The following is a 144179-nucleotide window of genomic DNA, read 5'->3' on the forward strand; positions in this document are numbered from 1 at the left end:
GTTATGCAGGTAGGGAGTGACGATGTTGACACCAGAGGTACAATGCCAATCAAAAAGGACTTCAAGGCTCTGGGAAAACTGGTTGAGGGCTCAGGGGCACAAGGTAATTTTTTTCAACACCCTTAGTAGCAGGAAGGAATACTGAAAGGAAGAGGAAAGCAGCTGTAATTAACACCTGCTTAAGTGGCTCAGAGGCTGGTGCCACCAACAGAATTTTGTGATTTTGATCTTGGGTAACTTTCTATGGCACCAGGTCCACTAGCAACAGATGGAGTAAATCCATCCCAGAGAGGGAGAAAAAATCCTACCACAGGAGAATGGCCTATCCCATGGAGGGAAAAATGTTCTAGGAAGGGAGTTGGCTGGTTTCATTGACAGGGCTTTAAACTAGATTTGAAGGGGGAATGGGCTGAAACCAGTCCCCCCAGACAGGAGTCTGAGGGAGGTAAGCTGGAGTCGGGGTGAAACCAGCAGCCCAGCTAAAGTGCATGTACAGTAATGCATGCAGTATGGGTAACAAACAAGAGGAGCTGGAAGCCTTGTTACAGTAAAAAAGTTATGATGTAGTTGCCATCACAGAAACGTGGTGGGATGACTCACATGCCTGGAGCACTGCAATTGATGACTACAGGCTCTCCAGGAGAGACAGGCGAGGGAGAAGGGGTGGAGGGGTGGCCCTGTACATCAGGAAGGCTCTAGACACCATGGAACTAGAGATTAAGGATGATCAGGTTGAGTGCCTGTGGGTGAGAATTACAGGGAAGGCCAACAAGGTTGACATCTTGGTTGGAGTCTGTTATAGACCACCCAACCAGGATGAAGAGGTTGATGAATTATTCTATAGGCAGCTAGAGGCTGTCTCAAGATCACCAGACCTTGTTCTTACGGGCTTGATTGTCCTGCATGAGGCATTACCAAGACAGCTAAGTCTGTCTTGAGCCACTGCCCCTTTCTCCTCCCTCTCTGTTACAGGGTCCGGATTGAGGTCGAGGAGCCAAATAGGCAGGTGCCATTAAGGCTGCCTGGAGGGGAGTGGAAGCTGAACCCGATCCCCAAGTTTGACATTTCAGAGAGGAAACTGCCTGTGTCAGATGCGATGAGAGAAGGCATCTGCAGTTTACTCACCCCATAAACATTTTTAATTGATTGGTGGGATTTGAGTGGCTAATGTGCCATTGGGCAGTTCCGTTTTCAAAAAGGGAATTTGTACTTTTTGCTCACTCGTTGCTCGTTATGCTCAAAGCTTGCATGTTCGTACCTGTCTCACCTCTCTCCCCCATTTGTTAATGGGATTCAAGGCGGCAACAAGCACCCTACTTTATCCTATCTTCAGAGCAATTAGCTTCTTTGTTTTAGTGGGGAACTTTGTTTAACTGGGGAACTAACAGGGAACTAACTCAGAAGGTACCTGGGAAAACAGCCCTTAAAAACAAAGAAAGGCGACGTAACCAATAGAATGTTTAAGGATGTTGCTAGGTCATGCAGGAAAAAAATTAGAGAGGCAAAAGCCCATTTAGAGCTTAGACTGGCCACTGATGTGAAGGACAACAAAAAATCCTTCTATAAATATACTAATAGCAAGAGGAGGGACAAGGACAACCTCCACTCCTTAGTGGACATGGAGTGGAATATTGTAACAAAAGATGAGGAAAAGGCAGAGGTACTTTATGCCTTCTTTGCCTCAACTGACCTCCTGAGCAGGGAGATAGAGTCAGGGAGCAGTATGGTTCCCTGGTAGTCCAGGAGGAATTAGTTAGAGCCCTGGCTCACTAGAGAGGACCCAGATGACTGGAAGCTGGCCAACATGATGCCCATCCACAAGAAGGGCCAGAAGGAGGAATCAGGGAATTCCAGGCCTGTCAGCCTGATCTCAGTGCCAGGCAAGATTATGGAACAGGTCATCTTGAGTGCAATCACACAGCACTTACAGGATGGCCAAGGCATCAGGCCCAGCCAGCATGGATTCAGGAAGGGCAGATCCTGCCTCACCAACCTGATCTCTTTCTATGATAGGTAACCTGCCTGATGGATGTGTGCCTGGAAGGCTGTGGATGTAGTCTACCCGGACTTCAGCAAGGCCTTTGATACTGTCCACATCCAGCTGGCAACCAGTCACCAGTGGTGTCCCCCAGGGATCAGTGCTGGGCCCCATCCTCTTCAATATCTTTACGGATGATCTGGATGAGGGCATTGAGTCCATCATCAGTAAATTTGCAGATGACATCAAGATGGGGGCAGGAGTTGATCTGTTAGAGGGTAGAAGAGCTCTGCAGAGGGACCTTGACAGGCTGGACAGATGGGCAGAGTCCAACAGCATGAGACTGAACACATCCAAGTGCCAGGTTCTGCACATTGGCCGCAACAACCCCATGCAGAGCTACAGGCTGGGGTCAGAGTGGCTGGAGAGCAGCCAGGCAGAAAGGGACCTGGGGGTACTGGTTGATAGTAGGCTGAACATGAGCCAGCAGTGTGCCCAGGCAGCCAAGAAGGCCAATGGCATCCTGGCCTGCATCAGGAACAGTGTAGCCAGCAGGAGCAAGGAAGTCATTGTGCCCCTGTACTCAGCACTGGTTAGGCCACACCTTGAGTCCTGTGTCCAGTTCTGGGCCCCTCAGTTTAGGAAAGATGATCAGTTGCTGGAACATGTCCAGAGAAGGGCAACAAAGCTGGTGAGGAGTTTGGAGCCCAAGCCCTATGAGGAGAGGCTGAGGGAGCTGGGGTTGCTTAGCCTGGAGAAAAGGAGGCTCAGAGGAGACCTTATTGCTGTCTACAACTACCTGAAGGGAGGCTGTAGCCAGGTGGGGGTTGGTCTCTTCTCCCAGGCAACCACCAACAGAACAAGAGGACACAGTCTCAAGCTGTGCCAGGGGAGGTTTAGGCTGGATGTTTGGAAGAAGTTCTTCCCAGAAAGAGTGATTGCCCATTGGAATGTGCTGCCGAGGGAGGTGGTGGAGTCACCATCACTGCACGTGTTTAAGAAGAGACTGGAGGAGGCACTTGGTGCCATGGTTTAGTTGATTAGATAGTGCTGGGTGATAGATTGAACTTGATGATCTCAAAGGTCTTTTCCAACCTGGTCTATTCTATTCTATTCTATTCTATTCTATTCTATTCTATTCTATTCTATTCTATTCTATTCTATTCTATTCTATTCTATTCTATTCTATTCTATTCTATTCCATTCCATTCCATTCCATTCCATTCCATTCCATTCCATTCCATTCCATTTTCATAATTTAAAGACACCTCAGTGCCTAAAATAAAATCAATCTATCTGTCAACAGAAAGCTATTGTAGAAATAAGCTTGCTTGTGTAGCAAAACATCAAGGAAAGCTGTCAGATATACATTGCCTAATGGATTGTATGTTTTTTGTACTTCTAGTCACATTTGACAATGCAACATGCAGATACAGAATCACAGAATGATAGGGGTTGGAAGGAACCTCTGGAGATCACTTAGTCCAACCCAGTTCACCTGGAGCAGGTTGCACAGCATGGCATCCAAATAGGCTTTGAGTGACTCCAGAGAGGAAGACTCCACCACCTCTTTGGGCAGCCCATTTCAGGGCCCCATAACCCTCAAAGTAAAGAAGCTTCTTCTCATGATTATATGGAACTTCTAATTTTCAAGTTAGTGCCCATTACTTCTTGTCCTGTCACTGCTCACCACTGAAGAAATTCTGGCACCCTCCTCCTGACACCCATTCTTTAAGTATTTATAAGCATTGATAAGATCCCTCAGTCTTCTCCAGACTAAAAAGTCCCAAGCCCCTCAGCCTTTCTTCATGAGACAGATAATCTAGTCACCTAATCATCTTCCTAGCCCTTTGCCGTACCCTCTCAAGCAGTTCCCTGTCATTGAACTGGAGAGTCCAGTAATGAACACTGTACTCCAGATGAGGCCTTGCAGCATAGATGGGGAGGAGAACCTCCCTCAAGCTTCTGGCCACACTCTTCTTGATTCACCCCAGGATATTGTTGGCCTTCTTGGCTTATGGTGATCCTGTTGTCCACCAGGACTACAAGGGCTTTTCCCACAGAGATGCTTTCCAGCTGGTCAGCCCCTAACCCATACTGATACATGGGGCTGTTCTTCCCTAGATGCAGTCCCCTACTCTTGCCCTTGTCGAACTTCATAGTTATTCTGTGTCCAGCTCGCCAACCTGTCCCAGTCATGCTGGAAGGTAGCACAGCCTTCTGGCATATCAGCCACTCCTCCCAGTTTTGTGTCATCAGCAAACTTGCTGAGGGTACAATATAAGACATCATCCATCTCATTGACTGAGCAGGGCTGGACCTGGTACTAACTCCTGGGGAACACCACTCATTACATAGATTTGTTTTCATTCCATTGCTTATGCAAAAGTTTGAGACACATTTATCCATCTAACCATTCTTTCTATCTGTTGATTTTTATGTACATCTGATTCTTGTTACCCAAATGGTGTGTTGTCTTACAAAACAATCCTTACTATCAACAGAGGCTAGGGCATGAAGTGATAGAAAGCAACCCTGAGGAAAAGGACTTGAGGGTGCTGACGGATGAGAAGCTGGACATGAGCAGACAGTGTGTGCTTGCAGCCCAGAAGGCCAATCACATCTTGGGCTGCGTCAAGATACATGGCCAGCAGACTGAAAGAGGTGATTCTGCCCTTTTATTTTGCTCTGGTAAGACTTCATCGGGAGTACTGTGTGTACCTCTGCAGCCCTCAATACAGGAAGGACATGGACCTGATGGAGAAGGTCCAGAGGAGAGCCATGAAAATGAGCAGGGGGTTGGAGCACCTCTGCTATGAAGACAGGGTAAGGGATCTATTACAGGAAAGATATGGATGTGCTGGAATGTGCCCAGAGAGGGGCCACAAGGATGATCAAAGGGCTGGAGCAACTCTCCTATGGAGATGGACTGAGAGAGTTTGGGTTATTCATACTGAAGAGAAGGCTCCAAGAAGATCTTATTGTGGCCTTCCAGTATCTTAAGAGAGTCTACAAGATGGACTTTTCAGGGTGCCAGGTAGTGATAGGACTAGGAGGAACAGAGCAAAACCTGAAGTGGGTAGATTCAGATTGGATGTTAGGAAAAAGTTCTTCATCATGAGGGTGGAACAAGTTGCCCAGGGAGGTGGTGGAACCCCCATCCTTTGAAGTTTTTAAGGCCAGGCTGCATGTGGCTCTGAGCAGCCTGATCTAGTGTGAGGTGTCCCTGCCCATGGCAGTAGTGTTGAAATGAGATGATCTTTCAGGTCTCTTCCAACCCTGACAATTCTGTGATTCTGTGAACTGGAGTTGTTGAGGTTGGAGAAGAGAAGGATCTGGGGAGACCTAATAGCAACCTTCCAGTACTGGAAGGGGACTCATAAAAAGGATGGAGAGACACTGTTTACAAAGGCCCATAGTGATAGGATGAGGGGCAATGGTTTCATACTAAAGAGTAGATTTAGATTGGGTGTTTGGAACAATTTCTTTACCATGATGGTGGTAGAACACGGGAGTGGGTTGCCCAGGGAGGTGATTGAGACTGCCATCCCTGAAGATACTCAAGGTGAGGCTCAAAAGGGCTCTGGGCAACCTGATCTAGTTGAGGATGTCTCTTCTCACTGCAGAGCAGGTTGGACTAGCTGACCTTTAAGAGGTCTCTTCCCACCCAAAACATTATATGATTCTTTAATTGTAAAGTACTCTCATCATCTTCCTTGAAGCCTGGTAAACATTTGTATCAAAACTTCCTAGAAGGCAAAGTTTACATCTTTTATATCACAAGTAATTTCTGCAGAAAATATGATTACTTTATTCTTATCTCATCAGAGACTACTTCGATGGTGAATCACAATTCTCTAATAGCAACATCCTGTCTAGTCATAAGGAAGGGCTTACAAAATGTCTTACTCTTTATATGTCTGATTATCAGAGTTTGCTGGACATTTTCCATGGGAGTATTTCAATAATAATCAGGGGGGAAAAGGTGACACTTATATTTATTATCTCTTTTAAATTGCTTTTCAATTACATTAAAAAATAACTAGAATCACTTTTTCACACCAAGAAGTGTAACATTAGGTTCCATTTACTCAAAGCTGCATCATAAATCATTACATTTAGCAGAAACAGCCCTAACACTTCACAGTTCAAGGGCAATAGCAGTTCATGCAGTGGATGTGGCTTGAGCCCTGTGAGAAGGATTAAGGCAATGATAAAGTTTTAGGAATGACTGGCTGATACCACAGTTCAAACAGCACAATTTGATTCAGTTTAAAGAAATGGAAGATAAGTGAGCTATCTTCAAAGCAATCATGTAATTGCACAGACTGAAGGCTGATATTGGACTTTCTCATTCAGTGTAAAAAAAAAAAAGAAAGGTAAAAGACACTCAGGAAGACTTTTCTTCTGTCTCCTTCTGACTCCACTACAGTGGCACTTTTTACTCTTTTTTTTTTTTTTTTTTAAATCCTTTTCCCCTCTAGTGCAGTTACTCTTTCTGCCTTTCTCCTTCTCAGAAAGAAAAGACATTCCCCAAGGGCTCACAGAATGTTGCGCCTCCTAGGGATTTTCAAACAAATGGGAGAGTGAACAGAAGCATTCAGAGAGGAGTGCACATACAGATCTAGCAGGCCAATTGTCTTGGCATGGTTTGTCCATTCTCTTCACTGTTCACTTTCCTCCATGGCCAAGGTGAAATTCTGCTTTTCAGTCATGGTTCAAACTATTTTGCTAGTGGAAGCCAATACGTATTGCAAAGCTTCACATATCTGGTTCAGGACATACGGTCCTAAGGTTTATTCTTGTTATGGCTGAAGTTGTTCTTCCTCCTGGGATGAAAGAGTAGGAGCTCTCTCCAGTGAAAGTTTCCTCATATTATCTTCCATTATAGAGCCTTTTCATCTTAGCAGAGGGGATAAGATAAAAACAGAGGATCTCCTCATTTTCCCCTTAAACCCATTTAAGCTTTACAATTTTTTTAACAGTAAAAATAGTCTGAGAAAACCAATTAATTTTTCTTTTGTTTTGGGGATGTGTGTACACAAATCTTGATGAGTATGCTCATCTCATGGCCCTAATTAATAGCCATTACTACACTTTCTTGTTTCATAGCCCATAAAATCTCACTGACAAGACCTTATCACTTTGGCTTCAGTCATTTTACAATATGCCACAACAGATGTTATTACATGTCAAAACTTCTAGGATTCAGCTGAAACTTCCCACTACCCTGTCAGCCAGAAAAAATACCAGATCCTGACTGGGAACCCAGGTTAAGTTTAAACATCTATCATTCTACAGTACTGTGATTTGTACCTTCATGCTCCATGGGCATGGAGCATCTTCCTCTAATTTGTGCTGATCACATTATAGAATAGAATAGAATAAACCAGGTTGGAAGAGACCTTCAAGATCATCGTGTCCAACCTATCATCCAACACCACCTAATCAACTAAACCATGCAACCAAGCACACTATCAAGTCTCCTCCTGAACACCTCCAATGACAACGACCCCAACACCTCCTCGCGCAGCCCATTCCAATGGGCAATCACTCTCTCTGTGTAAAACTTCCTCCTAACCTCCAGCCTAAACCTCCCCTGACACAGCCTGAGACTGTGTCCTCTTGTTCTGGTACTGGTTGCCTGGGAGAAGAGACCAACCTCTGCCTCACTACAACCCCCCTTCAGGTAGTTGTGTAAAAGACAAAATGCACCTGCCCCCACAAGCCTGATACGTGCCCTTTCTAGTACATATTTACTATGTCCTTTTAAAGACACATCTTTTTCAGAACACTGTCACAGTTTACTTAATTAGTTTTGATACTGAGACCATTCTGCACCTTCCTTACTCTGTCTCAATTTTTTTAGTTCTACTGTAGCATTTTGAGATGATTGAACCAAAATAGCATAGTATTAAAAATCTGGAGTTTGAACAGTAGCAAAGTGAAGTACTGCTTTATGCTATCCTCATTGCCTAAATAATTACTAAAATCTCATTTGTATATTGTTTTACCTTTTCCAATTTTATTCTAAAAGTGAATTATTACTCATGTCTAAACTACATCCTCATAGCTAATTGTAACACTTCCTTTTTAGATCTGATTTGGTGATTTTTTTTTAAATTTTGTTTTGTTTTTAGTAGCTTATTCTTTTTTCCTTCAGTTCAGCCCTTAACATTTTTGTTAGAGACATCATGTATTTCCTAAAAATAATAACTGATATGCAGTAGTCCCTCCTTCAAACATCTTCAGATAAATCACATCACAGGAGTGACCTGGAGCCACACTGGCCTCCTGTGTGTAAATTACACCACCTTCACCCTCCCAGAAATAAGTTAATAGAAACTTTAGTTTTATATAGCACAGAAACTTTGATTCTGTGGCTACCCCTCACAGATGACACAAATGGAAATACCTGAACATTTCAGTTAACTGTACATTTTGTAATCACATTAAAAAGCTAGGATAAGATACACTAGTAGCAGGATTCTGCAAGAAAACTTGTTATTAAGTTTATGCTCTCCAGAATATATTTTTAAAATCAAATATTTCCTCAGTATCTTCTCTCTGCAAATACAGATCTTTTCGTGGTGAACTGATCGAGCCACTTGCTTCCCACAGTCCTTACCATAAAGAAGAAAGTTTTTTTGGCCCTTGCAAACAAAACAGTTTCTTCTAATGTGCAAGTAATCCATATTTGCATAGAATCAAGCCCTAAACTTTGCAAACCAGCTCAGTCAAATATGGCAGTTTTGTCAAGTGTCTCTGTGATCACAGACAAGCAGACACAACACGGTGCTATAAAACATATCATTAAACAACAAAGTCATGTAGAACAAAGGGTGTGTGTCAGGACCCATTTTATACTGAGACTTTAAAGAGCTCTAACCAAACAGTTCTCTAAATGATTACTATTAGGAGAACAGATTAAGTATAATAACAATATTTTTAATAAGTGTAATATATACAAAATACATGAAGGGAGTCCAAAACCATTAAATACTGCACAATATATAACTCTTGTTTTCTGTAATATAGTGCATACATAGTTCAGCATTATATGAGAGGGTTGTTATCAAATGCCTTATAATCTGTATAAACCAGAAATATTTATCTAAGGGAATATTGTTAAAGAATACAATAATTCTCACAGTATTTCTTCTCCTATGCCCTAGTGATGATATGAGACAAGTGTTGACATGAGAAGCAACACCCTGGGATACAGCTTCTGTGTGTGCGAAACTATTATTTAAGATCATGTTTGGGTGAAGAAGAAAGTTTCATATCCTTAGGGTGTATTTATAATTAGAATGATGTAACTAAATAAAAAGTATTGTTTCTTAGGAAACTGAGACATCTTAGTCTGCAGAGGTTATTTTGGGGTGAGGCAGAAGGGGATCCTAGGTATATTTTGTCTATTAAGAAACTCTTTTTCTCTATGCTGGGGATTTTTCTGTTTAATATAGTCTCTTCATTAGTATCCATTGATTAGTGCTCCTCCTTGTCCCAGAGCTGCACATATATTCATACACGCAGCTAAGATGGGCAGGGAAGCTGCTAGAGCTGCTCTCCTCCTAACAACTTTTCTACTGGTCACTAGATTAAACTTGATACTGAATTTTCTGTCTTAGTTAGCTGCACCTTGAAGAGTGTTGGCAGAGCTTCTGTGGCACCACAAAGAGGAAACAGGTACTGCTTTGACTAGCACATGAGTCATTTCTATTAATGACTGATCGAGGGCTTTAGTGTTCGGAAGTGACAGTGTCTTGGGAAGTGCTCACAAACAGTGAGTACATGCGCAAGGTCTGAGTTAGTATGAGTAACATGTCTGTGTCCTAAAGGAGTAAATACATGAATGAAATAAATGTGACTTACAGAGGCACAAGTTCCTGCTGTACTTCCATCAATTATTTCAGTGTCCTGGCAGAGTTTGCCTGAACTACATGTTGTTCAGAAAGGACCAATACCCAAACAAATACCTGTCGAACAATCCCACCTGTTGATATCTCCATTTTAACTTATAATTCAGATTCAGAATGGTATTAAAAACCAACAACAAACCAACAAAAAAAAAAAAAAACAAAGAAAAAAAAAAAACACAACCAAACTGAGAGAACATGTACTTTTATAGCACTTCTGAAATAAAAGCCACAGTTTCTGTCACTGCAAAAGCACAGTAATATACATGCTGACACAGGGGAAGGAAGCATTTCTAATGTAATTTTCCAGGCAAACTGTCTGTTTCACCACACATTGTTAGTGCCAAGACGTTCAAAATTATTCATCAGAAATCACTGTTACAAAACAGAATATACCCCATATGAAAAGGCAGTACAACAGATTTTTATATCTGCCAGAACCATGAGACGGAGAATATTAACATTTCTCAAATACTCTGAACATACAATATTCAGTGTCAACAAGACTAATTGGGCTGAAAGCTGTGCAGCAGACAGGTACATTGCACTTCTTTCTGATTGCTTCGCAAGTTGAAATCCTCACCTCCCTATTTTTACTGGCTTCGATTCATATTGTCTCCTTGGATACTGGCCTAGTACCTAAGCCAGTGCTGGCAGTATTTCCCACTACATCCATCCTCGCCACCACTGCCAACTTGGAATCGGTTGTGTGACAAGGCTCTCGATCCTGTTGCACTCTTGCATAGCTGAGGGCATATTCGGCCGGAATTCCATTTAAAAGGTACAGACTCATTGTCATTAAATGTGCAATTTAATACTCGGGGAAGGCAGTCACTTTACCACTACCAAACAAATCCACATTTTACCAGGATTCTACAGTTTTCTGACTTCAAAATTCGGAGGCAGGCATTCCCGCCACTCCAAAGCCTTGTCTCAGTGTACTCTGGGCTGAGTTCCTGCGGAGACCTTCTTCCAGGGCAGCCGCGGGCAGCCAGGGCGAACGTGAATGCCTCCTCTGCGGACTGAGACCGGGGGAGAACCGAGGAGGACAACCCCTTACAGAGTCTGCAGGGGACCGCTGGGACTCCGCCGGCAACCACCGCGAGTGCGAAGCGTGGAAGGGGCGGGAGTTCGCTCAGGCCCCTTCGCGCGCGCGGCGCGCAGGGGGCGTGGAGGAGGACGAGGAGGCGGAGGAGGGGTATTTCGGGGCGGCGAGGTGCAGGTGGCGCTCAGTGCCGCGCTGGGAAGCGGCCAGCTCGGGAGCGGTGATGGCACGGCCTACGCACTGCGCCATGGTTTGTGCGGGCGCGGCGCTGCTGCCGCTGCTCTTCGTTCTGGGTAGGTTTAAGGTCTCCCCACTCCCTCCGGGAGGGAAGGTCTTTCAGCTGTGGGAGGGCAGGTCTACATCCTCGCTCTGGGAAAGAAGGCGGCTGCGCCCGGTGCGGAGCAAGGACGGCCTCCGGCTGCGGCCGGCGCCGGGCACGGGAATGGGGCAGAGCCTGGGCGGGCGCCCCGTGCCCAGCTGTGAGCGCTGTGTGTTTTCTGCGCCAGAAGTCTGCGTGGCTGTAGCTGCGGTGGCGGTGGCGTGCGGAGTGCGGTGCATCAGCGCGTGTTAAAGCGGGTTAACCCCCTGAACGCCTGGGTCGATGTAGGGTTAGTAGTTCACCCTCACATAAAATGGAGTGCATGTGCATGGGCCGGAGGGGGCGAAGGATGCAGTTATGATTTGTGAGTTTACGGTTGATTGTGCCTTTTTAAGAGGAAGACGATACTTCGTTGAGAATGCTGTTCCTAATTTGCAGGAGTACTTCAGGTCTGTTCTCGCCCTCTTGGGCAGATGTTGCTTGGAAAAGGACAGGGAAACGTGAACCATCTCCTTCTCTTGGCTGACTCAATGACTATTACATATATTTTCCTGGGAACTATAAGCCATCATATTCACTTGCCATGAGCAAATTCCCAAGCACTTTTGGAGTTTCAGTGTTACTGTATACTCTCATAACCCCCTAATTACCTAGTCACTGAAGAGGCAGCATTAAAATGAGTTTTCACTGATGAGCTGTTCTGACTTGTTCTTTCAGTAACTATAGCAAATGCTGCAGTGGAATGTGCGTTTGCAGGGTGTGAAATCAAATACAAAAATATTAAACTGTGATGAGATACACAGTATACATACAACTAGGTTTTGTAGGGGATTTTTTGTTTGTTTGTTTTTAAGGAAAATTCTCCGAAATATCAATGGATAGAACATTCACTCTGCACTTTTGTCTAATCCATCTTTTAGTTTTGTAGTTACACTGCGCAGCAGAACCATTAACATGCCTTGTAATTCTTCTGGTCTTAGGACTTGCAAAGCTTTGTAGAGACGTGCTGAAAGCAGAAGATAAGGATTGATTGTGAGAGTAGGATTTGCCCGGCAATGAGGCTCACAGAAGTGGGATAGGTCTGGTTTGTAGCGGCTCTATTCATTATTTGTCTTCATTTTTGCAGTTGAAAGCTGTCATAGTTTTAATTTTGTATGTGTTGTGATATTTGAAATTAATATTCACTTTGGCCTCTTTAATCTTGTAGAAGTACCAGGGAGAAGAAAGTTTGAGGACAGGAACATTTTTCCTGAGTGATTTGGAGTTCCACTGTGCTTGTAGCTTTCCCATAATCATTTTCAAATTGACTGAATTCTAATGAAGGTGAGATTCTTAAATTCAGTTGGGCTAGCTTCGCTGAATTAGTAGTTCAAGGAAATAATCCAAATTTATTTTAAACTTGATTTTATATTAGTATATTAGCTTCTGAAATATCAGCTGTATTAAGTGGACCATATAGAGGTATTGCTGTGTTGTCTCCAAATTCAATGAAATTAATCCAATGTTTAGTAAAAATATGGGTTGTTGGTATATACTGTTGTGTTTTGAAAGTCAGTGAGACTTTGTAAATGCTACAAAGAAGTAATGTAGTAGAACTACCGTTTTGATAATACGACTTTGCTACCAACCTTGTTAGTTGCTGACCAAAAAATATACAGCATACAGAAGCAGATTATATTGAAAGTAATAACAATAGGTGAAGGACTCAACAGGGTAATCTACACAACAAAGCTTGGTGCTTTCTTTTGTTTATTGCTTTTAGCTGCTTATAGGTTTGTTATATCTTTACATGTACACTGTAAGTATCTAAGGTTTTGTTCTTTAACCTTTTTTTAAACATCAGAGCCAAAATAACCCAGCTGTTTCTGAGAGTAAGACCAGTGGAAAATACAGTAGCTTTCCTCAGCTCAATTCTGGTAACATTTTCTGAGGAACAGTGTAGCGCTCTTGTCGCTCTGAGGAAATATTTCAAATTTGGCAGGAAGGTGCTGTTTGCATTGTCTTGAAAATCTACCTAAGTTTGTCCAAATAACAAGTATTTGAAAAACTACATTCTGATGGAAATATATTTATTTTCATCAGCTTCATTCTAGCATAAATTCTATCCATTCTTAGTATGGAGCTTAGTTAGACCTCCTCTGTTATGTTGAAATTGTAGTGGAGCATAGCTGTTTCTCTGTGAGGCTAGGTCTACACCTGCAAAGACAGAAACACTCTCTCTTGTGTTCTTGTGGTATTTAGTATTTTTTACATCAATCCCTGTTGTTTGAAGCTCTCTGCTTTCCAGTTTGTTTTTGGATTATGGTCCACAGGTTGTCTATATTGCATACTGTTAGCTGGTTCCTGGGCTCTGAGTGGATCAGCTTGTTCTACCTTTTATGAGACAGATTTACGTTAGAGTGAATTCTTAAGCAATAGTGGTGGAGGAAATAAAATTTACTGTGACCTCACCTATACTATCTCAGCAGGCCTTCACCTTTAAGCCTACCATACCCCTTCCTCTGGCAACCAGGATGTGAATGATATAACTCTGATGTGTTCATAAAATCCCCAGTCTGTGAAGCATGCATCCCACACACTCTTTAAGTCTGAAGTGAAAAAGCACAGCTAAATAAGGATTGTGCCTCTTCAGACCATGGGCTCTCAAACTGAGGACCATGAGTCCTCAAGCTTCTCTGTGGGACCCAGGCAGCCTGGAGGAGAAAGCAGCCCTATCTGAAATTTGGAGGGGGCATTTCTCTGAAGCTTTGTGTACAATCCAGAATTTTCAAGTGTAACCAGTTTTCTGTTTGGTAAGTATGTGACCCTTGCTGGTGGAAAAACATCCTGTTGTCCTGGGGACCTTGTTGACAATGGGCTGTAGAGCTTAGAAGAATCCATTAACATAGTCTCTTTTTTCGGATCACTGATGTTTAAACTGGGCTGAAAGTTGGGATAAAAGAACAGAGTTTAGCATGCGAAAGTTAGGAAGTGCCCAAAATAAATTAGTGACCTGGATTTGTCTCTTCTGTGTGTCGATGCATCATGCTGTTGATGGCTGTGGATGGGAAGAAACTGTGGTCAGATAAGAGGCTGGGACTCTTGCCTTGTTTAGTTTTGAAATAAGAAGGTGCTCTGTGAATGAGGAAGAGGGTAGGATGAAGATAAAAAAGAAATTAATTTTTCCTTTGCACAATTGGGTTCTTTCCTTTTTTTGTCACAAAAAGAGAGTGTAGTTTCGGATGAGTTATTTAAATCAAATCTTTGACACGTGATTGGAGCTTTTGTGTTCTTCTCTTTCTCTTTGCTCAGCCAGGGGTTCTCAAAACTGAAGCTGTGTTTTCATGATCTGGTTATGCTGACCTTAATGTGGGGCTAACATTGCAAGGACATTTCATCGACTCCTGATTGCATGTGCCCGTCAGTTTTCCTATGCTACCGCTGAGGCCTGGTCTGGGGAAGAGGTCAGGGACCCATTTGCCTGAATTATTTTTTTCCCTCCTTTTTTTCTTGGGTCAGGTTGCTTTTGGAGATGAGCTAAACTTGAGGAATTTATTTAAGTGTTAGTGCTGGCACAGGGGACAGTCAGAACTTGTGGCCAAAGGAGAGAGGGAAGCTAGAAAAGCCTCTTTTACTGGTAGGCCAGCACTTCAGCTGGCTTGAGCTGGTTGTGGAAGTGCATCTTGACAGGTTAGCTGCTGTGAATGAAGTAAATGGAAATTGTATTTCAATGTGCTAAGTATTCTGAAAAAAAATAAGGTTTTTAGCTGCATCATTACGTAACCGAAAGTAGTGAGTACTTCTAACCATAATTCAGTAGGTTGAAATAGCATACATAAAAAATACAAGACACTGAACTGAGCAGCAAGAACCAAACTGATAACTGAATAGAAAATGAAAATCACACATTTGGTGCAATAAATAAAACCAGAATTCCAGGTGAAAATGCAGTGTTTGATCAAAACGTGTGCACACACGACAACTTAAAGCTGTATAGCCCATCTTAATTTCTGCCTTTCTCCCTCTTTGTGATCATATTTTTGTTACCTTGTTGGCTTATTCTGAGTAATGTTAATGTTAAAAATAATTCTAAAATCTGGCCATTGTTTGAAAGTGGGACCTAGATGTGAATTCTTTAAACTATCTGTAGTTTTTCCTCTTTTAAGATACTTTTTCAGGTAGTAGGAGTGTTATTAGATATTTTTTAAGTTTTATGTTTCATAATATTGCACATCAAAGTAAGGCTTCACTTACACTGAATTACAGAACCTGTATTTTGTACCAGTGATGTTTATTTTAGAAAGCATACAAGATACTACCATCACACTCCTAAACGCATTGACAATAAACATTAACTTGTGCATAATCTGGGCAAAGTGAACAAGAGACCTTACTAATAAGTTTTAACTGTATGTCATCTGACTCTGGAACAAGTTTTGAATTCTTCTTGGCCTTTTTTTTTATTCAGTGACATGGGACCTTCATTTAAGAGTAAAGTGAAAGGACTGGTGCTCCTGGGTTTTATTGTTTCATAGCCACTCTATATATGTTATTCGTTGTGGTCTTTCTTCACTATTGTTCATTTTGAATAAATGAAAGTAGGTTTTGCATGTACTTAGTGTATTGTATTTTCAGGAGGGCTAATAACTGGAACTGCCAATGTAATGGTTTAATGTCAAAATACTTAATGTGAATAAAAGAGTTTCCTTTAGGATTAATGCAGATATAAGGGAGTTTCTATGTCTTCAGATGAGTAAAGCAAGTGATTTTCCCCAGCAGAAATCTTTGGCAGTCTGTATCCAATGTTGTTATTTTCATTTAAAGGTTTCCTTTGTTAGGCTCTGTGCAGACTGATTCCCATTTCCATGGTGACCATGCCAAAATGCAGACGGGACACAAGCTGGATTCTCGTCGGCATAGCCATGCACTTGCATACCAACACATGTTATCTGCTGGCTTAGGACATTTCCATTAGCAGTTTTAATGTTCAGAGCTTTTTCACATTGTGATCTCTGCCTCTGTGATACTGTGCTCTGTTAGGATTTCAGACCTTGTGCATCAAGAAAAAGCAAGTTGATAAGCTTATATTGTGTATAAATTCTGTACTGTTCCCATTCAAATTAGTCAAGGACATCAGAGAACTGTCTCAGTCTTGGTTTTCATTTCTGTTTAAAAAGGAGGTAACAAAGAAGGATTTTTGTTTATAAACCTTGAGACGCAGGACTGACATGTTTCTGTACTAAATAGTTATATGAACATACCCCCTTCTCAAAGCACTGTTAAAGGGAATTTATACCATGAATTACATGGTATAAATGATATCTTCACTCTCTATATTAGCTCAGTGTGAGTGTGTATCCCTGCAAAGCAATATGTGATACCATTCTTCCTGCTCATGCATGCTCATTTTCTAGAGATGGAGAATATTAAAGGCTCCTAGTGAAGTCTATATAAGCCGAGTGAGCATTTCTACAACTTCTAAATCAAGAATCAGCCTGGGGAATCTGAATGACCAAAGAAACTTACTATTCTGAGTCCTTGTAGTCGTTATTTGAATTAGTCTCTGAATAGCATTTCATGATCTTCAGAAGAAAAAAGTTTTACTTTCTGCTGAAGATGCGTAGTCTTTAAAAATAAGACAACTTGCATATTATTCAGGACTTCAGAGAGGAATTGTACAGGCAAAGTAAGATCAACACAGATGCTTTGAACACAGGGTAAGCAAGGATATTTTGTGTATAACGGAATGGCATTTGCATGGTTCGGTGTCACACATGATGAATATCAAGGATCCTTTTGTTCTGTCCAAGTTACTGGTGGAAAGAGTGAAGGGATTGGAAACTGTACACAAGCCTGATGGAGCTCTGTTTACTGATATGTTTGGCCCTTTGAATCCTACATCCAAGTTCATCATTATTTCATACAGGATATTCTTTTGACCACACAAATTATTGTACTTAGCATGGTTGTGGTTTTGTTTGTTTGTTTGTTTGTTTGTTTTTTCTAAAATACAAGAAATCAGGAGGAAAAGTAGGGTGAACAACACACTTCTGTAAGGGAGTGTATTATGCAATGGGAATAATGGAGTTTGAGGATGGCGGGGTGGTGGGGAAAGGTTGGATTAGGCTTCTACCTTTTATTTATCTACCAATCTATCTAGCTGCCTGTCTAGCTATCTATGTCAAATATGTCAGCCTTAGGTAAGAAATTTGATACTGTGGCAGCATTTGATACTTTAAGTCTGCAACACAAAGCTATATGTAATAAGACTGAGATGCCCAGGCTGCCTGACCCACTAGATTACCCAGTAACTATTTCAGTAACCATAAGATCAGACTTCTTATTTGAATGAGGGCTAGTTGACCCTTACTTGATTCACATGAGCTTAGTGCAGTGATGTATGCCATTGCAAGAAGTTGTGAATCTGGCACATTTTGTGGCGTGTGTTCATATCATGCTCTATACAGCCTGGAATCAGGCAGTTGCCAGCAGGTAAACCAGCTGGATTAGATAACAAGGTGCATATCTTTTCCACTTACACAGTAGTTGCTTGTCATAACTTCTCAGGGCTTGTGACTATTGTGTTTTTCTCTCCCTTTAACTGTTTAAACATACCAGGCAAGGAATTCTACTTCAGTACATAATCTGCTAAAACAACAGATCACTACATTACTGGACTTCAAGCATAAATTTACTCTTCACTGGTATGATTCTTCTAGGTAAATGTCTACATGTGTGTCAAAATCAGGGCAACCTGTGGGAAGAGCTAGTGGCTTCTTAATAGCAGCATGCCAAAATAAGGAAAGTGAAACACAGAAGAATCCCCTTGATAGACACCTGTCTGAAGCAGAAGCAAGTGGGATATCTTCCCTGGGCAACTAGATGTGTCCTAGGCGGGTACCAAATATCATTGCAGTGGAGGATATGTGAAACAGATGTTTGTGTGGCTTTACCCATATTTCCTTTTTCTATTTGAGGATAATGGTAATTGCAAAGAGAAGAAAGGCACAGCATTTTATTAAATAGTTTTTCACTGATTCTGCTATCTTAACTGTAATTTTTAATAAGGTAATAAGAATAGTGCTCTAATAATGAACATGGGAGCAATTTAATCTAGTATTCCTACTGTGTAGTACTAAATCAAATGATATTTATCTTTGATAATTCAGATGCACATAGTTCTGATTGGATCTATAGATATTAAATTTAAGCTGAAATTACTCAAATAATTATTTAGCTTTTCCTAAGTGGGAAAAATTGAGTGGCCTGACACTTCATGTAGCTATGCCCACCAAATAGAATTCCCATTTGTAGATGTCTGAAATACATACCAGTCAAATTTGGAAGAGGAGAAATTACGCAGAATGAAGTAACTCTCCAATTAAGATGGGCAAAACAAACAGAAAAAGTCCAGTAGCACTACTAGCAGAGTGGTCCTTTAGTAGTTCTGCTAATAATAATAATAATCACAACTAATCACAGAATCCCTGAATTGTAGGGGCTGGAAGGGACCTCCAGAGATCTAGTCCACCCCCCTTGCTAAATACAGTTTCATTCACTGTCTCTCACTCTTTTTTTCTGAACTGCCCAAAGCCAGTTCATCACATTGAACATTAAAAGAAAATACTTTTAAGAGTCTTTGGAATTGCCTTTTGGAGAAGCTGACAGCTACAATAGCCTTTGTGCCTCTGAAGACAAAAAGCAACTGTTCTGCTCCTGTGGAAACAAAAGCATTATCTCCAGAAAACTCTTCTTAAATGGATCCTTCTCTCTGACCCCAGAATGTACAACGGCTCATTTTATAACAAAGATAGCTTCTTTCTGAACTTTAAATAAAGGTAGCCTGTCACCCACCTGACCACAGGCTTCTGCATATGCTGAGTCTGGTGTGCAAGTTGAGGACGAGGAGAATGCACACTGCATCCTCAGTTCACCTGAAAACATGATCCCCCTGCCCTGGAGTACTGCATTAAGTGCATTAAATTCAAGAGATGTGTAGGCACTTCACCAGAACAAGAGGACACAGTCTCAGGCTGTGCCAGGGGAGGTTCAGGCTGGATATTAGGAAAAAGTTCTATACAGAAAGAGTGATTGCCCATTGGAATGGGCTGCCTGGGGAGGTGGTGGAGTCGTCGTCATTGGAGGTGTTCAGAGGAAGACTTGATGGGGTGCTTGGTGCCATGGGTTAGTTGTTTGGGTGGTGTTGGATTGGTTGATGGGTTGGACGCGATGATCTTGAAGGTCTCTTCCAACCTGGTTTATTCTATGTATTCTAAAGTATGCAAAAAATACTTGCAAAGAAGAAAGCCTCCTGCAGTCAGTGGGTCAAGGGGAGTGTTTGAACTCCATCCTTCTCCAGCACCTGTATGAGGTCCCTCCTTCCCCTGAGGTCTCGGGTGGGGGAAAATTTTGGGAGGTAGATGTTTAGTTCAGCTTTTTCTCAAGAAGTAGCTGCCTGAGAAATGTTGGTAATAGTCACCTGGGAAATCTGGGCATAGTTCTCCCTTGAGGCTCATGGTGATGTAGACTTACCTCAAACTTTTCCAGAAGCATCTTTGCTACCATGCAGTGAAGTAGCTGGAGAAACATACTATGACTATAGTATTTAAACCAGGTCTTTGCTCGTTGTTGGGACCTTTCCTGATACAATGTTTTACAGAGGCCTCTCAGTTCTGAACATTTGAATCTTCTATTGAATAAGTGATAACTATTGGATTTTCTTCTTAATTGGGGCAAATTTGTTGGAAGGTTGATTCAGTCTCAGGCTGCGCCAGGGGAGGTTCAGGTTGGATGTTAGGAAAAAGTTCTATACAGAGAGAGTGATTGTCCATTGGAATGGGCTGCCTGGGGAGGTGGTGGAGTCGCTGTCATTGGAGGTTTTCAGGAGAAGACTTGATGGGGTGCTTGGTGCCGTGGGTTAGTTTTTTAGGTGGTGTTGGATTGGTTGATGGGTTGGATGTGATGATCTTGAAGGTCTCTTCCAACCTGGTTTATTCTATGTATAGCCCCCCAGCTTGGTGTCACCTGCAAATTTACTGAGGTAACATACAATCCTCTCATCCAGATCATTCATAAATCTATTAAAGAGGACAGGGCCCAATACTGAAACCTGGGGGGCACCACTAGTGACTGGGCACCATCCAGATTCAACTTATTTCACATTTGGTAAATAGCCAATGCATTATAAAAGTTATTTAGTTATTATTTAGAGCAGAATTATTTAATAAGGAAGCATTCTTCTCCTCTGGCTGTGTTATCAGAGTGAGTCTACAGTAGGATAGGATACCTTGCTCTTAAGGGTGCTTCTGCACCTACATCATTCTGTAATTTTATGTGACTTTCTGCTCTGAAACTGAGGTGACAGGTAAGTTCATTCTAGGTTAGGCAGATAATGAAGTCTGGGCTTTCTGGATTATTTTACTGAGGCCAGATTCTGCCTAGGCCCTACCTGGTGCCAGAACTGATCATTTCAGTGTTCATTAAGAAGGAATGTAAGGTGAACGAGTGAAACCATCTATCTACCATTCAGGCTGTGCAGCCATAAGCTCCCATTACAATCAAGGGAGAGAAATAGTTGTTAAGTCTGCTATAGGAAAACAAAAGTTCTGATAATTATAGCTCTTCCAACTATTGTATTATATATCCTGTGGTGCCTTGGAGGTTCTCTTATTGCAGGAAGCTGATATAGCAAACTTCTTGCAGCTGAGGTGGTTCTTGTTTCTGGGGCTGTGTGCAGGGCAGAAAGCGGAGTTCCTAGCTAGTTCTTGAGAGGCCGTGAGGGAGGAACCTAAATGTTTCCTACATGGCATGATGGCATAGTTGCTCTCATGCTATTGCAGATCTCATGCTGCAGGCTGGAATACTGAAGTGGCAGAGCGATTGGTGGTGATTGTTTCTGATTTAGCTTCTTCAGGCACACATAAGAGTGACATAATAAGATATAATATGCTAATGTTATAAAACACTGAATTTGTATATAGCATAGAGGGTAAGGTGGGTAGGAAAATACAGATACCTTTGGTTGCTTTCTCATCTTCTTGACACCTCTTTGCAAGCATGCATTTTTGTCTGTGTACAAACATGTTTCACAGCAGCTGAGACAAGTAAATTTGGCAAAAATAGGGAATAGAGATAGCAGCCGCATCTCTTTCTGTGTGATGACATGCGTTTCCTCTTACATTTGTAACATGAATCATGCTTCTCTGAGTATATTTAGAAATATTGCTGGTTTAAAAAAGGGTCAACAACTGATAATGTGAAAACATAGGAAGAGAATTTGCTGGAGTGAAATGTTACTTGAAAAGTCAGTTTTTATCATAAGGAAGCATGCAAAATGGTTGTGGTTTTTTTTGGGGGTGGGTGGGTTTTGGTGGTTTGTTTTTTGGTGTGTTTTTGGTAGTGGTGTTGTTGGGTTGGTTGGTTTTATTTGGTTTTGCTTTTTAGCATTGTGAGATCAGTGACCTAAAGCCATATATAACATGAAAATTTGTACAGCTTGTTAACCTCATATACTTTTAGTTTCATTGTAATATTGTTGACAAGTTGTGGGACTCTTAACAAAAGTTAAAACCATGCTATTTGTTGCACTAAGATGAAAGGAAAGAAAAATTGCAGGTCATATTAAAAAGATGCAATTTATGTTAATTTTCTGTAAAACAGTGTTTCCCACTGAGCTTAATAATTGAAACATGCCAGGCTAATACATTTGAACAGGCTTGAATACTTGCTCTCTGTGTTAAAAAGAACATAGATCTTTCCATGTCAGTCCTGCAGGAGCTGCTCATAAGCATTACTTTGGAATCAGTAAGTTTTATTAGATCTCTTGCTCTGCAGCAATGTGAGAACAGTAAAATAGACAGCACCTAGTCATGTTACCCTACTCTTTCTAACTTTTCACTCATAATTTTTTTGTCATATCATGTTTGGGTTATGTTTATAGAAGGTTACTGGTAACATGTGGTGCAGCTTCTTGGATTGTAAACAGTTGTAACTGAAAAGCAGTGATTCAGGTTTTCACACATTCTGAAGCTTTCAGGCTGGAAGTTGACCTACTTCCTGGAAGAAGCAGTTAGCCAACTAAGCCAAGAAAACTTGTTGAAGGGGGGGAGAGGAAGGGAGGAAGAGAGGCAGGAGGATTTGTTACTAAATGAGGCATTGTTTTTCCTTTCTTCTGGGTGGAGTTTTCTTTTGAGGCCTATAATGTGTTTCTACACTAAATGCTTCAATCTCAATTATTAAATTCTTTGAAATATGGTAGCTGATATAAAAAAAAAAAATTGGTCTCAAAATAAAAGAAAGTAAAACAAATATGTTAAGCAATAAAATGAAGACTTTAAGGCAATGTAATAGAAGTGAGGATTATAAAATATACCACCTTTTAGTATAAAAAAATCCAGTGTCATGTCAATCACAATCTTTACTAATTTTAGTGTCTGTCAGAGCTGTATATTGTCTTTATTTAGAAGGCTATCAATTAAAAAATGTGTTTAAGTTACAGTAAAAACAGATGAGGTTATAAAATTGTTGTTTGAGTACATAACGTGAAGATATTCACTTGCCATTGTGAGCATATACTAATGATGTGCATAATGAAGAAAAATTACAACAGATAGAGACGTAGATGTATAGGATACAGGAATTTTTTACATTATTATTTATATTGAACATATTGGGTAAAGGTTAATGGATGTTTCCAGATTGAATTATAAGTATTTTGCTGTTTTTCCTGCATTCCAAGTAGTGCCCCGACTGAGTGTACTAAAGGCATATCACAATGGTGTTTTATATTTAAGTTTATTTACAGAAAAACCATGAACAGTGCAACCAGCATAGAATTACTTGTTGAGAACAACCTGATTTGTGCATTACCTGTGAATGCACACAGTGCATGTACTAATACAGTAAAGAGGATTAGGCTGAAAACTATAGTGGGGGGGAAAAAAAGTTCCTTTTTTTCGGGTGAATTTACTTCTTAGAGTCTTATTGCAGTGAGAATTGCTTGATTGCTTCTGAAAGCCATAATGAAGAGTATCTGTACTGCAGTTCAACAGAATACAGTAAATACATGCCACTTATTTTGTTCTTTATGTGTTTCATAGTCTTATGAATAAAATCTTCACAGCTCAATGTATTCTGAAAGCTGTTCAAATTATGGGTTGTTCATTCTGTAAAAATAGGTGACTGATTCCAGTTGGGTTGATGCTCTGGTAAAATAAATTCTGAACAGAGTAACTCCACTCTTACACCAAAATGATGCCTTTTAATAAAGCAGTAAACTAACACAAAATATATTTAATGTGAAGCAAATACTATGTGACTGCCCTCTTTCATAACTTTATTACCTTGCCTTCATTCCATCTGATAATCTTAATAGTAGCAGGGATGGTAGCTGATTATAGTGCAAATGGTATCTGTAGGTGGCTGTACTCCCTTACTAACTGTGGAAACTGTGAGATAATTTCCCAATGGGATGAAAAAAATAAAAGAAAATGAAAAAAATAAAAGAAAATGTTGAAAAAAAAAAAAAAAAAGGTGGGGTATTAGGGTGGGACAAAAGTGTTCTTACAAGTTCCCTGATAACTAAGAAGATCTGGTATGAATTGTGCAATTCGGGACACTAGAAAATCCACTGCAAAGAGCGGCCTTAGAAGTCAGATATGGAGAAAGCTTGAACTGGAGTCTGCAATCTGCTGTGAGATGAAGTGAGTAGAAAGCAAAACTTTGGAGTTCTCTGATCAATCCCACCCTTTCTTTTCTCTGCTCCCAGTGGGGTCTGACAGGCTTTTCAGGGCCCTGCTGACATTTCTTTTGAGAAAGAAATCTTTGAGACCACAGGAAAAAATTTCATTGTGGAATTGGTAGTGGTTGATTTGGTACAGATTAACATAAAGGGCAAAGTAAAGCTCTCTTCTGGAAAGAACAGATGCTTTAAAGAATGCCATACTGAGCAATTAAGGTAATTTAGGCTATGCACACTTTACTGGCTGCCAATCTGTGAAACTGCTTCAGGAAGCAGTCATTCAATGGGATTTTTTTGATATTTTTTCCAAAACAATTCATGGACTTAAAAAACCATGCAAGAATGTATGTAATATTATCTTGATTTTACCATAATGCTAAGTCATGACCTTGCTGTTCTTGAGTGACTACATGTTTACCCCTTCCATCCCTAAATTCCCAGTGTGCTAGTGACTTGAGGCTTTGGGTTTGTAAGGATTCTCTGACCTGTTGGATTTGGCACTGGGGGCAGTGGTTGTAGCTGTGGCTGTGCTACTGAGCAGAGGGGAGCTACCAACAAGGGCTCTTTCTGTTCTATCTCCTGACAGTGTTACTAGCATAATTGCTCATTCACAAAGGCAAATGGTTGCTTAGCTAGATTATGTAACAAACTTTTTCTGGTGTACAGTTTTTCAGAGATGCAAACACCACGCTGTTAAGGTGAAAAGGTGATAAAGTTTCCTTCACTGAAAAGTTTCCTACTTGCAAGGTTGATATTAAACAAATTTAAAACTAATACTTTGTGTGAGGTAGATCCTTACAGACTTGGCACTCAAATTCCATCATGTCTTCTGTTTCCTTTATAATGTGATTGCTGCATCTATTTGATGCAAGCTATAAATAACATCAGCAATTAATGTCTTTGGATGTTTTAATGAGAAATGTGACTTGGCATTACTGAGCCTGTATGATTATGGGATTCTCTAATATATTGCCATCTTGAATTGGAGCATCAGCTTTGCAATGTAGCAAAACGTCTACCAGAGAGCTGGCCTGCAGAGCTGGCAGAAGGAGCCAGGGAGCTGCATAATTTCCCTGTGTTCCATGAGCAAGTCATAGGAGCTCTCCTTAGCAGCTTAGACCCCCACAAGTCCATGGGACCAGATGGGATCCATCCTAGGGTGCTGAGAGAGCTGGCAGATGAGCTGGCCAAGCCACTCTCCATGATTTTTCATCAGTCCTGGCTCACTGGAGAGATCCCAGATGACTGGAAGCTGGCCAACGTGGTACCCATCCACAAGAAGGGCCAGTTGGATGAGCCAGGGAATTACAGGCCTGTCAGCCTGACCTCAGTGCCAGGAAAGATTATGGAGCAGGTCATCCTGAGTGCAATCACACAACACTTAGAGGATGGCCAAGGGATCAGGCCCAGCCAGCATGGGTTTAGGAAGGGCAGGTCCTGCCTGACCAACCTGATCTCCTTCTATGATCAGGTGACTGCCTGGTGGATGTGGGGCAGGCTGTGGATGTAGTCTACCTGGACCTCAGCAAGGCCTTTGACACCGTTCCCCATAGCAAACTCCTGGCCAAGCTGTCAGCCCATGGCTTGGATGGGAGCACACTGAGATGGGTTAGGAACTGGCTGGAGGGCCGAGCCCAGAGAGTGGTGGTGAATGGTGCCACATCCAGCTGGCAGCCAGTCACCAGTGGTGTGCCCCAGGGATCAGTACTGGGCCCCATGCTCTTTAACATCTTTATTGATGATCTGGATGAGGACATTGAGTCCATCATCAGTAAATTTGCTGACGACACCAAGCTGGGGGCAGGAGTTGATCTGCTGGAGGGTAGAGAGGCTCTGCAGAGGGACCTCGACAGGCTGGGCAGATGGGCAGAGTCCAAGGGCATGAGATTGAACACATCCAAGTGCCGGGTTCTGCACATTGGCCACAACAACCCCATGCAGGGCTACAGGCTGGGGTCAGAGTGGCTGAAGAGCAGTCAGGCTGAGAGGGACCTGGGGGTGCTGGTTGATGGTAGGCTGAACATGAGCCTGCAGGGTGCCCAGGCAGCTAAGAGGGCCAGTGGCATCCTGGCCTGCATCAGGAACAGTGTGGCCAGCAGGAGCAGGGAGGTCATTCTGACCCTGTACACTGCACTGGTTAGGCTGCACCTTGAGTACTGTGTCCAGTTCTGGGCCCCTCAGTTTAGGAAGGATGTTGACTTGCTGGAACGAGTCCAGAGAAGAGCAACAAAGTTGGTGAGGGGTTTGGAACATAAGCCCTACGAGGAGAGGCTGAGGGAGCTGGGGTTGCTTAGCCTGGAGAAGAGGAGACTCAGGGGTGACCTTATTGCTCTCTACAACTACCTGAAGGGAGGTTGTGGACAGACGGATGTTGGTCTCTTCTCCCAGGCAAGCAGTACCAGAACAAGAGGACACAGTCTCAGGCTGCACCAGGGGAGGTTCAGGCTGGATGTTAGAAAAAAGTTCTATCCAGAGAGAGTGATTGCCCATTGGAACGGGCTGCCTGGGGAGGTGGTGGAGTCACCATCTCTGGAGGTTTTCAGGAGAAGACTTGATGGGGTGCTTGGTGCCGTGGGTTAGTTGTTTGGGCGGTGTTGGATTGGTTGATGGGTTGGATGCGATGGAGGTCTCTTCCAACCTGGTTTATTCTATGTATTCTAAAACATACTGGAAAATTCAGTTTTGTTATTTAGACTGAAAACAAAATTACTCTGTGAGCCGACAGAGTGCAGAAGCATCTGTGGCAGCTTGGACAAGATACAGTAGTCAGGTGAAATATATATATTTAAAAACAAACAATAAACCCCCCTAAACATAATTTCACCTGCCTGAAGAGATCCAGACATAGTAATGACTTCGCCAAAGGCTACTAGAAAAACAGTAGGTACCCACACAGAGTCAGCACACAAGCACGCAGGTGTCCGGGCTGCTAGCTGCAGAGAGTGCTGGAGCCTGGCACTTGGAATGAAGGGTGAAGGAGACAACACCTGTGTGAGGTGTGACCAAGTGAATGATCTTCTCAATCTGGTGGCTGAGATAAAGGATGAAGTATCAAGACTCAGGACTATGAGGGAATGTGAAAGGGAGCTGCCAGACAGAGAGGGAGCTGGGGGTGCTGATTGACACCCGCCTAAACATGAGCCAGCAGTGTGCCCAGGTGGCCAAGAAGGCCAATGGCATCCTGGCCTGTGTTAGGAATAGTGTGGCCAGCAGGAGCAGGGAGGTCATTGTGCCCCTGTACTCTGCATTGGTTAGGCCACACCTTGAGTCCTGTGTCCAGTTCTGGGCCCCTCAGTTTAAGAAGGACATTGAGACACTTGAAGGTGTCCAGAGAAGGGCAACAAGGCTGGGGAGAGGCCTTGAGCACAAGCCCTATGAGGAGAGGCTGAGGGAGCTGGGATTGTTTAGCCTGGAGAAGAGGAAGCTCAGGGGTGACCTTATTGCTGTCTACAACTACCTGAAAGGTGGTTGTAGCCAGGAAGGGGTTGGTCTCTTCTCCCAGGCAACCAGCACCAGAACAAGGGGACACAGTCTCAAGCTATGCCAGGGGAGATTTAGACTCAAAGTGAGGAGAAAGTTCTTCACTGAGCGAGTCGTTCGTCATTGGAATGGGCGGCCCAGGGAGGTGGTGGAGTCACTGTCCCTGGAGGTGTTCAAGAGGAGATTGGACGTGGCACTTGGTGCCATGGTCTAGTCGTGAGGTCTGTGGAGACAGGTTGGACTTGATGATCCTTGGGGTCTCTTCTAACCTTAGTTAGACTGTGGTACTGTGAAGTTCGACAAGGGCATGAGTAGGGGACTGCATCTAGGGAAGAACAACCCCATGTACCAGTATGGGTTAGGGGCTGACCAGCTGGAAAGCATCTTTGTTATACTGTGATACTGTGAGTTAGATATGTGGGAGCAGGCTTTGCAGACTACCCCAGTTGAGGGAGGTGACCTAAGAAACAGGGGGGAATGGGTATAGGTCCCTGATAGGAAAAGCATGGGGAATCCATCCCAGCCCTCTTCGCTTCCTCCGTTGCCCTTGCACAATATGTACGAGGCCCTGCAGGTTGAGGGCAATGTGGATGAGAAGACAGAAGAGGAACCATCTGAGGGGATGCCTAATGCAAATCAGTCCCCACAAACCATCAGGGCTATTACCATGAGGAAAAAGAGGAGGATAATTGTTGTTGGTGACTCTCTCCTGAGGGGAACAGAGGGTCCTATATGTTGTCCTGATACATCCCACAGGGAAGTCTGCTGCCTGCCTGGGGCCCAGGTAAGGGACATCACCAGGAGACTACCAGAGCTAATCCAGCCCTCTGACTATTACCCATTGTGGTGGGTTGAGAGAGGGCTTAGCTCTTCCTCCTCCACAGAGTAAGAAACCACAACTAGCCCAGTCGAAAGAGCAAAGCTACATATTTACAAGCATATATAGAAAGCAGGTTATATATGACACAATATATACAGGTATTTACAATATATACACAGAAATACACAGCAAAGAGAAATAACAAAAATCCCTCCCTGAAGGAGGGATCCCCTCCTTGGAACTCCCTCTCTCCCCCCCCTACCTCCCTTTTTCCCCAAAAAGGGGTTAGAGAGAAAGAAAGGCAAGTTACTAAGGAAAAGAGTTGTTAGTAAGCTTCAAAAGCCCATGCAGGATTAGTGTTTGCTTATCTGAAGGCCAACTCCAGCAGTTCGCAGAGAAGCAGGCAGGGAGAACAGGCTGATCACCCAAACTCCCCCAACTCCCCAATCAAACTGAACTGAGGAAAAAACAATTCCAACTTCTCCACAATCTAAAGCTGCATTTTTGTCTATCAACCAATGAAATTCGTTTAGAATATCAGAATGTTTTGGTTCTAGAACCGAAAACATTTAGCCAGTGTTCCAGCAGTGTTTGTCCTTAAAGGCACAGTGTCAAACGGTCACACCCATTGCTGGTAATCCAAGCTAGAAGTGATGAGATTGATAAGAAGGGCATCAGGGCAATCAAAAAGGAATTCAGGGCCCTTGGACAATGGGTTGATGGAGCAGGAGCTCAAGTGGTGTTCTGCTCAGTTGCCTCAGTGGCAGCAGTGTACACTAAAAAGAACAGGAGCACCCATGCCATCAACAATTGGCTCAAGGGATGGTGCCAGCAGAGGAATTTTGAGTTCTTGGATCAGTGGGACATGCTGGACCTAGATGGGGTGAGTCTATCTAGAAAGGGCAGGAGGGCTCTAGCACTAGAGTTGGTAGGGCTCATTGGGAGGGATTTAAACTAGGTTTGAAGGGGGTGGGTGATGAAACCAGTCTCTTTGGAGAAGACAGAGAGAGGGACATAAACTAGAGTTAGATGAGAAATCAGCAGCCCAACTGAAGTGTGTGTACAGTATGGGTAACAAACAAGAGGAACTGGAAGTCTTGGTTCACCAGGAAAACTATGATGTAGTTGCCATTACAGAAACATGGTGGGACAATTCACACAATTGGAGTACTGCACTGGATGGTTACAAGCTCTTTTGGTGAGACAGGTGAGGGAGATGAGGAGGAGGGGTGGCCCTGTATATTAGGGAATCTCTTGATGCCACAGAACTTGAGGTAGAGGATGAAAGGATTGAGTGCCTGTGGGTTCAAATCTGAAGGAGGGTTAACAAAGCTAACATCGTGGTTGGAGTCTGTCATAGATCACCCAACCAGGATGAAGAGGTTGATGAAATATTTGATAAGCAACTGGAGGCTGTCTCAAGATCATCAGACCTTGTCCTTGTGGGCGACTTTAACCTGTCAGACATCTGCTGGGAACTTAACTCAGCAGAGAGAAGGCAGGCCAGAAGGTTCTTAGAGTGTATGGAGGACAACTTGTTGATGCAGCTGTTAAGTGATCCTACCAGGTTTCAGGCCCTGCTTGCCCTGCTGTTCTCAAATAGAGAGGGACTGGTGGGAGATGTGATGATGGGAGGCTCTCTAGGGTGCAGCAACCATGAGGTAGTGGAGTTTTCAATGTGCAGGGAAATAAGGGGGAGCAATAATAGAACTCTCACTTTGGAGTTCTGGAGGGCAGACTTCAGCTTATTTAAGCTACTAGTTTGGAGAGTACCCTGGGCAGCAGCCCTTAAGAACCAAGGAGTCCAGGATGGTTGGACCTACTTCAAATAGAAGCTCTTGAAGGCACAGGAACAGGCTGTGCCCACATGCCGAAAGATGAGCTGGTGGGGAAGGCGACCAGCCTGGATGGACAAGCAGCTCCTGAAGGAATTAAGGGAAAGAAAGGGTGAGTATTGCCTTTGGAAAGGGGGGAAGGCAACTCGTGATACATTTAAGGATGTTGTTAGATCATGCTGGACAAAAATTAGAGAGGCAAAAGCCCAGTTAGAACTTAAGCTGGCTACTGCTACAATAAAAGCATTCTTACAAATATATTAATGCTAAAAAGAGGGGCAGAAGAGCCTCCACTCTTTATTGGACCTGGAAGGGAACATTGTAACTAAAGATGAGGAAAAGGCTGAGGTACTAAATACCTTCTTTGCTTCCTTTTTCAACAGTAAGGCAGGAGGACTTCAGGATAACTGGCCTCCTGATCTGGTAAATGGGCTCAGGGAGGAGTATAATCTCCTGGAAGTCCATAAGGAAGGAGTTCAGGACTTGCTGACTTGCCTGGATACTCACAAGTCCCTGGGACCAAATGGGGCCCATCCTGGGGTGCTGCGAGAGCTGGCAGATGAGCTGGCTGAGCCACTCTCCATCAATTACCACTAGTCCTGGCTCACTAGAGAGGTCCCAGATGACTGGAAGCTGGCCAACACAATGCCCATCCACAAGAAGGGCTGGTTGGATGAACCAGGGATTTCCAGACCTGTCAGCCTGACCTCAGTGCCAGGCAAGATTATGGAACAGGGCATCTTGGGGGTAATCACAGCGCACCTGCAGCATGGCCAAGGGATCAGGCCAGTATGGATTCAGGAAGGGCAGGTCCTGCCTCCCCAGCCTGATCTCCTTCTATGACCTGGGGACCTGCCTGGGGGATATGTGGAAGGCTGTGGATGTGTTCTACCTGGACTTCAGCAAGGCCTTTGACACCGTCCCCCACTGGAAACCCCTGGCCAAGCTGTCAGCCCGTGGCTTGGAGAGTAACACTCTGTTGCTAGGTTAGGAAGTGGCTGGAGGGCTGAGACCTGAAAGTGATGGTGAATGGTGCCACATCCAGCTGGCTGTCAGTCACTAGTGGTGTTCCCCAGGTATCAGTGCTGGGCCCAGTCCCCTTCAATATCTTTATTGATGATCTGGATGAGGGGATTGAGTCCACCATCAGTAAATCTGCAGACAACACCAAGTTGGCAGCAGGTATTGATCTGTTAGAGGGTAGAAGGGCTCTCCAGAGGGATCTTGACAGGCTGGACAGATGGCCAGAGTCCAACATGATGGCATTTAACAAGTCCAAGCACCGGGTGCTGCACTTTGGTCACAGCAACCCCATGCAGAGCTACAGGCTGGGGGACAGAGTGTCTGGAGAGTCCCCAGGCAGAAAGGGACCTGGGGGTAGTGGTTGATAGTAGGCTGAACATGAACCAGCAGTGTGCCCAGGTGGCCAAGAAGGCCAATGACATCCTGGCCTGTATCAAGAATAGTGTGGCCAGCAGGAGCAAGGAAGTCATTGTGCCCCTTTACTCAACATTGGTTAGGCCACACCTTGAGTACTGTTTCCAGTTCTGGGCCCCTCAGTTTAGGAAGGACATTGAGACACTTGAATATGTCCAGAGAATGGCGACAAAGCTGGTGAGAGGCCTTGAGCCCAAGCCCTCTGAGGAGAGGCTGAGGGAGCTGGGATTGTTTAGCCTGGAGAAGAGGAGGCTCAGAGGAGACCTTATTGCTGTCTGCAACTACCTGAAGGGAGGTTGTATCCAGGTGAGGGTTGGTCTCTTCTCCCAGGCAACCAGCACCAGAACAAGGGGACACAGTCTCAAGCTGTGGCAGGGGAAGTTTAGGCTCAAGGTGAGGAGAAAGTTCTTCACAGAGAGAGTTGTTGGCCATTGGAATGTGCTGCCCAGGGAGGTGGTGGAGTCACCATCCCTGGAGGGGTTCAGAATAGGATTGGATGTGGCCGTGGTTTAGTTAGTCATGAGGTGTTGGGTGATAGGTTGGACTTGATCTTGAAGTTCTTTCCCAACCTTATTGATTCTGCGTTTCTATGATATGTTTATTATGACACTTATGTTGCAAATGCAGACTAATAGTATTTTAAATATATTTTATTTAACTTTTATAAACTTATTTCAGAAAGTAGCAAAAACATATTTTTATTTTTTTCTCATTCAATTAAACTTTCTGTAGTGATTAATCTGACTAAGGGGCTACAATAAGACAGCTATTATAATCATGACATTAAATGGCTGAATACTCAGAGGTTTTTGCCTTGTTCACTTTAAGATGTGAGCTTTGCTTGCAAAATCAAAACAATTATAAACTGGGTGTACCTTATATGAGGTCTTCAATAAACTTGCTTCGGCTTGTACTTCAACGGCTGCAAACAGAAAGCATTCTAACCATCATTAGACGTGTCATTTACAGGTATGAAAGCATTCCCACATGTTTGGGCTTAAAGGTGCACACTCAGAACACTGTTGTTCTGCTGGGAGTAAGGAAATGGCAGTTCAGTCACTGAAGTGCTGGCATTTTCAGGGGAAACAAAAATGCAAAGAGATACTGGAGTTTATTGGAAAGCTTTTGGTTTTTAGCTTTAATTATCCAAAGCTTTAATGCTGGGAGCTACTTTGCTCTGTGAATCTGTCCTCTTTAAACCAAAGTATCCAAGCCCCCTACTAAGTTGGCAAAGAGGAATTGTTTCTTTTGAAGTCTTCAGAGTGCCTTCAGAAGCTTTAGGCTTGTGTCTGGCTTCCTTTGTTCTACATAGTCTGTTTATTTGACTGTAAATAAAGTGCCATTTACAGACAGAAGTTAGGAAGTGGGTTTTTACTTGCCCAGCTAATCTCTCATCGTGATTGTTTGGTCACAAAGTAGAACTCTTGTCACCAAAAGCTATTAAAATCCAGAGAGTGAATTAGTTTATTTTATTTCAAGATTCTTAAATTATCAAAGTACATTGCCTGAAGGCAGCAACAGATACTGAATCTTTCCAGCCTGGAATATACAGTACTTTGATGTTGCAGTGATTGGCACCCTTTTAATGCATAAGAGACCCTCTTATTCAGGCACAGGCTTAAAATAGGTTTGAAGTAAATTTAGTATTTTCTCTTTGGCTACAAATGCTTCTATTTCTTGTTCTGAATACTGTATTTAGATAGAAGTGCAAAATTGGATAAAAGATCTTTATATTATAATCACTGTGTAAAATGGAGGAAAACAGGAGGAAAATGTCTAATATGTTATTGCAACTTACACGGCCTACTCCACACAAATCTTACTTGGTTTGGATCTAAAAAATCAAAAGCCTAATAATGATTATAAAAATGTGTAACTTAAAATGACTGTGATTGAAGTATGCTAAAACTAGTTGCCAGCGCTTCTACTTAATTTTTTTTCAAAGCAGTCATGAAGGAGAGGCAAAGCTGATCCACGAGAATGTAGCAGGTGACAGTGTGTCTTCAGAAGCAGTATTTTCTGGTTGCTTTTTTGCACTTTCTTTTTGCTGTCCTTAACTGGTTGCCTGGCCAGAAACTGAAGACCATAGATCAGTTTGAGAAGAGATCTGTGGTCAGTCAGACACTTTTCCCATTGTTCCAGGTAGAAATTCTTGCCCTCAAGGAGCAGTGCTCTGATGCTGCAGTTGTGCAAATGTTTAAAAATAAAACTCCAGTGGTAAGTGAGCAGAATGGGTGGAATGTCTCAGTGAGGAGACAGGATGTGATGCTGGAGATAGAAAAAGCATTGCTTCCGTTGGAAGCGCTAAAGTTGGCTAATGTACTTGGAAGACATTTAGCAAAGTTACTGTGTAGCTAGTGGTGGGTTTTGCTAGGAACTGTGTAACAGACCCAGACACACAAGTGTTTCTCTGAACATGTCATGGTATTTGGGGTCAGACTAAAAATGTTTCTTATTTTGGGATACTTTTGGCTCTTCTTTTGAAACCCAGGGTTTGTTTCCATGCATGCTCTATAGCTTGTAGAGCTACTCTTCTGTATTTACATGTGGGATGGCATTGCGCTGTTAAGTCTCCTGTGGCCTCTGAAAATGGGGCACTGCTAAACTATGCTTGATTTCTGACTGAGGATAATTTAACTTGAAATCAATGGACCAAAAAATAAAACTAGGATGCCATGGGAGAAAAATATTTTTATAAAATGTAGGTATATTTTTATAAAATGTAGGTGTATATTATAAAATGTAGGTATATTATAACATGTAGGTATATACATTTTATAAAATGTAGGTACATTTATATAAAATGTAGGTATAAAATCAGTATGTGTCTCAGCTCCTCTCTTCCCTCTCCCCAAAACTGAGATTTTAAATATGAATGTATGTGGTTGTGCTTAGTGTTGAAAGTATTGCAAAACACAGAGTGTTATGTCTGTACACATTCTCTTTTCCAGTTTTAAGTAACATGACTCCAAACATATTATCCCTAAAAGATATTTCTCAAGGAGCTATACTTTTAGGAAAGGGTGATTGCTTGCTTTCCAGAGGCCAGCTGTAGAGAGTTGTTGTTTGAAATAACTAGTATATGATTTCCTGTTTTGAGTTCGTGGTTAAAAAGAAAAAAAAAAAGTAGTAACTGTGTCAGTTGTATTTAGTCTTCTGCTAATAGTGTTTTTCTTTTCTATTCTATGGGAAAAAGGTACAAAATTCACAACTTACATGTCGTGAACTTTGTTGGCAAAGCTGCAGTTGTGATTTTAATTTTCTCACTACGATGTTATTATTACTATTATAGCTAAACTGCTGTGATGGGCTGGTTTATGCTGAAAAATCCCTGTTAACCTCTCTTCCAAAGCTGGTTTTGGGACCTGAAAGACAATGATACCAACAACGAGAGAAAGACTTAGAATTTAAGCTTGTATTTTTAAAGTGCCAAAGATCATCACATCTCTCCTTAAAGCATTCCTGTTACGTAACGCTTCCACTTAATAACAAAATGACTCATATTAAGGAACTACAGTGATGCGTATTTTATGTATAGAACAGAGAAAAGTCATTCTGTCTGGGCACATAGGAAAGGAGGTGAAACATGAAGGATGTTGTTTAACCTGTGGACCTGCCTCACCTGGGAACCTCAGGCAGTGCAGCCATAGGTCCTGATTTGCTCCATTGCTGCTATTTTTGGATGATTGTCAGTGCCCTAACCTGTCCCTCAGCTGGGCTATTGCTTGTTCCTGGGATACCACTGTTGTCTCAGTCCTTCCACCTCCAAGCTGAGGGGTGAGTTATCTACTCCTTCCTGTGAGGGGGACTTTGGCCCTTTTTCTGCAGTGTCTGTAGTGAGCATTCTCCTAGATGTCAACTTACAGCTCTTGATCAGAAAGAAATCAAGCCCCTTATGAATGTAGAGTGAGCCCCCATTGCTGCAAACTCATAACACTTAGGATTTTGTCCCCAGCCCAAACTACCAACTCTCTCCAAAATGGCATGAGGTGGCATATCCTTATCCCTTGGCATGCAAATGCCCAAAGAAAAGCAGTTAATACCATGACCACAGCCAAGTGGAGTTTCAGTGTTAAGTGTCATGATTTATGAATGCAGTTCTCTCTTGCATGTTTGTATGTCTAAGTTTTCCTGTTTGGACAACTGTTCAGACTGTTTGGACTGAAAACAAAGGCTTCTGGCATGATAATGAAATGACTAAAAAGTGTAGGTTTTCTGATGCAGTAGATAATCTGAGTTTTGTCTCAGTGCACCAAACATTAAATTGCAGAAAGAAACAAGAAAACAAACAGTATTAAAAGTTAAATTTGGTGGATTTTCACTTTAATGAAAACTCTGGCTGGCTAGACCCAAAGAATTCTGGTGAATGGAGTTAAATCCAGTTGGCAACCGGTCACAAGTGGTATTCTACAGAACTCAATACTGGGACCAGTTCTAATTAGTATCTTTTGAATCATCTGGATCAGGGGATTGAGTGCACTCTCTTAAGTCTGTAGATAACACCAAGCAGGTTTGGAGCATTGATCTGCTTGATGGTAGGAAGGCTTTACTGAGGGATCAAGACAGGCTGGTTCCATGGAGTAAGGCCAGTTGTATGATATTAAATAAAATCCTGTAATTGGGCATCAACAACCCTGTACAATGTTGCAGGCCAAGGTGGCCAGTAACATCCTGGTTTATATCAGAAATTCTGTCACCTAGTGGGGCCTCACCTCAAATACTGTGTTCAGTTTTCTCACTACAAGGACATTTTGGTGCTAGAACATGTCCAAAAAAATGGCAGCAAAGCAGGTAAAGGATTTAGAGCACAAGTCTTAAGAGGAGCAACTGTGAGAACTGGGTTTAGCCCATTTCTCCAGGTTTAGCTTAGAGAAAAGGATGCTGAGGAGAGACCTTCTTGCTTTCCATAGCTATCCAAAATGAGATTGTAGTGAGGAGGCTGTCAGTCTCTTCTCCAAAGTAACAAGTAATAGGACAAGGGGTAATGGCCTGATGTTGAGACAGGAGAGGTTTAGATGGGGGATGAAATATCAAGTGCTGGAATAGATGGCTCAGGAGCATGGTGGAGTTACTTACTGCATCTGGAGGTACTGAAAAGATGTGCAGATGTGACAGTGGCATGGTTTAGTGGTGGACTTGGTAGTATGAGGTTAATGCTCAATGGTCTTAAAGGTCTTTTCCAACCTAAATGATTCTATGATTCTAGTGTAGAAGCAAGCTATTGATGTATTTGAGGTACCATAATCCTGACTTATGCCTTAAGGTAAAGGAGAATAACAGAACTTTACATTGAATATCTTGCCTCCCTTGTGCTAAAAAATTTCCATTAGTAATGCTGCAGCTTTTGTTAAAGGAAACAGCAAATGAGTCATTGATCTCTGCCCACATATATAACATATGCCCACATTATAACATATGTAAAGAGTGCCTGACAGCTATTATACATAGACAGATGGCTACTGTAAGGAAAAAGCTGATTTAGGTTTTTTTTTCCTTCTCCTTGCACATGTTGTGAGCTACATTTTATTTTCACTCAGAATCACAGAATGGTAGGGGTTGAAAGGGACTTCTGGGCATCATCTGGTCCAAAGCCCCTGCTAAACCAGATTCACCTAGTTCAGGTTGTACAGTAACTTTTAGAGGGGAGTTTTGAAAGTCTCCATAGGAGACCCCACAACCTCTCTTGGCAGACTGTTCCAGTGTTCTATTACCCCAAAACAAAAGAAAATGTCTTTTATGTTTAGGTGGAACAGTTTATCTCTTCTGTCAGGGAAGCTGATACAGATGAAAGGCCTTTTTCAGTGGGATCAAAATTCTCCTTTAAGCACTTCTATGATAATCATAATCTTTCTATTCACAGGCTTTCTTCATAACTGCTGTGAAGCTTACAATGTTGGGCTCCTAGAAGCAAAAATATTTTCTGGTCCATCAAGAGAGCAGTTCGGATATGCAGTTCAACAGTTTGTTAATGAACAAGGCAAATGGTAAGCAGTTTGAATAGCTTGCTAAATGTCCATTTAAAAGGCTAAGGGGAAAATGTTGAAACTTGCTTTTCTTTAATACTTCTTCATTTCATTTAAATGTCTTCCAGTCAATCCCTTTTTATATTGGAGTTATCTTTTTACAAATAAATAATTATGTTATTAAAACAAAAGTTGAAATACTCTAAAGATGTACACACATGAATGTTCAGGCTTTTTACCTTCACTAATGTGATCTGGTATCTTAATTTTCCTCTTTCCAATATATCCGTTTCCTCAGAGTCACAATTTCTGTAGAATTTTAACTTATTTCATTCCTTCCTGTACCAGCAGCATTTTTGTTACACATTACATGTGCATGGAATATGTTGCCATTTTAACATTATTGTGATTAAAACAAATGATTAGGCTGGAAAGTTCTAGTTATTAAAATTCACTGAACTTAAATCTGTAGCATTTTGGCTCTGATACATTTTGCTTCTCAGGGGCAGCGTATTTGGATGGATATAATAACGGAGTCCTAGCAGAGGCCTTTTGTCCACTGCATCTCTTCAGCCATAAAACTCGATGTGGAATTCAGTGTTGCCAGTACATTAGGCTTGATGAGTAATTAGTAAAATATTTTTATTTTCAGTAATGTTGTTTTCAAAAAGAATTTTAAAAGGGGCCAGGAGTAGGCCCGTTTAGTGGCAAACACATTGTTTCCTCTTCTGCAGCCTCAGCAACCACAAAGTTTGAGGTGTCTTTCATGGCAATGACTATCCATCTATAAATAGTTTAATGATATTCAGCTACTTTAAGCGGTTATTTACATTACATGGTTGTAAGCCTGTAATGGAAAGCTAGAGAAGTTGCATACATTAACATCAGCTGAGACAACATTTTCCATAAACTGAAGCAGTGTCAGAACCTAAATATCCATGGACTATTATGTTTACTTAATTGATGATGGACAGATAGTAAGTAACTGAACTTTACAGTGAAAGAAATATGCCAAAATCTGAAATACACAGAAATGCATGTGAAATGTTTATTTTACACTTAATGTTTGGAGAAGAAAATTTTAAAACAACAAAAAAATGCTGAGCTATCTGAGACATTTATGCATAGCCCCACAAAGAGACCATGCAGTTGTAGTTAGTTGCATATGCAAATATGCAAGACCTCCTAGATCTCACTGCAACTTCAGCCTTACTGTTTACCATTAGTGACCAGGAGGAAAAGTAAGAGCAGAGCAGAGCTGTGTCCTCCAAACTGAGAGCTCAGTGTTTTCTTTCACTCCATTTGGTAAGCTCCCAACCTACCCCCATTACTTGTCTGATGTAGTGGCTTCTCACTGTTTCTGCCTGCTTTAATTATGTGTTTAGTCACCCACAGGTCAGAGCTCTCTTTTTTAAAAAACTTCTGTGTGAAGCCATTGAAGGAGAACAAGAATGTCTGCTGAAGGGAACTGAATGCTTTGGCTTATACATGGAGATATTGTCTTGTGTTTTATCCTTCTTGTAAGCTTTTCTAAAGCTTGCATTAGGAATGCTAGGTTGCAGATTCACCCAAGCTATGTATGTTTAATATTTCCCTAGTTTATTTTTAGTTCTGATAGAAAAGTTCCTCCAGTACCACTTTATTGAATAATGTGTGGTGGAATTCAGGAAGGAAAGCAACTCTGGATTAACTTTTTTTATCTCCTCTCAAGTGTATGAAGATTATGAATCTGAGAAACTCTTCTGTAGATAGGCACTTTATTATTTGTTTTATTATAGAGAAATTTTATTATAGAGAAATTTTATTAGGCCCTGTTTGAGTAACCAGGACTTTTTAGAGACTCTTCAGTGAGGAAAAGCTCTTCTCAATCTCCCTGTCAAGAAATCATTAGGCAAGCTTAAATAAAAAAGCCAGCCATGATTTACTCTCTTGTTCTCTTAATTTCTAGGTTTTATTGCTTTTTTATATATTTTTCTTTCCTTAAGACAATACAGCTTTTTTCTTGTGTGCATTATCTTAAAAATAAACAAAAACCAAAACAGCAACACTGAAACTGTTTAGCAGAGTTGGTTCTCGTATAAGGAATGCAGAGGTTGCAGTCTGTGTTCAAAATGCTTGTTGACATGGCTGAACTAGGATTTAGATAAACAGTCTGAGCTTTGTGTAAGATCAGGGTGATACTTTCTGTCAGAGGGGGAGCATTTATCATCCTGTTTATCATCCAGCGCTACTGGGATGGCACCACTCTCAAAAGGAGAGGTTATCCAAAAATCTAAGATCCACCAGAAATTTCATCACAGCCTAGACCTTGCTTTTGTTAAAAAAACCACTTGGTGCTGTATTAAATACAACTTTAAAACCCCTCCTGTACTGTCTCAAATTGCAGAAAGGAGAGATCAAGTAAAAAACCGCTGACACTGGTTATATTATTCAGCTGTATTTCTGGGACATACATCTCTTGAGGCAATAAAGGCTATTAAAATTATGAAGAGAGGAGAATTTTTGTAGAATTGGGACTGTGTGCTTCAGTATGGTACCAGTTCTGTGTGGTGATGAGTTCAGAGGGAAAAAGGAACTCAGTCCATCCAGGAGCTCAGGGCAGCTGTAGAGAGGGCTGGTACATACTGAGAAGCTGTGACACAAATCAGCAGGGAGTTTGTGTCACAGCTCCCAGAAGGGAATCCTCTTTTTGTGGAGTCAGATGATCCAGGATAATTGGACAATGGTTTGCTGTGCATTGGTGGACATTGTGAGCATGTGATGCTCATAAATAAGGACAAACATGCAAGTCAAGCACAGCTCAAGTTTTTCATGGTGTCTGGTGAGAATTTAAAAAAAGGCACTCTTCAATGATCTCAACAAAAATTGTGAACACTAAAGAAACTTGTCAATTAGAAAAATTTAGGCAGTCCTTTATAGAAGTAATTAGCCACAACAGAAACACTATTCAGTTTACGCTGTGGTTCTCCCTGTCATGAGATCATCTTTATTTGAGCCTTAAATTGAGACCAAATTCTCACTTATTTTGTAAATACAGTCTTTTAGAAAGGTGAATTGTACCATGGCAAATTTGCCTTGAATGTGCATGCCCTGAAAAGAAGCTGAAAGCACATTCTATAAAGGTAAAAGCAGAGTGGATTTGGTTTTCTTTCTTTCTTCCTATCTATCCACCTACCTATCTATCATTAGTCTCAGATGGGGAAGATTGAATAGCTATATATATCTGTTAAAATGCTTTTTCCTACCCATATGTGTTTTCAGTATGTGGACATACCCAACAACAGAACTAAAATCTCAATCTGCTGTCAAGGTGCCGTTTGGCATCAAGTTGCAGCCACTCGCTCAGTTGCGTCCTTAGGATTTGGAAACTTTGAGTCTTGTTTTGCAATTTATGCAATGGGGTTTTTCTTTTCTAAAATGTTTTGCTTCATTCCCTGTCATGTCAGTAATGACACCTTAATAGGCACTTCCATTACTAATGTATCTCATAATCATTGCATTACTAAATAGTTTTAAAAATTACATACTCTCACTAGTCATCAAAGCCCAGCAGACTTTCTCATGGGGTGGTGTATTGCCTCCTCAGACTAATAAGATATTTCACTGAAAAGCCACACTTCTGTAGCAACTTTTGTTGAAATCAATAAATTTTCAAAGCCTTTCGATTTTAATGAGAAGGGTAATTTCTGCCAACTTTTTTTCCCTAACAAAATACTGCCATTGTTACAGCTCCATTTTTCAGTGCCAGCAGCACTGCTAACTTTGATTTTTTTGCCCAGCTTTTGCTTCCCACAACTGCATGCCCTACAGTTTGCCCTTTTCCTGCTCAGAGAAGCAGCCCTACACAGCTTCTGTGTTCTAGGCCTTTAAACTTTGTCAGTCAAACCGTCTTGCAATAACTCACTGTAGTTTTTGAAGTTTAGAGTCTTTTGATTGAAGGATTCAAAGTTTTAGATGGTAATAAGTGTTTCATGTGCTCAGAGAAGCATCTATTAAAATGAAGAGTTTTCTGGTCTTCATATCTATTCATGACTTCCTGTAATTCTAGGGGAAAGGGCCAGATGTTTTAAAAGGTTGTCTTTATTTGAGTTAGAACAGAACTAATTCTGTTCAGTGATCTCACTTTCCAGTTCAGTGTCTTCCAAGCAGCTTCACTATCTGAAGTTTACAGCATGTTTTTGCAGTGTCTGCTTCTCGTAGCAATAATGCTCAATGTCTCTAGTTAGTAGCAAGGATTGGTATTCAGACCAAGGTCACTGCTAAATCTTGCATACTGTGTGGGGGTGCAGAGTAAAAGGCTTCACCTGAAGATAGGAGCAGAGAGTTCAGGTGGCCCCAAAGTGACCAATAAGTTATTCCATTATATATACATCACATTCAGTTTAAAGCTGAGGGATCACAAGGGTCAAGCTGCCTTCTCTTCTTCAGTGGCCATTGTCTGTCTGAGGATGACTCTCTCCTTTCTGCCTTAGATCACAATCCATGTTTTACTGAGCCCAGTTTGAGAATCCATCTCCTGACTCGGGTTCCTGTCTTCCACTGTGTCTGGTGTGGGACTTCTGCTACAGCATTAATGGTGATAGTGAATAATTGCAATTGGTAGGGGTTGGGCTCTATATCACTTTTGTACACATTTGCATGTATTTAATTTTATTATTATTATTTTCATTAAAAAAATTTCATTTTCCAGTTTCTATGTCTCCTTTCTTCCTTTTGTATTCCACTTTGGGAGAGGAGAAGGGTTAATAGTATTCAGTATCACTAAGGTTGGAAGAGACCTCAAAGATCATCAAGTCCAACCTGTCACCACAGACCTCATGACTAGAGTAGGGAGGACACTACTGCCCACTGCAGGCTTGAACTCATACCCTTCCCATGAAGGGTCTTACGCGCTACCAAATAGAGAGCCTGTCACATCTGTTGTAGCCCTAACTCTTGACAGATATCCTTTCTACTTCCATTTTCCTATTTCCTATTAGCCATCTTTGTGTTTAAAACAAAACAAGTAAACAAACAAAAAAACATACCCATGAACCCAAACCAAAAAAAATCTCCATCCAAAATTGAAAAGATGCCAACTAACTGAAAAAAACCCACAACACACTAAAGAGTGAATCCTTGTAAAGAAACATAAAACATCCTCTGGCAACAGCTGGGAATTCATCCATTCACCATGAATTCTGTGTCTGTTTTATGCTACATCAGACTTTGCCAGTTACTAGCTTCGTCATGGTGTAATTTCCCAGAAATAATTCCTATTGCACTTGGATCTGTCACTCCTGCAGCCTGTGTGGTATGGCATTGCTGCTGAACTTTGTTCAACTTAATGTAGTTCCATTGCTTTGCATACAGTGTTGGTAGCTGGGTAATAAAATCGGTGGCAGTGTTACATGGTAATTAGTACAGTATTGTGTAAAGACAGAATACATAATGAAGTTTTGTAAAAATAAATATTTAACTCATTGCTGAAAAAGATCCTTAATTAATATACTATGCACTTGGAAAAAAGCATTTTCAAGTATTTTAGTACTCATTTCTTTCATTCTTTCCTGATGCATTCAGTTTCACTCTACTTCATGTGTATCCTATTTAATCACAGCAATTTGTTTTATGGGTGGGTTTTTTGGTAGTTATGAACTTGCTAGCCAGATAATCTCTTGCTTTCTTCACCTCTGATGTTTTGGAAAGATACAACTGTATTTTCTCAGAGCAGTATTGGGCAATTCTGTACTGTAATGGATGTTGGTCTCTTCTCCCAGGCAAGCAGTACCAGAACAAGAGGACACAGTCTCAGGCTGCGCCAGGGGAGGTTCAGGCTGGATGTTAGGAAAAAGTTCTATACAGAAAGAGTGATTGCCCATTGGAATGGGCTGCCTGGGGAGGTGGTGGAGTCGCCATCACTGGAGGTTTTTAGGAGAAGACTTGATGGGGTGCTTGGTGCCGTGGGTTAGTTGTTTGGGTGGTGTTGGATTGGTTGATGGGTTGGACGCGATGATCTTGAAGGTCTCTTCCAACCTGGTTTATTCTATGTGTGTATTCTATGTATGTAATGGTTTATGTTCATTTTCAAAGCCAACTAGGATTTGCTGATTTCTGATACAGATTAACTTTAGAAAATTTAAGTAAGGCTCAGCATTGGGATTGGGATTAAATTAACAAAGTGGGAATTATAAAAATATAGTTGTCTTCGTTTTCCCAAAAACCCTGACCAAAATTATGTACAAAACTGGTCAAATTTTATTTACAGGTTCTATTTGGCCATGAATTCTAGATGGATGCCTATGGGCAACTTTAGTACAATTTAGGGAATTCAGAAAAAGGAACAGGCTAAGCCACAAAGTAGCTTTACCCCACTTATAAAATCAGAGGCAAGCCAGGACCCTAGGGAAAGCCAATGAGTCAGATTTTACTCACAAGGACAGAGTAGGAATTTGGAGATGGTCCCTAGATTTCTCCTTGGCGGCAGCCTCTAGAACTGCAAGCTTTATAATCCAATTTGTGAATCATGCAGTGTAAATCCGAAGGAAAAGGGACCCACCAAAGTTAAAGTGTCCTTAAACACAGCTCCCGCGAGGCAAATCTCATGGAGCAGCGCTGAGCAGTGCAAGAGGAGCCGCACTACCAGTGTGCTTCCAGCCAACAGCTGCAGTTTAAGGCAGGGAGCAGGACCCTGGGGTAGGCAGTTCCAGGGGGAAGCTAGGTCCAGGTGCTGCAGGCTAATGTCACCCCAAATCTAGTGAGTCCCAACACAAATCCCAGGAAACCAAGTTCAGAGTGAGTCCAAGACCACTTTCTGGTCACTCTGTTTTCCTAGACAATGTGTCCAGTGCTAATATAAAGTATCCAGCATGGATTTAGGAAGGGCAGGTCATGCCTGACCAACCTGATCTCCTTCTATGATCAGGTGACTGCCTCGTGGATGTGGGGCAGGCTGTGGATGTAGTCTACCTGGACCTCAGCAAGGCTTTTGACACCGTCCCCCACAGCAAACTCCTGGCCAAGCTGTCAGCCCATGGCTTGGATGGGAGCACACTGCGATGGGTTAGGAAGTGGCTGGAGGGCCGAGCCCAGAGAGTGGTGGTGAATGGTGCCACATCCAGCTGGCAGCCAGTCATTAGTGGTGTGCCCCAAGGATCAGTGCTGGGCCCCATGCTCTTTAACATCTTTCTTGATGATCTGGATGAGGGCATCGAGTCCATCATCAGTAAATTTGCTGACTACACCAAGCTGGGGGCAGGAGTTGATCTGCTGGAGGGTAGAGAGGCTCTGCAGAGGGACCTCGACAGGCTGGACAGATGGGCAGAGTCCAAGGGCATGAGATTTAACACATCCAAGTGCCGGGTTCTGCACATTGGCCACAACAACCCCATGCAGAGCTACAGGCTGGGGTCAGAGTGGCTGGAGAGCAGCCTGGTGGAAAGGGACCTGGGGGTGCTGGTTGATGGTAGGCTGAACATGAGCCTGCAGTGTGCCCAGGCAGCCAAGAGGGCCAATGGCATCCTGGCCTGCATCAGGAACAGTGTGGCCAGCAGGAGCAGGGAGGTCATTCTGCCCCTGTACATTGCACTGGTTAGGCCACACCTCGAGTACTGTGTCTAGATCTGGGCCCCTCAGTTTAGGAAGGAGGTTGGCTTGCTGGAGCATGTCCAGAGAAGGGCAACAAGGTTGGTGAGGGGCTTGGAGCACAAGCCCTATGAGAGACTGAGGGAGCTGGGGTTACTTAGCCTGGAGAGCCATGGACTTGTGGGGATCCAAGTAGCTAAGGAGAACTCTAACTACTTCCTCATGGATTTCAGGGGGATTATACTCTTCCCTGATGCAATCTACCAGTTCAGGAGGCCAGTTATCATGGAGTCCTCCTGCCTTACTTTTGAGGTATTTAGTACCTCAGCCTTTTCCTCATCTTTAGTTACAATGTTCCCCTCCAGGTCCAATGAAGAGTGGAGGTGGTTCTTGCCCTCTTTTAATCATCAATGTATTTGTAAGAATGCTTTTTATTATCTTTCACAGCAGTAGCCAGCTTGAGTTCTAACTGGGCTTTTGCCTCTCTAATTTTTGTCCAGCATGATCTAACAACATCCTTAAATGTATCATGAGTTGCCTTCCCCCCTTTCCTAAGGCAATACTCGCCCTTTCTTTCCCTTAATTCCTTCAGGAGCTCTTGTCCATCCAGGCTGGTCGCCTTCCCCACCAGCTCATCTTTTGGCACATGAGCACAGCCTGTTCCTGTGCCTTCAAGAGCTCCTGTTTGAAGTAGGTCCAACCATCCTGGACTCCTTGGTTCTTAAGGGCTGCTGCCCAGGGTACTCTCCAAACTAGTAGCTTAAATAAGCTGAAGTCTGCCCTCCAGAACTCCAAAGTGAGAGTTCTATTATTGCTCCCCCTTATTTCCCTGCACATTGAAAACTCCACTACCTCATGGTTGCTGCACCCTAGACAGCCTCCTATCATCACATCTCCCACCAGTCCCTCTCTATTTGAGAACAACAGGGCATGCAGAGCCTGACCTCTGGTAGGCTTGCTTAACAGCTGCATCAGGAAGCCTTCCTCCATACACTCTAAGAACCTTCTGGCCTGCCTTCTCTCTGCTGAGTTAAGTTCCCAGCAGATGTCTGGCAGGTTAAAGTCGCCCACAAGGACAAGGTCTGATGATCTTGAGACAGCCTCCAGTTGCTTATCAAATATTTCATCAACCTCTTCATCCTGGTTGGGTGATCTATGACAGACTCCAACCAAGATGTTAGCTTTGTTAACCCTCCTTCAGATTTGAACCCACGGGCACTCAATCCTTTCATCCTCTACCTCAAGTTCTGTGGCATCAAGAGATTCCCTAATATACAGGGCCACCCCTCCTCCTCGTCTCCCTCACCTGTCTCACCAAAAGAGCTTGTAACCATCCAGTGCAGTACTCCAATTGTGTGAATTGTCCCACCATGTTTCTGTAATGGCAGCTACATCACAGTTTTCCTGGTGAACCAAGACTTCCAGTTCCTCTTGTTTGTTACCCATACTGTACACGCACTTCAGCTGAGCTGCTGATTTCTCATCTAACCCTAGTTTATGTCCCTCTGTCTTCTGAAGAGACTGGTTTCATCACCCACCCCCTTCAAACCTAGTTTAAATCCCTCCCAATGAGCCCTACCAACTCTAGTGCTAGAGCCCTCTTGCCCTTTCTAGGCAGATTCACCCCATCTAGGTCCAGCAGGTCAGGTGCAGTAAAAGTGTCCCATTAATCCAAGAACTCAAAATTTCTCTGCTGGCACCATCCCTTGAGCCAATTGTTGATGGCATGATTTCTCCTGTTCCTTTCAGTGTACACCCCTGCCATTGAGGCAATTGAGCAGAACACCACTTGAGCTCCTGCTCCATCAACCCATTGTCCAAAGGCCCTGAATTCCTTTTTGATTGCCCTGATGCCCTTCTTATCAATCTCATCACTTCTAGCTTGCATTACCAGCAATGGGTAATAGTCAGAGGGCTGGATTAGCTCTGGTAGTCTCCTGGTGATGTCCCTTACCTGGGCCCCGGGCAGGCAGCAGCAGAACATATAGGACCCTCTGTTCCCCTCAGGAAATGTACACAGTGCAGTGTTTAGCTTGACAATTACTGCTAATATCTGTTCCTCTGTCAGATATACACAGGATGTGCTGCCATCTTTTAAAAATTGTTTCCTGTTTCCATGTAAACTGTTTGCTTTCTCTCACCCCATGGCCAGTTAGCATTTTATAGCTGTAAAATAACTCTGCAGTACCTAAGAAGGGGTATGACTAACACCGTGTCTTCCCTTGTCAGTCACTCTTAACTGGCTCAAATCAGCTGGCTCCAATCCCCTGTGTCACTGCAAGGCTTTGCAGATTGTATCTTTTGTTGGCAGAAGACTGATGGAGTAGTTTCTCATGAGCTCTGGTTATGCGGTCCTGAGCTATGGTTGTTTTGGTTTGCACTGTGCAGAAAAGTCTGTATTCCTCAGAAAACAGTAAGATTGGAGGCCTCCTCACAGCCAGCATAACATACACTTTTTATAGAGAGGGATATTAATATGAACCTGAATTGCAAGTTTAGAGGTGCTGAAACTACACAAAATCCTGTTCATGATGTCTGCATAATCACTGTTTCCCAACAAGGTAATTGAGAAAGAGGGAAGTGTTTTAAAAATATTCCTATACACAGAAAATAGATTACCTCCAACCAAGCTGGTAAAAGAGTAATGTTATTTGTGCTCTTAAGTTTGTGTTTAATTGAAATGAAATAAGCTTTTTTTTTTTTAAATGTGATTAGCATTATTTTCTTTGAGAAAGCTAAAAACCAACTCAGGCTCTTGATTGTGATCTAAAACTGTATATTCTCCTAAAGCTATTTTATTTAAACTAGTTATAGGATTGCAGCAATAAAATACAATGATCCCCATAAAGTCAATATGATATACAGCAATTGCTTTGAAACATAATAATCTGATAATGTGTTCTTTTTATAGTACAAGGTATTTGCATCAGCTACCTTTAAGATTTTAGAGGGTAACAACTTTGCTTTTAGCACCTGATTAGGACTTTCTTACAAAACTTTGTATTCTGTACTGGGTTCCTATTGCTTGTTGGTTTACTGTTCCATAAATGCATTAATTACTAGCACAATTTGTTTTGTATGAAAGTCATATAGCTGCTGGAGCAAATACCCACAGTCCCTGCTGTTCTGTCTTGTTGGGGGTTTGTGTTTTGTTTTGTTTTGTTTTAACTCATCTTCCTATGGTCATGTTTTGTCTCACTCTTATTTCACTGCGTGTTGAACTGTATAAAGAATTGCTCTTCTCTCCCAAAGAGTTGTTCTCTTCCAACCCTGTGTGGCTTTATACTGTCTGGTGGTCCCACTCTCTGAGAGCTGTGTTGAAAAATGGGTGTTCTTAAGCAGTGTTCCCAGGAGTTGAATTAACCACATTTGTGAACACTTTCACATAAAAATTAAAGGGGTCTGGAGGAGCAGACACTGGAAGGGAAACCTTATGGCAGATGAAAGAATGACTCAGAGACAGTAAATCTCTTTGTATTGTAGGCATAAATTATTATGAGTCTTAACTTCCTTGTTCAAGATTAAATACTTCATGCAGCAGACTGTTAACACCTGCAGTGTTTTCTTTCTGACTCAGTGTTTTTAAGGTGTGGTAGTGTTTAGGCTCAGACATAAGGATTTAACTGTTGCTGAACAGATCCTGTAGGAAATGCTTCTTATCAGCTAAAAGAATAACTTAGGAGGAATCAGATAACTGCCAACTTAGAGGACAATAAATTTTTTGTCTCTCAATCCTCAATGCATATTTTTTAACCTGTATGTCTCAGTATATATTAACATCTTTGCCATGTTTCTTCTGACATACTACATAATGCCACTGAAACAAAGTACACATTTGAGCAACCTAATCCCCAGATGTTTCTGCATTGCTAGAATCCAGTCTATTAACGTCCCAATAAAGCCTCTGTACAGCTCTGGAGAAGACTCCTGTGTGCCTTAGATGCTATATCTGGTAAAAGCCTCTGTTACCTAGAGTGTACTGTGCAGTAACACTGTGGAACTTTTACGGTATCATTTAAGACCTAACAAAGTGTTTCTCTTACTTTAGGTTGTTGGTTGGTTCACCCTGGAGTGGTTATCCCACTAACAGAACTGGAGATATCTATGCATGTCCCATTGGTACATCCAAAACCACATGTGAAAAATTGAATTTACAAGGTAAGATGTGATGAATAAGGTCTTGTAACAATTGTTCACTTTTTCCTTGTTTTGGTAACAGGACCCTTCTATTCTATTTTATTATACCCTGTCTCTGCGTATCTCAGTCTCTGTTGTATGTACATATGTGAGCATGCTGCAAGGACTCAGTGCCAGATACTGGTGAGACTTGTGCATGTGTAAACAAAAATTGGTGCCTGCCACTGGAGTCAGGCTGGAAGTGTGGGTGCCCCAGTCTGTAAGACCCCACTGCTGAAGCCACTGGGGTCTCAGCATTTGCTCTAGGGCCAGCTAGAGTCTTTAACATCTAGCCCTAGGCCATAAATGCTCTGTCTCCCAAAACCAAGCTGCTAGTGAGGACAGGGGCTTAGTATTGGTGAGGAGCTCCAGCTGGAGTGAGACTACAGACTACAGCCCATGAAGCCTGGTGCTGGGTTGCTGTGTGTATTTCTGCTCACTAGAGAGCTCTCAGCTGAACCAGCTACCTTAGTGGGGGCTAAGATCCAGGTGTCAGGTGGGTGGGGGTTTCATGCCGGTGTGTCCAGGGAACTTGCAAATGCGGAGTGCATGAGAGACAAGCATGTAAGTGGATATGAAGCATTTATGTGTTTGCAAACTAAGTATAAAATACTACTCACATTTGAATACAGTGAAAATATGGGGCATCAGAGTGTTCTGAGATGGAGTGGAACATTTCTGTCCTGCACTGCTCCTTTCAGCCTTTTATCTAAAGCCTGATCAGAGGAGTCTGGTGTCCTGAGGAATGTAACAGTAGCTGCTAGGCTACTGCTATTCAGTCAGCCAAAAGTACTCACTAGATAGACAGTTTCTCTTATACTTGCTCTCAAGAGTGCTGAAGGCGCTTTAAATAGCCATGCTTACATTATGGCTATAGTGACTGGCTAGCAAATTTTTGACAAAGATTATCTTTTGTCTCAGAATCTTATGCGGTCATTTGGAAAAGGCATCTTTACATTCTGAGCAAACAAGCACTCAAAAAGGAATTCTAACTTACTAAATTGCTTCTTCATCTTATTTTCTATCCTGCCATTACTTAATCTCTTTTTATTTCAGCTTTAATAAATATTCCAAATGTGACTGAGATAAAGGAAGGCATGAACCTTGGCTTGACTCTGATACAGAACTCAAAAACGGGAGGATTTTTGGTATGTATTAAGGAGTTATTCAGTACACACAGAAGTTAATGAACAGAACAAAGAAACATTTTTTGATAAGTCCAAGCTGAACATAATTTATTATGCTGCATAAATTAATAAATGTTTTGCATATTTAAAAATATTCCCTCTTACTGTCACTACCTGTGGTCCAGAATCAGGAAACTGAAGAATTTTCTCCTGAGTCATTTATGCAAATATCCTGTGGAAGGCCACATAATTAAAGATTCTGTAATATAAGTCAGGTAGGACAGGCATGATTGTTTCCATCATGGATATTGTAAGGGTAGCCTTGTATAATTCTGATTATGCTTTCAAAAGGCAGTGTGGGATCTCTTCACCGCATACACTTGGACAGTAACTATTCCCCAGAGATGTTAGGTTTCTAGTCCTGTGGATCTGTGATATGTTTTTTGTGGTTAATAAGCTAGAGGAGCATGCATTTGCTGTGTCTTTTGCAGATCACTCTCCTTGGAGCCTGTGAAACAGATTTAATAATCAAAGGGAAGTTAATGGCTGTTTAATATACTTTTTTGCAATCTTAACCATAAGGATGAAAAAATGTTGCAGTGAAGGTGTATACCAGTTTGATGCATACATTTTAGGCATGTGTAGTAATTACAAGAAACAATAAACTACAGTCAAAAGAACACTCACTTTAAGCTGCTTTTTATTTTTCTGTTACATTTTCCTAGTAATAGTAAAAGTATTCAAGTGATTATTATAGCCATTAGCACATAGCCCAGATCGTTGAAGTGCTTTAAAAAAACAGTTTTAATCCCAACCTTTCCAGCAGCTCTCTTGGAGTTGCAGAAGTTAAAGATAGCTTCAAAATACAGCAACAGTGCTCTTCTTGACTGTTGATTTGAGAAGATGCTGATAATAAAATCTTGTTCTGTCTCTTGGATAATACTTTTAATTACTGTTAATAACACCTCATGCATTCCCCACTTCTAATCAGTGCCAGTAATTGCAGTGATTTAAAACATGTCATGCAGGAAAAATCTTACTGTCTAATAATTACTTAAACATTTCTCAGGTAAAACTAATTCCCTGATCTATGCAGTATTGATTGTCTTTTCTTAAATTGCATAACATAGCAAAATAAAAAGCTGAATGTTAACAGCCACATCTTTGGCATCAGGAGTTCTTTTCGATATAAGGAGAATGGGGTACTGGGGGACAGTGCTTATCTGTGAGTTAGCCTGAACAAGTATCAAAAGCCCCATGACTTTGTTATGGCAGGAATTAGACGGCAAGCACAGACTGTCTGCTTATAAATGTTGTTTCTGGCATCTGGCCTCTGTGATGGGCTCTTTGGGTTATGCATAGGCTTCTTCCTTCCAACTCAGTGGGCTTCTTCCTCCTTCAGCTGCTTCTCCCTCACCCTCCATCCACTTGCTGCATCCCTAGGCTGCATGGCTGGAGCACGTCTGAGCTTGGCATGTCTGTGCCACAGCTTGAGAGTCCTGCCGGTTCAGTTGTTGGATGCCATGTTCTTCCTACAGGTATCCTAAGTACAGGGCAGTACTTTTCACACACTAATCATATTTTTTTGAGGCATGCTTAAGCATGTTGCAAAGATGTTTAAGAATTTCAGTGATGGTTAATAACTCTTTTCTGGATGTCTGATCTAAGTTTCTATTAGTTTGTTCTGTGAGCAGCGCTCTGCCTGTACTTTGAAAGAACAGCGCCTATCTCCTTCATATAAAACATCTCTTCCATATTTTTTGATGCCTTATGATCATTTTGCTCTGTCCTACATTTCAAAGCAAACAGGTTTTTTTTTACTGAAAGTTTTTTTAATAACACACCTTTCTCAAGCATGAATGACCACAGGAGTCTTTCCAGGGCAGTATGTAGTGTTTGATATTTCCCTGTCTGTACTGCACGTGTTTGATGTCAGATACTTTTAGGCCTTATTTGGCTTGCAGTCTGGATGCGTGCTTATGGCCACTTGACCATCAGGCAGTGCCCAATCCTGCTTATTTCTCCTCCACTCGTGAGATCCCAGTTTATGTCTATATTTCCTAACAGTCCCTAACAGCAAGCCTATGCCCCGTTCTAATATTTCACTTTTCAAGTTCATCAGTTCTTACCTGATCTTCCAGTTTTTCCCTGAAGTAATGATGCATCTTAAATTTTTGACTGGAACAATGCTAGAACATTAGAGCCTTTCCCTTTTCTTAAAAGTGAAAATTAGCAAAGTTTATTAGAGTATTTTTATGTTTTGCTGTAGCACCACAATTTAGAGTTACTGCTAAACCAGAAAAAAAAAAAATAAAAAAGTGTAAGAATAACTTTAAATTAAAGGTTAGTAATTCCAGCTTCATAGTTACTGATATAGATGGTTTATTTTGTACCTTTCACTTTTGTAAATATCCAGCTTTTCCAATAAAATTAATCGTGCCCCATATAGCAACTACAAAGTGCACCTATCTTATGATCAGATCTAGAGAGAAGTAGCATGTCTACTTTAAAACTAGAAAATCTGTCATCTTGTCAAATATGTTAAGGTAGTCTGTTGTTGTCTATTGTTTGCAAACCAGTGTGTTTTAGCTCATTTTGCATTTCTTTGGGCTTTTAATGATTTGTTTGTTTGTTTGTTTGTTTTACAGTATACTTGAGAAAGGTCAGTGGTACCATTCACTCTCTTCTCTTCCTAGAGATGGCCCATTTCTGTTTCCCAGGCTTTCTTTATAGGGCAACAAGAAAGTATATAGAAAAAAACCCTTACTGTTTCTTTCAGAACTGTTGGTCAGAGGTTATGCAGAGGTTATGTTTTTCCCTTGAGTTCCTAACATGATTTCCTTTTAAAAAATCCTCCCCCACTTCAAATATTCTCATCATCATAAAATACTCAGTATGTCTTCTTCTTTCTTTTCTTTTTTTCTTTTTTAATCTAAGTACTTTTGTACCTATCCTCCTAGTATCAGAGGTGATGCTGTCATGCAACTAGCTGGTTGATACAGCTAAAAACGTTCCTTTTACAGAGATAATTTTCGGCAAAGAAGCAAAGTTATTTTCCCTGAAAGGCAATGAAACACATACCCAAGGGGTACATGATACCGGGGCCAGATTTCTCCTTTAACATGAAGCTAAGTAGGATAGTGTATACTGTGAGGCCGCACCCTCACTGGGGATGATGAAGTAAATATTTTGGCAAAGTGAATTTTCCTTGGGAACAAGCCTTCCCAAATATGATAAAGATGTGTGTGCACACACTGATCACAAAACTCCTGAGCCTGGTCACACTGTTGATGGCAGTCGGACCTACAGCAAGAAGAGCTCCTCTGCCAGTTTGCAGCGACAAGCATGCTCGTGGTTCTGATGCCACCTCCTGGTTAGTGGAAGTACTTCCGTGCATGCCTATAATCGATGTACAAATACCAACGCTAGAATTAAACCAGTGGTTTGCTGAGCAGGTGGTTTAAAGCATCACGGATTCCTTGTGGGTCAAGTCACACTCTCTAGATGCTATAGCTTGCATAAGGAGGCACAAGGATGGCCACAAATAGAAAAGGCTTTCAATGAGAAAGTCTGTGGAAGTTCACCATCCCTATGATAGCAAAGAATTTGGCCTGATGACTCCAGAGGACTCCTCCAGTCCTGCAGTCCTGCTTACAGTGTTTTGTATCTGGATAAGGTGAGACAAGTATTGTTATTTTTATAGCTTTTTTTTTTTGTTGTTATTTTTAAGACTTGTGGTCCTTTGTGGGCACAGCAGTGTGGAAGCCAATACTATGCAACAGGAATCTGTTCTGAAGTCAGTCCAAGTTTCCAGTACCTAAGAAGCTTTTCTCCTGCTGTTCAAAGTAAGGCAACATGTGGAAAAGAGATTTAATTAGAAGACTTACCAAATGAAATCAAGATATGTTATTCTGGGGACTCTTAATTTAGGATTGGGGGGGAAAAGTGCAAAAAGTAAAGTCCTGTGATTCACATGTAAGGACTGACAAATTGTAATCTAGTGCTGATATGAATGTGGACTTGCTTCTCTGAATTCAGAGAGATTGCAGTAGTGCAGACTTAAAATCTCTGTATGCTTTTATGGAGTCTTCATTCTGGCAAAACCTTCCTGATCTGAAGTGTTGCCTGTGTGAGACCTAAATACACACCTATGGATTTAGCCAAAGAGTTGTAAGTATATAAAGACAAATTTTAATTTTTGTTTCAGAGTGTTCCTCTGTCATAGATGTTGTGGTGGTTTGTGATGAGTCAAACAGCATTTATCCTTGGGATGCAGTCCGAGCATTTTTGAAAAAGTTTGTACAAGGCTTAGATATAGGCTTTAACAAAACCCAGGTAAGTCAAAGATATCTTTAAGAAAAGCCCTGCCCTTCCCCTACCCCAAAAAGAAAAAAAAAGTCATGGGTTTTATTAGCAGTTTTAAAGGAAAACAAGTGTGCTTTGTCATTAACTACAGTGCCTGCCCCAAAGCTGAAGATTACATGGTTGTCCTGTATCTTCCAGTATTGGGGGTTTTGTCTCACAGCCAGTCTGTTTCAGAAGGGATTAGTAATTTGATTCAAAATATAAACCAACTGAAACAGAAGCCTAAGTTGTATCTAGGTCAGTCAGATCTCTTTTATGCACTGTGGGGATGTAAAGGTAGAACAGGTTTTTTTAATAGGCTTCTTATGTCGCTTTTAATTTCCAACTGCTGCATCTTTAAAATAGACATTTTTGCTGCTTGGTCAGTATCTATGATCTTGAGTTCTTTTTTCTTTTAATTTGATAGTGGTCAGGAAACATATATTGCTTTTTTATTAAAAAAAAAAACAAAAAACAAACCAACAACAACAAAACAAAACAAACCCACAACATTTTCTGTCTTTACAGTTGCCCATTTTATATAAACAATTCTGGGAACAAAGACTGGGGGACTGGAAATCTCTCTCCCAAAGACTTCCTTCTTCCTTGGGCTACCTTGGGCTACTTTGGAAGTGAGGTGCTTAAAAGCTAGGCTTCCTGCTCAGTTCTTTCTGAACCTCACCTTTGGCATCTTCTCTCTTTTTTGCTTTCATACAAATGTACATCTTAGCATATCTCTATAGCTTCACCTATATTAAAGAAAAAAAAAAATAGACTGCAGTGCTGTCAAGTAACTAACCTTTAAGATTTCCTTAGAAGAGATCAGTTTGAGGTGCTGTCAGATTGACTGGGGTGCTGTAGAATTTTAGCTGTTTTCTTATTTTTCCCAGAGCTGCTGCCTGTATTTTTGCTACCCCTCAGCTCTTCAAGAAGTAACCAAGTAATAATTTAATGCCTACCTTTTCAGACTGTTTGCATTAACATATTGTAGTCCATAATAAATGACATAAGGTGCCAGAACATTTAGATTTCTTTGCTTTCCAAATGTGTTAATATTAATCGGTTTCATATGTGTTGAATGAAAATTATAACCCCCACATGCATCTGCAGATCCAACCCAATAAACAAGTAAGCAACATGATTCTACATAACTGTAGTGCTTGGTAATTTAATGTAATCTCTTTATTGCATAGGTGGGTTTAATTCAGTATGCTAATGATCCCCGTGTAGTGTTCAACTTGAATACATATCAAACAAAGGATGAGGTCGTTAAAGCAATGGAGGGAACATATCAGAAGGGAGGAGATCTCACTAATACTTTCAAAGCCATTGACAATGCAAGGTAAAACACATCAATAATTGCTGTGCAACTACTGTAACTTACCTTACAAGAAAATGAGGACATGCTGAATTTCATTCCCATTGGGTGTTCACATTGGGTTGGACTCTCTGAGGAGGTTCCCAGTGCCAGGCAGATTCCTCAGGTAGATTTACACTGTCCCATGAAGAAAAATACAGGGATATATAAACCAGGCTTTCTGAAAAGTATGTCTTTAACTATTGAGTTAAACCCTGTACAAAAGTAGTTCTGACATCCAACAGAATTATTCGGACTGTCATAGATGATTCTAAGCATGACAGTGCATCAAACACCATAGAGAAGCTTTCAGTAAAGAGGGGAAAAAAGCACTGAAAGAAGTAAAGTTTATGCAGGGATTCAGTAGAACCAACAACACTGATGTTTGCAGGTCAGGTGTTGGTTAATAGCAGGAAAAATACAATCTCTTATCTATTGTCAGTTTGACAGCTGCAGCAGCAGCCTGATAAATAGCAAACAGTTAAAACAATGTGCTGTGTGTTAGTACGTATGCAACCAGGTCTGTTAAACAATAAGAAGATTGCATTTTGCTATTCAGTCAAGGATAGGACACTAGGCCAAAATATAAGCTGAATTAAATGGCCTTAAGGATTATGTTTAGGAAGAGACTTCTATTTGCAGTTGTGTTGAGGGACATGTTACTAATATTCTTCCTCTCTGGTTGAACTTGGTGCAGACAATTCCTTGCTACTCTGATACTACAAAGCATTAATATTTCTGAAAAAAAAACACAAAACAAACAAAACCTTTTATTTGGAAACACTTGTACAAAAAAATACTGGTTCTATTTGAAACAGCATCCAGTTCTGCTTGGTTTTCTGTCTTCTACTTCCTTGATTAGGTTTCTGATGTTCCTTTGAGCAGTGCTTTGTGAAGAAGCTATCAGAAGTGTAACTGAAAATTCTTGTTCAGATCTAATGTAAATTAATATTTACAAGTTAAAAGTAAAGCACTACAGATGCACCTTACTTTAAGTTAGAACATATTCATTATAATATATGTATTGAGTTCCATCTATTACTAATTGATTTGTGACAAATGAAATATTTTTAACAGACAGTATGCCTTCTCACCCGAGTCAGGAGGACGTCCAACAGCCACAAAAGTAATGGTTGTTGTGACAGATGGTGAATCACATGATGGCTCCAATTTAAAAACAGTGATAGGTAAATGCAATGAAGACAATATAACCAGATTTGGCATTGCTGTAAGTAATAATATATATTATTGCAATTTTTGAAAGATCATTTTTGTTGTGTATGTACCTTTTTTGTGTATATACCTTTTAAAATGCATATTATGTACAGTATCACAGTATCACAGTATAACTAAGGTTGGAAGAGACCCCAAGGATCATCAAGTCCAAAATAATAGAATAAATCATCAAGTACAAAAATAATACACTATGTATATGTATGTGTGTATATATAATGCATGCATTGTCAGGCTAATGAGACTGAAACTAGGTTAAAATCTTTATGAACTAGTGAAATAGCAGTGGTTAACTGGATGAAAAAGCAAAACCATTACTTGATCCACTTCAGTGGCGATCTTTTTTTTGCCTTGGTTTATGTATTTTATCTTCATTTTTCACACTTCGCTCTTTTTTACCCGAGGTTTTGGGATACTTGATCAGGAATGAACTTGATACTAAAAATTTAATCAGAGAAATCAAAGGAATTGCCAGTCATCCAACAGACAAGTATTTCTTCAATGTGTCATCAGAGGCTGCTCTCCTGGAAGAAGCAGGAACACTTGGAGAGCGTATTTTTAGTATAGAAGGTAAATACTCATTGTCTCTGAGATTCTCTCTGCTGATGAGCTAAGGACTTTATTTCACTTGACCTTATTGTAGTACTGTGAAAATGAGGGGCTGCTGGAACTGCAATCTGCACCCTGCTCCCCACCCATCTGGATTGCACAGGTGTTTCCCTAGCTACTCCACCCTTAAAAAGTTCAAGCTTCATGGTAGTTTCTGAAGTTTGTTAGAAATATTCCGCAGATGCTGAAAATTTCAGTCAAGTTACCAGCTTCAGGCATGCACTGGGGGCTTGTCCAAATACTTGCAAATGCATTTGGAACTATTACCACCACATGAGTAAAGGTATCTCTATTCTTGTCAGATTCATCTCTGTGAATGCTCTGCAAGAGTAAGTTAGTGGTTACACAACTGCAAAGCTTCAGTAGTGCAATCTGTGTGGTGCCTACCAGGCTCCATTCCTAGCACCAACCACAGTCCTCCATGTACGCTTCAGAGGAAAGTGTGGTAGAGGTGAATCAGAAACACACTTTCCCTACAAAAGCCAGTTTTAAAACTAAAATTTAGACTTGTTACGTGCACTCAGCCCCACTCTAAGGAACTTTACATGGCTGCAGCTCAGGATGAGGTCTTTCTTTGTATTTCATCTCTATCTGTTCTTCACTAGGCCTGTGCTGCTAATCAAGGTCAGTTGAGCTCCTCCTCTTGGATTTTGCTGAGTACACCCATTGCATTCCCATTGCTCAAGTCCCATCCATCTAGTTTAGGAAATATTCCTGGGTGTCACATTTTTTTCAAGACTATTGAACCAGGTGTTTCTAAGTCCTATATACCAATAAGCATTCACATTCTATTTGAAAGTTGTGAATATACAGTTGTCAAAGCTGCTTATTTCAGTGCATTATTAGTGCTTTCTAGGAAACATAAAAAAGAGATTAGCTACAATGACAAGACTGTGCAGACTGATTGCAGCCAAATTTTATCAGCAGCTTCTGCCTTTTTCTGGATGCAGTTCATACCATCGTGGCTCCATCTTAACAATTTCCCATTAAATTCTCTAAATATTCTACAGTTTATCAGCACTCTAATTTCTGTTGTTTGAAAACGTTGGAAATACTTTAGCAGAATTGCTGGATTTGGAAAAAAAACCAACATACAGTCCATAAATAACTACATGCAGAAGTAGCAAGATTGAATCTCTTGTGTGGTTCTATAGATGGGATTAATCATACGTGACTGTTTTACCAGGTACAGATCAAGGTGATACATTCCAAATGGAAATGTCTCAGGTGGGCTTCAGTGCATATTACTCACAAAAAAGGGTATGTGAATTTAATTACTTAATGATACAAATAGATGTCATTCTGTAGACATGAAGGCCTAGAAGTGCAAAAAAAGAAAATAAAATTTGACATTGTGTTTTATTTGTCTTAACTTTTTACGAAAAGGAGAATGACAGATTGTCCTCAGCTTCCTTTGTTTTGTTTTGGGGTTTTTTTATTTGTTTTCTTTTCACTTGAATACCAGAAAAATTACTTCTAATAGATGGTGTATATCTGTAAAATGAAAAAAAATAGACGCTGATATGTGAAGTTAAGTAAGGGATTTTTTTCATGTAATTATTTTTAGATGTGTTCATCCAATGATTTCTGGGTTCACATAGCATGAAAAATTCATTTTGCTCCATGCTAATGTTTTCCAGTTGAGTAACTCTGAAAAAAACCGAAAATATTGTAAAATTGCTGTATTTCTAGGCAGTCACCATGGTACAAACAAATAAGTCTGGAATATTTTTTTCTAATATTCATAAAATTAATAATGCTTATTTAAAGCCTATTTCACTTATAAATTATAGTAATAAACCGTGTATATTTTTCATGCTAACCAATTTTAAAGTTACCTTGACCAAATAGGTCCTCTTTGTAAAATTCAAGTGTGGTTTGAGCAGCCTTCAACTAAAAATACAAAAAGGTTGTTCCTTTCTTTAGCCGTCAAGGATGAATTGAATCATTTTCAGGTAGTCCTTTTATCTGCACAGACTGTTTGAAGTTTTCATTTACTAAGCATTTGGTGCTTGGAAGTGGCAAAACAATGAAGAAAATTTGGGGAGTTCTTCAGGAAAATTACTCATCCTATTTATATTGCAGTTTTCTATAACAGTATCTCATTTCAGTAAAACATTTTAATAATGTGAATCATCTAAAGTATTTTTCATCCCTGTGTACTAGTCTTAAGGTTAAGTATTTCTGTATTAAGTATTCTGTATAATAAGCCATATTATTTTGGATTTTCAATTTAACTGTTCTCTCAAGAATGTATTCTTTCTGAAAGAATGAAGTTTTGTATCTTTTTACATCAGCTTTTGCGAGCTGTTTTTGGCACTTTCATTGTCAAAAAGAGGACTTTAGCTTTTTAGTTATGTTTGTGTGATCCTTAGTCATCTAAGGATTGTGAGTGCATAAAAGCATAGACTTGGGCGAACAGGCTTAGGAAATTATCACAGTGTTTAAATAAACCATTTTATCTTGAATTGCAGTGTACAGGAAGCTAAAGCACTGACTTATCCTCTTGCAGTAGAGGGGTGACAAACCTTAGGAATAGAGTAGTAAAGTTCTCAATGTCAGGGGTAACTGTAAGCAGCTCCCATGAACTGCTTGGACTCATTGGACTGTACATTATTACCTTAATCGTGGTCAGAAATTACGTATGTTAGCTTGACTCACACTTTTCTAAAATAGATTGTTCTAAAATGTTGATTTGCATTTTTTAAAGGATGTTCTGCTGCTGGGTGCTGTTGGGGCCTATGACTGGAGTGGAACAGTAGTTCAGGAATCTTCAGACAGATTCACCACCTTTCCAAGCCCTGTGTTTGAGAAGATTCTAAAGGACAGAAATCATAGTTCTTATCTAGGTAAGGGGCTGCAATACAAATCAGGAAATGTATTAAACCTTTATTAAGATATTAAAAAAAAAAATATTGGGAAATTTAGCTTTAGCCTGACTCCTTTTAAGAACTGATTTGAGACTATGAAAAGAATTTGCACCCAAAGAGATTTTATTTACTGGTCTACAAACAGGTTATTGAATGAAATCTTTACTGTGTTTTACAATTCTATGCATATCAATGTAATAAGCTAAAAAAATAATAATGAGGCCATGTCCCACAAACATAAGAAGTCATGGGATTTGAAAAGACTTCTTGCTGTACCATACTGATCATTATGGGTACTTTCTGTTTTAGTATTTGCATGTACTTCACCAATTACTTGTGGATGCAAAGCTGACTGACTGGATATCATTTCATCCATGGTTGTTCTTCTTTGGGCCTCTCCCTGTTCAGTTGATAGTTTCAGGAGTATTGCTGCAGTTTAATAGCAGTTTTATTTATGATCCCCATATATTTTCTGATGCATGTTTTTGTGACCTAATAAGGACAGTCACTTTGTCTAACCAGTTTGTTGAAATGTTTTCTGCAACATGCCTGCTTTGACAATTCATCCCTGAGTAGTGCTATGGCATTAAGGATTGATGATTTTCTTATCCTTGAAGTTATTTAATGTGTTGCTATTTTTGAAACTTTCTCCTTTCCCTATAGCTTAGCATTGCTTGCATCCAACACAATGAATAAATCTAAATCTAACTTAATAAGCAGTAGGTCTTTTGCATGTGTGACTTTTTATTTCTCCCTCTCTAGAATGATTCCTCCCTAAAAAGTCAGACTCTACCATGCACTTCTAAAGCATTGACTGTCATAATTTTGGAAGAAACAATATTACTGCCTTTTCCATCCCTTCATTTCCTTTCAAACTCCTTCTACCTCCCTGTAAATGTTCATCTGTACCAGCTTGCTTTCTTGGAGAGCCCAAGCTAAAGGGTTGATAGCACATCACAGCTTGCTGGATAGTCCTTGTTCTGCACTACACCCTCTCTGTTAAAATGGCTGTACACTGTATTAATTAGGAATAAGTGACCTTAACTTGCAGAATAAATTCTTGTTTTCTTGTTCTTGCTGAACTTGTAGTCTCCAATGATGTTCTCTCCCTAGAAAAAGTGTTTGAATACAGGTGAATTAGATGGGCATATGTAATGACTAAGGCTTAACCTTTCAGACAGTGCTTTTCACATTGTCTGCAGCTTACTGAAGACCTCAGTATTCTGCCCAGCCACTAAGATTTTGTAATTCAGTTTAAACATAGTCTTTACAAAGTATGATTTTTATCTCTGTTAAAATAGGTTTGTTATAATTAAACCACAGAAATGTGAAGTATGTAGTTACATATATATACATAATAAGCACTAATACAGAGTTGATACATGTTTAAAATATTTACATATATTAAAAGATGGTCCCTGAATGCAAATAATGTTAGAATAATGGGAATGAGGATTAAAATGTTCAAAGACATTCAATCATCCTAAGCCTTACAGCTGACAAGTTAATAATATAGTCTGTTCTATTTAGCCAAAGCACTGGGATGTGATTTGGTGAACTGTGGGAAAACACACTGCAAGCTTTGCAGAAGCTAGGTGTTCCTCGCAAGTTTGAAGGTTGGCCCACACGTTCATCTGACTGTTGGCTTTGTTTCTTCATTCCAAGGATACTCTTCACACTCTCTTCCTGTCTCTTTCACAAGCATGACATTTTTGTGGTCTACATTTTACTGAATAGGCTACACTACTATCCATGCTATTCTGCAAACCTGCTTCAACTTGATTTGTGTGTTATTGCTCTCTCCTGAAGAAGACTGCAAATTTTATGCTTATGTGACAGCTTAACTTTCTGCCTGGAAGCATCATTCTCAGTGACTAATATAACAGATTGACTCATCCTCTGTGCATTCATGGATAACCAGTTGACAACTTATAGTTAATGGTCTCCTACACATGTTAAATGTTGATTTTCTTCCCCAGGTTATTCTGTTGCTGTTCTCTCAACTGAAAGCTCTGTTTATTTTGTTGCTGGTGCACCAAGATCCAACTACACTGGCAGGGTAGTGGTTTATGACGTTGATGGTGATGGTAATATTGCAATTGTGCAGTCCCAAAGAGGCGAGCAGGCAAGTATATTTTGGTCATGAACACAGATTTTGCAGGCATCTGGTATTACTGGCACAGCATTAAATTATGATGCATTTGTTTTGATAATTCCTCTTTCTTTCAATACATTTAGAATCCACTTGAACTTTTCTCTGCCACTAGACAATTTCAGTGTTAACTGTAATTATTAAATGGTTTAGAAAGAGTGGTAGGTTGAAATTAACCCCCAACTAATTTGAGAGAATTGCCCCCCAAAATAAAATTGCCAGACTAGCACAGTGGGATGGAAGAATATAAAGCTATATTTACAAGCAAAACCACAATCTAGAAATATGAAATGCAATGAATATGTACAAAGTATACAATATTTACATGTATTTACAATTTATAAACAACACAAAAAACCCCCCTGGATAAAACCAGGGGGTTACCAATAGCTTCTCTTCCCCAGTATACAAGGGAAAAGAGAAGAAAGCAGAGTGTAACTTATTAGTACTTAGCCACAACAAGAACACAGCTAAGGTCAGCAACAGCCAAGCAAATACAACCACCTAGTATCTGCTAAAGCTGAGAAAGAGAAGTTGTTAGTTTTTACAGCTAGCTTTATGTTCATTATCAGACCAATAAGGGGTATTTAGACATCATCATTGTTTTTCTTTTGCACCCAATGGTAATTTATTTGCATTCTACCACTTCCTACTCAAGATCTGTAGAAAATTTCTTAGATGTCAGCCTGAAACTGCCACAAGAAGTTATTCAATTAGTGGTAAAAGATAATTTACAAAGCTACTTAATGTTTTGTTCTGCCAACACTTCTAATTGGAAGAAACTCAGTCAGCTTCACTCTGCCTGAGAAATTGTGAAACAGCTGATATCAAAACAGATCCGGAAGCTCATTCTCTTTCCCTGCATTTGGAAAACAGCAGTGAGCTTAGATGGTTTTGGTTTTGGTTTTGTCTGTTTGTAAAGTAACCCTGAGAGTAAATCAGAGTTTTGGCAGTTTAGTATAAAAAGGAATTACACCTCCCATGTCTTACTCTGTGTTTGCATTCTTACTGCTGAGTGGTAGCCATAGTAGCACCTAGTAGGCAGAGACATTGAACACATGGTAAGGATATTGTTCTTCAAACACTGGTGTATGTTATGCAGTAATTTCATTCCAATGGGCAGTTTCAAAGTCAGGTGCTAAAACATTATGCTTTACAAAATCCATGTACAAACATTACTCTTACTACTGATTTCAGATTGGTTCCTACTTTGGGAGTGTCGTGTGTTCAGTGGATGTTAACAAGGATTCTGTGACAGATGTGCTACTTGTGGGTGCACCAATGTTTATGAATGACCTGAAGAAAGAGGAAGGGAGAGTATACAAGTTTTCCATCACAAAGGTAAAAATGGTACTGTAGCAAAGCTGAATCAGCTTCCTGCCTTTCTATCCATAATAAGTGCTGCTATTTTCATTTGTAGCTGAAGGGATTTACTGGTGTTCCCTGGACTACATTTTTACCAAGGAATAAATAGCCCACATTAGTGACTGTCTGTTCTGCTAAATCAACCCTGGCCCTACACCCAAATGATGCAGCAGAATCACTCAAGCTGACAGTGCTCAGGGCTAGCTTCTTTCACATCAGACTGGCCACATGCATGCTAAAAAGCCGCTGGCCCTGGATCTCTTCAGGGTTTCTTAGTCACCACTTTGAGTTTCTTTTTCAATGTATTAAAAATTATCACCAGTAGGTTTTTTGTAATGAGAAATAGAACATGTGCTTTACTGAAGGTGTGGCATAAGGTATGTGCCTTATGACCTGGAGCTTTTTAGTCTGAGGGCTGGGTGGCAAGAAGGAGGGCACAGGCTCTTCTCACTTACTCCCTGTGATAGGACAAGGAGCAATGGATATAAGCTGCAGCACAGGAGGTTCCACCTCAACACAAGGGGGAACTTCTTTACTGTAAGGGTCACAGACCACTGGAACAGGCTCCCCAGAGAGGTTGTGGAGTCGTCTTCTCTGGAGACTTTCAAGGCCTGTCTGGATGCGTTCGTCTATGACCTGAGCTAGGTTGTATGGCCCTGCTCTGGCAGGGGGGTTGGACTTGATGATCTCTTTGGGTCCCTTCCAACCTCTGGCATCCTGTGATCCTGTGACAAGGGCAGGGGTAAATACTGCCAAGCCCACCTGGTTAGAGAACTGTGGATGGACCGTTTCTTAGTGCAAAGAAGGTCATCACAGAATCCAGGGGTTGGAAAGGACCTCTGGAGAACTTATGGACCAACCCTCCTGCCAGAGTATGTTCACTTAGGGCAGGTTGCAAGGGACAGTGCCAAAATAGGTTTTGATTGACTTCAGAAATGGAGACTCCACCTCTTCCCTGGTCAGCCCATTCCAGTGCTTCAGCACTCTCAAAGTTCTTCCTTCTGTTTGGATGGAACTTCCTACGTTCAATTGCATGCTTCTCCTGTCACTGGTCGCCACTGATAAAAAATGGCCCCATCCTTTTAATACCCACCCTGTAAGTATTTCTCTCACACATTCTACTTTCAGAGGAAGCTGCAAGCCTCCTCCAGAACTGCTTGTGCAGGTAATCAAGGAATAAGATAGTGGGAGCAGACCAAAATGGAGTCAATAAGCAAGTTAGCAACTAAGCACTATTAGTGACCAGGGTCCTGCTGCTCTGGGTGGCTCCGTGGTCCTGGTTTTAGGAACTGTACACAGGTGTAACACAAGGTTAACCACTGTTCTGAAAAGCTTAGCTCGAGGCTTTTGCTAATTAATTGTTTGCCATTTGATTTTGGCAAATCTGTTCAGCACCCAATAGATTTCCCAAAACAGTTTTCAAAATGCTCTCCTGCCAAGTTTCTGCAGTATATGATAGAGTTTCACACTGGGTGATTGGTATTACTCGGGTTGTCTCCTTTGTTCAGTGAAGCTTTGTTACTTCTCTGATGTTACTTGGCTGACTGTTTTTTCCTCAGATCTGTAGTAGTTGTTTTCAGAATATCTGTATCAACAGTCCTGAAGCCCCTGGCACTTTTGAACAGTCTCTTGATCAGTCATTTGATATGTAGCTTAAATTAGCACCTACCAGCCATCAGAGAAAGCAGCAGAGCATTTCCACCAAGTAAATTGTAATCACATCAATAGAGGGGAACGACCATCTTTTTCAGGAGCAGCTCACAGTCAGATCATCCTGGAATAGGAACATGTACCGTAAAGCAATTTCAAGGTAGACTGAGGTGCTGGAAGTGGAACTGTTGGGAGCTGACATTGACATTGGTCTTTGTGATTGTGGAACTAAGAAAACAAAAATGAAAGGACCTTTTTATCATGTTTTAAAAACTGAATATATTGTATGACGATCCTTATCATAGAATCATAGAATCAATAAGGTTGGAAGAGACTTCAGAGATCATCAAGTCCAACCTGCCACCCAAGACCTCATGACTACTAAACCATGGCACCAAGTGCCATGTCCAATCCCCTCTTGACCACATCCAGGGATGGTGACTCCACCACCTCCCTGGGCAACCCATTCCAACAGCCAACAACTCTCTCTGTGAAGAACTTTCTCCTCACCTCCAGCCTAAATTTCCCCTGGTGCAGCTTGAGACTGTGTCCTCTTGTTCTGGTGCTGGTTGCATGGGAGAAGAGATCAACCCCCTCCTGGCTACAACCACCCTTCATGTAGTTGTAGACAGCAATAAGGTCTCCTCTCAGCCTCCTCTTCTCCAGGCTAAACAATCCCAGCTCCCTCAGCCTCTCCTCATAGGGCTTGTGCTCGAGGCCTCTCCCCAGCCTTGTTGCCCTTCTCTGGACACATTCAAGCGTCTCAATGTCATTCTTAAACTGAGGGTCCCAGAACTGGAAACAATACTCAAGGTGTGGCCTAACCAGTGCTGAGTAAAGGGGCACAATGACTTCCCTGCTCCTGCTGGCCACACTATTCTTGATACAGGCCAGGATGCCATTGGCCTTCTTGGCCACCTGGGCACTCTGCTCGCTCATGCTCAGCCAGCTGTCAATCAGTACCCCCAGGTCCCTTTCTGTCTGGCTGCTGTCCAGACAGTCTGTCCCCAGCCTGTAGGGCTGCATGGGGTTGTTGTGGCCAATGTGCAGCACCTGGCACTTGGACTTGATGAATGTCATCAAGTTGTACTCTGCCCATCTGTCCAGCCTGTCAAGGTCCCTATGCAGAGCCCTTCTACCCTCTAACAGATCAACATCTGCTCCCGACTTGGTGTCATCTGCAAATTTACTGATGGCTGACTCAATCCCCTCATCCAGATCATCAGTAAAGATATTGAATAGGATTGGGCCCAGCACTGATCCCTGGGGCACACCACTAGTGACTGGCAGCCAGCTGGATGTGGCACCATTCACCACCACTCTCTGGGCTTGACCCTCCAGCCACTTCCTAACTCAGCCCAGAGTGCTGCTGTCCAAGCCACGAGCTGACAGTGTGGCCAGGAGTTTGCTGTGGGGGATGGTGTCAAATGCCTTGCTGATGTCCAGGTAGACTACATCCACAGCCTTTCCCACATCCACCAGGCAGGTCATCTGATCATAGAAGGAGGTCAGGTTGGTGAGGCAGGATCTGCCAGTCCTGAATCCATGCTGGCTGGGCCTGACCCCTTGGCCATACTTCAGGTGCACAGTTATTGCCCCCAAGATGACCTGCTCCATAATTTTCCCTGGCACTGAGGTCAGGCTGACAGCCCTGTAGTTTCCAGGTTCCTCCATCTGGCTCTTCTTGTGAATGGGCATTGTGTTGGCCAGCTTCCAGTCATCTGGGACCTCTCTGGTGAGCCAGGGCTGGTGGGAAATGATGGAGAGATGGAGCTTGGCCACTTCATCTGCCAGCTCTCTCAGCACCCTAGGATGGATCCCATTTGGTCCCATGGACTAGTTGGGATCCAAGTGGCTCAGCAAGTCCCAAACTAACGGATTTCAGAGGTACTACACTGCTCCCTGACTCCATCAACCAACTCAGGAGGCCAGTTATCCTGGAGTCCTCCTGCCTTATTGTTGAAAATTGAGGCAAAGAAGGTATTTAGAACCTCAGCCTTTTCCTCATCTTTAGTTACAATGTTCCCCTCCAGGTCCAATGAAGAGTGGAGGTTCTTCTTGCCCTCTTTTTAGCATGAATGTATTTATAAGAATGCTTTTTATTGTCTTTCACAGCAGTGGCCAGCTTGAGTTCTAACTGGGCTTTTCCCTCTCTTAATTTTTCTCCGACATGATCTAACAACATCCTTAAATGTATCCCCCCCTTTCCAAAGGCAATACATCCTCTTTTTTTCCCTTAATTCCTTCAAGAGCTGCTTGTCCATCCTTGCTGGTCACCTTCCCCACCACCTCATCTTTTGGCACATGGGCACAGCCTGTTCCTGTGCCTTCAAGAGCTCCTGTTTGAAGTAGGTCCAACCATCCTGGACCCCTTGGTTCTTAAGGGCTGCTACCCAGGGTACTCTCCAAACTAGTTGCTTAAATAAGCTGAAGTTTGCTCTCCAGAGTCCAAAGTGAGGATTCTGTTACTGCTCCTCCTTATTTCCCTGCATATTGAAAACTCCACTGTCTCATGGTTGCTGCACCTCAGACAGCCTCCCATCATCACATCTCCAACCAGTCCCTCTCTATTTGAGTACAGCAGGGCAAGCAGGGCCTGAAACCTGGTAGGCTGCCATAACAGCTGCATCAAGAAGCTGTCCTTCATGCACTGCAGGAATCTTCTGGCCTGCCTTCTCTCTGCTGAGTTAAGTTCCCAGCAGATGTCTGGCAGGTTAAAGTCGCCCACAAGGACAAGGTCTGATGATCTTGAGACAGCCTCCAGTTGCTTATCAAATATTTCATCAACCTCTTCATCCTGGTTGGGTGATCTATGACAGACTCCAACCAAGATGTTAGCTTTGTTAACCCTCCTTCAGATTTGAACCCACGGGCACTCAATCCTTTCATCCTCTACCTCAAGTTCTGTGGCATCAAGAGATTCCCTAATATACAGGGCCACCCCTCCTCCTCGTTTCCCTCACCTGCCTCACCAAAAGAGCTTGTAACCATCCAGTGCAGTACTCCAATTGTGTGAATTGTCCCACCATGTTTCTGTAATGGTAACTACATCACAGTTTTCCTGGTGAACCAAGACTTCCAGTTCCTCTTGTTTGTTTCTGTGGTAGTTTAGGCTGGGTGCGTTCTGCTGGTACCACAGAAGATACACCTCTGGGGCCCCAGGTCTCCAGCCCAGTGGGTGGACACAGGAAGCTGCGTATTTCATTCCCATAATGTCCTGCTCCCTATAAATCTATCGGCAAGGTCTTACATTTCCTCTTTCTTCCGTCACTGCTTCTGTGGAGATGCTCCCTGTCTGGTAATGGAGGAGGAGTCATCTTGCAGCCTCATGGGCCTGGCTAGGCCTAATGATGGGAGGAGAAGGGGGAAGGACAGTCTCAGATCTGGCCAGCTGAGATTTGCCTAACAGGGAAGCAGGGCGGGAAGAAACAGCTCTGGGGTTTTGGGTATACCCTCAGGTGGGGAGAGGGGAGTGTTGGGATGCTTCTGGGTATGCTTTGAGAAATCCTTTTGTCACTGTGCTCGTGGTTCTCTCTAAAATATTCACTGCTTTTCCATACTGCATGCTTTGGTGTACATGCACTTCAGCTGGGCTGTTGATTTCTCATCTAACTCTAGTTTACGTCCCACTCTCTCATCTCTGGAGAGACTGGTTTCCTCACCCACCCCCTTCAGATGTAGTTTAAAGGCCTCCTAATGAGCCCTGGCAACTCGAAAGCTAGTATCCTCTTGCCCTAGATTTCTAGATAGATTCACCCCATCAAGGTCCAGCAGGTCAGGTGCAGTAAAAGTTGCCCTTTGATCAAAGAACCCAAAATTCCATTGCTGGCACCATCCTTTCAGCCAGTTGTTGATGGTGTGGGTTCTCCTGTTTGTTCCTTTCAGTGTACACCCCTGCCACTGAGATAACTGAGCAGAACACCACTTGAGCTCCTGCCCTGTCAACCAATTGTCCAAGGGCCCTGAATTCCTTTTTGATTGCCCTGATACCCTCAGGGATGGGTTGGGATGACATATGGGTCCCTCTGTTCCCCTCAGGGGAGAATCCCCAACAACTATAACCCTTCTCATTTTCTTTATGGTGCTGGTCCTTATAGTTGGTGGGGACTGCTTTGCCTTAGGCATCTCTTCAGATGGTTCCTCTTCTGCCCTCTCATCCACATTGCCCTCGGCCTGCAGGGCTTCGTACATGTTGTGCAAGAGCAATAGGGGAGGCGAAGATGGCCAGGGTGGATTCCCCTTGTTTTCCCTAACAGGGACCTGTATCCATCCCTCCCTGTTTCCAGGGATGCCTCCCTCAACATGGGAGGTCTGCAAGGCCTGTTCCCACATATCTAACTCCTTTTCACATTCCCATATAGTCCTGAGCCTAGATACTTCACCCTTTAGCTTGGCCACTTCGTCCTTAAGCTCAGCCACTGGGTTGAGGAGAAAATTCACCTGGTCACACCTGACACAGGTGTTGTCTCCTTCCCCCTTCATTCCAAGTGCCAGGGTCCAGCACACTCTGCAGTGTGGACACCTGCATGCTTGCACACCAGCTCTGTCTGGGTACCTACTGATTTTCTAATAGCCTTTGGCCGAGTTGTTACCATGGTTCACGGGTTTATTGTTATATATTCCACCTAACTTATATTGTTAGTTGTTAAAAATATATATTCCACCTAACTCCTATAATTTATCTGAGCTACCACAGAGGCTTCTGTACTCTGTCAGCTGACCTGGCATGTGCAGTCGGGCAAGAAGGCTGTCCAGCCAAAATGGCGTCACAGCTCAGCCCCACCGGGGTGATGTCTGTGTGGCTGATGTCATGATCCTGAGCAGACATGTGAGAGTCAACCCTGCCGGTCCTCCCTATCTGCATGAGATTTAACACATCCAAGTGCCAGGTTCTGCACGTTGGTCACAGCAACCCCATGCAGAGCTACAGGCTGGGGTCAGAGTGGCTGGAGAGCAGCCAGGCAGAGAGGGACCTGGGGGTGCTGGTCGATGGTAGGCTGAACATGAGCCTGCAGTGTGCCCAGGCAGCCAAGAAGGCTAATGGCATCCTGGCCTGCATCAGGAACAGTGTGGCCAGCAGGAGCAGGGAGGTCATTCTGCCCCTGTACACTGCACTGGTTAGGCCGCACCTCGAGTACTGTGTCCAGTTCTGGGCCCCTCAGTTTAGGAAGGAGGTTGACTTGCTGGAAAGAGTCCAGAGAAGAGCAACAAAGTTGGTGAGGGGTTTGGAACACAAGCCCTACGAGGAGAGGCTGAGGGAGCTGGGGTTGCTTAGCCTGGAGAAGAGGACACTCAGGGGTGACCTTATTACTCTCTACAACTACCTGAAGGGAGGTTGTAGACAGACGGATGTTGGTCTCTTCTCCCAGGCAAGCAGTACCAGAACAAGAGGACACAGTCTCAGGCTGCACCAGGGGAGGTTCAGGCTGGATGTTAGGAAAAAGTTCTACACAGAGAGAGTGATTGCACATTGGAATGGGCTGCCTGGGGAGGTGGTGGAGTCGCCATCATTGGAGGTTTTCAGGAGAAGACTTGATGGGGTGCTTGGTGCCGTGGGTTAGTTGTTTGGGTGGTGTTGGATTGGTCGATGGGTTGGACGCGATGATCTTGAAGGTCTCTTCCAATCTGGTTTATTCTATGTATTCTATGTATCCTTCCAACCTGCAAAGCCCCGAGAAGAAACCAAAAGAGTCCCGGTGCTGGTCCTGATCAGCTCTCCAGCGAAAATGGCCAAAAGTTTAGAAAAATGAAATCATGGCAGTTTAATTTCTTTTTTTTTTTTTTTTTTTTTTTTTTTTTTTTTGCACAAAGAATACTTTTCTGGTAATTTCTTAATAAATAACTTGGCTGGTATTTCTAAAATTTTAAGCACAGAGTGATTAATTAAGTTAAAGGTGAGAGTGGTATTTGCTAGAGACTTGAATTTAAGCTGCTGTAAATGTGATTATTTTACTACAAAGATCCCTAAATTTTCTTTCTTTGTTGGCACTGGAGAGGTCAGGAGTTCAGCATTTGGAGACATGTTTTTTGCATTAGTTTAGTTACGAAATTCCATTTCTGTTTCAAAGAATTATGTCCAGTTACATAATTTCCCTCTGCATAAAAACTGGTAATCCAAAACTGGAAACTGTATTTTTCAATGCATTATGAAACTTCCAGAACAGTCAGATGAGGACAGTGAGAGCATTTAAGTTTCATACATATGGTTATATTTGCTGCTAGTGCTTGCATAGCATGCTTTGATTTTGCTGTGTACTGCTTGCCAAGACTCAGAGACATAATGCAAACTGAATGGGCAATACAATGGGGAAGGAATTCAGGACTGAGCAGTCCAAGAGGAATGTACTGGAAAACAGAAACAAAAAAACAATGAAGATAGATAATCCTCCTGTCTGATCTGGTGCAATGATAGCTGTGTTCTTGCTTTTTTCTTTTTCCTTTTCAAAGGGAATTTTGGATCAACAAGAACTCTTGGAAGGTCCACAGGGGTCAGAAAATGCTCGGTTTGGATCAGCGATTGGAACGCTTGCAGACATTGATTTGGATGGCTTTAATGATGTTGTAATAGGTGCACCACTGGAAAACCAAAACTCTGGAGCAATTTACATTTACAATGGATTTCAAAAGACTATACTTAACAAATATTCTCAGGTAAATAACTTTGTTACATAATGCTGTACTCAGTGCCTTTAGATCTGCTAATGGAAAACAGATGGATTTTTGTATCTTATCATTGGTTACTGTTTTCCTCATCTTAAAGAGAATGCTTTTGTTCTAATGCCTATATTGAGCTTTGTACCTCTCCTTGATTCAGCTGTCAGTATGTCCTTGTTGATGTTGTGCTGCTGGTAATTGAAGCATATAAAGGAAAAGGACTTCCAAGATGCTCCATCTGAGCCTCTTATAATATTTGGTGCTTGAGTATGCAACAATCAAATTTCATATATATTTTTGACACCCATTATGCATTATTTCAGCATTGATGTAAAACAATGAATACTAAATAAATCCCATCTCTGTAAATTACAAATATGTTGTCTTAAAGGAAAAGACATTCAAGGGTCTTCGCATATCTTGTATGTCAGCATAATGATACTTTTAATGTCCCTTTCCATGAAGACTTTCTGTCTGCAGAAAGTATTTGTTAAAGGTACTGTTAAGCATCCTATTCTTTTGAGTTTTTTGAGTTCCTCAGTGTGAGATGGAAAAAGTTTCCACTAAGTTAGTTGGTCGACTCACAAGAGAGAAAATTCTAGCTCATTTTCTGTTTCAAGAGAGGAAAAAGTCCTTTAAAAGCATCTGAGAAAATATTCACAAAAGCATTTTGTCTACACAACCCATTGCATATACAGGGAATATCAGTGAAAATCTGTTGCATAGGCTGCTATCTACAGACTTAAGCAAACTTTTGGCAAATTTAGTAACTGAAGTCTCTTTCCCAGAAAATCTTAGGATCAGATTCTGCTTTAGGACAACGGCTCCAATTCTTTGGAAGATCAGTAGATGGCCATAGAGACTTAAATGACGATGACATTACTGACGTATCGGTTGGTGCTGATGGAAATGTGGTTCTGCTATGGTTGGTAAACTCTTTCAGAAAGGAAGTCTTAATGATTCAGATCCAAGCTGAGCATTCAGTTGATTAAACAGCAAAACAAACACACAAACCAAGTTCTTTCACTACATGTGTTCAAAACTAACACACACATTGCCTCATTGCTGCTATTGTAGCTAGCTGATAAACAGCATTAGACTGAGCCCCTTTTAAGCAGGTATCATCAACCATAAACAGCCAAGGTGGGGGCAAGCAGATCCAGGACATGCAGGAGAAAAGTGGATGGTGGGGGCTGCCAAGAGGAACCTGTGTAGGGGTGAGGAGGGCCAGAGGACACCTCTGCCTGCTGCTGCTGTGTAAATATGTGATCCAGTGAGAAGGTGCAGCAATAGGGAATGAGGCATACATTAGTTTTTGTACAGCATGTTGCACTTCAGAAGCTGCAGTGTAATTTTGATAGCTGTGCTTGAGATAGGTGAGACCACTTCCCACACGACTTTTGTGACCTTTACTGGTCGATCGGCTGATATGGGGGAGAGAGTTGTTTTGCAGGGTAAAGATAGAGAGTAGTGAAAGAGAGGTGGCATGCAATTTGGGCAAGAAACCCATCCTTTCTGGCATGTGGCCTTTGCTAGAGTAATCTGAGTACTTTCATGGAAAAAGACAAGGGAAAAAAAAAAAAACGAAGAAGAAAGGCTTCACAGAACTGATACCTTCTGCATCCCTAAGTAGTATGTATTTTCATATTTGCTTCAGGAGCTCAATTAAACTGCAGCTTGCTTTCCCATCTGTTGCATGTCTTTTTGCCTGAGGTTCCCCACTGAAAGAACAAAAACATCTGTCTGAAATGCCACTTATTTCATAAAGAAGCAAGGTTATTCAAAATGAATGGTCAGTTAGTAACTTTGACCCACAATAGAACTGCTGCTAATGTTGGTGGGAATTTCATTAAGGAAAATTATGCTCTTTGGAGTACCAGCATTTATTTAGATTTGCTTAATGAAGATGCTTAGTTAGTCTGATTAACGAGTTTCACTTTTGATTAAAGTGTTCATTTTTACTTGTAGGAATCCTTCTGAAATGGCTCTTTTAATTACATGAAAGTTGGTTTTCTGAAAGATAAGATTATTCGTTAAAATGAAAAATTATCCTTCTTCACCTTTCAAGATTAGTTCAGAAACCTCCCTAAAGCAGCCAAAGGTTACTTATTGGGAAAACAGGAGAGGGCTTTGTTGTCTGTTACCACAAGGGAAGGATTGGAGCATTAGGATAAAGACATTGATTATCCATGAATTTGACATGATAATTTATTGTCGTTACTGAAAGCTACTGTATCAGTAAAATCACTTGTATGCAAAGAAAAAGAATTGTACTGGTGCTATTAAAAAATGTTTACAGTGGGAACCAAAATATCAATGTTACATTTACAGGTAGTAATACAAGAGCTTCTACATTACCCTGTACTCTTGAAAATCACATGTAACCTTTTACAAAATATTTTTCAGGTCACAAAGCATTGCAAATGTGTCCATAATTGCCTCATACAAACCAGAGAAGATCAGTCTGGTGAACAAGAACACAGATATAACTGTCAAAATATGTTTTCAGGCTACATTTAGACCTGCTAAGAGAAGTAATCAAGTGGGTAAGAGTATTTCAATGACTTATCTTATAGTTAGATAGATTCATAGAATGGTTTGGGTTGGAAGGGACCTTAAAGATCAACTAGTTCCAACCACCCTGCCATGGGCAGGGACACCTTCCATTAGACCAGGTTGCTTAAGGCTTCATCCAGCTTGACCTTGAACACCTCCAGGGTGGGGGCATCCACAACATCCCTGGTTGTAATAAGGCAAAGGAGACCATGTGCAATGGAAATGACTGCAGCAAAATCAATGCATTTTCACATGAATAGGCTCTTAATAGATTGGGCATTATTCATCAAAAAGTTTTAAGGTCATGTGTTCAATATTTTAATCTCTACTGCCATTTCAGACAATTTTAGATTGCTTCCAGACTAATGGCCCTGAAGAAACAGCATGCAGCACGGTCGATACTATTTTACTCAAAACCAGACAGCAAAAGCCGAGGCAGTCTTTACATTATTTTTTTACCAAAGTCCATTATTCAAATGAAATTCTAGATGTGTTTGAATGTCAAGAAAGGCAAAACGAGTATAAAACTTCAATTCCTGAGAAAGTGTTAAGACCTCCCTTCATCACTGGCTCCAAAATATTTGTAAAGTAAGGAACTGATAGTATTCTTGCCCAGAGGATGTCATTGCTGAAAAGACTGGGTTTTCTCTCAACCTGCCAGTTGCAACAGCAAACTGCAGGCATTTACTTCTTCAGAAAAAAATAAAGAAATTGCCTTATATTCAGTGCAGATGTCAGTGGGGAGAAGTTCTTCTATTCAAAGGACAAGAATGCACCAAATATCTCTGAGGCAAGCACTGGTCTCCCATGAAACTAGTTGCATGTCATTCATAACCACCAGTTGGACAGATTTAGTGCTATGTGCAGTGCCTTTTGGAAATGTGGATTTTGAGCTACAAAATAATGGTCAACTTCCACTACATATTAGTCGTAATATGAACAGGAGAAGAAGATAGAAATTACGTGATTGAAGAGAAGGTGCAGGTTCATTATAGTCTCTGTAGAGTTCATGGGTATTATTGCATATAGCATAATCTTGTCCCTGCTGACTGTCTTCTTTGTCTGAGCCGCAGGCTTGGACATCTACAGGAGAGACTGGGTTGACTGCCACTTAATGTGCTCTCTGTGGATGAGAACTCACATCAGAATTTGAACCAGTATGACTGCTTTGGAAAACATAAGATAATATTTTTGTTTTGCTACTGCTCTGTATTTAGCAAGCTACTAAAAGAAAAAAGTGAAGTGTTTGGCACAGTTTGGAAAGCCTGGCCACTCCATATTGCTGAAGATAGTACTATTGCTGAAGATCAGTACTGGGCCCCATGCTCTTTAACATCTTTATTGATGATCTGGACGAGGGCATCGAGTCCATCATCAGTAAATTTGCTGACGACACCAAGCTGGGGGCAGGAGTTGATCTGCTGGAGGGTAGAGAGGCTCTGCAGAGGGACCTCGACAGGCTGGGCAGATGGGCAGAGTCCAACGGCATGAGATTGAACACATCCAAGTGCCGGGTTCTGCACATTGGCCACAACAACCCCATGCAGAGCTACAGGCTGGGGTCAGAGTGGCTGGAGAGCAGTCAGGCTGAGAGGGACCTGGGGGTGCTGGTCGATGGTAGACTGAACATGAGCCTGCAGGGTGCCCAGGCAGCTAAGAGGGCCAATGGCATCCTGGCCTGCATCAGGAACAGTGTGGCCAGCAGGAGCAGGGAGGTCATTCTGCCCCTGTACACTGCACTGGTTAGGCTGCACCTTGAGTACTGTGTCCAGTTCTGGGCCCCTCACTTTAGGAAGGAGGTTGACTTGCTGGAACGAGTCCAGAGAAGAGCAACAAAGTTGGTGAGGGGTTTGGAACATAAGCCCTACGAGGAGAGGCTGAGGGAGCTGGGGTTGCTTAGCCTGGAGAAGAGGAGACTCAGGGGTGACCTTATTACTCTCTACAACTACCTGAAGGGAGGTTGTAGACAGACGGATGTTGGTCTCTTCTCCCAGGCAAGCAGTACCAGAACAAGAGGACACAGTCTCAGGCTGCGCCAGGGGAGGTTCAGGCTGGCTGTTAGAAAAAAGTTCTATACAGAGAGAGTGATTGCCCATTGGAATGGGCTGCCTGGGGAGGTGGTGGAGTCGCCATCACTGGAGGTTTTTAGGAGGAGACTTGACAGGGTGCTTGGTGCCGTGGGTTAGTTGCTTGGGCGGTGTTGGATTGGTTGATGGGTTGGACGCGATGATCTTGAAGGTCTCTTCCAACCTGGTTTATTCTATGTATTCTATGTATGTATAGTAACGATATCACAGCCAGTCATTCTTGGCAAAAAGTGTGCTGTTATTCTTCTTGTAGCTATAAAGTATAATGCAACATTGGATGCAGATCTCCAGTCTTCCAGAGTGACTTCTAGAGGATTATTCAAAGAAAATAATGAAAGGTACATGCAGAGGCATCTTGTGGTACGTCAGGAAGAGAATTGTGTTCAAGATGTCTTCAGTGTACAGGTAAGGGCAATTGGATGCAGTCTTATGTGACAAAAATGATCAGAGGAAGACGTTGATGAATTTTATAACCATAAGACAAATTTCCTGCATGTTGTACTTCCTGAATTCTGTTTCTCAAATCCCTCACAACTGAGAAATGCATAGTGAGATTCTGACTTCAAAGAACCTAGTAATTGTCAAATGCACAGCTCTTTAGGATGGAAGAGGCAATTCTTAGTGATACAATTCAAACCTGACATTACACAGAGCCCGCAGTCCATAGTTCCAATAGATTTTAATTTCCCTCTGAGTAGATTCTTCTCTAAGAACTAAGACATACTAATGTTTTCTCTCAAAGTAACAACATTTCAGACAGACTTCTGGTACATTCTAGCCCTAGGTATACACTTGCAAAAATACAAATAAGCAAGTCCATCTTTCTCCAGAACCAAAGCCTGAATACAGCCCTGAGAGTGGCCTTAAGTCCCCTGTGTGCTGATAGGTGAGGTAAAAGACTTTAATTCCTGATTTGCTTTGCAGTGCAGGTGTTGTTGACTTGCTGATCACATATATTGCCATTGTGGAGCCATGAGCCATAGGGCTATAGGAATATTCATCCACTAGTTAAGAAACAGAAGAACCATGAGGTGTATTGTGGTTTAGTGCAACTCAGGCCCAGCTACCCTCTGTGATGGTAAGGTAGAGTGGAACAGGAGTCTGACTTTGGCATCCAGGTGAGAAAGTAAGTCACCTGGTGGTGGCTTTTGAGGACTGGCTTTTGCAGCTGCTGAGAATCTGTATGTTCCTTAGACCTAGAATTGACTGTGATGAATCCTAGGGAATCCTAGGGAAATTAATTTTACTACAGAACTGGCACTAAAAGGTGTTTAGCAAGATGAATCCACAATAGACAAAATTCTTTTGTTTAACAAATAAAGCTTTGTACAGTCACTACTCATTTAGAGCAAGTATGATTTTACTATGCATTCTGACCGTACAATAGAATTACTCTGCTGTGCTGATAGCTATCATATAAACCATGTGCTTTACAGGAACCTTCTGATGCAGTGAATTCACTTAGCCTGCGCATTGACATTGGTATTGCAAATCCTGGCTCCAGCCCTGTCCTAGATATATATTCTCCTGCATCTGTGGTGTATAGTGTAAGTATGCAGACTTACCATTGAAAAATGCATGGCTGTACACACATGCATAATAGGTAGATGCAAGATGATGACTGGAAGCTGTCCAGCGTGATGTCTATCCACAAGAAGGACCAGAAGGAGGTACCAGGAAATTCCAGGCCTGTCAGCCTGACCTCAGTGCCAGGCGAGATTATGGAACAGGTCATCTTGAGTGCAATCACACAGCACTTACAGGATGACCAAGGGATCAGGCCCAGCCAGTATGGATTTAGGAAGGGCAGGTCCTGCCTGACCAACCTGATCTCCTTATATTATCAGGCGACCCACCTGGTGGATGTGGGGAAGGCTGTGGATGTGGTCTACCTGGACTTCAGCAAGGCCTTTGACACCGTCCCCCACAGCAAACTCCTGGCCAAGCTGTCAGCCCATGGCTTGGACAGCAGCACTCTGGGCTGAGTTAGGAACTGGCTGGAGGGTCAGGCCCAGAGAGTGGTGGTGAATGGTGCCAGATCCAGCTGGCTGCCAGTTACTAGTGGTGTCCCGCAGGGATCAGTTCTGGGCTTCATTCTCTTCAATATCTTTACTGATGATCTGGATGAGGGGATTGAGTCCATCAACAGTAAGTTTGCAGATGACATCAAGTTGGGGCAGATGTTGATTGGTTAGAGGGTAGGAGAGCTCTGTAGAGGGACCTTGACAGGCTGGACAGATGGGCAGAGTCCAATAGCATGAGATTTAACATAGCTAAGTGCCGCATTCTACACATTGGGCACAACAACCCCATGCAGTGCTACAGGATGGGGTCAGAGTGGCTGGAGAGAGGCCAGGCAGAAAGGGACCTCAGGGTACTGGTTGATAGTAGGCTGAACATGAGCTAGCAGTGTGCCCAGGTGGCCAAGAAGGCCAGTGGCATCCTGGTCTATATCAGGAACAGTGTGGCCAGCAGGAGCAGGGAAGTCATTCTGCCCCTGTACTCAGGACTGGTTAGGCCACACCTTTAGTCCTGTGTCCAGTTCTAGGCCCTTCAGTTTAGGAAAGATGTTGACTTGCTGGAACATGTCCAGAGAAGGGCAACAAAGCTGCTGAGGTATTTGGAGCACAAGCCCTCTGAGGAGAGGCTGAGGGAACTGGGGTTGTCTAGGCTGGAGAAGAGGAGGCTCAGGGGAGACCTTATTACTGTTTACAACTACTTGAAAGGTGGTTGTGGCCAGGCAGGGGTTGGTCTCTTCTCCCAGGCAACCAGCATCAGAACAAGAGGACACAGTCTCAAGCTGCACCAGGGGAAGTTTAGACTGGATGTTTGGAAGAAGTTCTTCACAGAAAGAGTGATTGCCCATTGGAACGGCCTGCCCAAGGAGGTGGTGGAGTCACCATCACTGGAGGTGTTAGGTTGGACTCAGTGATCTTGAAGGTCTTTTCCAACCTGGCTAATTGTATTCTGTTCAAGTAAAAACTGGTATTCTGGTTAAGTCACTGGGCTGAAAGCACGAACCTGGCCATCCTCCCTGGTTTCTCTAATACCTTTTTCTGCATTGCATGGGCTCGCTCACATAATGTACACACACCAGCCACGATGGTATAACAAGCATGTTGCTTGAGCCATGTCACTGCTGATGTGAACCTCTCGTTGATAGCAAAGATAAACTATGTTAGGTTAGTTTAGCCTAAAATAAAAGAGTACATAAAAGAGAGATGGAATACCTTTTACTACATCTGTTTTGGGTAACCTGCTGGCACCATTATTGATCAGTTGACATTAGTGACATGCTACTCAGTCCTAACTTCTCCATGTCAGAGTTTCCAATGCCCTTCAGAGGGATTTTCTTATCTGCAAACGAAGAATGTGCTTCATCTCAAAGATGTTTGCCCTATGCTGTCTGTAGATAATTTTTAAGTTGAGTCCTGTCATTCAGGAAATGTTTTTGGTTTTCACAGATTCCTTTTATTAAGGACTGTGGTGAAGATGAACTTTGTATCTCTGATCTTGTTCTGAGTGTTCAGCGGAAAGGAGATGATGGGTAAGAACTGAACCAGGGATTGGGCTTCGGTGTTTCCACTTATCACTTCATAATTTTTGAATGAATGTCTAGATTAGAATGCCTTTCTAGTTCAACATCTACTTAGAAACAGCAAAGATAATAAAACCATTAGATTTTCTGTCTAAACAACTAATCAAGAAAAAAGAGGCATGATAGGAACACAGCTATGGGACTCTTGTCAGCCACTGAACATTTATAATAATCATGTCTAGCTGGTTGCTGTCAGTGGAGGGAGCACACTGGGAGGGCAGCAGACCCTGCAGTAGCCATCTTGGCTTCTCCCACGGGGAGCAGTGAGGATCCTGCAGCAGGCTGTGTCACTGGGTAGCTGGGGTCAGCCATTTGGGCAGCACTTATTCCAAGACCATATGCTGATATATGAAATACCTCTTGCTAGAGCTGTCATCCCAGCCTGCTGCCCACTCTGCCCAGCTTCCTACTAAGGTAGAACCCATGAAAGTTCAGCAATGTGACTTTGAGCATACATAATCGCTTTGAGAAGGCACTAATTCCATCAGTTTCAAGAAATACCATCACAGAGTTTCTTATGTCAAAGGGTTTAGAAAGCAGAGCATTAAGTTTGTAGAATGTAGAAAATGTCTTGCTGTGCTTGTTATTTGTTGTTGGCTGCAGGTCATGCATTTCCATGCTCCACCTCTAATACCTCTGTTTACAACAACTTTATTTTCCAGCAGCAAACAGCAGTTTGTTGTCAGCAGCAAAACCAGAAGACTAACTTTCAATGTGAAATTAAGAAATAAAAAAGAAAATGCATATAACACCAGAATTCAGGCTACATTTTCAGACAACTTGTTTTTTGCTTCATCATCTTTGCCGGTATGTGATAGACACCCAACCTCACAGTTTCTGTTACTGCCACAGAATTTCAAGATTCTCATAGAATTTATTTTTTAATTTCTTTCTAGTAGTGCCTAGTGCCTTTCTAGTGTGTGTGTAGACCTCTCTGCCATCTTGGATACCAGAATTCTTCCCAGTACATCAGTTTATTTAGGTTAAGGAGAGACACTGCCAACTCAGGATGAAAGTTGACAACCTGTTGAGTTTGACCTCACCTCAGTATTTCAGTCATCTTTTCCTCACTTTAGGCCTTGGCACCCACATCTTCTACTTGACTCTTAATGTGCCTGAATGTAGTGGCTGTGATACAGGGAATTTGTATTTGGTAAAGTGAGCAGGCTGCATTGATGATACAGCCTTAAACACAGACTCTGAATCTAGAAATATGTTACTGTGAAGATCATGTTCCAGCTAAACAGTTTATCAAATTGAAATGATTACTATACCCAAAGCTCTTCTTCCAGCAAATTTTGTTTGAGAAAAAGGAAAATAAAGGAATTATACATAGTATTTTGGGGAATGCAATAAACCTGTAATCTCAACAGTTGCTCCTAAACAATTCATGAAGGATGAAATCCAAACTTCAGTGCTTGGCTTAGGCGATCATTCTGCTACTGGAGAGGTGCATTATTATCCCAGGTGTGGAATCCAGAGCAATGCTTATACTGAAGGGAGAGGAGGGATTGGAACATTCATCACTACCCAAGAGCAGCGTTTTCCTGAACAGTGAATTGGCAGAAGTATTTCACAGAGCACTGAGGGTGTCCCTGTACCTCCTCATTCTGTTGTGCAGCTAAATTGACTTAGTCCATTCATGCCAAAAGACCACACTGGAGCCAGGATTTCCTTTTGCTTTAAAAGCCCATTTACTAGAAGTAGTTCAGTCTTTGACCAAAAATGTGCCTGCTTCTAAGCAGAAAGAAAAGCATAAGCTGAGAATGTATGAGTGTTGTTTGGGGTTTGTTTTGGGTTTTTTTTACAGATTAACTCATAAATGGTAAATGTCTGCTAGGGATGCTTGTAACAAAAGACAGTACATTTTAATGAATTCTTTTCAAAGTGATGATAACTGGCAATGGTCTATGAGTTCATCATTGATATAGGACAGGGTAAATATTCTGCAAAAGTAAATAAACTTACTTATTGTGGATTTTCCTACGAAAAGTACAATAAGAGTTCCCCTCCACATGCTAACTTCTACAGGGAGAGTACTTAATTAACTGTCAGGTCACATAAATATGCCTGCAAGTCCTGTAAAAATGTAAAAATATCACTGTGGGATGTAACGCTGAAACTGACCTGTATTTTCTACTCTCTAGTCCTTCTTCCAAGCCCAATTGTAACAAGCTCATTTTACAGCTCACAAGACATCACATGGGACTGGTCCTTGTCCCACCTTTCTCCCGCCTTTCTTATGCCCCATCCCTCTCTTGCATCTCTTGGAATTGCTGTCATATAACGTATGGGTAAAAGCTGGAGCACAGGACGTTACTCCTCAACACAAGGAGACACTTTTTTTATTGCTCTCTACAACTACCTGAAGGGGGCTTGTAGACAGGCAGAGGTTGGTCTCTTCTCCCAGGCAACCAGTACCAGAACAAGAGGACACAGTCTCAGGCTGCGTCAGGGGAGGTTTAGGCTGGAGGTTAGGAGGAAGTTTTAGACAGAGAGAGTGATTGCCCATTGGAATGGGCTGCCTGAGGAGGTGGTGGGGTCGCCAACGCTGGGGGTGTTCAGGGCGAGGCTTGACAGGATGCTTGGTTGTATGGTTTAGTTGATTGGGTGGTGTCAGATGATAGGTTGGACACGATGATCTCGAAGGTCTCTTCCAACCTGGTTAATTCTATTCTATTCTATTCTAAACACTTCTTTACAGTCAGGGTGACAGAGCACTGAAACAGGCTGCCCAGAGACCTCGTGGAGTCTCCTACGCTAGAGACATTCAAAACCCACGTGGGTACATTCCTATGCAGCCTGCCCTAGGTGATCCTGCACTGGCAGGGGGATTGGACTCAATGATCTAGGGAGGTCCTTTATAACCCCTGACATTCTGTGATTCTGTGGTAACAACTGTTTTTTTGCTCCTTCGCATAGTGTTTGTCCAGTTGAATGTACAGACTGAGATCTTCCTCTCTGCTTTATCAAAACCTAATATTGAGATGACTTTTCTGTCTTATTTCCTCTGTAGAGTGATGGGACTGAAGTCTCCTGTCAGACAGGAACAGCACAAAGTACAGTCATTTGCCAAATAAGCTATCCTGTTTTCAGAAGAGGACAACAGGTACAGCTAGTGTGTTTAAATAACCTTGAATGATACCCAAAAGCTTTTTTGGTTTTGTTTTCCTCTAATATTGCATTACTGTCAGTGTTTCTTAGATTTGGCAACAGTTACTAACCTCTTGGGTTTCAGAGGCATTAAAATGGCAAACTTAGGGGTTAATGTTTTTCACTTCTTGCTAGATAAAGGTAAAAAGGCTTTTGAAGTACATTTGTCCCTACCCACAGCTTTCAAATGCTGCTGTAGCACTGTAAACCTGTAGGGTGAGGCCTGGAAATAGAATAAAAAGAGCATAATGTGTAGTCTCCTGGGAAATGAGCACAGTCCCAAACAAATCCTTCCTGCTGTGTAAATGTGGAGTAGATCCCTCTCCTGCTTCTGTGAATCTCATCTCTCCACAAATGCAGTAATGCTTTGAGAAGAGATGGGTGGCCCACACAGCCCTAGGACAGGTCATTCATCCTTTTTCTCATACATACTGTAAAACTCAGGATATTCTTGGGTTTGTAGAACAGAACTAGGTTTCCATTCTCTAACACAATCAATGACAGCAGTAAGAAACTTGCTAGAAAAAATAGAAATATTATGTTTTGTGGCAAGGGATGCAAATAACTAACTAAATAAAAAGTAATTGGATATAAAAAGTTTGTTCTGCATCTTTAATGGCATTGATCAAAGCAGACCTGTTAGAACAACCGGGAGAAAAGAGTGAATACAAACCTCGTGTTAGTGCTAATGTCAGTGCATGCAACTGAAACAATCCTGAACACCTTTTGTTGTAGCTTGTTGCTAGTTATACACAATTTAAAACGAGAAATAGCTCATGTTTGTATACCACTGCCAATTTTTGGGGGAAAGTGAAAACAAAGCAATACTGGAGTATTAGAAAGTACTGAAATATTGCACAGAAATTCACGGAGAATTCTAGATTGTCGCACGTACAAATAATTATGTTGCTAATGAGAAGTCCTTTAGATGCTGTACCATAAACTCATTTATTATGTGTTCTTTGTCTCTTCCACAGGTATCCTTTGATATTAGTTTTGATTTTAACCTAAAAAATCTTCAGAATATGGCAGTTCTAAGTTTTCGTGCATTGAGGTAAAGTACATAATCGTATGAAAGCAAGTATTAATACCTTATTATGTATAAAGTCATATTATAACACTGGATTTAAATGTATGTGTTTTGATGAACAGTGAAAGTGAGGAAGAACAAGAATTAGACAACCAGGTCAGCTTATCAATTCCTTTGCGATATGATGCAGAACTTCACTTCACAAGGTATGCTGAACAATGTCAATATTCACTGTCATTTTGCCAGGACACTTGAATACAGTAACAATATTGAAAGATTAATGAAAAACTTTGTTTTCATTTTGGAAGTCTGAAGAAATTCCTGGTTTGTTAACTGCAGCAGAATTTTATGCTCTTTGAGTAATTGTGCCTGTAAAACATTTACGGAATGTGTGGTAAGAATCGTGGATCCACGTTTATCTCTGCATAGTTGTTACAGGTGCTCACATGAATTGAAGTGGTATAAAATCCAAACAGTGCTTGTGATTTTGATAATACAATATAATTAGTGTATACTATATAATAAGGTTAGACCTCTGAACTCAAATGTAGTAATTTTGGATCAAATTTGCTGAACTTGGGCCAAAAATACAAACTCTTATTAGCAGTTTGAGGTAATCATAGAATCACAGAATTGTTTCAGTTGGAAAAGACCTCTAAAATCAAGTCCAAACTCAACCTTGCATCACCATGTCCATTAAACCATGTCCCAAAGTGCCATGTCTATACATCTCTTGAACACCTCCAGGGAAGGTTACCCCACCATCTCCCTGGGCAGCTTATTCCAATAACTGACCACTCTTTCAACAAAGAAATTTTTTCCTAATGTCTAACCTAGACTTCCCCTGGCATAATTTCAGGCCATGTCCTCTCATTCTATCACTTGACACTAGTGAGAAGAGACCAGGCACCACCTCCCTACAACTTCCTTTTAGGCAGTTGTAGAGAGTAATGAGGTCTCCACTCAGCCTCCTCTTCTTCAGTCTAAACAATCCCAGTTCCCTCAGCTGTTCCTCTTAAGACTTATTCTCCAGACCATTCACCAGCTTCATTGCTCTTCTCTGGACATACTCCAGCAACTCAATGTCTTTCTTGAAGTGCGGGGCACAAAACTGAATAGAGTATTTGAGGTGTGGCCTGACCAGTGCCAAGTACAGGGGCATGATCACTTCCCTACTCCTGCCAGCTGCACTATTTCTGCAGGCCAGGATGCCATTGGCCTTTGCCACCTGGGCACACTGCTGGTTCATGTTCAGATGTTTGTCAGGCAGCACCCCCAGGCTGTTTCCTTCCAAGCACCTTTCCAGCCATTCTCCCCAAGCCTGTAGCATGGCATGGGATTGTTACAACCCAAGTGCACGGCCCAGTACTGGCCCCTGTTGAATCTCATACAGCTGACCACAACCCATTGATCCAGCCTGTCGTGATCCCCTTGCATAATGATTTGAGCTAAAATCCTAGGTGGCACATGGCACATTCCCCCTTGCTGCAGCTGTGTTGGCATTGGAAGTAGCACATTCCTCTTTCCCACATTTTCCCAGAGACTGCCTCACACCTCTCCCATTCCCTCCTGACATCAGCCCTTTCCCTTCCTTGCAGAAGACAAGTCAAGGCTGTTGTAAAAAGGATCCCTTACTCTGAGAGGGACAGTTTGTAAGGAACAGCAGATGGTCAGGGAAGGAGAGACAGACAAAAATCCCTTTAAGATTGATTTTCATACCATGCCCATCTTCAGCCTTGGAAACCCCTGGTGATTTGGGATTCATTGAAACAGCAATTTGTTACTGTTCAAAACAGGAGGGATTTCAGTTACAAATTGTAACAGAAACAAAAATATACTGGTTTGACTCTCAGATTAGGATATAATATGTTACTTTTCATCAACAAAAATAGAATAGAATTATAATTCCCAATTACTGAATTTCTATGATAAATGATATATAGATGCATTTCATATACTTGGTCACCAATTCTTGATTGAAAGAATGCTTTTGCATCCCAAAGCATTCCAAACTTTGCAGACAAACCTGTAAAAAATAAACAGTAATTATTCAAATAATGACAGAAATTTGAAAAAGAGTAAGCTACTTAAAAATGCACAACAACAGTGAATTCAGGAAATGAATATTCAAAGGTCACCAAAACTACAAGAACTGTTTGCTGGATAGGAAGAGGAAGACTTGAGCCTGGAATAGGAACCACAGTACAGAAGATTAATAACATGCTTAACAGCAGTTTCAGAATATTCAGAGGCCCTGCATTCACCACAGCTAGACACACTAGTTTTAGAATTATGAAGAATTTTTCAGACCATTTTGATTACAGGGAAGCATTTATGTCAGTGATGCAAGTTCTTTCAGATCCTTGAGAAAGTTGTATGAGACTTCAGCAAAAACTGTTTGTTACTGAAGTTAGCAGTGGCACAGAGGATACAGGAGTATCTGACTAAAGGGCTAGCACAGCAACTTAAGCAGTCTCCTAGGAAATTGAGATGGTGCAGACTTGAATCAGCAGACTTACTTGGCTGATAAATATAAACACAATGCTTCAGAAAAGGTCAGACTTACTTAAGGGGAAGCAGAGGCAGGTGCATCTCCTGAGTATGAGAAAGTGAAATTTCATATGCAAGGCATGAAGAAATCCCTATTGCCAGAAAAAGATTAGATATTCTTGCAGCTGAGTCAGTTTAAAAGAACTAGAGGAAACAAACATTAAGCCAAAGTACAATTTTAAATGCTTCCTTTAGAGTTAGCTCATTTTTATGCTCTTCTACTTTGGAAACACCTTCCTGGAGATAATTCCTTCTTGAGATAGGCAATACTGCCGAGGAGTAACTTCTTATAATACAAGGTCTGAGACAAAAAGTTGTCTTGAAGTTTTTCTGGGGAAAATCTCTTGATCTGAATTTTCAGGAGAAGAGGTGGGAATCAGTCTTACCAGTGACTCTTTTAAGAACAAGGAAGTTGATACTGTGCATCCTGGAGATGAGGCGCTTGCATTAAGGGACTGAAACCCTACAAGGTGAAGGAGGCTGAGCAGAGTCTGCCTCTGATGCAGTCCTCCTCCATATGCTCATTCCAGCTCTGGGCTTCAGTACATCGTGTATTTTCTTCACCAACTTTGTAAAATTTGAAGAGCAGTAAAAGCAACTGTTTTTTTAACTCTGACTGTACTTCTGACCTGTTTCATGAAGGTACATCCACTAACATGTTTTCAAAACTATCAAATTGAAACATACTATTTTATGGTTGTTAACTAGGCTTGCCAACGTCAACTTTTATGAAGTATACTCTGGTCGTAACATTCCTTCCATTGTGAATGATTTGGAAGATATTGGCCCCACCTTCAATTTCTCAGTTAAGGTCAGTGAATGTTTCTAGCTCTGGTTTAAGAAGCTCTTTTTGTAGCCTCTTTTCGTAGCCTCGTATAAAACAGTAGTTGAAAAAACATTCCTGGTTTCAGTATCTGATTTTGATGCTTTTGAATTGGTCAAGTAAGGAAAAAGCCCTGCAAATAGGCTGGAGGATATATGCTTACAGTCTTTATGAGGTCAAGGATGAAATTTGCACTTACTGCACAGGTAGAATGGGGGAGGGATTGGTCCTGTACTGTTTACATTTTTAGAAGATAGTTAATGCTTAACTTTAGGCCAAGTAAGATTGCTTTTTCGTAGAGATATTTGTCTTCCACCGACTTGATAAAGGAAACACTGGAACACAGTGACTGAACACTGGAACAGGCTGCCCAGGGGGGTTGCAGAGTCTCCCTCTCTGGAAATACTCAAAACCTACCTGGATGTGTTCCTGTGTGATCTGCTGTAGGTGATTCTGCTCTGGCAGGGGGGTTGGACTGGATGGTCTTTTGAGGTGATTCTGTGGCTCTGTGGAACCAAGTCTTTGCAAGTTTGGACTTTGAAACTTGAAGTTCAGCAAGGGTTAAGTGCCCAAACCAGATAAAAGTAGCCAGATCACAGCATTTATTACGTAACTCAGATACAAATTAGATCCAAATATGCCATGTGGAAGAAACTTACATTATGTTCCATTTCCATTCCTGTAACTGCTACTGAAAAGGACTCAGTAACAGCACTATTGGCTGTGGCAGAATAGTTTGGGGTTTTTTTCCCAAAATGTGTTTAATGGAGCTAATACAAGCTTTGCTAAGGAAACAGACAGGAACCTTAAGCTATATAGTACATTTTCTGCTTGACTATTGATATAATGTAATTGCTATTCTGGTGTCATACTATAAAAACACTGATGCAAAAGGAGTCCCTTTCTTCCACACTCATCCGTGATTTCTGATTTTCTTTCTACATCAAATAATTTATGCCTATGTAAGTATAGCTATCTGCATTAACTGACAGTTACTTGCTTTGCAGGTAACAACAGGAAGTATTCCAGTAAAGACGGTATCTGTAAATATCTATCTTCCACAACTGACTAGCAAAGATAACCCACTGATGTACCTAACTGAAGTCACCACAGATCAGGTGAACCACTGAATTACACAAACTGCTGTGTTCTGGGGTTTTATTACTGCTATAGTTATCAATTATTTCCCTCATAGTGTGGCTGAGATTCAGAGAATTTATGCCCTTTTCCTTACTCACACGGGAATGGCGAAGGACCATGATGTTAGCAGTGCACTAGTCTATTACCTGGCCCATGTGAGTTATCTTTATGCTCAATGGCTGACTTTTTCATGTGACTCTGGAACTCTTCAGCTAGGTCCTTCTCCAAGTTCCTTGGAAGGGTATTTTAAAAATTCAATTTTTACATTAGGCCCTTCAGATCCATCTGGGGTGGAAAAAAATTACCCAAAGAGCTGTTCAGGTCTGGCCAGAACCACATACAGTCTCTTATTTTCCTAAAGTACCTAATGTTTTACAATTCACAATTTAGCCTTTCACAGCCACCAGACATACATCCCAGAAATACATACTATTATGACTATAAACTCCTGAGTATGCTGTTATTCAATTTCATTCATGCTATCTTTCCTAGGCCAAAGGTATTTCTTGTCAAGCTCTGAAAAATCCACTACAAATAGGCAAAAGACCTTACTCTGCCTCTTTCACAAAAGAGAACTTCAGAGCTTCCAAAGAACTGGTAAGTTAAGACTCAGGGCTGCAGTACCACGGGATAGGGGTGCAGAGATGATCCTTAGGAGCCCACTGCTGTACATGTAGGCACATCTGTGGTAGAGGTGACATTCTTCACTCAGTGCAGGAGTGCAGCCTATGGGTGTTCTCACACATACTGTCTCTGTCTTAGATAGAAGAAAAGGTGCATGCTTTTCACACCTACAAGCACTTAAATTGCATGCACCAAATGGTAAAGGCCAGAGGAAAAAATCTTTTTCTTAAAACATTGTTAAAGGTTGTTTTTAATGCATACTGTTGCCTCTCCTTGCTGGTTTCCCTGGAAGAACTGTGAGAATGTGAAGTGCAGTACTATCACATGCAAACTGGAAGATGTTCTGCTGAGGGCAGAGTACTTCGTGAATGTGTCGACTCGAATCTGGAATGGAACCTTTGCTGCTGTGAGTATCAGCTGTATTTCATGAAGGATCCAATACTCAAAATATATCAAAGTTCAGTAGAGACCTGCTGATCTAGAAGGACCTTCCTTTATGTTATTGTGTGTGTTTCCATATTCAAAACTTGGATCTAAAAATAAAGTATATGATTAAACCTTCAGTCCAGCACAAAACATAAGGAAATGCTGTGATAATGCATATTCACACCTGAAAAACACATTTGTTGTGTCTGTTAAATTCATTCAGGAGAACTACAGTTTCCACAAAACTCAACACAGGACAGCAGAGTACAGTGTCTTCATAACTTGGAAAATAATGTTGCTTTTATTTTTTTGACATCATGCCCCACACAGTGATCATTTCAAGTCACATCAAAATATCACAAGCCTTTTAGTGTTGCCAGTTATATTTGATAAGAGAAGGTGTGGAAAAAAATGATTTTTTGTTTTTATTAGAGTTGATGTCAAGGAACTAGTCCTTGTTTTAAAGACCTACAGAATGCTTAAAAATATCCATCAATAGTATCTTGACTTTCCCATTTTAAATCACCATGGTTCCTCCAGGATATAACTTACCCTGAATTAACAAGATAGGCAACCAGCCAAAGTGTCTTGGGATTCCCAGGTGTGCCTAGAACATCAGGAACATGACACAGTCTCTTTAGGGTGTCTGGCCAGTCTTACGGCAGGTACTGATATTTGACAGCAGGGTGGTTGTCAGCTTTAGCATTCAGCTCTTACAAGGTTAGGTTGATAATGTGAGACACTTATGCAAGTGTATGAAGGAAAACATCTGTCTGTCTTTAAAGTTTGTATTTTTCAAATGAGCTCAGTCAAGATCAGAGCTGTCAGGTATGCAGAAGGTGGAGACCGGAAGAAAAGGTTGCAACCCTCTCAAGAAAGTGAGTGGGAGTAATTTATTTATCACTGGGTGATGAGAAGGAAAGATCATGTCACAGGTTTACTCTTATCTCCCATTTTGTTCTTTGTTAGTCCGTAAGGGTTCAGTGCAAATAATCTTGCAAGCACTAACACACACATAATCAGTCATTGACCAAGAAGGGGACAGCAGGCTTACCAATACCTAATCAAGCTGTGCTTAGGAATTAAGAAGGTGTTCTGAATAGTGTTCTGGCAGGTTGTTAAACAGGACAGACCTCATGGGCAGGAGGCCACAGTGCAGGTGTGTGATAACTGTGTGGTGCAAGGGTGGTCAGTTCAGCATGTGTTGGCTGCTGGGGACCCACAGTTGCTCATGTTTCCTGTATCAAGCCTGCAATATCTAGCCCTGCCACAGAGAAATGGTTGAGGAAGCAAAATGACATAGGAGGCACTGTATTTGGAACAACTGGTTAGTGCTCCCATGAACCTTAAGCCATTCCTGGTGGTGCTGCAGGAAGGGCTTTTGATGCCTGACACTCAGGAAGAACAACAGCAGTGAGCTGGCAGTGTCTGCAGAGACATGCTCCTCTCCTCTCAATACATGTGCAGAGGGAAGTAGGATCTGGCACAAGATCACTTTTCAAATGGGAGTTGGCTTAAGATTCTTGTCATCTTCATTTTAGCTGAGTGAGTGATATTAGAATGTGATAGGGAAGAGGAACAGATATTGATAGGGAAAAGTAAATGGGGAAAAACCAGAAGTATTGGAGAGAGGTGAGTGGGGGGGAAGAAGAGAAAGAATGTCCTGTTTCCACTTCTTACAAAGTCCAGAGATACATTCCCATCTGTCTTGTGTTGCTGAGCCCTTCTTTCTCACCGCTATTTTTCCCACGTCTCTTCCCTGCTAGCAGCAGTGACAGTTTTAACTATAAAAATCAATAGATAATTAACTTCAGCTTCACTTGAACTACATGTTGAAGAGAGAAACAGTTCTCCAATTTCATTGGTAGTTAGTAAGAAAGGCAAAAGTAAGTCTGAATTACTGATACATTATTACTTTCATAGAACCATAGCTTGGGACAAATAAAAACATCATTTTAATGTTCTTAATAATGTGATATTTTCTGGCTCTGAAGTCTTCATTTCAAGTACAGAAACATATTTGAGGATGTCTATATTCTAATCACTTTGCTCTCTAATAGAAGATTACAGATTTTTTTTAATCTCTTTCAGTTAACTTTCCAGACGTTACAACTCACTGCAAAGGCAAAAATCGATACACATAACCCTGAGTTATTTGTAATTGGAGAGAATACCCTAACTGTAAGTGATAGATGTGGGTTTTATAACTTCTCTTTTACTGTTTTAAAGTGATAATATTTAATTTTCTGTGTCCTGTTGGAGCACAAACTCTGATGACATTGGATTATGTTGAACTAATGTATCCTGTTGGCTATATACAACCACTCCTAAGTTACTAATATGTTTTCTTTTCAGGCAACTGCTATACAAACCATTTACTTAAAATCTTTAGATCTCGAATACCAAAACTCAGAAACTTCTGAAATTCATTTAGTTTCCTATTCATGGAAAGACCAATATTTGGATTGCTTTCTGTAATTGAATGAATTACATTTTTGGAAGTCTGATTTATAGTCTTATTTCTCTAAGTCATTTAGTTTGATGTGTGTATAGACAGATGTTCGGCACAGCTCTCCAGCAAATATACTTAACCTCATTTGTTAAAGAATGTGGAGTATTTTTTGCCTTTGGAATGGCTGTCATGTGAACAATATAGACACAGTTAATCCCAATAGAAGTCTCCAAACAATCACTTTATAAGTGATGAATCCTTCTCCCAAACCCATCAAATCTCCATCAAATAACATTTGAAGAATGGTGCTGTTGTAATACCTAGAAAGGAACACTCTTCCATTTGTAATACTAAGTTTAGGTTTATTTTTACAGTATTTACCAGCCTATTTTATCCATTAAAATAACCACCAGTCAAGACCAAAACACAACTTAGTGAAGAAACCAAGTATCTGTGAGAATGTGTAGCATAGTCCATTCACAGGTAATGGAAATTCAGTTAAATATGTATGAAGACAATTACTGATTGATCTCTCTTAATGTGGAAATAAGACTATAATTCAATACTAATCATTGTCATTGTTTTCTCATCTTGTGAAAGACCTCTAAATGTTTATGCTCAGGGAAACTTCCAATGCCTGAGGTAGCAAAGGGGAAATATGTGTATAGCTCTGGAAATAATAACATGTGTTTGCAGAATAATTACATTTCTGTATTTGAAATACAGTGAGTGGTCCACCTTTGTGGCATGGTAGTATTTCTGCTAGGAGATCAAACTAATCAATAAACAATGCAAGTATTACAATTAATTGTAGAGGCTTTTTAGGTAGATCACAAACCATGTATTACTGGGTATTTTTCCATAGTTGGAGCATGGCACTGCCAAATTTATGTTACCAGCAGTTCTGCTGATTTCACGAGAACCAGAATTTAATTACTCAAATGATGATTGATGAAGTCATTCATAATGAAAGGTAATTCCTCAGCCAGACATTAAAGCATGTGCAGCTGGGACTTTCACAGCTCTAAGGCAGTGGATGATCAGACCCTGAAAGTTAGCCACAGTGCTGTTAAGAAACACAGTGGACTTTGGTGAGGCTTACAGCCTGATGCTTACTCAATAGGCTTTTGCCCCATTGTAAGTCTTAGAAAATGTGCCAGTTGGTGGAGATTCACTCTCCTTCAGGGCAGTTTGCTTTTGACACTTCAGTGATGGAGTCAGTATCCAACACTGCATGTACTTCTTGACAGGTCAGCAGCCATACCCAGTCTTTGTCCTTCACACTTCCTTGGGGCAACAAGCAGTCAGAGTTTATTTCCCTACTTACTCTGTTATTTTAGATGAGGGTGGTATGATTCATCCAACTTAATGTCTCCATTAGTCATCCACATCACAGTCAGATGTTCTATAAGCCCTAATCCATAGAATGAACAGGTATTTTTGAGATGCAATTCATCTCAAGAGTGATCCTGAAAATAAGCAGAGTGAATTTGGGCGTAAATGTCCCTGTCCTCCACTGGAAGCCAGAGAACTATATTGTGGAGATAATAGCACATGAAGTGAGTCCCAGAGACAGTTTGACTTCAAGGAAGATATTTATTTGTTCTTAGCTATCGATTTTCCCTCTCCAATAGTGCCACTTCATGGTTCATCTAATGGAGAAAGCATTACTAGGCATACTGCACATATCTATGAAATTGTTCTTTAGTTTGGATGAGCTGGATTGCTGTGTAGCCAAATGAATTAATACTGCCTTGTGATATTATATGGAAAAGCTGCTTAGGTATCTGTGCGTAAAAGCTTTGAGATTTTTTCCAAGTTGGAAAGGCCTGCCAGATGGAGAACAGAAAGTTAACCTGCTATCATCATCATCATCATAGCCATTCGGTTAAAAAATACACAAAGTCATATTTGCCTCAGTGAAACGGATATACATAGCCACACCTAGCACAACATTGGAGCCTCCCAGCTGAAGTGACCTAAATCACTCAGATGTCAGTCCAGCACAAGTTTCCCAGAAAGCTTAAGATTAAATTACACTAGACAAATGCTCTGAGCAAGCAACTCTGAGAATGTAAATCAACATGACTTCTTTTATCATGTTTCAGGAAGGAAAAAATATCTTTATGCTAAATGCATGTCAAGATCAAATCCAAAGATCTGAGAATTCACAAATATCACAGCAGTGTTTCCCTGAGCAACTGTTATATGTTAACGATATACTTGGTCATATTTAATCCAACTAGATAGAGTAGCACCTGAAAACTTCCAGAGACTGTGTGCTGTTCTGGTACTAGCTGTAGTTCAGGAAGCATAGGTGTGCTAGAAACACTCCTGTTTGACCCATATATCTTACAGCAAATTCATGCATTTAACTCAGGAGAGCATAGATTAACGTGAGAAGATCTGTCAAGATGTTAGGGGTTTCTCAGAAGATAGGAACAGCAGGCAAAGGAGACAGAGTACCTGTTCTGCAGGAAGGTTGAAATTTCAACAAATACACTGAGTGCATGATAGAGTCTGGCCTCCATGTATTAGTACTGCCGTCTACAGCTGCCTGCTACTGATAACAGGGCTCTGACAACATACCCAGTTGGAAGCACGTCTTCTGCAGATGATGCAGCTGAAGTCTGTTTTGAGCATATGGGGCTCTGTACCAGGCTTTCCCTGCAGGCATGTAAGCATGTCTGGTTTACCTAGTGATAGTGTGCCCATGAACTATAGGAACAACTCTAAAAGACCTCCTGTTACTGCAGAGGCAGAAAGCTGGCAGGCAATTGACTGTTGTGTATTGGCAAGATTGATGAGGGCCCCTAAGCCTTAACTGGCACTGCTGCGTGCCGTGATGGTGCAAGCAGGTACCTGCGAACACCAGTGACAGGGCTGTAATCGCCTGATGTGTTCCAGTCATTGATCTGGAATGCATGCAGGCCAACTGTTCCTGATTAGTGAAGTATTTAGTTTACAAATCCTACTTTATGCACAGTTAACATTAACCCATAATGCACAACCTCTCTGCTTTCAGATCCCAGTTACAATAATGAAGCCAGATGAGAAAGCTGAGATACCAGTTGGTGTTGTGATTGGCAGCATATTGGCTGGACTGCTTTTGCTGTTAGCATTGGTTGCTGTTTTGTGGAAAGTAAGTAGGTGTTTATATTCTTAAAAAGAAAAGCAGAAAGGGATAAATACATTTGTGCTATTTTCTTTGGAATATCTCATATGAACACCACCACATATGCTGTTTGGTGGTATGAATAATACTGCATTGACATTACACCCTCGATGGGAAAAGTTTTACAAATCAAAATTCTGAAATGGGTCCCCACAGAAATTGGCAACATAAATGATGAATGAGTTTCCAATGGTTCAAAACAGGGGCTGTGGCATTTACATTTTTCCTTTTGACATCGCATGCCTCCTTCCATAACTCTCCAGCTGGGCTCTGAACTCCCATGATACTCTCTGTGGGCAAGGCTGGGAATCAGAACCAAGGAGGAAAAGGATATGCACTGAAAGCAAACAGAGAAGGAAGGGCAAGGGCAAAAAGTCATTCACAAAAGATACATAAATTAGAAGGAGATCAAAAGACTTTTTCTATATACCAGGACATTGGTGCTTAATTGGGCTCCTTGGCACACCAAGGCAGCATGGAGATGCCTGTATCTTGTGAGGGAGACAACTGGCTACTCAGCGTTGCCATTTTAGCATTTAGTTGAACAAACAGGAGTTTAAGGCACAGCTCCTTTTATTTTAGAGTCAGGAATTGCCTACAAATCGGTGTGTGTGCATGCACACGTGCATTTCTAGTGTGCATTCACTATTCAGCGTAACTGAGAAAATTGTAACTATCACTGAGACTCAATGCAATGTGGTGTTAATACCTCTCACAGCTTGGCTTCTTCAAGAGACAGTATGAGAAGATGACACAGGATATAGAAGATGTCGATGAAATTACAGAGCTCACAAAGGACAAAGATTGAAGATGATGAGTTATGTGGATAAAGAGAGGAGATCTGAGCCACCAACAGCAGTTGCGATTCAGTCATTCCTTCAGCTGGAGTGCCTTAAAGCTTAGTAACATATATACGTTTTTAACGGAAGTGTCTTGTTATAGATGAAAATATTTTATAGATTCTACTCTATTATAAGAGTAACTGCAGGACAGTTTGGGTGTTTTTTTCAAAAATGATTTATAGTGGCCTTTCTTGTAAATTTTTTGCCTTTCAAACAAACTTAGCCCTTAGAACTGGCAGGTCCGGAGTTTACAGTAACATATTGTGCCAGCAACCCTTCTCCTGATCCACTGCAGAGTGAAACAGAGCAATTTATTTCAAATTATTGTGGAAAAGCATCAGTTCGTAATTCAGTTGACAAGTACCATATGTGTAAAGGACATTTTCTATTAAGTTGATGATGAATGTGTGGTGAATATTGCTTCCAGACTGGAAGAAAAAACCTCATTTTTTTTTCTTGACTAGCTCCATCCTTATTGTTTTAGAGAAATAATTTGCACCAGCAAACCTTTGTCTTAACTAAGCTATAAAGTAAGAACTGCATAAGAAAATATCTGTCTGGGTGCAACAGGACAACTGGATGGTCACACTGGTCGAAAAGTTCACCACGTTCCTTGCACTAAGATCACATCTAAATTACTGAAGTATGATGTTTTGGCGAACTGCTGCCAAATGGTATGTGTAAGTACATTCTGCACACTTCCTCTCTGAAGAAAGTACTAATTTCATAATCACACCATGTTCTCTGTAATGTTATGATTGAGTTTTAGATTTCAGTTTGAGAAGAGCTATCACTGCTGTTACAGTGGGGTTTACACTAACAGGCCTTGTGGCATCAGGGTAGCTTTTGACTTAAATAGGGAAGATAGTCAAGAATTTGCCTTTAATTCCCTACTGAACAATTTTGCAAGGCTGAGACCATGAAGTGAACTAAAGGGGATAATGACTGAGGAAGTATGCATGTTAGGACAGATGACAATGAATAGCTAAGCTCTGTAAACTGCTGTACTTGTTTCTTTAACATCTCGGTACCCTCCAGGAGACCAAAGTTCAGTATGACCTCCTTACCTGTCACATTCCCTTTAGTCCCACATGTTCATGTCATAATGAAGCTAACTTATGTTTTATGCAGTAAAGTACTGTAGGGGAAAGAGCTTTGAGCACACTTGGTGACTTTGTGTTGGTTACACACCTCAAGTTTATCACATGCTGTTACGCCACCTGCTTTTAATGAAACTGCAGTCTTAACAAGGCCTGTGCTGTTAAGACTGGTAGCTGTCAGGAATTGGCCTTCTGGTTGCCTTTGTCTCTTCTGGCTGGCAGTTACACATGTAACTGATTGTGAGAGAAGAGTGTACTGTCCTTATGTATGTTGTCTATTTCCAACTCAAGGTGACCTGTTTAAAGAGTAAGACATTTAAATGTGCCTTATTTAGAACACGAAGTCACAATTTCTTTGTCCTCAAAACCAGATTGTAGGCACCTTTCAGATTATTTTCCAAGGGACTATTCAAGTTAGGCTTGACCATGTTTAAAAGTTTCACTCAAATCTGTTTAATCAGTAATCTGCCAGGAACCAACCATCTCTTTGTCAAAATACAGCTGTATTGTGCTCAGTGCAGTTTTATATGTGTTTTGGATTCATTGTGTATCTATGAAATGTTCTGTTCCACAGCTAGTTGTGTTTTTTTTTATATTCTCAAAACCAATCCAGATTGTGATTTCCATTGTCAACAAAGGTTTTTTTAAAAAGAGTTGGTTTTCTTTTCTTAAGGAAAAAAAAAAATTGCATAAAGCTAAAGAATAGGCTTCTGTCTTGTAGTTATAAAATCTGAGGACAAATGCTCTGAAAGATAAAAATTTGTATGCCTCAATTCTCGTAGAAGAAAACAAACCCCTACACCTATATATGTGGGAACCTCCTTACATAACCAGGGTCATAGACACCAGGCCAGAGGGGGAATTTCACAACACAGCAGATGGCAGCATCTTTCATTTCTGGTGCTGCTTGCAAGGGAAATTCAGGCATTCAGCCAGATTTCCTTCTTCCACCTTTGGTGCGAGGTACAAGTCAGTATCTGACATCTGACGTCTTTGGGGATAACAGTTTATAAATCAGGTAGCAATAACTCAATCCACTAGTCTTCACAGGATTTCCCCCCCCCAGCCTGGAAAGAATACTTTTTCCCAAAATAAAGGGAAAGCATAGCAATGGGTAAGGTTTTTGTATCCTTAACCACTTCAACTTACTAGTTTATTTTTCTTTCACATTCCATACTTAAATGTCTGATTCAGTTTTTGTAATGGGTAAGTCTATTGCACTTTCAAGTTGGCACAGCTGCAAATAATGCTGGAAATGTTGTGTATATTTTGTATTATGTGCAAGGGGTTGGTTGCCTTTTTTTTTTTTAATCAATTTTACTTTTAAAAAAACCAGCACGTTACACGTGAAATAATATTCTAAAATACCGAGCTTCAGCATGTGCTTCTGTTTGTGCTTGCAGCAAGAAAAGTCAGAAACACCTTCAGGAAACTCAAGTACTATCCAGTTCTTGTCTGGAAATACAGCTGCTGATTTCTAGGAGTACTAGAATTAAGTCCAAAACCCACAGTTAGTTTCATATGAGCCTATGTGTAGAGCTGAGATGCACAAGTGAGTTTATAATCAAATGACTGCTGAAAGCTAGCATGTAAGCTCTATGGGAGCAGGGACTGTATCAGTGTGGTGCCTGAGTGCCTAACAGCTTATTACAATAAAAACAAGAATATTGCTGAACACAGACTCGTTTATTTTTAAACAGCATTCTAAAGTGAAGGAATGCCACAGAAAAATCTCTACATAGAATGTGGCTAAGTACATCTTTTTCCACTAGCACACAGTGAAAACCATAAGGGGATGACTCCAATAGGTATGCAAAGAAGCTCCACTTGAAGTTTTGTAGGCTATAGTCATAACACTGCTAGTAAGCTATATTGTAGTGTATGTCTGTTCACTTAAGAGCAAAATATATTTGAGTAGCTCTGGCTGAATAGTTGGCATTAAAACCTTACCAGGCCTTCCTATAAACATGGGGTTTAAACACTGGCATCTAAAATTACACTGTATTCTGCCATTCTCATGCCCTGCATATAGACAGACCTAGTTACCAGTAGCATGTCCTTACACCAGCTCTAGCCCCTCCCCAGCATACACTGGAAAAGCTGAATGTGATATTTCAGTGTGAGAACGGTGGGAAGGGAAGAACTTGGCCATGAATAGGAAAATAACATGGCAGTACCTACCATTAACAACTAGCCACTTCCACTCCTCCATACTTCTAACAGTAATACATAAACATTCAGGCTACTAATTTTAATATGTCCATAATACAAAGCCAGATTACCCTAATCTTAAGACACAAAACATCTTTGACCAAGTAGTGGTATTCTACAGAACTGAAAGCCAGATTCCTTACATACTGACTTGTGTATATTTACCCTCTGTATCCAAAACTGAGGTACACCAAAAGCTCACAAAGACTAAAGTGGTGTGAAAATGCATCTCAAGATCTACAGCTAATTGTCTCAAACTTCTGTTGCCTTTAATAAAGTTGTTTTCACAGCTTAAGAAAAGTTGAGTCTTGTCTTTTAAGTCAACCTTTCTGCTCTCATTTGCAATCAGTTATTGATATGTAATCACAGGCTTTTGTTGTGCTAGCAGTTTTTAAAATGAGTTTTCCTCCTCTTAAAATAGTTGACATGGAACTTTTAAAACAGAACTTCTGAAATATGTCAGGATACTAATTTTAGTAACATTTGATAAAATCAAATTATATGGGTGTTTTGATTTTTATAAACAGGAACTCAAAGAAACTGCTGATTTATAGTCATCAGCCTATTCTTACCTCACTTTCTTCAAGCACCTCCATGGGATACTTAAGGGAAGAGCTCGAGTCTTCAGTGCTCTTTCAGGGGCAAGAAAACATTGTCAGTTTTCACAGGTGACTTTCACTTCATTAAAAGTTTTCACTTTTTTTTTCTTTTAATATCTTTGATTGAGCAAATGCACACATTAGTCTATAAAACTACAAATTCCCTGAAAAGCTATGGGAAAAGGAAGGCAAGAGAAATAACAAAGATCTAATTTGAAGTTCAACAATCTAAAGGCTTCATTCCTGAGTGCAAGAGTGAAACTTTCACTAGAGACAGCTGAAGTGAGCACCTGTCCTTGCCAGCACAGCCAGCACCTGGGCAGGCTGGCAGCTGCTCCTCCCACACAACCGTCTCTCAGCTGCCATCTCCTGGGTAGGCTCCTTACAATACAGCCCCATCCTCCTCCAGCCCTTAATTTTACAGCAATCCAGCCATTACTGCTTTTATAGTATATATCAGGCTGAGCTTCTCTTGAGAACAAAGCAACAAGAAAGATCAAAATCGGAAAAGGAACCTCTTAAAATTAAGCCATGTGGCAAAGCAACGTGCCAGGCAAAACAATGGATCAGCATATTCAAATGTTGCCAGTCAAGATCGAGACCTCTTTTCAGAAGGACAAACTGGCTCTAAAGACATATGCTTCCCTTCCACAAACACCCCTCACCTGGCTCATCTCTTAAAAGAATCACACAATGACCCAGTCATCTGCAGCATCTGTTCCCAGGACCATCTGTCTGCACCTTAAGCCTCCACTTTAGGAGCACACTGTGCTACCTGGAAGAGCCATGGAAGGATGGGATTACCCTCCCCTATAGCTAAGGCAGAGGAACAGCTGGACTTGTCCCAGAAAGCTAGGACTGCATTGCCTCATGATCTGTAGCTGCCTACCATCACACTCGTGGACCTCACCAGTGCACAAGGTAGCCCTCACCCAGCAGCCTAGTTCTGCACGTAGGGAAATCAGTACACGTGCAGCCACATCTTTCCCTGACACTCAGACACAACTGGTATCCATTCCCTGGCCTGGAGATTTGGAAGCACTTCTTGGTCAGTTCAGACATCCTTGGGCAGGTATCTTCAAACAGAGTAATTCATCCTCATAGGTTAATACTGCCCTAGCAGAAGGGTAGCCCTACAGAGGGAGCTGGAACACTGAGCTTGGAGTATGGACTTAAAATTTCAGTGAGGTACCTCTAATTATGCACAACATCCCTCCTAAGGGCATTTCCATTTTGCTTTTAATTGCCAGCTGAAGAACCCAAAGTTACACAAGACTGATACATCATTGTTCTAGAACAAAGCAGTACTTGCCTCATGCACAGCTAGGGACAAAAAATGACATTTCATTGTTTTGACCATGGCAGCATACACATTGTAACACTCAATTGTGACTCAGTACAGCATCTCTTCCATTCATTGTTCCTGGTCACTGTGGGGAAGTACACAATTATTCTTTCTCTTCTTTTCTGTATCCTTCTTCCCAGCTGCATTGCTGATGGGGAAGGTGCATTTAAGGTCACCCTGGAGAAAAGCTTCCAGGAGACTGCAGTACTAGAGAGGCTCTAGTACAACAGAGAATTTGCCTTAACTTTTCTAAACACCACTATTTTTCTGTATCAGAGCACAGCACCAGTATGCAAGCATACATAGATTTTGCTTCATAAAGCAGCCACTGAAAGGCAAGTTAGCCCTTTTCTTTTTTTTTCCCCTCTCTTTGTGGAATTAGTACACAGTTGCACAGCAAACATGAAGGTCCACCACAAATTGGAAAGTTCTATTTCTTTCTTTTCTTAAAAAAACAAAAAAAAGAATTATCAGAGAAAGTACTCAGAATTCTGTACAATTCCCAGCTGAAAGTGACATTCAAATAGCAGAGAGCTTCTCCTAGCCTCCAAAGCAAAGGAGAATTCAACTTTGAGCTTGCCTATCTTTGCCTGCATAAAGGGCTCATATGGTTTGGAGGCTTCATACATGTAAATACCCAAAGAGCAGCTGCAGTCCTGCAGAAGGATTCACTCACTTCCACTGAATGAAATGCCATCAATAAGTTAGCATGGGACAGTTTAACGATGCTTCTGCCTGAAGTTGGGGGTTTTTTTGTGGGGTACACTTAAACCAGAGAGATCACTAAGTATTAAGACACATTGAGATCACTGGGGGCGGGGAGAAAGATCATTACTATTTTCCTCATTTTATTTTTGTACAGAGAGCAACTGTTTGTAGATTTTTATTGCAAATAGCCAGCTGAGGTTTAAACATTGTGTGACACAATGATACATAAACTTAAGCAAATCATTTTACTTTACCTCATTTCCATTCCTTTATAACTATCTTGTCTACACTGATAACTCTCAGCATGAGTTAACAGTGCCAAACACAATAGGACTTTGAACACCTGACATCTAAACACTGCCATGGCACAGTACAATAATATAAATAAAATTACCTTACTGTGATAAGCAGCCCACTGTTTCCAGTGGAAACACAGACATACTATGTCAGACTCCTTTTAGCTAGGTTTCCAAAAAACCAAAAAAAAAGGCAACAGGAGAAAAACTGTATTAAAATTATGAATATAAATATAAATGCATACATAAACAGCAAGAAGTTCAGTAGATATGCTTTCCTTGAAAAAGTAATCCATTTCACTGACCTTAAATCCTATCCTAAGATGTCTGAAGTCAAACTACTAAACCTAATTAAACTTATAATTTGTTGTCTTGTAAACTTACAATTAAGTTGCCTATTTGTAATAATTGCTGATGTGGGATTTTGGTGCTGTTGGGTTTTGGGGGGTTTTTTGTTTGTTTGTGGGTTGTTTGTTTGTTTGTTTGTTTTGGTTTGTCTTTATTTTAAATGCAGCACAATACAATTACACAGCCAAAAATCTCCTTCAAATGAATCATGTCTAGACATCATTAAGTAGTTACAGGTTTGCCATGTTACTGCTAATGCAAGTTTGTTGCTGGTAGAGTATTACACCCAACTTTGAATCGAAGTCTGTCCATATTATTTTAATGCAATGGATCTGTAACACCAGCTGCACAGTAAAAATGTTTCTGTGAGACAGAGCTTCTGAAACATTACCACTATTAAAAAGTTAGTAACTCTGGGGTATAGGTTATATTTTCTTCTGTCTCTGTTTCAAGTAGCTTTCCTGTTACAAGAATGTCAAAATAGCATAAGGCTTGCAAACTGATCCTACAGTCATAGAAAACCTACTAGACTTTCTGAGATTAAAACAATGCCCAATTGTCCTGTTATGACCTCCCATGCAGACAGTGAAATAGCAGCTGAGTACCAGTGTATTAAATGCATTAAAACAGGTTGTATCAGAGCGGACTGAATGCTTTGCCACCGATAATTTTAGGGAAGATTGCTTTAAATTAATTAATTTCATTCAGTCCTAATTAAATTATTCATCTCAAAATGCCCACAACTACTTAAAACCATATAGATTCTCTGTAAAAAAAACAACTCAAAACTAACTGGTGTGCTTATTAGGAAGAGTAGCACTTTATTTTTAAAAGAGAGCAATTATTTTTCTGAATTCACCCAAAAGCATTCCTTGTTTTCTTTCCAAGAATATTCATCCTCGTAAATCTCCTGCAAATATAAACAAAGAACGGAAAATATTGTAAGAGTCTGCTACATGCAGCCACAAGCCAGGCCAAACAACTCAACAGCCATCTTGCTATTATTTACTGATCACAACAGGACTACACAGCCCTTGGCTGGCAAACAGAAAAAAAAGGCAGCACCCTTAAAACATACTGATTTACATGTGGGCAGATGCTGAAACTTGGTCTGAGCCCTATTACATTTAGAAGGACACCTCTATACTGAACTCAATTCGAGAAAGAGCCCTAGAAGAAATGATATAAAAGTTCTAGAGTACACAGCAGCGGGTCTGAAACTGTCCTTTTTACCTGTGGCCATGTTAGCCTATTACACCATCATTTTTAGGAGAGTATTTAAGTGTATACAAAATGTCAGTATTGAAAAAAAATAAAATGACAATACACAAAACACAGTAAGTATTAGATCTACAGGACTGACTGCATTACTCAGCAGCAGTCTAGCCTTAAGCAACAAATTCAGCAGAGCTCTAAGCCCCTGATAATTCTCCTGGAATAGGTGTCAGAAAAGGTGAGTAATGCCTGCAACATCACTGCTACCGTATGTCAAGCTTTGCCTGGGAAAGAAGGCAGAGGTAATGCTCATTACATTCAACACTGTGGTTATGCAATGAAGCTCTTTCCAGACCCAGGCTGATCTCTTCACACATTGCTGTGTGCCCATACTAGCTTTGGGACCTCTGCTCATCCCTTCAATTGTGTGCTGTTGCTTAATGCTTTGTGCTTTCTTAAGGCCACAGGGATAAAGGGAAAACAGAAAGACAAGAAACACCACTTTTGCTTGCAAACTGGAATGCCATCCAGAGCAAAACTGACTCAAAAAGTTCTTCCTCAAGCCTGTGCAGAACTGTCTACTGATACTCAGGAGAGCTCAGGCCTCATTCACTTTAACACCAAGGTGGTGCTAAAATGAAGAGCTGGTCAGCACAGGCAAAGGAGGGCCTTCCAGGTGCCCAACCTGCTACAGATGGGCCTGGCTTCCTTAGAAGAAATTCACTGGTGCTAAACGTTGCCATCCTGTCAGAAGCAACTACTGCCTGTAATACTTCAGCTCCTTCCCTTAAGACCAGCAGCAGCATTTAGCCCAGATGCCAAGGACTCTGGCACCAGCCTAAAATCAAATTTGTCCCCAGACATACCTTTTTCCATATTGGGACAGATGCTTTTAAGGTATTGATGCAGTATGTTACAGCTTCAAGGGATTCTGCTCTGTGTGGTGAGGAGACCGCAATAATTACACTTGCTTCAGTTATTGGAACCACACTAGGGAGAAGAGAGGAACAACGGCAGCTTTAGCTAATGCTTAACATGAAGAAGACCCAAAAGTTGTGGCCATGTCACGTCAATATTCTGGCTGCATGCTCTCCTGACTCATTCATACTGAGAAGTGTCAAGCCATGTCCAAAAGATTATACACTTTTTAAAAGAAAGAAAGCCACAACCAAAATCAGTACCAGATGTGAAAATTCCACACTTTAGAATAATCCTACCAGACACATGCTCTTTTCTTCATTCTTTGGGGTGTTTTTTTAATACAGACTATGGAATTGAGAGAAGAAAACTGCTAACTTGCAACAATGCACAGGAAACTCACTGAGAGCTGGCTTAATAATTAACAGGTTAGGAACAACAAGTTCTTGCCTGAAAATGGAGGGCATCATTTCACAACAATCTGTGAAAAAAGAAACGAAGTGCCTCACACTACCCAGATTTTTGCAATGAAACTTAATTGTTGACAAATTCTGATTTCACATTGGAAGTGTTTCCTGTTTGGTGTGTTGTTTCTAAACTTAACAGAAGTAGCACAGAAATTTGTTTTCCTCCTCACAAGTGTAGTATTCCCAAAAGCTGCCTCCCAACCTTCCTCTGTATTAAGACTGCTCCAGCAAACAGTTCACTAGAAGAGAGAATGAAAAGCAAAGTGCTGCTAACCTCACGTTTTCAAAAAGACAGAATAAATCAACAGCCTCCTGCCTTCCCTGGAATGCAACCTCAATCCCTTTTCGCTGCCTTCCAACCACTTAACCTGCAGGATCATTGATGTGGTGTAATCTGCGCTCCAGCAAACACTGTCAATACACACAGTTTTTTTAAAAGACTGTTTCTGAAGCTTAGCAAGAGCATGACTGTAGCCACCTTCACTGCATTAAGTTTATAAAGACTCCTGCATGTCCTGCACTGTGTAAGCACAGCCATGCACCAGGTAGAGATTAATAACCCACTTACAGAAGCATGTGGTCTGGCCATACGTACCCAAGTCTGTGGTGCACCGCAATATGTTTGATGGACAGCCACTTCTGTCTAATATCTCTGCAGATTTTCTTTATTTCCATCTCTGCCATTGAAGTATATGCTTCATATTCTAAGCAAATCACTTTTTTCCCTTCAAAATTATTTCTTGTAGTACCTAAATACAAAGGATTTATCAACCAAAAGCACTGGGTAAATAAATATAGAATATTGTATTTCTATTATGAATACATAATCTATTGTGTAATAGGATCTGCTGCTGTGGCCAAGGTCAGCACTATGCAAATATAAGCAACCTCCCCTATCATGACTGTGCAGTGAGATTTTTGATCAAGAAGGATCCTTAATAATTACACAAGGAAAAGATTTTGCTTACACAAGTCTGCGATCTGCAAAGCCGAAGGCTGGGGCCTCTTCTGCAGTAAACTTCTGAAGTGCTATTACTGCATTTGACCATGCACTATTTAAGCACTCAGTATTTAGATGCCAAGTAACACTCAGGTTTAAGCACAAAGGTCTTTCAAGATTTGTGCCACACACATTAAGCAATAGGAAGACCTCTCAGCCTTGACCTTCACCAGCCCATGGGTAGAACAGTACTTTACTTTCAAAGAATATCTGAATTGTGAGAGCTTTCACACATCCCAATTCCCACTTTGAACAAGCTGTGCCCAAAGAAACAAGAATAGCTCCCAAGAAGTCCTGTACTCCAGAGATGCTGCTTTGTTCAGCCCTAGGATAGCCACACTAGCATGGAAGCTTCTCACCACTTTATCCCACTACAACTGTTTAAGGGCTGCCACTGTCTTGTTCTAAATAATTCAGAATGTGCTTAGAGCATCCTGGGACCAGTCCAGGAATTTATTTATTTGAGAAGCATGGGTTTGGGGTGTGGACAACCTAGGTTCCATTTATTAGACTATTAACACACTCAGAGATCCAGCTTCAGAAATATTAAACTCACCAACGAACAGAGACACTGCCCCACAATATGGTGAAATGACCAGCTCTGACACTTCATCTACAGAGAGCTTCTCAGACTTGAGCTTGATAAAATCTTTTGGCACATCTTCACTTTCATCCATAGCTCACTAGAAAGGCTGAAACCAAACAGACTCTGCTGTTGTTTCTGGCTATACTAGCATTGGCCAACTGCTTTTTTCATTCAGTATTGATACCCCAGTTTATGCAGAAAACAGGCACCATCTACTTTGTCACCCCAAGACACCAGTTCCCATGGCAAATGCACTTCTCAGCAGACTTGCTGAGAGGGTATCGACTGCAAAGACCAAGCAATGACTTGGGTTTTAATGCTTAGAGGTTCCTTCCTGGTGTGAAAACCTGGTCCTGCAGGATGAAACTAGAACTAGTCTGTGGCTGCAGTTTAACAGTACAAATCAATCAGCACAGACTGTTAGTCCCTCCTCCTTATCTTGTCCTAAAATCAAATGCAGTTTAAAACACAGATTTCTGATAAATATGGATTAGAGTTCTAATCCTGAAATGCAATATGCTCTCCAGGATGTTCCAGTGCTCATATTATTGGTTTCACTGATGCAGTAGACACTTCTAATTTCTCAGAGCAGAAACCAGTCATCAACCCAACTAAGAATGAGGAGGAAAAGAGGTATTTTGAGCACCAGCAATGGAACAAGCTGCAGTAAATACATGGAGTGGCACTTGAGAGTATGCAAAAAAAATTAAGGTGCTCTAAGGACACCTGTTCCTTTGGCAGCAACAAAAAAGTTACATTTAAGCAGCAGTCAATTATTTTCCTGTACCATCTTTTCTACTAAAAAGTGGCAAAAGGTTTTTCAGTATTGTCTTCCTTAGGGAAGCTATCTAGCTACTGATAGCCAGAAACAAATAATAAGACCTAAAACCCAAATTCAAAACAAAGCCTGACCCCCCTGAAAATTGTCTTCCATTTACAGCATATGTCTTAACCATCTATTGGTGCACCAGCTTATAGTTTCTGGTCAGCACAATGACTTTCTCCAGCAGAAAATGCAAACTGTGCTCTCTCAAGAGAACGGCAATTGCATCTCTGGAACAAAAGAAAAAATAAAAATATTTGAACGTTACACAGAACCTATGAGATACGTTAGTGCACAAAAACACTCCCTAGGAAACTAAGCAAGAGGTGATACCTACCTAAGAGAACCTGGCTAGATTCAGCCTCCACTAATTGGTGGGATGATGGCAACCTCGTCTCCAGGCTGCAGGACCAGGAGGTGATCTCCAAGAAGCACGTACTCCTGCCGAACAGCAAAAACCACTTGATCCCGGATGACAGCAAGCCTGAGGGGGATTGGCAGGAGCACAAATAGACTGTTTGCATTTAAGCATGAGATTTCATCAAACAACAAACTTGTGCACCATCCAGAGCAGCTGAAGTAAATATCATTGAGATTTACAAAACTCTGCTTCCAATACACTTTAAAAAAATACAAGCACCCACCTCCTACTCTTGCATTTTCTTGTGGCATCTAAGGAGAAATCAAGTCACCATAATTTTCATAAGCCAGGAACTAGATTTGTCATAGGCCTACACCAGCATGGAAAATTTCCTATCAGACTAACTCTCAATCACTCTCTCTGTGTAAAACTTCCTCCTAACCTCCAGCCTAAACCTCCCCTGGCACAGCCTGAGACTGTGTCCTCTTGTTCTGGTACTCTTCTCCCACGCAACCAGTACCAGAACAAGAGGACACAGTCTCAGGCTGCACCAGGGGAAGTTTAGGCTGGAGGTTAGGAGGAAGTTCTACACAGAGAGAGTGATTGCCCATTGGAATGGGCTGACCAAGGAGGTGGTGGAGTCACCATCCCTGAAGGTACCACAGTATCACAGTATAACTAAGGTTGGAAGAGACCCCAAGGATCATCAAGTCCAACCTGTCTCGACAGACCTCACGACTAGACCACGGCACCAAGTGCCACGTCCAATCTCCTCTTGAACACCTCCAGGGACAGTGACTCCACCACCTCCCTGGGCAGCACATTCCAATGACGAATGACTCACTAGGTGAAGAACTTTTTCCTCACTTCAAGTCTAAACCTCCCCTGGCACAGCTTGAGACTGTGTCCCCTTCTTCTGGTGCTGGTTGCCTGGGAGAAGAGACCAACCCCTTCCTGGCTACAACCATCTTTCAGGTAGTTGTAGAGGGCAATGAGGTCACCCCTGAGCCTTCTCTTCTCCAGGCTAAACAATCCCAGCTCCCTCAGCCTCTCCTCACAAGGCTGTGCTCAAGGCCTCTCACCAGCCTTGTTGCCCTTCTCTGGACACGTTCAAGTGTCTCCATGTCCTTCCTAAACTGAGGGGCCCAGAACTGGACACAGGACTCAAGGTGTGGCCTAACCAATGCAGAGTACAGGGGCACAATGACCTCCCTGCTCCTGCTGGCCACACTATTCCTAATACAGGCCAGGATGCCATTGGCCCTCTTGGCCACCTGGGCACACTGCTGGCTCATGTTTAGGCGGCTGTCAATCAGCACCCCCAGGTCCCTCTCTGTTTGGCAGCTCTCCAGCCACTCTGACCCCAGCCTGTAGCTCTGCATGGGGTTGCTGTGGCCAAAGTGCAGCACCCAGCACTTGGACTTGTTAAATGCCATCCCATTGGACTCTGCCCATCTGTCCAGTCAGTTGAGGTCCCTCTGCAGAGCCTTTCCACCCTCTAACTAACATCTGTTCCCAACTTGGTGTCATCTGCAAGCTTGCTGATGACTGACTCAACCCCCTCATCCAGATCATCAATGAAGATGTTAAAGAGGATGGGGCCCAGCACTGATCCCTGGGGAATGCCACTGGTGACTGGCTGCCAGCTGGATGTGGCACCATTCACCACCACTCTCTGGGCTCGGCCCTCCAGCCACTTCCTAACCCAGCACAGAGTGTTGCGGTCCAAACCACGAGCTGACAGCTTAGCCAGCAGTTTACTGTGGGGGACGGTGTCAAAGGCCTTGCTGAAGTCCAGGTGGACCACATCCACAGGCCTCCCCACGTCCACCAGGCAGTCACCTGATCATAGAAGGAGATCAGGTTGGAGAGGCAGGACCTGCCCTTCCTAAATCCATGTTGGCTGGACCTGAGCCCTTGGCCATCCTTCAGGTGTTTAGGAGGAGACTTGATAGGGTGCTTGGTTGCATGGTTTAGTTGATTAGGTGGTGTTGGATGATAGGTTGGACACGATGATCTTGAAGGTCTCTTCCAACCTGGTCTATTCTATTCTATTCTATCTTCATCAGCTTCTAACAAAGAAGTAACTCAATAGGTAGCAACCATCCATTCTGGGATTGGAAGGAAATATTCTCCATAGGTGGACTAGAACAATTTTCTTACATGAACAGAGCATTGTGGGATGCTGTTTGTGAGATCTCACAAAGATTCAGCAGTCAAAGAACTGCTCTTGCATAACCTCACAGTTTATGAGGCTTCAGGTCTGAAATTTGCTACTGATAACAAATGGTGACAAAACTAAGAAGGCAAATATGGAGGATTTTCTCATAGATTTCTATGTTTTTTCATTTCACATTTGTGAGATGTTGCTGTGAGAATGCAGTTGCTCCCGTTACCATGAGGCAGGGAGCTGCTTCCATTACTAAGTACAATCACACAGTGAGTATGAGGGCCACAGTACTAAAGACACCAGAAAATGAATGCCAACATTTTACTTTTGAAAGTGCAGCCATACTACTGTTATTATCTGAGACTACAAAATCCAGCACAGACAGTAGAGACCCATATTGCCCAGAAGCAAGCTGGCATGCCAAAAGGGTACAAGTAAAACCCATCTTACTTCCTACCATGCAGATATACAAAAGTATGAAAGGCACAGGCTAAGCAAAGCACAGTAGCACTGACTCAAGAGGACAAACTGAAGGGAGAATCCGTATGAAAGTAAAACAAGTGAGTAACTGAGCGCAACTATGAAACTGAAGGGCCCATTAGAAGGATGGGCTCTAATTAATGTCACTTGCAAGTGAATTCTTTGGGGGAAATGGGTGGAACAGAAGAACTCTGTCAAGTATGCTCAAGACGCAGTTTGAACATCCATTAGCAATATGAATAGAACTCTGCAGTCAATGACCCACAATTATGTTTTTCAAAAAGCGCTGGGAGCAGAAGCATTTTCCAAGAAGACCGCTGTGAAGTAACTGCACATGCAAAATGTACTGCCCCAGGTCATCATCTGTAAAGGACAAAGTTGTCAAACTGTGGCAAACTGACCAAAGGTGCTGCTGCTTCTTGACACCCAGTAATAGGCTGCAAAGTACAACACACACATTCTCTTCCTTCCTCCTCCCCCAAAACACACTTAGTCTCAATTCTCTGTGAGGAAACCGCCCCTGGTCAAACACTGGCCTAGAGCTTCTCATTTGGGAACAGATCCCATTGCATCATAATGTTTTTAATAGGTTTTGAGAGCAGATCCAATAAAGAATGGTGGTGCATGAAAGAATACTCTGGCACCCAAGTCCAAAGTCACATAAATTCCTGTTCATTCAGCACTAAATCCTGCAGACCTCAACCTCTGTTGTAATTTACCTTTTTTTTTTTTTTGAGGGGCTTCTGCTGATGCCCCAACACAGAACCAGTGCCACAGGGGTCCTTACAGTGCAGAACCTAGTGCTCATTTAGGACTAGACTCCTAAATCAGGGGTTTAAAGTGGTTAAGTATATTTTCTATGTGAAGGTTGAGTGGCTGAAAGCCTGTGGCAGGGTTTGCAGCTCCCTTTCGCACTTGCCTTCCAGAATGTGACATAAACTGAGACCAACCAAGACAAGTGATCAAAAAGACCTGCACATTATCACATTTTTTTCACTTTTTGTCCTGGTTGTTCTTGCTGCCTCCTTGTGACATCTCACTCCAGAGATCAGTAACGCAGCTTAGTTTTTAGGTGCAGCAGTTACTACACCATGCTCCACGTGGATAACGGGCCATGTGTCTTAAGCTACCCCTCAGGTACACATTTGGGGTACATTTATTTGACATAGTCTATCTGTGCATACACACAAAAGCTACAGCATTTACAACTGGCCAAAATACAAAGCAGTTGCTTAGGGTTACAACAGGGTCCTGAAACGTGTTCCAGCTCAACTGTAAATGCTTAATTTCTATTTACAATGAAAATCTAAAACAAACAAACATAAAACCAAAAACAAAACCACCACCACCAAGACCCAAACCCACCAAAAAAAAGCCATCCAAACCACAAACAACAACAAAACCCCACCACACCCAACAAAAACCTAAGTTTTGTGCCCCTCTGCATCAACTTTCCAAAATACCTTGGGTGAATCTTGACGATCTCCTCCCAGAGCTGCAGAGAGGTGACCTGCCGTGGCACTGAGAGGGTCTCGCAGCGCAGGCCCGCCAGCTCCGCGCTCCTGGCGAAATACAGCACCGAGACCTGCTCGGGGAACAAACGCCATAAGGGATGCAAAGCCTAATAACCCACCCACCCCCACCCCACCCCCCCTCAAGCCGCTATGCACATAAACTTCTCTCAAAATACCAAAACAAACAACCGAAACAACAACAACTAAAAGCCTCCCTTGGCTTTTGTTGTTTGTTGTTGTTCGGTTGTGGTTTGTGTTTTTTTTAACGCCCATAAACTCTCTCGCGTCCCTCCTGCCCCTACCGTCAGAAGCAGGGAGGGGAAGGCGGAGCAGTGGTAAGTCGGCGCGGACCCGTGTCTCGCTCCTGCTGTCCAGGCCTCGCCAGACCAGCGCCTCTGCCCGCTAAAAACATATTCTACTGGAGCCCTGCCGCCCTCCCCAGCGCTCGTATCTCTTCCAGCCGGGGCCCCGTCGCCAGAGGCGCCAGCACCCCGTACCTACCTGGCAGCTCATGGGGACACTCTCCCCGGGCGTGCAGCCCTCCACCGCGAGCTCACGGTGGCGCCTGCGCCCGGACGCGAAGCGCCGGGCCTGGACCGCCCCCTGCGGCCTGGGCCGGCAGCGGGGCGGCTTCGCTCCGCGGTGCTGTTAGGCCTGGCTGAGGCTGGCCTGCACGGGGCCGCGCGGCGCTGCGCTGGGCCGGGCGGTGCGGTGTGGCGCGGCGCAGACCCGCGCATGGGCCTTTGCCCCACAGGGCTGCTAGGGAAGGCTGGGAAGCTGGGGCTGAGCGGCTGTGACTTTGCCCACCAAACATAGCCTGTTATTTTGGGGACAGCGCCCTGAAAGACGCATTTTCACATGTGCTTGGTCTCCAAAGTACGTGCGAATTGCAACTATTTGCAGACATTAAGTGGCCACTGCCTGGAAGTCGTTATTGCATACACAGCAGGTACACTTAATGCCAAAGCTCTGTCTAGATGCCCATACAGTATTTGTGGGTCAAGTCATATTTCTGTGCGGAGGTTGCCTCGTCAGATACTCATCCACTCATGAACAACTGTATGCGTTCAGCCAGTTTAAGAAGGCTGTTTAACCTGCAGTTTTGCACCCGGGAGGAGGGGAAAGCCGCGCAGTATGTGTTTGTTACATATGCTGTGGAGACGTGCGCAGCAATTGCTCCACAAGGCACAACTGCGCTCGGACATTGTGCCCTCCTGGATGGCCAGTGTTATTTCTGTGATACTTGCCTAGTAACACTTGTAACCTCAAAATATTGAAGAAGGAAGGCCAGGCAAACCAAGGGGGAATTTGTGCAGCTGTCGCCAGTGGCGTGGAGTTTGTGGTCAGTAATTGTGATTTGGGCAGGCTGTTTGGTGGAGAACCTCTGTCCTAGATGGATGGAACACTATCAGAAAAAAATACCGAATATTCTCAAACAAATAACCATGATCCAGCCATTTCACAAGATGGATTAGAAAGGAAATACATAGAATACATAGAATGTATTCTAGAATGTATTCTAGAATGTATTCTAGAAATGTACCTTTCTATTTAATAATTCTTGCCTCTGAAGTACAAAGACAATGGATGTTATGGTGATATTTAAACAAACAACCAAAAGTCTAAGAGAATTACATTTATTTCCATAGAGTATATGTTTTGTACCAGTTACCCAGTATACTGTGTCTCAATCCTCTGCTGTAATAAACAGCTAAGTTATTTTTTAAAGCTTTATTGTTTTATTTGTGAATTATTAACTACTGTTAAAGGTTGAAATCCCCTTTAGACAGTAAATAGAATGAGCTGTGTCATTTTGGATCTCTACAACATATGTGAAATAGATCACTTTGCAAAGGTGTTTATGACCCAGCCAGTAGCTAGCAAGTGGCTAGAGCACTTTTCCCATGCAAAAGATGTACCAGAGGCATCTGTCCTTGTAATGAAGCAAATGAACGCTGGGCTCATCTGGAGCAAATTAGCCTCTCAGCCCAGAACATAGTGAGCTTTGAAAGAGCTATCCATGCATTCAGGGTTGTGTTTAGAGTTGAGTCCACTATGGAATACATAGAGAGAGTGGTTACTGGTAATTAATTTCTGACTTTTCTTCAAGCTCCAACTAAATTTGGAAAATTGCTGAGTATTTTTCAAAGGATTTGTCTTGTGATTAATTAAAAATTCAACTCAGTGTTTGAAATAAAAATGCCTGCCTTATACAACTTTAAACTGGAGTCTTAGAGAGTTTCCTTACACAGCTGAATTTTACAGCATTGTTTGAACCCTGTGTTGCAGGACATTATCTAAAGACAGAATTTGTGCCTAGAAAGCACAGAAAAAGAGTAGTCATTGTGACTAATATTCTATTAACAACGTTCTATAACAGGTTGTAGTCAAAAGATCTTAAATGAAAGCAGGAATTAACCTGAGGTGTGATACAGATGTCTGAAACAGAGTTGTCCTTCCCACACTACCTCTTAATTTTCAGTCTTCAGCCTCAGCAAGAGGTGGGTCTACTACACTGCTTGGTTTGCGAAAATTAGTTTTTATTCCTATTGCTTTTTGTTTGGCTTTTTTTGTGGGAGTTTTAGGGTGTAAAGGTAGGAGGCTGTAGTGAGGGCAATGTTGGTCTGTTTTCCCAAGTAACTAGCAATAGAATAAGAGGAAATGGGCCTGGACATTACAAAAATATTCTTTACCAAGTGGTGAGGCATTGGAACAGTCTGCCCAGGGAGGTGGTGGAGTAACCATCCCTGAAGTGTTGAAGAAGTGTGTAGATGTGGCACTTCAGGATATAGTTTAGTAGTCATAGTAGTTTGCTACAGTTGGACTTGATAATCTCAAAGGTATTTTCTAACCTTAATGATTCTATGTTTCTATAGCTTTGGAGGAGGAGATGTTAGTTTTTCTCTCTGTGATTTCTATGGGCTAGCTCCACATGATTTTCCCTTAAAATATGATGTTTGACTCCTTCTTTCAGGCATCATTTTCTCCTTGCAGCTTTTGGTGCAGAGTGTAACTATGAGTACCTACATATATAACATCTAAGTGTTACTTATTCAGCCCAATATTTTGAATTAAATCTTGTCATAAGTCATGGGTCCTTTGCTTTAGCTAACAGGTGTGTACACCCTCTCACACCAATGGATGTATTAGCCTCTCAGAATGTATTTGTTTGGGATGCTTTTAATTTTAAAAGCTGTGATGTAGCACTCCAAAGCAGACATTTCCTATTCTGCTATCTATCCTTTCTTTGCTTTAATAATGTTTAATACTGAAAAACTGCAAATCTGGAATTTCCTTACAACACACAGACCATGGGTTAAGAGAAATGCAGTTTTAGTAAGGAGAGGCAAATGGTGAAAAGCTGTTATTGCTTGTAATCTATTTGTTACCTATCAGCATCAAACATTGAACATTTAAGATCAAACTGGAGTATACAGAGACACTGAGCTTACAGTCTAAGGCACTGATTCTGCAGTGTGCTCACAAATGAAGAGAACCACAGCAAAGTCAACAAAACTGAAGTAGGCACACTAGTCTACTAATCCTAAGCAATTTTTTGTCATAACTTATTACAAGAATTGGTATCAAACATGACTGGATACGGGGCAGGGTGGGAAGGAATGAAGCGGAGGCGTAGTGTTAGTATTAATTTCATTTCACCAGTTATTTATTTAATGTCACTGCAGCAAAAGTGGCTCTCTAGGACTGCATAAGATTGTGATTGTCTAACCTCTAGTGGATTTTCTGTTTCCTTTTGTCTTCATTTGAGGCCATTTCTCAGAACTATTTGGTATAAATCACAAATTACTACTCTAAAGTTCAGATTTATACTCAGGAGGCTGTCAGAGAACTTTACTCTGGTTTTACTGTTGTGAAGAATTTCAGTTATGTTGGTTCCAGACCAGCGTTTATCTCTGATGTGCACCCACGGTGGTGGTATTGATGCATAACACTGGATTTAGAAGAACAGGCACAATTCCTCTGCTTCAAGCTTAATGAAATAACCAGGAAAAATAAAAATGATCATGAAGTGGAATAACTCTTCATTAGCTGTTGCACCCTTCATTTATTTTGGGCAGCCAGCCAGATCTGAAGTCACTTTAGCATTAACCTCCTGATACTGAGTTTGGTTTATTTTTGTTGTTTGGATTTTTTTTTTTTTGGGGGGGTGGTTGTTAGTTTGAGTTTGGGGTTTTGTTGGTGGTTTTGTTGTGTTGTTTTGTTTTGTGTTTTTTTAAGCCATTTGGAATAATTTACAGGGATTTAAAAGTAGGGTAGTTTTGTAGGGATAAGAGGTATGTCACAATGAATTCCAGTCATTCCACTTAATTCAGGTCTCAATTTGGCCTTATATATGTCAACACTGCTAATAATCTGGAAAATATCTTCCTATTTTGAGAGCAAGGAGGGCTGTTCCTTCAGTTTCCATGGTGGAACGGTGGAGAGAAAAAAGTCAAAATATGAATCTGTCTCAGGCACTATGACCCCTAGGATTCCTGTGTGTGAGGTATACGTGTCCATTTGACCAATGTCTTTAACATTCCCCTTGGCACCCTTTGAAATTGTTAGAAAACAGATGGTGCAGTAGTTAGTTTTTGATGGGCTAGAAGAGCATGACCACATCTGGAATTAATCTTTAGCTCTCTGAACCAATAGATCACCCAGTTTTAAGAAGGCCTTCCAATATAAATGCATTGCACAAGTACAGAGAAAGAATACACAGCTTTAAGGCAGAGTATAAGCAGCCTGGAACTATAATTCATAGGCACCCAACTCTTTCTGTTCAACTGTCTAAATCTTTTCTACAAGAATTTCTTTTTATTTTCATTGGGCAACAGCAGTAAGTGAAATATGTAACTTCTTAAATGAGATTTTTAAAAGTCCATAAATTTTCAGGGCTTCCTTTTCTGTTGGTGGCTATAGTATTCCTAAAGAGATGACCTCTTTCATTTTAATTCTGTCCTTCTCCCCCAAAGCATAATCAAAGGTTGTATTATACCAACACACACACCACCATAATTCCACTAAAGCAAGCTATGGAGTTTCAGTTGATCATTAAAGCAATATACCAAAGAATTATGGAAAAGGGCATTATGGCATTCAGTGATGATGCTAATCTGTGATCCTTGATGCCAAGAGAAAGCACAAATTTAGACCCATGAAACTGTGGCACAGAACCCTGAAGAATATTTGATGAAACTTGCCAATAGCTCAGAGAAAGGGCAAGATCCAGTTATTATGAGAATACACTTGCTTATATACCCTTGGTAGTAGTCAAAAGCAAGCCTGTTTCTAGCAGTACTTTTCCATCCCAGCAATACAAAACCCATCTAAAAGGGTCGTTGGTCAAGCACCTCAAAAATACTTACACTACTGAAGTCAACAGATGTCTGTTTTCTTGTCCACTTTCCACCCTAGTGCCTCCCAAGGTTTTGTTTTAATTAGTGTGTCTGTCTCTTTATCAGAAAGAAACACTTTTGTGTTTCAGACTCAAAAGTGATTAACTCTTTTTCTTCAGTCCCCACATAGAACCTCATATTTTAGTGTGTGATACTGAACTACCTGGCTAATATTTAATCTGGATAACCTGAATATTTTAAATAAAAAATATTTTATCTGTCATAATGGAAGAAGAACTGCAATGTCAAAAGTGCATTATTTACTACAAAGGCCTCGAATTCATATAACAAAGTGGTTGTAAGGGCAAGGAATTTTGAATGCTAGCAAATCTGAGTCATATCTCTGATACTACATTTAAAAAGAGAATTTTTTTTTTTTGTCTGTAGCACTTTGCTTGGTTTCTGTGCTTCTCTGTCCTTTTGTAAAGCACCCGGCAGAGGGAGTCATTAAACACCTGCAGATCAGTAATTCAGTGTTAGTTTATATTCTCAGATTAAATTGTTGGCCCTGTAATTACCATAATGTGTAAGAATTTGAAACATTGAACAAGATAATAAATGTTTCACAATATAGGCCTGCTGAAATCAACGGAACTCCACAGGAGCTACTCTGATCTGTGGGTGCCTGATGAAAGCAAACCCAACCTCTCTACCCAGCAGTTCAGAATTTGTGTCTTGAAGTAAACACTTGGTCATATCAGATTACAGATTGCAGCTGCCCTATCTAACAGTTCTTTATAATCATTGGTAGCTGCTTTGGGGATGGAAGTTTTCCTGAATTTTTTTACACTATTTCAGATCAGTATCTTTACCTACCTTTGGAGGTCACACACAGACAGATCTGACAGGATGTTCTGCAAATGGCAGTCTAGTTTAGTCTTACATTCTGGTGGCATCATATGGTTGATTCTTTCAATATCTATTAAAGTGTTCTAGTTGGTTTGCTTTCAGTGTTTTTCTTACACTTAAGATATAAAGATTACATTGCCAGTTCTGTAGAATACTGGGCTTCTATTTAAATGTCCCAATTAATTCTACATGTGAAAGTTTAGCATTTTTTAGTAACAGAGTCGAAAATGCATACAATTTTATGAGCACTCCAAAGAGTCAGTGGCACAATTAACCCTAGGAGTGGACCTGCCTGAGGGAGCTGGGGTTGTTCCATCTGGAGAAGAGGAGGCTGAGGGGAGACCTTACTGCTCTCTACGGCTACCTGAAGGGAGGTTGGAGCAAGGAGGGGTGCCAGCCTCTTTTACTTGATGACAAGCAACAGGACTAAAGGAAGTGATTACATAATGCATAAGGAGAGCTTTAGGCTAGATATTAGGAAATACTTCTTCACTGAAATGATTTTCAAATATTGGAATGGACTGCCCAGGGCAGTAGCGGTGTCACCACTCCTGGTGGTGTTCCAGTGGTGTGTGGACCTAGTGCTTAGGGACATGGTTTAGTGTTGACCCTTTAGTGCTGGGTTGAGGGTTGGACTGGATGATATTTGAGGTCTCTTCCAAGCAAACATGTTCTGCGATCTGCACTGACCCTAGCCAGGGGGTTGGCTGCAGCTTGCTTCATGCCATGTTTCCATAACTGCCTCCTTGTCTTTTTCATAGTACCCTCTCTGACAGTCTGCAAATGTTCATAACCACACATACATAAAAATTACTCAGTGTTCTTATTGGAAGTGTTGTGTGTTTTTCACTTGTTTTGCAATTTTTGAGAAAAGCATGGGTAGGTCTTGATTTGTCTTCCATTGAGGTTGATCAAACTGTAATTGTTTGCCCTGTGCATATACAACTCTTCTCTGTGTTCGATGACAACAGGAATGCTTTCTTTGTAAACAAGCAATACTTTTTTTTTTTTTTTTCAAAAAAGCTTAATATTCTGTTGAAATTTTTCCAAACCCCAGGAAAAAAAAAAAAAAAAGAAAGAAAAAAAAAGTGTGATTACTTCTGGTAGCCAGTCATTTGGTAACTTTTACTTTTTAATAAGAACCAAAAATTTTAGTGAGGGGCATAGATTCTGGCTGTGTAGTTTAGAATGAGTTCAGTTTTGTACTTTGATTTTTTGTTAAGAGCCATGTCATGTCCTGGCATCCAACTAGCTAATATGGGATTGCCCACATTGCAAGCAAATAATGAAAGCCTGTCTCAAACTGTCCAAATTGTGTGCAAAGCTTGAGATGCTGAAGTTTCTATGGTTTTGTATTGACTAAAAGTTTCTTTTTCTATTCTAGATAACAGCACACATATCCACTTGAGGGCACCAGCCGACGTCTTATTCTCAGACCAACGCGTAATCTGAGGTTAACATGTTGATCAATGACCATCCTTATACTTTCGGAGCTGGAGTAAAGACTGAGCTGTTAAATGTTGCTGTTTCCAAATTTTGTTTTATTCTTTTTCAATTCTTAGGACAGCGTATTTTTTTTTTTTTTTACTTTCCTGGAACTCTATATTTGACAGAAATCTTGAAATAAACTTTAATCACATAGAAATGCAGGAATGTTATTTAAAGAAATAAAGTTATTTTTTAACCTGGCTGCATAATTGATGTTAAGTGAACTCTTGTTAAAGTTGGTACAGTTTATTATTTCTTAGCTTTCCAAGGAGAACAAAAATCCCAAGGTTTTAGCCTCATTTTATGAAATCCACAAAAATATGCTGTCAACACCCATTCCATTTGTAGAAGTTACACAATATTTTTACAAAAAGAGTAATTGGTGCTCTACTCTGAGTTAGGCTGCGGATTCAGGACCTTGATTGTCCACTTCCTTTCTTCACTGAATGCCAAGAACATTGACCAGCATAAATACAGTACACATTTCCTCTCCCAGCTCCCAAATCATCAGGCAATCAAAACTGCAAAGGCTTGAGGCTTTCTTCAAGGGCCAGCAGACTGCATGCTGTAAGTAGGATGTAACAATATATTAGCTAAATAGGGAAGGTTAACCAAGCAGACTGCAGGGTTATTTGACAGAGGTGACTGCACACAACATGAAGTGATGTAAGGGGTATTTTTCTTTGAAATCAACTGAACAGCATTTTGAAGGAAGGAGAAACTTGTCAGGAGCTTTGAGAATGCTTCAGAGGGTATTCACAAAAGCTTTTTTAGCCTAGTGAGGCTAATCGCCCTACAGTCTAAGCAGTGGAAACCCGTAGGCTTTTCTAAAGAGTGATTCAGAAGAGCCAGATTAACTTCTCTTGCTTGCCCCTGGCCAAAGCCTTTTTCTCCACTGACTGTTGGGGAGGTCTGGAGAAATTGGCTTCTCAGGGCTAATCTTGGTCTTCAAGAATATTCTTCTGGTGACAGAGAAACAAAATGATGTTATTTAAAGATTAGATATCATGGTGTAGTATAGTCCTCTGGAGTGTGAAAGCCTGGGAATTTTTTTTTCAGTAGAAAGCTGCAAAATTGGAAAAGTCAGCAAAGGTGTTGAGCTGATGCCCTTACTGCAACAAAGATACACAGAAGAATGTTTCATGGCACCAGAACAAACTTGAATGTTGGAACAAACATCAAAAATTTGTGAAAATGTGAATCTGCTGGAAAGCCTGATTGAATATACTGACTTTAGATAATTATTGGGTTATTCTCTCTATGGAAAAAATGGTAATGTGGAAGGACAATATACTCCCATTAGCAGAGTAGTTTAGCCTTGCAAAAGTTATGTAAGTATCCTGGGTCCAAAATCTTCAAGTGATTGTTTTGGGGTAAGAGGAAGATGTTAATATCTCTAAGACTCCCTCCCTGTATCATCTATGAACTGAAAAAGGAAAGCTCTCCACACAAGTGTTTCTTATCCACTAAACATAAGCAAATGTATGCCTGAAATGTTGATATTTATGTGTATGAACCTTTATTTTTAGATATTACCAAGAGAAATGTAACAGATTATTGGATGCTTTTTAGGATAGGCCCCAGCAGTGATATCTCAATGACAGCTATCTTTCAGGAAAGGAGAGGTTTGAGAGTTCTTTGGTTATCTTCTTACATTGCTTCTTTTCTAAAGCAGTTTTAAGGGAAAGTAATGAGCAGAGCCATTTAGAATAGACTAGGATAGGATAGGATAGAATAGGATAGAATTGACCAGGATGGAAGAGACCTTCGAGATCATCATGTCCAATCCATCATCCAACACCATCTAATCAACTAAACCATGGCACCAAGCACCCCATCAAGTCTTCTCCTAAACAATCTGCAGGGAGATAGGGAAAAGAACCAACAGAACCTTCACCTTGGAATTCTGGAGGGCAAACTTCAGCCTCTTTAAGAAACTTATTCGTAAAGTTCCCTGGGTACCAACCCTCATGAACCGAGGGGTCCAGGAGGGTTGGACCTACTTCAAACAGGAGCTCTTGAAGGCGCAGGAACTGGCGGTTCCCATGTGCCAAAAGATGAGCCGGCGGGGAAGGCGACCGGCCTGGATGGGCAAGCAGCTCCTGGAGGAGTTAAGGGAAAAAAAGAGGCTGTGTCACCTCTGGAAGGAGGGGAAGGCTTCTCGAGGTATGTTCAAGGAAGTGGTTAGATTATGTAGGAATAAAATTAGAGAGGCAAAGGCCCAGTTGGAACTGAAACTGGCCACCTCTGTGAAAGACAATAAAAAGCAATTTTACAAATATATCAATGCTAAAAAGAAGGGCAAGAAGAACCTCCACTCGTTACTGGACCTGGAGGGGAACATGGTGACCGAAGATGAGGAAAAGGCTGAGGTCCTGAACGCCTTCTTTGCCTCGATGTTTAACAGCAAGGTAGGAGTCCAGGATGAGTGGCCTCCTGAGCTGGGTAATAGGGTCAGGGAGCAGTGTAATGCCCCAGAAATCCATGAGGAATTAGTTCGGGACCTGCTGAGCCACTTGGACACCTACAAGTCCATGGGACTGGATGGGATCCATCCTAGGGTGCTGAGAGAGCTGGCAGATGAGCTGGCCAAGCCGCTCTCCATCATTTTCCTCCAGTCCAGGCTCACTGGAGAGGTCCCAGATGACTGGAAACTGGCCAATGTGGTGCCCATCCACAAGAAGGGACGGATGGAGGAACCCGGAAACTCCAGGCCAGTCAGCCTGACCTCAGTGCCAGGGAAAGTGATGGAGCAGATGATCCTGGCGGCAATAACTGCGCACCTGAAGGATGGCCAAGGGCTCAGGTCCAGCCAGCATGGATTTAGGAAGGGCAGGTCCTGCCTGACCAACCTGATCTCCTTCTATGATCAGGTGACCCGTCTGGTGGACGTGGGGAGGCCTGTGGATGTGGTCTACCTGGACTTCAGCAAGGCCTTTGACACCGTCCCCCACAGTAAACTGCTGGCCAAGCTGTCAGCTCGTGGCTTGGACAGCAACACTCTGTGCTGGGTTAGGAAGTGGCTGGAGGGCCGAGCCCAGAGAGTGGTGGTGAATGGTGCCACATCCAGCTGGTGGCCAGGCACCAGTGGCGTCCCCCAGGGATCAGTGCTGGGCCCCATCCCCTTTAACATCTTCATTGATGATCTGGATGAGGGGGTTGAGTCAGTCATCAGCAAATTTGCAGATGACACCAAGTTAGGAGCAGATGTTGGTCAGTTAGAGGGTGGAAAGGCTCTGCAGAGGGACCTCGACCGACTGGACAGATGGGCAGAGTCCAATGGGATGGCATTTAACAAGTCCAAGTGCCGGGTGCTGCACTTTGGCCACGGCAACCCCATGCAGAGCTACAGGCTGGGGTCAGAGTGGCTGGAGAGCTGCCAAACAGAGAGGGACCTGGGGGTGCTGATTGACAGCCGCCTAAACATGAGCTAATGAGTGCGCCCAGGTGGCCAAGAGGGCCAATGGCATCCTGGCCTGTATTAGGAATAGTGTGGCCAGCAGGAGCAGGGAGGTCATTGTGCCCCTGTACTCTGCATTGGTTAGGCCACACCTTGAGTCCTGTGTCCTGTTCTGGGCCCCTCAGTTTAAGAAGGACATCGAGACACTTGAACGTGTCCAGAGAAGGGCAACAAGGCTGGGGAGAGGCCTTGAGCATAGCCCTATGAGGAGAGGCTGAGGGAGTTGGGATTGTTTAGCCTGGGGAAGAGAAGGCTCAGGGGTGACCTCATTGCCCTCTACAGCTACCTGAAAGGTGGTTGTAGCCAGGAAGGGGTTGGTCTCTTCTCCCAGGCAACCAGCACCAGAACAAGGGGACACAGTCTCAAGCTGTGCCAGGGGAGGTTTAGACTCGAGGTGAGGAAAAAGTTCTTCACTGAGCGAGTCGTTCATCATTGGAATGTGCTGCCCAGGGAGGTGGTGGAGTCACTGTCCCTGGAGGTGTTCAAGGGGAGATTGGACGTGGCACTTGGTGCCATGGTCTAGTCGTGAGGTCTGTTGGGACAGGTTGGACTTGATGATCCTTGGGGTCTCTTCCAACCTTAGTTATACTGTGATACTGTGATACTGTGATACCTCCAGTGATGGTGACTCCACCACCTCCCTGGGCAGCCCATTCCAATGGGCAATCACTCTCTCTATGAAGAATTTCTTCCTAACATCCAGTCTAAACCTCCCCCGACACTGCTTGAGACTGTGTCCTCTTGTTCTGGTGCTGGTCGCCTGGGAGAGGAGACCAACCCCCAGCTGTCTATAACCTCCCTTCAGGCAGTTGCAGAGAGCAAGAAGGTCTCCCCTGAGCCTCCTCCCCAGCTCCCTCAGCCTCTCCCCAGAGGGCTTGTGTTCCATATCCCTCACCATCTTTGTTGCCCTTCTCTGGACACCTTCCAGCAACTCAACATCTTTCCTAAACCAAGGGGCCCAGTACTTGACACAGGACTCAAGGTGTGGCCTAACCAGTGCAGTGTACAGGGGCAGAATGACCTCCCTACTGCTGGCCCCTCTGTTCCTGATACAGGCCAGGCTGCCATCGGCCTTCTTGGCCACCTGGGCACAATTTAAACATTGTGTTACATCAAATAAATTGTGGCTGATCCATGGAGTACTTGTTCAGCTATCTAGAAGGTTGGATTAGTTGAAGATGGGGATGTCTATTTGGGGCTGTCCCTGCTGACTGTGGGGATGTCACACTGGATGATCTTTGGAGGTCCCTTCTGGCCTGGACCATTCTATGATTCTAAGAAGGTCATTAGTTGAAGTGCCTCTGTTGCCTTGCAGACACCAGGATATTTTTTAAGATTCTGGATAACTGATTTTAACATAGGACAGAACTCAATTTATCTCAGCATAGCTGATAATTAGGAGAACAGCAAATTTCCATGTCATGAGAGATGACAAAAGTAATGCTGCATAACAAGGAACTTGAGACTTCAGCATGCATATTGAGACAAAAGAAATAATGCAGAAAGTGTAGAGGAGATATTGAAGGCATCACAGGAACTACAAGAACTAAGGTGAGGATGAAAAATAAATGACTGTAGACTGAAACTGTTGTGCAGCATGGTGGCAACACTGGCTAGAGTAGCAGCAATTTCTGCTAAAGCTTCTGAGCTTAGGAAGGATGTTGACTTGCTGGAACGAGTCCAGAGAAGAGCAACAAAGTTGGTGAGGGGTTTGGAACACAAGCCCTACGAGGAGAGGCTGAGGGAGCTGGGGTTGCTTAGCCTGGAGAAGAGGAGGCTCAGGGTTGACCTTATTACTCTCTACAACTACCTGAAGGGAGGTTGTAGACAAGTGGATGTTGGTCTCTTCTCCCAGGCAGCCAGTACCAGAACAAGAGGACACAGTCTCAGGCTGCGCCAGGGGAGGTTCAGGTTGGATGTTAGGAAAAAGTTCTATACAGAGAGAGTGATTGCCCATTGGAATGGGCTGCCTGGGGAGGTAGTGGAGTCACCATCATTGGAGGTTTTCAGGAGAAGACTTGATGGGGTGCTTGGTGCCATGGGTTAGTTGTTTAGGTGGTGTTGGATTGGTTGATGGGTTGGACGCGATGATCTCGAAGGTCTCTTCCAACATGGTTTATTCTATGTATTCTATGTATTCTATGAGCTGAGGTCTGTCAAAGGATGGGAGTCATAAACCAGAAAAGGAAGGTTAATGAAAGCATACCCCTCCTTGATGAGCAACTGTGGGGGACAAGTATCAACAGACCAGGAAAAGGCTGAAATTCTCAACAACTTTTTTGGCTCAGTCTTCACTGGCAACCCCTCTTCTCATGGCTGTCATGTTGATGGCCCACAAGGTGGAGGCCAGGGAGAAAAAGTCCTTTGTACTGTAAGTGAAGAGAAGGTGCATGACCGTCTGGGGATCCTAAAGATACACAAGTCCATGGCACCTGACAAAATGCATCCCAGAATCCTGAGGGAATTAGCTGATGTAGTGCCCAAGCCGCTCTCCATGATATTTGAAAAGTCCTGGCTGTCATGTGAAGTCTCTGGGGAGTGGAAGAAAGGAAACATTACCCCCATTTTTAAAAAGGGTAGAAAGAAGGACCCTGGAAGCTACCAACCTGCCAGCCTCACCTCCATGCGTGGGAATATCACAGAACAGATCCTTCTAGATGCCATGATAAGGCACATGGAGGACAGAGAGGTGATTCAAGACAGCCAGAATGGCTTTACTAGGGGCAAATCCTTGCCTGACCAACCTAGTGGCTTTCTATGATAAAGTGACTATATCAGTGGATAAGGGACAAACTATGGATGTGATCTATCTGGACTTCTGCAAGGCCTTTGACAGGGTCCCTCACAACATCCTGCTCACCAGGCTGGAGAGATACGAATTTGATGGGTGGACTGTTCAAGGAATTGGATGGATGGTTGCATCTAGAGGGTGATGTGCAATGGCTTGAAGTCCAGATGGAGAGCAGTGACAAGTGACGTCCCTCAGGAGTCTGTACTGGCACCTGTGCTGTTTACTATTTTTATCAGTGATATAGTGCCAGGAAAGATTATGGAGCAGGTCATCCTGAGTGCAATCACACAACACTTAGAGGATGGCCAAGGGATCAGGCCCAGCCAGCATGGGTTTAGGAAGGGCAGGTCCTGCCTGACCAACTTGATCTCCTTCTATGATCAGGTGACCCGCCTGGTGGATGTGGGGAGGCCTGTGGATGTAGTCTACCTGGACCTCAGCAAGGCCTTTGACACCGTTCCCCATAGCAAACTCCTGGCCAAGCTGTCAGCCCATGGCTTGGATGGGAGCACACTGCGATGGGTTAGGAACTGGCTGGAGGGCCGAGCCCAGAGAGTGGTAGTGAATGTTGCCACATCCAGCTGGCAGCCAGTCACCAGTGGTGTGCCCCAGGGATCAGTACTGGGCCCCATGCTCTTTAACATCTTTATTGATGATCTGGACGAGGGCATCGAGTCCATCATCAGTAAATTTGCTGAGGACACCAAGCTGGGGGCAGGAGTTGATCTGCTGGAGGGTAGAGAGGCTCTGCAGAGGGACCTCGACAGGCTGGGCAGATGGGCAGAGTCCAACGGCATGAGATTTAACACATCCAAGTGCCGGGTTCTGCACATTGGCCACAGCAACCCCATGCAGAGCTACAGGCTGGGGTCAGAGTGGCTGGAGAGCAGTCAGGCTGAGAGGGACCTGGGGGTGCTGGTAGATGGTAGACTGAACATGAGCCTGCAGTGTGCCCAGGCAGCTAAGAGGGCCAATGGCATTCTGGCCTGCATCAGGAACAGTGTGGCCAGCAGGAGCAGGGAGGTCATTCTGCCCCTGTACACTGCACTGGTTAGGCCGCACCTCGAGTACTGTGTCCAGTTCTGGGCCCCTCAGTTTAGGAAGGAGGTTGACTTGCTGGAACGAGTCCAGAGAAGGGCAACAAAGTTGGTGAGGGGTTTGGAACATAAGCCCTACGAGGAGAGGCTGAGGGAGCTGGGGTTGCTTAGCCTGGAGAAGAGGAGACTCAGGGGTGACCTTATTACTCTCTACAACTACCTGAAGGGAGGTTGTAGACAGACGGATGTTGGTCTCTTCTCCCAGGCAAGCAGTACCAGAACAAGAGGACACAGTCTCAGGCTGCGCCAGGGGAGGTTCAGGCTGGATGTTAGAAAAAAGTTCTATACAGAAAGAGTGATTGCACATTGGAATGGGCTGCCTGGGGAGGTGGTGGAGTCGCCATCACTGGAGGTTTTTAGGAGAAGACTTGACAGGGTGCTTGGTGCTGTGGGTTAGTTGCTTGGGGGGTGTTGGATTGGTTGATGGGTTGGACGCGATGATTTTGAAGGTCTCTTCCAACCTGGTTTATTCTATGTATTCTATGTATTCTATGTATGTAGACTGTGGGATTGCATGCACCATCAGCAAGTTTGAAGATGACACCAAGCTGAGTGGTGCTGTCAATATGCCAGAGAAACAGAATGTCATCCAGAGGGACCAGGACAAGCTGGAGAGGTGGGCCCAGGTGACCTCACAAGGATCAACAGCAGCAAGTACAGGCTTCTGCACCTGGGCTGGAACAATCCTTGCTATCAATACAGACTAGAGGATGAGGTGATAGGAAGCAGCCCTGAGGAAAACGAGTTGGGGGTGATGATGTATGTGAAGCTGGATGTAAGCTGACAGTGTGCGCTTGCAGCTGAGAAGGCCAGTTGCATACTGGGCTGCGTCAAAAGATGCATGGCCACCAGATCCAGAGAGGTGATTCTGCCTTAGCTCTGCTTTGGTGAGAGCTCACCTGGAGTACTGGATCCAGCTCTGGAGCCCTCAATACAGGAAGGACACACAGCTGATGGAGTGGGTCCAGAAGAGGGCCACAGAAATGGTCAGGGGGTTGGAGCACCCCTGCTGTGAACACAGGATGAGGAAAGAGAAGGCTCCAGGGAGACCTAATAGCAGCCTTCCAGGACCTGAAGGGGGCCTACAAGAAGGATGGAGAGAGACTGTTTACAAAGGCCTGTAGTGATAGGATAAGGGGCAGTGGCTTCAAACTAGACTTAGCAATGGGTCCAGATACTCTGCATAATTCTTCAGGAGTGTGATGAAAGTGCTGCCTGTAGCATCTTGAGAGAAGTGTATTCTGCACTGACTTACAGCAGCTTTCTAGGGCTCTGGGAATTGTAAACATGGGTCTTTTCAAGAGAGCTTATGTCACTTAATCAAATTCTGCAGAACTGATACAAATGGAAATTAAATATTGATGAAAATGAAGGACTATCTCTTTGCCTTTCCACTTTAGTTGCCAGGGTAAAGCCACTACTGAACTTCAAGTTTTTCAGTTGGCTAGAATTTATAGCTAATCCTAAAAATAGTCTTATCACTTCCTCTTAAGCTTATCACTTCCTATTAAGCCTTAAGTTTGAAGCACATGGTGTGTTCTTAATATACATGCAGTGTAGTATCTGCAGGCTTGAGTTTCATGCAGCTCAGTGTGCTTTCTGCAACGAGGACATTTACAGTGTTTTTTGATGAGTTTCCAGTCACAAGACTTGTTGAAATTTACAATAGAATAGAATAGAATAGAATAGAATAAACCAGGTTGGAAGAGACCTTCGAGATCATCGTGTCCAACCTATCATCCTACACCACCTAATCAAATAAACCATGCAACCAAGCATCCTGTCAAGCCTTGCCCGGAACACCCCCAGCGACGGCGACCCCACCACCTCCCCAGGCAGCCCATTCCAGTGGGCAATCACTCTCTCTGTGTAAAACTTCCTCCTAACCTCCAGCCTAAACCTCCCCTGACGCAGCCTGAGACTGTGTCCTCTTGTTCTGGTACTGGTTGCCTGGGAGAAGAGACCAACCTCTGCCTCACTACAACCCCCCTTCAGGTAGTTGTAGAGAGCAATAAAGTCACCCCTGAGTCTCCTCCTCTCCAGGCTAAGCAACCCCAGCTCCCTCAGTCTCTCCTCATAGGGCTTGTGCTCCAAGCCCCTCACCAACCTTGTTGCCCTTCTCTGGACACGCTCCAGCAAGTCAACCTCCTTCCTAAACTGAGGGGCCCAGAACTGGACACAGTACTCGAGGTGCAGCCTAACCAGTGCAGTGTACAGGGGCAGAATGACCTCCCTGCTCCTGCTGGCCACACTGTTCCTGATGCAGGCCAGGATGCCATTGGCCCTCCTGGCTGCCTGGGCACACTGCAAGCTCATGTTCAGCCTACCATCAACCAGCACCCCCAGGTCCCTTTCCACCTGGCTGCTCTCCAGCCACTCTGACCCCAGCCTGTAGCTCTGCATGGGGTTGTTGTGGTCAATGTGCAGAACCCGGCACTTGGATGTGTTCAATCTCATGCCGTTGGACTCTGCCCATCTGCCCAGCCTGTCGAGGTCCCTCTGCAGAGCCTCTCTACCCTCCAGCAGATCAACTCCTGCCCCCATCTTGGTGTCATCAACAAATTTCCTGATGATAGACTCAATCCCCTCATCCAGATCATCAATAAAGATGTTAAAGAGCATGGGGCCCAGCACTGATCCTTGGGGCACACCACTGGTGACTGGCTGCCAGCTGGATGTGGCACCATTCACCACCACTCTCTGGGCTTGGCCCTCCAGCCACTTCCTAACCCATCGCAGTGTGCTCCCATCCAAGCCATGGGCTGACAGCTTGGCCAGGAGTCTGCCATGGGGGACGGTGTCAGAGGCCTTGCTGAGGTCCAGGTAGACTACATCCACAGCCTGCCCCACATCCACCAGGTGGGTCACCTGATCATAGAAGGAGATCAGGTTGGTCAGGCAGGACCTGCCCTTCCTAAACCCATGCTGGCTGGACCTGATCCCTTGGCCATCCTCCAAGTTCTGTGTGATTGCACTCAAGATGCCCTGTTCCATAATCTTGCCTGGCACTGAGGTCAGGCTGACAGGTCTATAATTCCCTGGCTCATCCAACCGGCCCTTCTTGTGGATGGGCACCACGTTGGCCAGCTTCCAGTCCTCTGGGACCTCTCCAGTGAGCCAGGACTGCTGAAAAATGATGGAGAGCGGCTTGGCCAGCTCATCTGTCAGCTCTCTCAGCACCCTAGGATGGATCCCATCTGGTCCCATGGACTTGTGGGGATCCAAGCGGCTAAGCAGATCACCAACTACCCCATTCTGGAACAGAGGAAGACTATGCTGCTCCCTGACTCCTTCTGCCAGCTCTGCAGGCCAGCTGTCTGGAAGACATTCTGTCCTGCTAGAAAAAATTGAGGCAAAGAAGTTGTTAAGTAACTCTGCCTTCTCCTCATCCTTTGTTACAACGTTCCCCTCCGTGTCCACCAAGGAGTGGAGGTTGTCCTTGCCCTTCCTCTTGCTATTCATGTATTTATAGAAGGACTTTTTGTTGTCCTTCACAGCAGAGGCCAGTCTAAGCTCCAAATGTGCTTTTGCCTCCCTAATTTTCTTCCTACAAGACCTAGCAACATCCTTAAACTTTTCATGGGTTGCCTCCCCTTTCTTCCAAAGATGATACACCCTCTTTTTTTCCCTTAGTTCTTTTAGAAGCTCATCACCCATCCAGGCAGGCCGTCTGCCCCGGTGGCTCATCTTCCGGCGCATTGGCACAGCCTGTTCCTGCGCCTTCTAGAGTTCCTTGAAGTATTGCAGATAACTAGTTAGCGATTACCACTTTTTTGGATATTGAGGAGATACATTTCAACCAGCCTCATGCTAATGATTACTAGTCTTGTATTAAAAGCAAAACAAAAGCATTTGTTACTGTAGTATGTACACATGTAGCATCTCTACTCCCTGATGTATTTTCAGCTAGTGTAGCCAGCCTCACCATCTAATGTGGTAACTGCTGAATGCCTTCTAGCCCCAGCCAAAAACAACTTTGGAAAGAAATTTTATCAGGTCACCATGCAGCAGCACAAACATTAATGCCAGCTCAGGAGAGAAGGTATGGGTGGGAACAAGCAGTGGGAAGGTGGGATCATTTATTTCAGCAGCAGTATGGGGTTTATGCCAAAATAAACTGCTCGTAAAATGTGAGTTGCCAATATAACAATAATATCTAAGTAGAAACACTGATACAGACTTTTGTTAAGTGAACACAGATTTCAGAAGAATTTCAAGTGTCCAATACCAAAATGTAATTGTTCTCTCAAATTAAAACCAAACCAACCAAACAAACAAAAACCAACCAACCAACCAAACAAAAAATTCCATCCAAAAACAAATGAACAAAATCAAACCAACAAACCCACAGTTTAAAAATCTGTGCATAAAAATGGGCATGCTGTTCTTAAATGAAGGTGCAAGTTATTGAAGCTGAGTGTGTTTCTTCTGCTGTCTGTGCACTCCATCAACTGACCTAGACAGCTGGGAACAGGATCTTGGTACTCCCAGACAAAGACCATGATTGTGGACAGACATAGGCTTGGTTTCTTGAAAGTAAAATTGTTCTATGTTTTGAGAATAAATTTAAACCCTGCAATCAGTTTATCAAACTAAACCCACAAATGATTAGCTGAACTGGGGAAGTGGTATATAAAGTTATGAGGAATAATCTATAGAATATCAAATAGCATCTTACCATTAAGAGAGTGCCTATGGATTACTCAGCTAATCTGGTATAAAGCTTTCCCTGTAAAAGTAAACTCTCCAAAGTAGAAATTGATATGGAATTTCCTTTGGGCTCACTGCTCAGATCTCAGACCTAGGAAATGAATGTGATCTATAACAAACCTAATAGGGGCTCAAATGCTACACTGCCTCCTCCAATGACCCAAAGATAATTATTATTTTCTTCAGTGCTTCTGTTGCTACTTTTCCTTTGATAAAAGCATCTTGAGAATGCTTCTCAGGACTGAGGGAAAAATTCCTCATTTTAGACCTCTCCTCCTGAACTCCCATATCAGTTTCACACAGCTCTGGCATCAGTCCAATTTAATACTGGTCATGTCCAGTTTTAGCCTCTTTATTATTAAGATTGAATGATGTGCACACTCATCCACACATAAATGAATGGGGTTAGTGGGAACCTGCAGTTTACAGCCTGTAGTAGATCTGAGCTTTTGCTTTGGACTTCTCCATTGGAACTGAACAGAGAGGATGTAAATGTTTCTAATTTCTTTTCAAAAACTCGTGGCTCAGTGTAGGAATTCTTTTTCTCTGCAGCAAGATGAGTAGGAATTGTTAGTTAAGAGGTAGTTTTACAATCCAGGTTATGTGTGATGAGAGATACAGTGCATGTGAGGAACTATGTTTGAGAATCACTTCTACTGTCTTGTCCACTTTTTACCCTCTTGGTATGTGACAGTCCTTTTTTGTAAACTCTGAGGATCTCCGAGATTGTGAAACTGGAGGTAACAGGGACAAAATTCACTTCAACTAATTACTGACTAGTCTTAGTATCATTTATACCTCACGTGTACCTGTTTTAGCTTTTCACACTTCTCTTTGATCCAGCAGAGATCACAGTATCACAGTATAACTAAGGTTGGAAGAGACCCCAAGGATCATCGAGTCCAACCTGTCTCGGCAGACCTCACGACTAGACCATGGCACCAAGTGCCACGTCCAATCTCCTCCTGAACACCTCCAGGGACGGTGACTCCACCACCTCCCTGGGCAGCCCATTCCAATGATGAACGACTCGCTCAGTGAAGAACTTTCTCCTCACCTCGAGTCTAAACCTCCCCTGGTGCAGCTTGAGACTGTGTCCCCTTGTTCTGGTGCTGGTTGCCTGGGAGAAGAGACCAACCCCTTCCTGGCTACAACCATCTTTCAGGTAGTTGTAGGGAGCAATGAGGTCACCCCTGAGCCTTCTCTTCTCCAGGCTAAACAATCCCAGCTCCCTCAGCCTCTCCTCACAGGGCTGTGCTCAAGGCCTCTCCCCAGCCTTGTTGCCCTTCTCTGGACACGTTCAAGTGTCTCGATATCCTTCCTAAACTGAGGGGGCCAGAACTGGACACAGGACTCAAGGTGTGGCCTAACCAATGCAGAGTACAGGGGCACAATGACCTCCCTGCTCCTGCTGGCCACACTATTCCTAATGCAGGCCAGGATGTCACTGGCCCTCTTGGCCATCTGGGCGCACTCATTAGCTCATGTTTAGGCGGGTGTCAATCAGCACCCCCAGGTCCCTCTCTGTTTGGGAGCTCTCCAGCCACTCTGACCCCAGCCTGTAGCTCTGCATGGGGTTGCCGTGGCCAAAGTGCAGCACCCAGCACTTGGACTTGTTAAATGCCATGCCATTGGACTCTGCCCATCTGTCCAGTCGGTCGAGGTCCCTCTGCAGAGGCTTTCCACCCTCTAACTGACCAACATCTGTTCCTAACTTGGTGTCATCTGCAAATTTGCTGATGACTGACTCAACCCCCTCATCCATATCATCAATGAAGATGTTAAAGAGGATGGGGCCCAGCACTGATCCCTGGGGGATGCCACTGGTGCCTGGCTGCCAGCTGGATGTGGCACCATTCACCACCACTCTCTGGGCTCGGCCCTCCAGCCAGTTCCTAACCCAGCACAGAGTGCTGCAGTCCAAGCCACGAGCTGACAGCTTAGCCAGCAGTTTACTGTGGGGGACAGTGTCAAAGGCCTTGCTGAAGTCCAGGTAGACCACATCCACAGGCCTCCCCACGTCCACCAGGCGGGTCACCTGATCATAGATAGAGATCAGGTTGGTCAGGCAGGACCTGCCCTTCCTAAATCCATGTTGGCTGGACCTGAGCCCTTGGCCATCCTTCAGGTGCGCAGTTATTGCCGCCAGGATCATCTGTTCCATCACTTTCCCTGGCACTGAGGTCAGGCTGACTGGCCTGGAGTTTCCGGGTTCCTCCATCCGTCCCTTCTTGTGGATGGGGACCACACTGGCCAGTTTCCAGTCATCTGGGAGTTGAGTGGAGGTTCTTCTTGCCCTCTTTTTAGTGTTAATATATTTGTAAAAATGCTTTTTATTGTCTTTCACAGAGGTGTTTAGCTTCAGTTCCAACTGGGCCTTTGCCTCTCTTAATTTTTCTCCTACATAATCTAACAGCTTCCTTAAACATATCATTAGAAGCCTTCCCCTCCTTCCAGAGGTGATACAGCCTCTTGTTTTCCATTAAATCCTCCAGGAGCTGCTTGCTCCTCCAGGCCGGTCGCCTTCCCCGCCGGCTCATCTTTCGGCACATGGGAACCGCCAGTTCCTGTGCCTTCAAGAGCTCCTGTTTGAAGTAGGTCCAACCCTCCTGGACCCCTCAGTTCTTGAGGGTTCATACCCAGGGAACTTTGAAATTAAGTTTCTTAAACAGGCTGAAGTTTGCCCTCTGGCAGTCCAAGGTGAAGGTCCTGTTGGTGCTCCTCCCTATCTCCCTGCAGATTGAAAACTTCACTATCTCGTGGTCACTGCACCCTAGGCAGCCTCCCACCATCACATCTTCCACCAGCCCTTCCCTATGGGAGAGCAGCAGGTCAAGCAGAGCCTGTCCCCTGGCAGGCTCACGTAACAGCTGTGTCAGGAAGCAGTCCTCCATGTGCTCCAGGAATCTTCTGGACTGCCTCCTCTCTGCTGAATTAAGTTCCCAGCAGATATCTGGCGGGTTGAAGTCACCCACAAGGACAAGATCTGATGATCTTGAGGCAGCCTCCAGTTGTTTGTGGAATAATTCATCAGCCTCCTCATCCTGGTTGGGTGGTCTGTAACAGACTCCAACCAGGATGTCAGATTTGTTGGGCTGCCCTCTGATTTTAACCCACAGGCTCTCAAGCCCTTCATCTTCCACCTCGAGTTTTGTGGCAGAAAGTGTCTCCCTAATGTACAGAGCCACCCCTCCTCCTCTTCTCCCGCACCTGTCTCTCCTAAAGAGCCTGTAACCCCCCAGTGTAGCACTCCAATCATGCATGTATAAAGAAGATGTAAAGATAAAGATGTAAAATAAAGAAGACGTAATGCTTATTTCAAATTACAGCTCCACTTTCACTAAATGTGCAGGCTCTGAGGTCTTTTCATCTCAGCATTGCCTTTGTGAAGTTGCTGAACAGGGAGTCATCTTTTTGCCTTCTCAACCGTGAATCCTTCTTTATGTTCTCTTCAGGAGGCTAGGGAAAATAGTGGCATGTTGCTTTTGGCAGCTCTGAGAGAAACTTCATGTCTTCAGAAAGACCAATATTTGAAAGGTTGTATGTAGATATGACCTATATTAGTAGCATGTGAATGAGATAAAGCAACACCTTCAGGAAGTAGGACCTGGAGTGGAAAAGCAGAATGTTTTTCTTTTAAATACTTAGTGTAACCACTGTTTCTACATATTCATCATTGCTGTCTTGACCACTTGTCAAAGATGTTTTATTGTTAAAGTCAACATACTGGGACTTCAGAAACATTGCTGCGGTTTAGTGGATGTGGAGGAGCATATCTCAGCTTTAATCATTAGAATATAAAGGGGGAAAATAATACAAATTTTCAAGAACACATTGTACTTCATTCTGCAGGAACTGAATTCATAGAATTCATAGATGGTTTAAGCTGGAAGGGGCTTCGAGGTTCCAACCTTCCTGCCATGGGCAGGGACACCTTCCACTAGACTTTGTTGCTCAAGGTCTCATCCAGCCTAGCCCTGAACACCTCTGGGGGGGGGGTGGGGGGGGTGGGTGTGCATCCACCACCTCCCTGGGCAACCTGAAGTACTTCAAATGGAGTAGCAATTTTTAAAACAGTTTCCCACAGTACTCCTTACCCAAAAGAAATTTTTAAGTATTATTAAAATACATAAAATACTAGTAAAAATCCTTTTGAAGAGCAGTTTATGTCATTTCATTGCCACACAGATTAAAGCAGACTAGATCAGCATATTCTTAAAAGTGTATTAAGGTGGAAAGGTGGCATGACAGCACAGAAGTCCCAAGCAACAGCCTGTTAGCATTCATGGAGGGTGTGACATTGAGAGGCATTCTAGGGAAAAGCAAATCACACAAATGCCTTTGGCCACACTATTAAATACATAGAATACATAGAATAGAATACATAGAATAAACCAGGTTGGAAGAGACCTTCAAGATCACCGCATCCAACCCATCAACCAATCCAACACCACCCAAACAACCAACCCATGGCACCAAGCACCCCATCAAGTCTCCTCCTGAAAACCTCCAGTGATGGCGACTCCACCACCTCCCCAGGCAGCCCATTCCAATGGGCAATCACTCTCTCTGTATAGAACTTTTTCCTAACATCCAACCTGAACCTCCCTTGGTGCAGCCTGAGACTGTGTCCTCTTGTTCTGGTACTGGCTGCCTGGGAGAAGAGACCAACATCCGTCTGTCTACAACCTCCCTTCAGGTAGTTGTAGAGAGTAATAAGGTCACCCCTGAGTCTCCTCTTCTCCAGGCTAAGCAATCCCATCTCCCTCAGCCTCTCCTCGTAGGGCTTGTGTTCCAAACCCCTCACCAACTTTGTTGCTCTTCTCTGGACTCGTTCCAGCAAGTCAACCTCCTTCCTAAACTGAGGGGCCCAGAACTGGACACAGTACTCGAGGTGCAGCCTAACCAGTGCAGTGTACAGGGGCAGAATGACCTCCCTGCTCCTGCTGGCCACACTGTTCCTGATGCAGGCCAGGATGCCATTGGCCCTCTTAGCTGCCTGGGCACACTGCAGGCTCATGTTCAGTCTACCACCAACCAGCACCCCCAGGTCCCTTAAGTGTGCTTAAGTAAAAGCACACATATTTCTGCAAAAGAACCATAAGACCACTCTGCCTCTAGGTGAGAAATCTGAATAAATATTCACTGATGTGCTTGTCACTGACATTTGCTGCAAAACTCTGCCAGAACTTGCACACCTCAGTCACTGAGATGCTGTAAATTCACTAGCCTTCCTGAGAGTGGCAGATGACCATGGAGGTCTCCAGCTTCATTTCACTGAGCATCAGAGGGGACTAAAATCTGTCTGGTGTGACAGATGAACTTGTGGAGTATATGACAGAGAGATAGTAGGTTTTGGTTATATGCAATTATACATATTATAAATAGTGCAACTATTTCAAGTTCAGTACCTTTGCTTTATAAGGTATTACAATATCACAGTATAACTAAGGTTGGAAGAGACCCCAAGGATCATCAAGTCCAACCTGTCCCAACAGACCTCACAACTAGAGCATGGCACCAAGTGCCACGTCCAATCTCCCCTTGAGCACCTCCAGGGACGGTGACTCCACCACCTCCCTGGGCAGCACATTCCAATGATGAACGACTCGCTCAGTGAAGAACTTTTTCCTCACCTCAAGTCTAAACCTCCCCTGGCACAGCTTGAGACTGTGTCCCCTTGTTCTGGTGCTGGTTGCCTGGGAGAAGAGACCAACCCCTTTTGTCGTAGTTTGGGCTGGGTGCCCTCTGCTACAGGGGTGTTTCCTGTGTCCAGAAGTCCATCCCAGTGGGTGGACTCAGGAAATTAGGTATTTCTACCATAATCCCTTGCACCACTATAAATTTTGCGGTGGGGTCTGGCACTTCCTCTTTCCTTCCCTCTCCGAGACTTGGTAACTGGGGGAGAGATCTCCCGGCCATGGGACTGATTGGGCCCAAGGCCACAGGGGGATGGGCAGTCTCAGGCCTGGCCAGCTGAGACTAGCCCAGCAGAGGGAGGGGGAAGAAGGAGCCCTGGGGGTTTTGGATGCACCCTCAGGTGGGGTTTGGAGTCTTTCTGGGTTTACTTTGGTTTCTTTCTTGTCACCATGTTTCCTTTTGTGCACACTCACTGTTCTCTATTTAAACCCTCCACTACCTTTGCAATCCGTTTGTCTGAGTCGTTATTTCTGCCTGTGGTGGGGAGGGGGTCTGCCCCAACCCATTACACCTTCCTGGCTACAACCACCTTTCAGGTAGTTGTAGAGAGCAATGAGGTCACCCCTGAGCCTCCTCTTCTCCAGGCTAAACAATCCCAGCTCCCTCAGCCTCTCCTCATAGGGCTGTGCTCAAGGCCTCTCCCCAGCCTTGTTGCCCTTTTCTGGACATGTTCAAGTGTCTCAATGTCCTTCCTAAATTGAGGGGCCCAGAACTGGACACAGTTCTGCAACTGGGTTATCTTTATACCACCTGCCTGTAACTGTTTGACATGTAACAGCAGTATTGTCCATTACATCAATTTTAGATTTAGTCATGGGGAAAGAACAGTGTAGTTGTTGTAAACAGTCTCGGGAAGCAGCGATCAATGGCAGAATTGATTTAAACTGACCCTGACAATGAAGTGCTCTCATCATAGAGTCCTGCAGCCAGAGCCCATTGAAATAATAATTTATTTTCGTTGTTTTTTGAGACACTGAAACTTTTTCTGCCTTGAAACAGTTATGAACTGCCATGAGTGTAGTTATAGATGACAATGATGTCTTTTTTTTTTATGTTTGTTGCACTAATTCCAACATACAATGCTAAGTTTAAACCACAAAACTGAAAGTTAACTATGCAACAGAAAACAGAATCTTAGCAGATATTATGTGCCCCTTTTATTTTACTTTTGCTGTGGCATCTCTAGAGTGTCCAGCTATGCCAGTTTCTGAAGAGGCTGCTCTTCCAAGAACAACTTTCTTAAAAGGTAGAAGAAAGAAAAATAATTCTGTAATGCACACACACACACACTCATACTTTTAAAAACAAAACAACAAAGCAAAACAAACCAAGCTACCAAAACCAAAGCAAAGCAAACCAACCAACCAACCAAACCAACACAACAAACAAAAGAAAACATCCCAACTTTTTTTAATCTCTTCCAGAAAAGTCTTTGGCAAGACTTGATTTTTTAATTACTATTATTTTTTTTAATTTGGGGAGCAAGCACTGGACTTGTGAATCAGTTCAGGAACTGAATTTTACAGATTAAATGATTTCTTTAAAACAATGGAACCCTTTTCTTAGCAACTTAGGTAAGAGCTGAATAAACCAATGATAGAAGGCGATTTTCTTTTCACAAAAACTAATTTTATAACAGCTTAACACCATTTTCTGGAATGGGGTTAACATTGATCTATAATTATTCTTGAGATCAGAACCAGGACATTGTTTCTTAAAAGCCTGGATGACGAAACAGTTCTGCGCACTCTCTGTTCTGACTGCAGTTTCACATGGTCAGTGGTATTAGTGTTTCTGAGACAGAAAAAAGCCATCAAGTTCATGGTTTATTTCAGCTGAGGCATGGTCTAGATCTTTGCTTTCTTTCCAGGTAGTGGGTTTGGTCTATAAAATGCAGAAGCACAGCTGAAACTAGCCCAGCATTCAGGGCCTTTCTTACCCATATTTTTACAATCCATTAGGCTGCAAGCTCTTCAGTTACAGAGAATATAATTTTTTTGTATCTTCCTCAGAGAGCATCAGACCTGAATCCACTATTTGATCTATTTTTATGGGTTTCTTTCAGACCTCTCAAGATTGGTTTCTTGCTGACTGAGCCTCTAGGGACATAAGAAACAAAGGCTGGCACGGTTTTTGCCTGTACCACTAAGCAGCACTGTGGCTTCTCTGGTTACCATATGTCCTAACATGCAAATACATGTTGCCAGCTCATGCAACTACATACACTGTGCTACTGGATGAATAAAAATGTCACACAGGATTCAGGAGTATCACTTTATTGACGGCAGGTCTACACTTTTTCCTCTCATTCTTCCTCAGTTTTATGTGTGTAGAATTCAGGTTTATGGGGCATGAGCTGAATGCAAAGGTCTGATTCACCCACTTTAACTGAGAGACTTAAATTAGAAGCATATTTGCCCTAGGCTACATTAATAGTCTGTTAGGAAAGAGACATTTGCAGGAGTTAGGGGTGAGTTTGATAACAGTATAGGAAGATTTTTTTTTCTTCATGGGGGGAGCTAACTACCTGGGGTCAGGTGAGATGAAACCGGCCAGACTACAGATGTTAACAAGGCCAACTCTGATTCTAGAGAGTCCAAGCAAAAATCTTTTTCTAGCAGCCCATCAGACTGCCGTTTTAACCTTTCTTCTGTCTTTTCATTAACATATGCCAATGCCACTGTCCATACTAGAAACATGTCAGCTTCTACCCCACAATAATTCATTCATTTGTAGAGGGATTGACAACAGCAAGCTGCCTAGAATATCTCAATGTCCAAGCTTGCCCACAAATACATGCCACAGACCAGAGAGGCTGGGAGCAGAGGCCTGGAGTGGGTTTGGTAGGCAGAACAACAACAGGCAGAGGGAGAGGAAAATTCGCTCTGAGCCAGGGAGGTGAAAGACAGGAAGATGAAGAGAGGAAACTGAGAGAGCTTTTGAAACTCTTGGGTTAAATAAATATGTATCTGGGGATTGGGAAGAAATGTAGAATCCCTATGTTTAGACAATCTGATGTAACAACATGAATAAATGAAATGTGAGAAAATAAATAAAGCTGGTAATTACATTGGTTTAAACATCACATCTGTTATGTAACAAAGACCTCTAAATATATCAGACAAAAAAGATGAAACAGAAAGCATAGTAAAGAAGAAAATAAATCAAAGCATTGTCCTCAATGCCATGGAGGTCACATGAATTACATGACTCTAATGTCTTTCCAGAAAGAAACCATCATTAAAAGCCTGGAATAACTGAGCTCTGAATAAGTTCTTCATCAACATTCAAAGCACTTCCCCCTCCCTTCTACCACAGCATTTTTTCTAAGGTCTCTGAGGAAGAAACATGTAACTGTCATGAACAAAAAATATACTTCTGGCCATTAATGGAAGATTAAAAGATTTTAAGAAACAAGGAGTAGTGATGCCTTAAACCAAGAGTAAATTGAAGGCCTGAAGAGGCTCTATAAATATGAATATATGGAATTTATTGATTTTATTACTAACATTATACACTGTATTTGCTAGTCAGTTATATTTATTATGTGCCAGTTGCTAACAGGTTTATTTGATGTAAAGGTAAATTAATAGTTAATGCTTTTTGGCACTTCTGCAAAGTAGTAGAAACCAAATTTTAACCAGAAAGATCTCAGTCAATGTAATTTACAAGAACTTATGGTGGATTAGCTTAACCCAGCTTTTGGAAAATAAAGTGTGTCACATATGGTTCTTCTTTTACTGGTCTTCAGCAGCCAGATGTCTTAAAACCACCTCTGTTCTCTACCAATAAGGCACAGGGGTAGACAGCTGTTCAGCCTCCTCTGGCCAGCACTCTCTTCACCCTCCTGCTGAAGCCTCCTCACCTTCTTTCTTGTAGTTTTACATTTGATCTTCTCTTTCATCATTCATTTCTAACAAAGTGACATGGTGAAATTTAATATGCTTCACTCCAGAGTACAGAGTATATTTTTTCTGATTTTCCTTGCATCTACTTATAATAAGTTACATTTCAATGCAGTCTGTTAGTATTTTCATTAAGATGAGACACTGAGGGTATTTCCATTGAGATGAAGGATATGTCACAATTTTAAGACTGTTTCTCATGTGGTTCTTCAGTGACATATATTTTTCCTGAAAAAAAAAAAAAAAAAGGCAACAAACCAGCACAACAAAGGGAATTGGCCTGGGGAAAATGCCACTGAGATACTGTTAAGAACTCTGACTTTAAGCCAAGCAGCATATGCAGAGTGAATGCTCAGTCCACCCATTGTGCTTAGAGCCACAGGGGACTGAGTATGATACTCTATGAGATTTTAACAAAATTGCAGTAAAAATCTTCTGGTATAGTGACCTCTGTTTCTGAGACCTCAGATTTTTAACTTATACTGCCTTACTTTAACAACATTTTCTATTTCTATGTTAACAGTGCATTATTACACATTCAAGGAAGAGCTTTGAAGAGTGGGCAGCCTGCCCCTTCGCCTACAGCAACATTAACAACTTTAATTTGGGTACCACTCTTCCAATGAAGATGGTGAGTTGCTTATAGAGTCTGTGGCTGCAGGGGTTGTGGCCATGGTGTGTTTGGTTGTTACTTCTTTCCCCGGGAAGCAGCCCATGAAAAGCTATTTCAATTCTGTCTAATTTTGAGCAGTTTTGAGACTACTTTAAATTGGACTAAGGAAAGATCACTTTCAGGCATACACCACAAGCTGGAATGTGAAAAGAATTACCTTTGTTCAACTTTAACTCCCCTGTGCCCCTGAACAGCATGATTTACCAGAGAATCTGATCCATCTCTGGCAGTTTTCCTTTCAGTTAAAATAAGGATAATAATTTAGTGCCGTCAGTAGCTTGGAAGTGTGCAAGTGCAAAACAGAGAGGAGACAGCATACTGTGCTTGCTGGGTCTCCCATGATACACACACCATTTAAGGGGCAAAGATCTGGTGTAATCACTGTCTCCTTACGTCATCAAGGTGGCCATAGCAGAAGGTGATTCCCAAAATCACAAGCACAGTCCTAGTCCTTTCTGGGGGCATTGGAACAATGTGCCACCTCTTGCTTAGGGCTTGGAAGAAATATGCCATTCAACCTTAAGGAAAGGAAAGTTTGTTAGCTAGAGTATTAGCTACAATCCTCAAAACAAATAACTTGTTATTAAATTGTCACAGAAGGCCTGTAGATTTATGAGACCCTGTGAATACAATAAATTAATTACAGTAGTTCTTGTTTGTGTAAAGATTTGCAATACAAGTAATAAAGTGTTGATGTGATTTTTTTTTATTTTTTTAAAATCCATTACATTTTTTTTTTCTGTGTCTAGTTTCCTTCTTTTAAATGAGCTCTATCTGGAGCACATCTAAGCAGGAGCTAGTTGAAGGTGGTTAGGATTTCAGGAGTCACAGTCACAAATCTTATCAAAAGTCATTCAGGTCCTAACTGTATTTTTTCTTTAGCTGAAATTGATTCT

The 144179-nt window shown here is 42.3% G+C and overlaps 3 protein-coding genes across 4 annotated transcripts; 1 reads left to right on the top strand and 2 right to left on the bottom strand.

The window, feature by feature from the left end:
* Window positions 1–37383: 37383 nt before the first annotated feature.
* Window positions 37384–98415, top strand: ITGA2 (integrin subunit alpha 2). The gene is made up of 29 exons (XM_009905064.2): window positions 37384–37535; window positions 49126–49235; window positions 50310–50401; window positions 54111–54225; window positions 54588–54715; window positions 55918–56066; window positions 57159–57309; window positions 57719–57884; window positions 59110–59183; window positions 60634–60772; window positions 62773–62918; window positions 64143–64286; window positions 72408–72611; window positions 73403–73539; window positions 75021–75160; window positions 77511–77662; window positions 78694–78804; window positions 80722–80804; window positions 81521–81662; window positions 83872–83964; window positions 84986–85062; window positions 85161–85244; window positions 88297–88399; window positions 89419–89529; window positions 90044–90148; window positions 90468–90581; window positions 92693–92782; window positions 96079–96195; window positions 96947–98415. Exons 1-29 carry the CDS (start codon window positions 37384–37386, stop codon window positions 97034–97036), a joined length of 3519 nt encoding a protein of 1172 aa, XP_009903366.2. The 3' UTR covers window positions 97037–98415.
* Window positions 98416–104194: 5779 nt separating this feature from the next.
* Window positions 104195–107954, bottom strand: MOCS2 (molybdenum cofactor synthesis 2). The gene is made up of 4 exons (XM_009905063.2): window positions 107834–107954; window positions 106873–107026; window positions 105759–105882; window positions 104195–104587 (listed from the first exon to the last, which is right to left on the bottom strand). The coding sequence occupies exons 1-4, from the start codon at window positions 107952–107954 to the stop codon at window positions 104519–104521; spliced, it is 468 nt and encodes a 155-aa protein (XP_009903365.1). The 3' UTR covers window positions 104195–104518.
* On the bottom strand, window positions 105773–113802 carry LOC104304342 (molybdopterin synthase sulfur carrier subunit-like). Of its 2 annotated transcripts, none has more exons than XM_054178744.1 (4): window positions 113713–113802; window positions 113161–113282; window positions 109024–109170; window positions 105773–105882 (listed from the first exon to the last, which is right to left on the bottom strand). In XM_054178744.1, the coding sequence occupies exons 1-3, from the start codon at window positions 113722–113724 to the stop codon at window positions 109044–109046; spliced, it is 261 nt and encodes an 86-aa protein (XP_054034719.1). In that variant the 5' UTR covers window positions 113725–113802; the 3' UTR covers window positions 105773–105882; window positions 109024–109043. The 2 variants fall into 2 exon arrangements, with proteins under 2 accessions (XP_054034719.1, XP_054034718.1); XM_054178743.1 differs by lacking the exon at window positions 105773–105882 and adding an exon at window positions 107856–107969.
* Between the last annotated feature and the right edge of the window lie 30377 nt (window positions 113803–144179).

Source organism: Dryobates pubescens, chromosome Z (assembly GCF_014839835.1).
Source record: "Dryobates pubescens isolate bDryPub1 chromosome Z, bDryPub1.pri, whole genome shotgun sequence".
Lineage (NCBI taxonomy): Eukaryota > Metazoa > Chordata > Aves > Piciformes > Picidae > Dryobates > Dryobates pubescens.

Bases quoted from the DNA above. Each gene is read 5' to 3' on its own strand.
- ITGA2 (XM_009905064.2), top strand. From the start codon at position 37,384: ATGATAATCATAATCTTTCTATTCACAGGCTTTCTTCATAACTGCTGT. The intron at 54,226-54,587 runs GTAAGGCAACAT...TTTTTGTTTCAG, and splicing joins CTTTTCTCCTGCTGTTCAAA to AGTGTTCCTCTGTCATAGAT. The intron at 92,783-96,078 runs GTAAGTGATAGA...CTCTGCTTTCAG, and splicing joins TTGGAGAGAATACCCTAACT to ATCCCAGTTACAATAATGAA.
- MOCS2 (XM_009905063.2), bottom strand. From the start codon at position 107,954: ATGGATGAAAGTGAAGATGTGCCAAAAGATTTTATCAAGCTCAAGTCT. The intron at 105,883-106,872 runs GTACGTATGGCC...TCTTCTCCCTAG, and splicing joins GCGGTGCACCACAGACTTGG to TGTGGTTCCAATAACTGAAG. The intron at 104,588-105,758 runs GTATGTCTGGGG...TTATATTTGCAG, and splicing joins CTGTCCCAATATGGAAAAAG to GAGATTTACGAGGATGAATA.
- LOC104304342 (XM_054178744.1), bottom strand. The intron at 109,171-113,160 runs GTATTTTGGAAA...AATCCCCCTCAG, and splicing joins ATCGTCAAGATTCACCCAAG to GCTTGCTGTCATCCGGGATC.